At 44.2% G+C, this 124379-nt stretch overlaps 1 protein-coding gene across 1 annotated transcript; it reads left to right on the top strand.

The window, feature by feature from the left end:
- Positions 1–35693: 35693 nt before the first annotated feature.
- Positions 35694–97937, top strand: LOC116970506 (uridine phosphorylase 1-like). The gene is made up of 8 exons (XM_033017154.1): positions 35694–35836; positions 39779–39836; positions 52112–52229; positions 52310–52468; positions 68414–68528; positions 77557–77766; positions 95393–95539; positions 97565–97937. The coding sequence occupies exons 2-8, from the start codon at positions 39787–39789 to the stop codon at positions 97702–97704; spliced, it is 939 nt and encodes a 312-aa protein (XP_032873045.1). The 5' UTR covers positions 35694–35836; positions 39779–39786; the 3' UTR covers positions 97705–97937.
- Positions 97938–124379: the final 26442 nt, after the last annotated feature.

Genomic DNA, 124379 nt, shown 5'->3' with positions numbered 1-124379 from the left:
ATTACTACTTACACTGGGCATTAACTATCTAGAGATGTTGGGCGCCTTTTATGGTTTAAAAGCATATGTATCTAATATGCAGCACTTGCATGTTCGGTTACAAATTGATAAATACTACGGTGATGGCTTATATTAACCATATGGATGGCATAAAATCATTATCATGCGACAAATTGGTCAACATGATTTGGCAATGGTATGTCGAAAGACATATTTGGCTATCAGCTACTTACCTACCAGGTAAGCTAAACACCCATGCCATGAGAAAATTAAACGCCAGGGTTGCAAGTTTGAACAGACCTTACCTGGAACTGGGATTGTCCAAACAGACCATCACCACCATGTCGACATCCCTTCGAACATCCACCAAGAGGCAGTACTTAACCAGCATCAAAAAAGGGAGAAGTACTGCCAGGAAACATGGACAACATACGCAACAGCTACAGCCACCAACATACTGGAGTTCCTGGCCATCTACACCACGATGTAGGGATCAGCTACAGTGCCATCAACACAGCGCAGAGTGCTCTTTCTGCTTATCTCAAACCAGCGGCAGGACAACAGGCGATGGGATCCCATCCACTGGTGGTAAAACTGATGAAGGGCATTTACAATATCAAGCCCTAAGCCCAGGTATACCCATATTTGGGATATCAGTGTGGTCCTGACATATCTCAGGGAATGGCCACCAGCCAGATCCCCCGGCCTCGAGCAAGCTACACTAAAGACGCTTAGGTTGATGGCACTTGTATCCGCTCAGAGGGTCCAGTCACTACACCTATTGCGACTGGACAACATGATCACAGCTCCAGACCAGATCTGTCGTTATCCAGCGACTGGTCAAACAGAGCAGACCAGGAACACCTAATCCAGTCGTGGCTTACCCACCAGAACCGCGGTTATGTGCCATGACCTACCTACTATCCTACATAGACACAACCAGAATATTCGAAGGAGATGAAAAGCCTTGTGGGTCAGTCACAAAAACCTTATGGTGGGGTACGAGCCAAACCATTGCGAGATGGCTCAAGCAGGTGCTAGAAACTGCTGGGATAAACACTAACATGTACAGATTTTATTCCACCAGGGCAGCATCCATGTCGACGGCTAAAGAATGGACATGCCTATACACCACATCCTGGCTACAGCAGGATGGTGGGAAGGGAAAAGACCGTTCAGAAATTTTATAATAAGCCGTTGGCAAAACCTGGTTTATTTGCAGTAAAGATTTACGAACTGCAAATATTTAATTTAAGCCCAGGGGAGCAACTTAATTCTTTGTTGTTATTGTTTAAAAAATACCATTGTGTTTTTCTACAAATAGACTCATTGGTTCATTACGATAACACTTCCTCCCTCAAGAACTTCGGCAGTGAGTGAAATGAAACTGTTACACGGTTTGAAATCACATAGCTTTGAAATCTTCACGTAGTCACTCACGTGACTACGAAGTAAAATAGTAAGATTAAACGAGAACTTACTAGTTTGAAGTTTGATCTGTATTTTATGAGGAGTTACGATGAGGGATTACGTGCCCTCCGCTCCCACCCTCATTATATGGATCAAACTAATAAATTGATGTCTCCTTATCTTTACTATGTTTACTTCAAAATAACTGTGTCTATCTGTGATTCCACACCGCTGCTTGGAAGTATGCCGCGCCTGCGCACTGAGCGGGTTCTTCACGTAATCCCTCATCGTAACTCCTCATAAAATACAGATCAAACTTCAAACTGGTAAGTTCTCGTTTAATCTTACTATTTTATTCCACCACAGCAGCATCCATGTCGACGGCTAAAGAATGGACATGCCTATACACCACATCCTGGCTACAGCAGGATGGTGGGAAGGGAAAAGACCGTTCAGAAATTTTATAATAATCCGTTGGCAAAACCTGGTTTATTTGCAGTAAAGATTTACGAACTGCAAATATTTAATTTAAGCCCAGGGGAGCAACTTAATTCTTTGTTGTTATTGTTTTAAAAAATACCATTGTGTTTTTCTACAAATAGACTCATTGGTTCATTACGATAACACTTCCTCCTTCAAGAACTTCGGCAGTGAGTGAAATGAAACTGTTACACGGTTTGAAATCACAGAGCTTTGAAATCTTCACGTAGTCACTCACGTGACTCCGAAGTAAAATAGTAAGATTAAACGAGAACTTACCAGTTTGAAGTTTGATCTGTATTTTATGAGGAGTTACGATGAGGGATTACGTGCCCTCCGCTCCCACCCTCATTATATAGATCAAACTAATAAATTGATGTCTCCTTATCTTTACTATGTTTACTTCAAAATAACTGTGTCTATCTGTGATTCCACACCGCTGCTTGGAAGTATGCCGCGCCTGCGCACTGAGCGGGTTCTTCACGTAATCCCTCATCGTAACTCCTCATAAAATACAGATCAAACTTCAAACTGGTAAGTTCTCGTTTAATCTTACTATTAGCATTAAGAAGACTGTTGTCACAATTCATAGAAAAATAGGTGCAGAGGTAGTCCATTCGGCCCTTTGAGCCAGCACTGCCATTCAATATGATCATGGCTGATCATCTAAAATCAGTACCCCGTTCCTGATTTTACTTCGGAGTCACGTGGGTGATTCCGTGAAGAAGCCCCGCCAGTTCGCATGTGCATCATATCGTCGTTTGAATTGCGAAGCACTGGACTGGCAGGGCATCGCTCCTGCCGGCGGTAAGTTTAAAACTTCAGATAAGTTTGTATTACTTACCAGGTTTTTTGAATTTCTTGCAGGAACCTCTTTTCACAGATGTATCCTACTAGATATTGGCGAATTCTGGCGAGTGAACCAGCTATGGGCTGTGGGGAGACCCCGGTTCCGACCGTGAACGCGGATAGTCGGCAGATGTCGGGTTCGTGATTTCCAGCCTGCTGTGGTTCTCGGGGAGGCCCCACACAGGTCGCGGAATGTGCAGACAAGCGGCCGTGGTTTGGATCGAACCCGGGTTAAAGATATCCATTGACCGGGCCTCCACAGCCGTATGTGACTGTCATGCATTATTGGATTCTTATATAGTTTACAGTGCACATCTCTGTCGTGCGGCTGCGAGTAAAAGTTTCATTGTTGCTTTTCGAAGGCGGTATCAGCGCCAGAGTCGCTCACAGTGCGGTCAGCGGCTCACAGACATATCGTCGTTCGGTGGTCCCCAGGCATGGGGTGAAATCACCGATAGCACCGATCAGCCCTATAGAACTCGGACGAGTTGGGCTGCAAGGAGTCCCTTCCGGAAATAAGTATGTATTTGCAGGATTCTGTTGTCATCTTTTAACCCTTTACAGGTGAAGCTCCACACTCTAAAATTGAATTTGGAAGCACGGGCCTATGGGACAGGCCGCGCCAGCTGTGCCTGGGACAGGGCTGTTTAATTTCTCCCTGTTGGAGGGGGAGACCATCACAGGTCAGTGTACTGCTGACGCCGAATCTGTCACAGCGCCGGCCTACTGGAGAGCCTGCGCCAGCAGCACCTGGGACAGGGCTGCTTAATGTGTGACAGCGCTGGCCTGTCGAAGAGGCCGTGCCAGCAGCGCCTGGGACAGGGCTGCTTAATGTCTCCCTCTTTGAAGAGGAGAGCATGCCGGGTCAGTGTAATTCTGACGCTGAGTCTGAGGGTGTAGCCGTGGAGCATACCCCAAGGGATGAAGGGCACGTGTCAGAGGTATCATTTCCTGACAACAAAGTTTGCCATCCCAACAGAATGTTCCATCCTGGTGAGGGGCTGTATCAGCGCAGGGATCCCAGGGGCCTGCGGCAGCACCTGTTTCAGGGCTGCTTACGAATCGCCCTCTCTAAGGAGGGGAGTGCGAAAGGTCAGATGTAACTGACTTCAGATTCTAAAGATGTCCGTGGAACATACTGGAGCACATGTGTGCCGGCAGTGAACAGCGCTATCGGGGTATGAGAGCCAGCCGCCGAATCTTCTATTCAGGTAAGGTCTATTCAACAGCAAAAACCTGGGACAAAGCGAAAGCTGTCAGACCAATCAAGACCAAAAGCGGGCAAAGGTTCATCGGTTCAGAACGCACCCCATGCCTTCATCGGCAGTAAGCGATTAACTGAAGCTGGTGGCAGCTTGACAGCTGGGCAGAGGTTCCACGCACCCTACCAGTCCTACTCAACACGGTGGGTCTGGCACTTCCGAAACATGGGTAAGTGCACCACTCACAAGTTGGTAATATTTACACTTGTTTGTACAGCACACAAAGGATAAAGGCATTGTCATCTGCTTAGAGGCACCTAACCATGTCAAACTGCAATACTAGCATTCCTAGCAAGTTTGGAATTAGGGCCAGAATTGTCGTTTTCAAGACAGGCTCGGAAATCGGGCAGAGTTATCGTGCGAAGCATCCATGGAATGATGGCAGGAGTGGCCTGTTCATTATGAAAAATGGAAAATGTCGTTTAACTCGCATATGTACTTTCCAAATAGGAAACTTCTTTACTGACTAACAACGGTTTCATAAGGATCTCAAAGATCCATTCTATGCAATTCCCATTACAGGGATCATCGGAGACATTGCAAATTGGGATAAACTATTTCCCCAGGTTATTTAACTAATTAGTAAAATCGGTGTTTGGACTCAGAGTTCGAAAACACTTGTTATGTCTTGTCTGGGTGATATTCTAATGCTGTATTTTGTTAAAATCACCTGTTTCTGCCTCAAACTATATTTTAAAAATTGGGCTCATCCATCCAGTTAACTTTAAGTTGTTACTAAATAGACTTGTTGGTCATTGGGATTTACCTTTAACTATTAATTGGTCTATGACTCCGCCTTGTGGCACGAGATTGGAGTTAATAGAAACCTGTTATTAAGCTGAATTCTATTCATCAAGAGTAATTGGCAATATAGTAGCTGTGATTCAGCTGTGCAAGTCGGGAACTGACATCTTGCAAAGTAGCAACCTCTCATATGACATGTAGGTCATTGTTAACAGGCTTATGCTATGACCAGCTGAAGCTACCTAAGTCACAGTGATGAACAAACAGTATTCAGCATTGCTCCAGTAGTTTGGTCAGTCGAATTTCAGTTATTTTTCAAACTGATGTTAAGGGCTCTAAGGTGGAAAGTTGTGAATGTCATCTCTAGGTTGGAGGTGGAGCAGATTTGCATGAGTTGCCAATTCTTCAGTTATTGGTATCAACTAGCTATAGATGCATCCCATGGGTAAAGGGCTATTGAGCGAATATACATAAACTACATGCTCAACTTCAAGTTGATACACTACGGTGGTGGCATATGTTAGTCACATGGCAATCAAGTTAAAGTATCCTGTAATAATTTACCTAATCTCCTTTGCCACTGGTGTATCATCAAGTTCAGATCGGAACACAGTAAGAAATGCAACTACAGATGAAACATATCCCTCTCCAAGCAGGAACAGTTGCACTATCATCTCTCACATCTGGACGCATTCCAACAAAATATTTTTCTAATTCATTTTAAGAAAATAAACTTTTATAAAATGAAGATAAAATAAATATTGTCTAATTGTGTTGCATTTAGACAGAGGGAAACATATTTAGTCTTGCACACTCATAATGTTGCTGCCAAGCGTTAAAAAGTAGTTCAGATTAGTTTAGTTTAGAGACACAATATGGAAACAGGCCTTTCGGCCGACCAAGTCCATGGCAACAGTCGATCACCCTTTCACACTATTTTTATGTTATCCCTCTTTCTCATCCACTCCCTACACACCTGGGGACAATTTAGACAACAAAAAAACCTACAAACCAGCACGTCTTTAGGATGTGGGAGGAAACTGGACCACCTGGACCATGTGGTCACAGGGAGAACCTGCAAGCTCCACACAAGCAGCAACTGAGGTCAGGATTGAACCCACGTTTCTGACTCTATGATGCAGCAGCTATACAAGCTGCCTGACAGTAGCTTCACTGTTGTAAAGGTGATAATAAATTAAGGGGCGCACGGTGGCGTAACGGTAGAGTTACTGCCTTACAGCACCAGAGACTCGGGTTCGATTCTGACTACAGGTGCTTGTCTGTGCAGAGTTTGTACGTTCTCCCCGAACCTGCGTTGGTTTTCTCCGAGCACTTCGGTTTCCTCCCACACTCCAAAGACATACAGGTTTGTAGGTTAGACAGATGTGTAGGAAGGAACTATAGATGCTGGTTTAAACTGAAGAAAGACACAAAATGCTGGAGTAATTCAGCGGGACAGGCAGCATCATTGGAGAGAAGGAATGGGTGACGTTTCGGTTCGAGACCCTTCTGTACGTTAATTGGGTTGGTATAAATGTGGCATATAAAATTGTCCCTAGTGTGTGTAGAGTCGTGTTAACGTACGAGGATCGCTGGTCGGTGCGGATTCAGTGGGCTGAAGGGGGTGTTTCAGTGCTGTATCACTGTGTTCACTGTGTGTTTTGTTATTTTATTCTATGTTATGACTGCAATGCATGAAATTTTGTTCAGACTGAAAAGTCTGAATGATAATAAAGGATACTTGAATTTACTTAACTTTAAACTAAACTAAACCAATCTATATGAATGTCATATTCATGTGATCAGCATATTATACTGAGTATTATTAAAATAAATATAGACGTATCTCTGTAATATGGCTCATTATGATAGCAGGCTGATATTATTAGAAATATTTACAAGTCTATGCTGATAAATATAGGGCCAGTTTCCGTGTCGTGGTAAAGTGTAATTGTACGAGCCATTGTAAAAAGTGGTAAAATGTTCTCTAGCCAACAGATTAGTAGCTATTACTATCCCTCAGTAACTTCTTTTAAACAATTTTCTGTCATCTTATTTACTCTTTAAACCGCTTTCTGACATACTGAAGACTTTTAAATCCCTAAAATGCAACATATACTCAAATTGGAACCAAGCCTGATCAGGGATTGCTTAGTTTTATTTTAACAAAGCTACTTCAATATTGAATGAGATTGTAGACCTCAGACTTTGTATTTCCTTTTAAAAATTCCAACTGAATTTCCCGACTCTTGAGAACCGGCAACCTGAAAGCAGATACGAACTGCTGGGTGGAACAGGAGGCCAGGTAGAGTTGGAATGCTGTTGCTCTGCCTACCAAACAAACAGGTCATCTTCTCTAGCAATTGGAACCACATTCCTTTCCATAAACCCATCCTCAAACCACCTCCCCATAGCTCTGCACACAATTCAGTACCCATCATAACTTAAACAAAGGCACTATTTCAAAAATATCAAAACTATTTCAAAGATAATATATATTCAAAGTGAACTAACTACCCTCAGTAAAATATTGAGGGTGTTCCATCAATTGTAATTTAGACATCATTTGGTGCAAAAGAGCACAGGTATCATTCTTCTTTTATTTAGCTACTGGGGAGAATGGTGGCAAGGAATGTAAACATGGCTGACAAACTAATGCTAGTATCTAAAGGTTAAAAACAAACAGGAGTCACTTTCAGTAAAAATGAAAATGCCTCCTTTGCAGAAAAAAAGCAAACAGCATTTAATTTTTAAATCTTAACAAAAGTCCATCCTGAAAAAAAGGCATGAAGAATTTCCACTGGTTTTGGGTTGTCAGGATCCATCTTAGCTTAAGCAGATTAAACAAGAGTTGTGATTAGTCCTAAATATTTATTTGATATTCTGCTCTTGGAAATATGAATTTTACAAGTTTTGGGATTCTGCACATTCCAAGCGTTGTCTTCTCTATTGACATTTCCACAATGCAGCCATCTCCAACGCCAGCAACAGAACCAGCTGCCTGCCTGAGCCTTGTAGCATGGCACACCATGTGCTGCAGGAATTCTCACATTACTGAAACAAAAGCCACCTCCCTTGAGTGTTCCCTTAATCCAATCTCAAGCACATTCTAAACATCCAAACATTGAGGTGATTCCGGGTAGGTGGGGGTGGGATCAAGCACTATTCCAGCTAACTTCCCACATTCTCTTTCTTTGTAATCTGTTGCTTTTAGCAAACTGCAGCAATATGTTTTAAATCTGCATGCAGGCCTGTTTAATGTGGAAGTGAATGCACCTCCAGCAACATTTTGGCAGGTGCAGTCTCTGACGTCTCCAGCAGAGCTGCCAACATTGGGTGAGAGTTGGGAGTGAGAAATTGCGAGAGACCAAGCCCGAGGGAGTATAGCGACCGAGGGGGGGGGGGGGGGGGAGGAAGGATAGTGTCCCCCTCCCATTGGTATGGAACATTTGCATTTTTCAGCTTGAAATTGTGCAATATGGTGCATACTGTAGCGAGTCTTTTAACTTACACTTGCAATATATATGCTTTAAATTGGATTGGAGCGTTTTTGAAAAGGGGGAGGCTGTGCGATCACTGATCACTGGCCTTGGGAGTACCCGGTGAGGAGAATGCTTCAAAATAGTAAGATTAAACGAGAACTTACCAGTTTGAAGTTTGATCTGTATTTTATGAGGAGTTACGATGAGGGATTACGTGAAGAACCAGCTCAGCACGCATGTGCGGCATACTTCAAAGCAGCGGTGTGGAATCAGATAGACACAGTTATTGAAGTAAACGTAGTAAAGACAAGGAGACATCAGTTTATCAGTTTGACCCATATTATTGAGGGTGGGAGCGGAGGGCACGTAATCCCTCATCGTAACTCCTCATAAAATACAGATCAAACTTCAAACTGGTAAGTTCCCTTTAATCTTACTATTTTACTTCGGAGTCATGTGAGTGATTCCATGAAGACTTCAAAGCTCTGTGATTTCAAACCGTGTAACAGTTATTACTTCACGCACTGCCGAAGTCCTTGAGGGAGGAAGTGTGTTGTCGTAATCAACCAATGAATCTGTTTGTAGAAAAACACAATGGTATTTTTTAACAATAACAACAAAGAAACTAAATTGCTCCCCTGGGCTTAAATTAAATATTTGCAGTCTGTAAAATCATTCCTGCAAATAAAACAGGTTTTGCCAACGGCTTATTATAAAATTTCTGAACGGTCTTTCCCCCGACCATCCTGCTGTAGCCAGGATGTGGTCTATAGGCACGTCCATTCTTTTAGCCGTCGACGTGGATGCTGCCCTGGTGGAATAAAATTTGTACATGTTAGTGTTTATCCCAGCAGTTTTTAGCACCTGCTTGAGCCATCTCGCAATGGTTTGGCTCGTCACCCGACCATAAGGTTTTTTATGACTGACCCACAAAGATTTTCATCTCCCTCGAATATTTTGGTTGTGTCTATGTAGGATAGTAGGTGGGTCATGGCACATAACCGTGGTTCTGGCGGGTAAGCCCGGAATTCCACGACTGGATTAGGTGTTCCTGGTCTGTTCTGTTTGATCAGTCCCTGGATAATGACAGAGATCTGGTCTGGAGCTGTGAGCATGCTGTCCAGTCGCAATAGGTGTAGTGACTGGACCTTCTGTGCAGATACAAGTGCCATCAACATGAGTGTTTTGAGCATAGATTGTTCCAGGTTGAGGGATCTGGCTGGTGGCCATCCCCTGAGGTATGTCAGGACCACACTGACATCCCATGTATGGGTGTACCTTGGTCTAGGGGGTTAGAGTTGTAAATACCCTTCATTAGTTTGACCACCAGCGGGTGGGACCCCATGGCCTGTTGTCCTGGAGCTGGTTTTAAATAGACAGGCAGGGCACTTCTAGCTGTGTTGATGGCTCTGTAGCTGAGTCCTTCATCGTGGTGAAGGTTCGCCAGGAATTCCAGTACGTTGGTAACTGTAGCGGTTGAGTAGGTGGTCCCTGTATCCAAGCAGTACTTCTCCCATTTCTTGATGCTGGACAAGTGCTGTTTTTTAGTGGATGTTCGGAGGGATGCTGACATGGTGTCGACGGTTTGTTCTGATAATCCCAGTCCCAGAAGTGGTTTGTGCAGAATCTGCAACCCAGAAGTTTGATTTTTTCATGGCACGGGTGGCTTGTGCCCGACACTAGGTGTTAATAACTCTGGGTCACTGGGGAATACCATCGGAGTTTCAACAACCATGTCATGGAGTATTGGGAACCATGGCTGCGTAGGCCAGTCGGGTACTATCATAATACCTGAAGCAGAGTCCATTTGTATTGTGCGTAGTCCCCAACTGATGAGGCAGAAGGGAGAAAATGCATAGAAGAAGAATTTCCCCAATCCAGCGCGAACGCAGCTACCGCTGCTGCCTCAGGGTCTGGTTCCCAAGCGACATACATAGGTACCTGGTGATTTAGCCTTGATGCAAATAAATCGATATTTGGCGTGCCATATTGCTTGATAACTTTCGTAAATTTTTTGGGGTTTAACACCCATTCGATGTTGTCATTAAATTTACGTGACCTGGTGTCTGCCACTGTATTTAGCTTACCTGGCAGGTAAGTTACTGATAGCCAAATATGTCTTTCGACACACCATTGCCAAATTGTGTTGACCAACTTGTCGCATGATACCGATTTTATGCCGCCCATATGGTTAATGTAGGCCACCACCGTAGTATTATCTATTTGTAACCATACATGCAAGTGATGCATATTTGTGCATATGCTTTTAAACCATAAAAGTCACCCAACATCTGTAGATAATTAATGCCCAGTGTAAGTGGTAACGATGACTCTGGGTTAGTCCATCTACTACTTGTGCTGGATATAGAGTTAGTTGCTCCCCAGCCTTGAGCACTGGCATCTGTTTGGATAACTGACGTAGGGTTAGTGATGATAATAGGTTGAAATTATGCCAAACGTTTTTTGCCCACCACTGTAGTTCTAATATTGCTTCAGTGGGTAACTTCATGACACGATCATAATGACCTGTATGTCGTTTTGGTGCCTGTACCTTTGCTCTTTGTAAGTTTTGACAGTGCAAAGGTCCGAATTGTGTAGCCGAAAATGCTGCTACCATTTTCCCAATTACTCTGTTACTTGTCGAATAGTTGGGAGTACGTGGACCATTAAATTGTTGCATGATTGTGCCAATTCAACTGTTTTGTCTCTTGGCAATGTTACAGTCACGTAGACTGAATTAATTGTGAAGCCCAAGTAGTCCATGATTGTGGATGGCTTCAACTTAGATTTATCTGGATGTAAGACAATCCCAGGGTTTCGAATAACTGTTTGGTAGCTGATACAGCTAACATAGTCAATTCCATGGTCTTGCCTATTTTTTAAGATATCATCAAGATATGCCATGACAATATGTTTTTGTCTTGTGAATATTGCCAGAGCTGGTTTTAGTATCTTGGTGAATAATCTTGGGCTGATGTGAAACCATTGAGTAACGCTTTAAACTGCCATGGCTGCCCCATCCAAGTAAATTTCAGGTATCTGCGATGATCCTTGTGAATGGTACTAAATAGTAAACATCTTTAAGATCAATGCTTGCCATGAAGTATCCTTTGGAAATTAGTTGTTTGGCAGTAACAACCGTTTCCATTTTGAAATGTATATACTTAACAAACATATTTAGTGAAGTTAAGCCAATGATGATGCGACATCCACCATCTTTTTGGGTTTAGTGACGAATATTTGATACGAATTCCAAGGGTTCATGTTTCCCATGATACCTTTTGTAATTAGTCTCACCAGTTCAGCTTGTCCCTTTCGTTTCTTTAACGGAGAGGGAAAATACCCTCTCCTGGGGTAAATGTTGAACTGGTGGCAATTTTTCTAGTATGAATTGTATTTTGTATCCACTAAAGCCATTGAGTATATACTGATCACTCGTGATAGACTCCCATGCTTCTTAAAACAGGTGTGATCTCCCCCGTTAGTATTAAGCCCCTATTTTTTATACGTTGGTAGGAACCAGACCCACCTACCTCCATGGTTATGGGTATTCTTCTGTTTCCTGCCGGTCCAACGAGTCTTGCACGTTGTCTGACGTGGCGGTGATGTTGGGGGGTGGCGCATTTTCCATGGGGTCTGCTCTGGGCCCTGGTCTAAAGAAGACTTCCGGGGATAGAATGCGGACCCCGAGCTTTCACCAATCCCATATGGTAGACGTCGACTGATGGACACGATGGGGTGCTGCTGCTTAGGAATTATTGTTTTTGGTTTGCTCGTCCTGCCCTCCTGAGACCGAAAGCTTGTTAAGGCCTCTCCATATCCTTCATATGCTTTGTGAGGTTTTTGCCAAAGAGCAGTGGGTCTGGCTCAGTGGCTGGGGTTTTGCACAACCCCGTAAATTTAGGATTTTATGGCAGGTCTTATGATTTGTTTGCGAAGGTTGTGGTCATCTCCGTATTTGTCCACGCAACGAGCAAACGATGTGATGGCTGACGTCAGGAGCCTGAGGACCCGCTACAGTTTTAGTTCCTGGTTCCGAATGTTTGCCCCAACGTGCCCCCACTTTTGGCTGTTTACAGCCGGCACTTTAAGGGACTCACCGTTCTCTGGAGCTGTATACGCCTTATTGACCACCTCTCCTGTAGGGCCTTTAATGGCCTCCTGCACGTGGGGGTGCCACGTAGCGGTCCTCCACACCTAGTAGCTCTTCCTGTTCCTGCACCCCTTGCATACTCCCGACATCTTCAGCCAGCGTCCCCTCTTCTTGACCAGCCCATCCTGGTCACCAAAGCTACCCTCGGGTAAGGAGGAAGCAATGCGCAGTGCACAAGGCACTGTGGAGGGAGTGCCTGAACTCCCCCTGCGAGAGCGCCCCTCACAAGCGCGCCTCGCTGGAGCTCCTGCTCCAGGAGCCGCTCCATGCGGCTCATGCGGCTGTCTCCCCTCCCCGTGCGGGTGGAGAGACGTCCCCGTCCGACAAGTCGGAAGCCACCGGCCGGACGCCTCTTCCGTGGCTTTACATCCAGCCTGCTGCTCAGGCGCTAGCGGGCTGGGCTCGGCACGGTGTCGGGGAATAGCGGAGCGCCCGGTAAGAGGTCCTACCGCCTTGTTGCTGCCCCCCCCCCCAGATGGAACGCTCCTCCGTGGAGTCGAGCGGGGGACAGGTCTTTTCTGTTTCTGCCCCCCCCCCAGATGGAACGCTCCTCCGTAGAGTCGAGCGGGGGACAGGTTTGTTCTAGAGCCTTTCTTCGCTACCTAAAAAGCAGAAGGCTCTCCTGTGAAAGAAAAACCCGACCTCAGAGCTTACCTGACGGTCCGTTTCTTTCACCCCGTAGCGGGAGTGCCTGACTCACGATGCGCCGCTGTTGCACTGCTGTCGTTAATGCCGCGCATGCGTGCTGAGCGGGCTCTTCACGGAATCACTCACGTGACTCCGAAGTAAAATCAAGTGATCGAGTTTTATTGCCATATACTCAAGCATAGAAACATAGAAAATAGGTGCAGGAAGACAGGTCTGTTCGTGTGGCCCTGAATGCTCGCACCACTGCCTACAACTCGGGCCTGGCATCAGGAAACATGGACGTCTACAAGGCAGAGTCCTACCGACTGCGAAGGGCGGTGAAGGACGCAAAGAGGAGGTACAGAGACAAGATGGAGTTACAGATGGAGCAGCAGGACACCAGAAGCCTGTGGCAGGGGCTACGGATTGTAACCAACTACCGGAGAACCCCTCCCTCATCCGCAAGTGCCGGCACCTCCCTAGCTGATGACCTGAACTCCTTTTACGCTCGTTTCGAGAGGGGCAACACCACCCCAGGTCTGCCTACTATCGACAATACCGCCAGCGGGCTGGCTACCGAAGCTGAAGGGAGGAATGTGCACACATTCTCGTTGTCCGAGCACGACATGAGGAGGGCTCTGACACGGGTGAACACGAGGAAAGCTGCAGGCCCCGATGGCATCTCGGGGCGAGTACTCAAGTCCTGTGCTACGCAGCTAGCTCCAGTGCTCACTACATTATTCAACCTCTCCCTGGACAAGTCCGTGGTCCCTGCCTGCTTCAAAAAATCTATCATTGTACCGGTACCTAAAAATGCCTCCGCAGCCTGTCTGAATGACTACCGTCCGGTGGCCCTTACCTCAGTAGTCATGAAATGCTTTGAGAGGCTGGTGAAGAAACACATCTGCGCCTTCCTCCCTCGGAACATGGACCCGTTGCAGTTCGTATACCGTCCGAACAGATCCACGGACGATGCGGTCTCCCAGGTCTTGCACACCGCTCTCTCCCATCTGGACAGCCAGAAGGGGGGCTACGTGAGGATGCTGTTCATAGACTACAGTTCAGCCTTCGACACGATAGTCCCCACCAGACTGGCCGGGAAGCTAATGGAATTGGGGCTCAACACCTCCCTGTGTGCCTGGGTCCTGGACTTTCTCACCGATAGGCCACAGGTAGTCAAGATGGGATGAAATACATCGAAGTCCCTCACCCTGAGCACAGGATCGCCCCAGGGTTGCGTCCTCAGCCCCCTAATGTACTCCCTGTACACACATGACTGTGTGGCTAGGTTCAGCTCCAACTCAATAATTAAGTTTGCTGATGACACTGTGGTGGTGGGCTTGATCTCAGACAACGATGAGAAAGCCTACCGGGGAGGAGGTGGCTGATCTAGCACTCTGGTGCCAGGACAACAGCCTCCTCTTGAACATCAAAAAAACGAAGGAGCTGATCATGGACTTTAGGAGGGCACATCATCCGAGGACGTACACACCATTGAGGATAAATGGGGATCCTGTGGATAGGGTGAACTGTTTTAAATATCTGGGAGTCCACATCTCCGAGGATATGACAAGGGCATCACACGCCTCAGCACTCGTGAGTAAGGCAAGGCAGCGCCTTTACCACCTCAGGCAATTGAGGAAATTCAGAGTGTCTCCGAGGATCCTCCAGTGCTTCTACGCAGCGGCGGTGGAAAGCATCTTGTCCGGGAACATTATCATCTGGTTTGGAAATTGCTCTGCCAAGGACAAGAAGGCTCTGCAGAGAGTAATGCATTCGGCCGAACGCACTATGGGAACTTCACTTGCCCCCCTGCAGGAACTATACATCAGGAGGTGCAGCTCCAGAGCCAACAATATCATGAGAGACCCCTTCCACCCCTGCAACGGACTGTTCCAGCTGCTACGGTCAGGCAAACACCTCCGTTGCCATGCGGTGAGAACAGAGAGGTTGAGAAGGAGTTTCTTCCCAGAGGCCATTCGGACTGTAAACGCCTATCTCACCAGGGACTAACTCTACTGAACGTTTTTCCTTCCATTATTTGTTATGTAAAGGTATATGTGTGTTTATGATTGTGTTTATAGTTTGTTTGGTTGTTTGTCTTTTTGCACAAAACTCCGCGAGCATTGCCACTTTCATTTCACTGCACATCTCGTATGTGTATGTGACAAATAAACTTGACTTGACTTGACTTGACTTGGAATAGGCCATCGGCCCTTCGAGCCAGCACTGCCACTCAATATGATCATAGCTATTCATCTAAAATAGTAAGATTAAACGAGAACTTACCAGTTTGAAGTTTGATCTGTATTTTATGAGGAGTTACGATGAGGGATTACGTGAAGAACCCGCTCAGTGCGCAGGCGCGGCATACTTCCAAGCAGCGGTGTGGAATCACAGATAGACACAGTTATTTTGAAGTAAACATAGTAAAGATAAGGAGACATCAATTTATTAGTTTGATCCATATAATGAGGGTGGGAGCGGAGGGCACGTAATCCCTCATCGTAACTCCTCATAAAATACAAATCAAACTTCAAACTGGTAAGTTCTCGTTTAATCTTACTATTTTACTTCGGAGTCACGTGAGTGACTACGTGAAGATTTCAAAGCTCTGTGATTTCAAACCGTGTAACAGTTTCATTTCACTCACTGCCGAAGTTCTTGAGGGAGGAAGTGTTATCGTAATGAACCAATGAGTCTATTTGTAGAAAAACACAATGGTATTTTTTAAACAATAACAACAAAGAATTAAGTTGCTCCCCTGGGCTTAAATTAAATATTTGCAGTTCGTAAATCTTTACTGCAAATAAACCAGGTTTTACCAACGGTTTATTATAAATTTTCTGAACGGTCTTTTCCCTTCCCACCATCCTACTGTAGCCAGGATGTGGTGTATAGGCATGTCCATTCTTTAGCCGTCGACATGGATGCTGCCCTGGTGGAATAAAATTTGTACATGTTAGTGTTTATCCCAGCAGTTTCTAGCACCTGCTTGAGCCATCTTGCAATGGTTTGGCTCGTACCCCACCATAAGGTTTTTGTGACTGACCGACAAGGCTTTTCATCTCCCTCGAATATTCTGGTTGTGTCTATGTAGGATAGTAGGTGGGTCATGGCACATAACCGTGGTTCTGGTGGATAAGCCACGACTGGATTAGGTGTTCCTGGTCTGCTCTGTTTGACCAGTCGCTGCATAACGACAGATCTGGTCTGGAGCTGTGATCATGTTGTCCAGTCGCAATAGGTGTAGTGACTGGACCCTCTGAGCGGATACAAGTGCCATCAACATGAGCGTCTTTAGTGTAGCTTGCTCGAGGCCGGGGGATCTGGCTGGTGGCCATTCCCTGAGATATGTCAGGACCACACTGATATCCCAAATATGGGTATACCTGGGCTTAGGGCTTGATATTGTAAATGCCCTTCATCAGTTTTACCACCAGTGGATGGGATCCCATTGCCTGTTGTCCTGGCGCTGGTTTGAGGTAAGCAGAAAGAGCACTCTGCGCTGTGTTGATGGCACTGTAGCTGATCCCTACATCGTAGTGTAGATGGCCAGGAACTCCAGTATGTTGGTGGCTGTAGCTGTTGCGTATGTTGTCCCTGTTTCCTGGCAGTACTTCTCCCTTTTTTGATGCTGGTTAAGTACTGCCTCTTGGTGGATGTTCGAAGGGATGCCGACATGGTGGTGATGGTTTGTTTGGACAATCCCAGTTCCAGGTAAGGTCTGTTCAAACTTGCAACCCAGGCGTTTAATTTTCTCATGGCATGGGTGTTTAGCTTACCTGGTAGGTAAGTAGCTGATAGCCAAATATGTCTTTCGACACACCATTGCCAAATCATATTGACCAATTTGTCGCATGATAATGATTTTATGACACCCATATGGTTAATATAAGCCATCACCGTAGTATTTATCAATTTGTAACCGAACATGCAAGTGCTGCATATTAGATACATATGCTTTTAAACCATAAAAGGCGCCCAACATCTCTAGATAGTTAATGCCCAGTGTAAGTAGTAATGATGACTCTAGGTTAGTCCATCTACCACTTGTGCTGGATATAGAGTTAGTCGCTCCCCAGCCTTGAGCACTGGCATCTGTTTGAATAACTAAAGTAGGGTTAGTGATAAAGATAGGGCTGAAACTATGCCAAACGTTTTCTGCCACCACTGTAGCTCTGATATTGCTTCAGTGGGTAAGTTCATGACACGATCATAGTGACCTGTATGTCGTTTTATACAATACAACAATACAATACAATTCAATTTATTGTCAATTTATTGCCCGTACCTTTGCTCTCTGTAAATTTTTTGATAGTGCAAAGGTCCGAATTGTGTAGCCGGAAATGCTGCTACCATTTCCCCAATTACTCTTGCTACTTGTCGAATAGTTGGTCGGTCGTTGACCATTAATTTGTTGTGCTAATTCAACCATTTTTGCCTTTGGCAAGGTAACAGTCATATGGACTGAGTTAATTGTGAAGCCCAGGTAGTCCATGATAGTGGATGGCTTCAACTTAGATTTATCTGGATGTAGGACGAACCCCAGAGTTTCGAGGAGCTGTTTTGTAGCTGATACGGCTGCCACAGCCAATTACATCGTTTTCCCTACTATCAGAATATCCTCCAGATATGCTATGACAATATCGAAGGGCCGAATGGCCTACTCCTGCACCTAATTTCTATGTTTCTATGTTTTTGTTTTCTTAGTATTGCCATGGCTGGGTTCAATATTTTGGTGAATAATCTTGGGCTGAAGTTCGCCCATAGGGCAATGCTTTGTACCATCCAGATAAATTTTAGGTATCTGCGATGATCCTTGTATATGGGTACTAGATAGTAAGCATCTTTAAGATAAATGCTTGCCAAGAAGTGTCCTTTGGAATTCAGTTGTTTGGCAGTAACATATGTCTCCATTTTGAAATGTATATATTTAACAAATTTGTTTAGTGATGTTAAGTCAATGATGATGCGACAGACACCATCTTTTTTGGTTTTAATGAATATATTCGATACAAATTCCAAAGGTTCATGTTTGGTCTTTTCGATGACCCCCTTTGTGATAAGTCTCACCAGTTCAGCTTGTCCCTCACGTTTCTCTTTGACGGAGGGAGAAATACCCTTTGGGGCCATTGTTGAACTGGCGGCGTTTTTTCTGACATGAATTGTATTTTATATCCTGTAATGTTGTTGAGTATATACTTGTCACTCGTGACCATACCCCACGCTTCTTTAAACAAGTGTAATCTCCCCCCTGTTAATAAAGCACCCTTATTCTCTATATGCTGGTAGGGACCAGACCCACCTACCTCCATGTTTATTGGCGATTCTGTTTCTTCATTTTCCTTAAGATTTTGTTCTGACGTGCTGGCGATGTTGGGGGGAGGCGCATTTTCCAGAGGGTCCGCTGCGGGCCCTGATCTAAAAGATCTTTGGGGATAATGTGCGGACCCCAAGCGTTCACCAGTCCCATATTGCGGACGTTGACTGGTGGATGCCGTGGGGTGCTGCCGCTTGGGTATCGGAGGTCTTGGTTTGCTCATCCCAGGGCCTGCCCTCATTAGGCCGAAGGTTTTTGATGCTTCCTGCATCTCCTTCAGTTTTTTATTGAAATCTTTCCCAAATAGCAGCGCGTCCGTCTCCGCAGCTGGGGCTTTACACAAGCCAGCAAATTTGGGATTGAGGGCAGGTCTTATGTTTCCCTCCGGAGATTGTTGATCTCAAATTGTGTGGTACACATTAATGCCAGCACATCCTGCTGGCAGGTATCCATCTCCGTGGTCTCCACGGAACGAGCAAAGGCTGTGATGGCCGACGTCAGGAGCCTTAGGATCCGCTGTAGCTTGAGTTCTTGGGACCGGATGTGTGACCCACATGCCCCCAGATTTGGCTGTTGACACTTTTTACTTTGAGGGCCTCACCATTTTCTGGTGCTGTGTTGTTTCAGCACCTCAGTGAGCACCTTTTCCAGTAATGGTTGATGCTGGCCGCCATTCTTGGTTCCAGCGGTGCTCCAGCCCATGGGGTTGCTACAAGCGGTCCATCACACCCAACAGCTCTTCATGTTCCTGCACCCCTGGCATACTCCCGAATTCGTCCGCCTGCCCCTGTTCCAGACCAGCCCAGCCCTGGTCACCAATGCTAGCCTCCAGTAATGAGGGAGCAGAGGGCAGTGCATGAAGCACTGTGGAGGGGGTGCCTGACCTCCCTCCGCGAGAGCGCTTTTTCTGCGCATCTCGCTGGAGCTGCTCCAATTGCTGTTGGATGCAGCTCAGGCGGCTGTCTCTCCTCCATTTAGGTGGAGACATGTCCCCGTCCGACGAATCGGACGCCACGGGCCGGATGCCTGTTCGGATGGTTAGACATCCAGCCCGCAGTTCAGGCACTAGCGGGACTGGGCTCGGCGCGGTGATGGGGATAGCGGAGCGCCCGGTAATTGTTCCTACCTCCTTCTTCTGGAGCTTTTGTGCCTTGTAGTAGCGAGAGCACCCCTCAAGCAGCGCGTCTCGCAGGCACCTGCTCCGTGAGCCGCTCCAGCGGCTCAGGCGGCTCTCTCTCCCCCCGTGGAGAGACGTCCCGTCCGACATCGGGAACACCTGCCGGATGCCTCTCGAGTGGCTATGCGTCCAGCCCGCTGCTTCAGGTACTAGCGGGCTTGCCTCGGCACGGTGTCAGGGAATAGCGGAACACCGGGTAACGCTCCTACCGCCTGTTGCTGGCCCCCTCCCCACCAGAAAACGGGGGACAGTTTTGTTCCAGAGCCTTTTTCTCTGCCTGTAAAAAACACAAGCAGAAAAAGGCTCACCTGTAAAAGAAAACCCGACCTCAGGGTACTCACCTGACGGTCCGGTTCATCCTGTAACGGGAGTGCCTAGCTCCCGTGGCAGCCGCTGTTGCACTGCTGGCGTAATGCCGCGCCTGCGCACTGAGCGGGTTCTTCACGTAGTCACTCACGTGACTCCGAAGTAAAATTAGTACCTCTTTCCTGTTTTTTCCCCATATCCCTTGATGTCGTTAGTCGCAAGAACTAAATGTAACTCTCTCTTGAAAACATCCAGTGAATTGGCCTGCACTGCCTTCAGTGGCAGAGAATTCCACAGATTCACAACTCTCGGTGTGAAGAAAGTTTGTTCTCATCTCAGTCCTAACTGGCCCCTCCTTTATTCTTAAACTGTGACCCATGGTTCTGAGCGCCCCCAACATCGGGAACATTTTTCCTGCAGTTACAGTAAGTGAAAATCTAGCAGGCAAGCAGGATGCTTTCACCAACCACCCCCATTTGAAGTCCACTATCTTCCACCGTATCTACCCAGTGCTTGGTACTTACTTCCAGCAGCCACTGGTTGTCCTCCAGGATGCACCGAGCCGCAGCCTGATCCATGCCGGTCACCTGGGCGAATTCGGCACAGAGACTCTCAAGGCAGCGGCACAACGCTTCGACGCCTCCGACGGCCCGGGACTCTTGCACAGAGGCTGATCCATGGCCGGAGCTGCAGTGAGCGACTCGCCAGCCCGGCAAACACTCGCCAGCCCCGCTCCCCGTCCGCATCTGTCCCCGCCGCTGCTTCCGCTTCCAACACCCGCGGCCCATGCAGTTGATATGAGTTTTTAAATTTTCGTTGATTACAGAATGTCTCACAACAGAGCGAGAGAAATTTGTGATCAGCGTGAGAATTTGGTGAAATGCGTGAATCTCACGCTCAATGCATGGGAGTTGGCAGCCCTGCCTCTCTATCCCCCTCTCCCTCCCCCTCTCCACCTCTCTTTCTCTCCCCTCTCTCTCTCCCTCCCACCTCTCTCATCCCTCTCTCTCTCTCTCCCCCTCTCTTCCGCTCTCTCTCCTCTCAACCCCTCTTCCCTCCCCCTCTCTCCCCTTCCGCTCTCTCTCCTCTCTCCCGTCTCACCCCTCTCTCTCTCTCCACTTCCCTCTCTTCTCTCTCCCCCTCTCTCTCCCCCCTCTCCCTCTCTCTTCCCCTCTCTCCCTACCACCTCACTCTCACCCTCTCTCTCCCCTAACTCTCTATCCCCTCTCTTTCCCCTATCTCTCTCCCCTCTCTTTCCCCTAACTCTCCCCCCTCTCTTTCTTCTCTCTCTCTCCCCCTCTTCTCTCCCCCTCTCACCCCCCCTCTCTCTTTCTCCCTCTCTCTCTACACACTCTCCCCTCTCTCTCTGTCTCCTCTCACCTCTCTCTCTCCCCCCCTCTCTCTCTCCCTCCCACCTCACTCTCCCCCGGCTCTCTCTCCCCTCTCTCTATCTCCTTTCCCTTTGCTCCCCCCATCTCTCTTTCCCCCTCTCTCTTTTACCACCCTCTCTCTCCCATTCTCTCCTACCCTCCTTCTCCACCCCCTCTTCCCTCTTTCTTCCCTCTCACCCCTCTCTCTCTTCCATCTCTCTCTTCCCCTCTCTCCCACCTCACTCTCCCCCCTCTCTCTCCCCTACCTCTCTCTCCCCCCTCTCCCTCTTCTCTCTCTACATTCACGCCTCTCTGTCACTCCCATCTCTCCTCTCACCCCCCCCCCTCTCTCCCCCTGCCTCCCTGTCTCCTTCCCCTCTCTCTCTCTCTCCATCTCCCTTTGAGAGTCTGTCCCTTCGGCACAGAGACTCTCGCGGCAGCGGCGCAACGGTTCCGACGGCTCCGCGGCCCGGGACTCTTGCACTGTCCGCAGTGCTCCATGGCCAGAGCTGCAGCGAGCAACTCGCAGCGTCGCAAACACCCGCCAGCGCTGCAAACACTCGCAAGTCCCGGCTCCCCGCATCTGTTCCCGCCGCTGGTTCTGCTCCCATCCCTCCCGCAGCCCCTGCTCTCCAACACCCGCGGACCATGCAGTTTATCCGAGTTTTGAAATTTTCGTTGATCACAAAATTTCTCACCACTGAGCGTGAGAAATTTCTGATGAGCGTGAGGGCGTGAGAGTTTGCTTGAGGGCGTGAGTCTCACGCTCAAAGCGTGAGAGTTGGCAGCCCTGGTCTCCAGTCATGTGGGAGTGAAAACATGATAGCAAATTCCAATTAATCGTTGGTTGAGAGTGAGGAACAGATAAACTCGAATCATTCCCTTGGGCTTGAATTTCAACGTGTGGTGCCCTATTCTCTAGATGTCTATTAATATAGGTTCTGCCTCAGATTTAAATAAACTTGTGATTTTATCCATTACCGATTCCTTGCGATGTTGTATCTTATGACAGTAGTCACTTGAGTTATGCGTTTAACTCTCCTGAATTTGTAGCAGGCCTGTAAACTGCAGCAGCCTTTAGACAACGTGACACCATCGCAGTCACACCTTCCCATCCCCATCCCTTTCTGCTTTCCATGAAGACTACTTCCTCCATAACTCCTTGGGACACTCATCCCTTCCCACCCGAACTATCCCTCTTCAGGTACTTTCCCCTACAACCTTAGGCAAAGTTACACCTGTCCCCACTCCTCCTCCCTCACATCCATCCAGGGACTCCTGAAGTCCTTCCAAGCAAGACAAAGGTGCACCTACACCTCCTCTAACCTCATCCATTGCACTGGTGCTCCAAATGTGGCCTCCTTTACATCAGTGAGAACAAGCGTAGTCTAGACGACCGTTTTGTCAAACGCATACTCGATCCATCTCGATCCACCCGATGCTGGCTCTCCCATTGCTAATCATTTTAACTCCTCATCACATTGCCATACCAACATTTCTGTCCTGGGTCACTTCCATTGCTAGAGTGAGTTCAAATGCCTATTGTAGGAACAGTACCTCGTGTTCCGCTTGGGTAGCTTACAACTCAATTGTATGAACATTACATTCTTCAATTTTCGGTAACAAAACCCGCCCCCTCCTTCTCTGTACCCCCACACGGGTGCCCAGTCATTTCTCCCACTATTCCGCCCGCTTTTTCCTTTCCCTCCGTCCCCTTCCATTGGCTACACATCCCATTTCTCTCATCTTATACCCTGCTATCTTTCTCATTTTTAGCCTTCTTCCACCTGTCTGACAATCAAAATAAACCCTCACCTGTATCACCCTTGCCAGGCTTTGTCCTGCTTCCAACTCATTTCCATCTTTCTCCCCACCCCCCCACACCCCCACCTATAGTTAGTCTGAAGAAGGATGCGAACCCAAAACGTCTCTATTCATGTTCTCCAGAATATGGTGCTGCCTGAACCACTGGGTGAGCACTTTCTGTTTTGTCCTTCTGGTTTTCAGCTCCACCATAAGTAGAATGATCTCAACTAACACCTGATTAAATCCAAGATAAACTAGTTGCTGCTTGATTGATTGAATACTTTTCATGCTGCCTTTTGTAAAGAAGTGAATACACGTAACAACAGATGCAGCATTCCCTAAACAATTATACCACAGCTAAAAATATATAACAAACACTGGATTGGGTTACAATGAAATTTGATTTTGATTTGATTTGATTTTTGTTGAATCTGTGATTGGATTCCATTGATGATGAAAACCATGAGTAAAACTGATTTTAAATATAAACAGATGGAAAGATTTCATAATTAGATTTCAGCATTACTTCTGCAAACCTTAAAATTTGTCTGTAAAAATGCATCGCTTAACTAATATTTCTCGCCATTTGGGAAATCATCGGACAAGGGGAAACATTTAATTGAACAACTCAGCAGGCAATTAGTAGAATTTGTCAGGAGAACTTGAAAATGAATGATTAACTTATATCACTTGAAGAGTACTTATTGGACTTCTATGCAGCTTTGAAACGATACTTTGTCAGTGATGTTGGAAGGAGTGCAGAGAAGATTTACGAGGATGTTGCCAGGACTTGAGGGCCTGGGCTATAGAGAGTGGGTGGGCGGGCTAGGAATTTATTCCTTGGAGCAGGAGGATGAGGTGATCTTATGGTGGTGTATACGATCATGAGTGGAAAGGATAGGATAGATGCAGTGTGTCTTTTACACAAAGTAGGGTAATCAAGAACCAGAGGACATAGGTTCAAGGTGAGTGGGGAAAGATTTAATGGGAACCCGAAGAGCAATATTTTCACCCAGAGGGTATATGGAACAAGTTGCCAGAAGAAGCAGTTGATGCAGGTACAATTCAAACATTTAAAAAAACATTCAGGCAGGTACATGGATAGGAAAGGTTTAGAGGGATATGGGCCAAACAAGGGCAGGTGGGACTAGTGTGGATAGGAGATCTTGGTTGGCATTGGCAAGTTGTCTTGTTTCCATGCAGTATAACCTCTATGACTCTCTATGCTTCTAATCTGAGAACTGGCAATACGTTGGTATTCGTCTGCATTATAATCAATCTCTGGCAACCGTATAATGGTATATAACACGTGGAATAACTGCAGGCAAACAGCACAGTGCCAGGATTGAGCTTTTGAGATTATTCCGTACTAAGTCAGAGCAGCCCCTTTGCAACAGCAACCAGAGCACAAGATCTATAAAGGTCAGAAGAATAGGCTGCAACTAGTTTATCTTGGATTTAATCAGAGTTAGATAGATATCTTAAAGATAGTGGAGTCAAGGGATATGGGGATAAGGCAGGAATGAGGCAGTGCTTGTGGATGATCAGCGATGATCACAGTGAATGGCGGTGCTGGCTCGAAGGGCCGAATGGTCTACTCCTGTACCTAATGTCTATTGTCTGTTATCTTGGTCAGGGAGCAAATAGCTTTGCCAAGGCAATAATGGGAAGGAGGTAGACAAGAGGAGGACAAAATGACCGGTGCAAAATTGTGAATAAGAGAATCAGTAGCTCCTTTCAGATTCTATTAATGCTAAATCTATATTACATATACAGGATGCAGTTTGGGAGGAATAATGAGGATATTATTCCAGATATGAATGGTAGGACCTTGGAGAGTTTTGAGGTACAGAGGTATCTCAGTGTACAAGGCAAATAATCCCTGAAGATGGCAGCACAGGTTGAATAGATGGTGAAGAAAGTACATAGATTAAATTTCTTATCCAGAGACTGGGGAGCCTGAGTTTGTTTTCCTTGCAGGCGAGGAGGCTGAGGGGGTACATGATAGAGCTTTACAAAATATACGGGAGACACAGATGGGCCATTTGGTAAGTAACCTTTCCTCACAGCAGAATATCTAAACGAACAGATGTTTGAGGTAAGAGACACGAGGTTTAGAGAGAATCTGAGGAATAAACGTTTCTGAGCTCTTGTTTTTGATACCCCTACCATGGCAAAAATGTTTTGACTATCTTCTTTATCTATGCCTCTCATAGTCTTCTCTATTTCTATCAGGTCACCCTTCAACTTCCTTCACTCCAGGGTAAACAAGCCCAACCTTATCAATCCCCATACCTAATGGCCTCCAATCTAGGCACCATTTGGCAAACTTACTTGTATACACTTTGTATAATCATCATTCCTCCTATATTCACATCCAAGTCTTGGAAAAGTGCAGGATACTTGAATGTGCAGGAGATTGGGGGTGAAAGAGGCAGAAGGAATTGAAAGTTGGAGGGATGAGGACAGAGAGGAGATTAGAGGAAGTAGGAGCGTAGAAGCTTGGAGGGTAAAGAGGTAGAAGGTTGGTGAATCAGTGGGCTTGAGGAAGCGAGATTATAAAGGGGAAAATTGGAAAGAGGATTGAGTTTGGAGTGTGCAAGAGATGGAAGGAAGTAGGAGGCTGGAGGAGTAGAAAGGTAGAGAAGAGCAAGAGGCTGAAAGAACAAAAGATTAGACATTACAAGAATTTCAAAGAGCAGGAGGATGGAAGAGACCAGGAGGTGAGAGAAAACAAAGAGGCTAGAGAAGGGCAAGTGGGCATGTTAATGGAGGAATCCAATAACTTAAGAGTAGGGGAACTAAAAGTGTGTGACTGAAAGGAAACAAGGTGAAAGCTTGAATGGGGAGACGGGAGGATGTAAGATACCTAACCAAGTGCAGCCAAATCGCTAGAACTTCATTGCAGTCTGCAGAGCCCCATAACAATGGTCCTGACAATTCCAACAGTAGATCTTCTTTAAAGATGTGTAAATATTTTAGTGTGGCATTACAATAATTGCACACATCTGTGTTTCAGAATTGTATTGTGAAGTGCAACTGTTAGACTAGAATATGTTTCTTTACCACTGCATAACCTATATTCTCAGGGCAATGTTATTGTGTTCTAATTCTGCATGCCTCAATTCAGTTTAGATGACTGTCATGTGGCAGAGTGAAAAGCTTTTGTTGTGTGCTAACCAGTCAGTGGAAAGATAACACATGATTATAACCGAGCCATTCGCAGAGTACAAATACGTGACAAGGGAATAATGTTTAGTGCAAGACAAAGCTAGTAATGTCCGATCAAAAATAGTCCGAGGGTCTCCAATGAGGTAGATAGTTCAGGACTGCTCTCTTGTTGTGGTAGGATGATTCAGTTGCCTGATAACAGCTGGGTAGCTGCTTATGGATTAAAACAAAATATGATCATTAAACTTTGGAAGTGAGAGGAGCAAAGGAGCATTTTCTGCATTTGTTCCACAATAATGAACTATTTCACCACAGATTTCATGATTACTTGATTCTTAAAGGAAATAAACTTCCAGTGAAACGTTGAGGACCTATTTGTGTACTTGTTGCCCAGTCTATTGTCACGTGTACCGATGTACAGTGAAAAGCTTTTGTTGCGTTCTATCCAGTCAGCGGAAAGGCAAACATGATTCTAATCCATGTGTAAGAAAGAACTGCAGTTGCTGGTTTAAATCGAAGGTAGACACAAAATGCTGGAGTAACTCAGCAGATGAAGTAGCATCTCTGGAGAGATGGAATGGGCGACGTTTCGGGTCGAGACCCTTCTTCAGACTTTCCTTTCTGCAGTTGCTTACTGTCTTATTCGATTCCAATCGAGCCATTTACAGTGTATAGATGCATGATAACGGAATAACGTTTCGTGCAAGGTAAAGTCAGCAAAGGCTGATCAAGGATAGTCCGAGGGTCACCACAGATGGTGGTGACCTGTTGAACATTTCCAGTATTCCCTGAGTTCCAGGACTTTTGCTGGCAGAAGAAACAGGGAGCTTTTCCTTCGTCACCCATTAAGAAAAAAGAAATAGACGATTTTAAGGGTTGGGACCCTTATTCAGACTTCTTGTAAGATTTTTTTAACTGTTTTAATATTTTCAAGAGAGTTCGATTTAGCTCTCAGGGCTAACGGAATCAAGGGATATGGGGAAAAAGTAGGAGCGGGTTCCTGATTTTGAATAACACAACCAGATGGAGTAACTCAGCAGACAGATGTTGGATGATCAGCCATGGCCACATTGAATGGCGGTGCTAGCTCGAAGGGCCGAACGGCCTACTCCTGCACCTATTTTCTATGTTTCTATGAAACATAGAAAATAGGTGCAGGAGTAGGCCATTTGGCCCTTCGAGCCTGCACCGCCATTCAATATGATCATGGCTGATCATCCAACTCAGTATCCTGTACCTGCCTTCTCTCCATACCCCCTGATCCCTTTAGCCACAAGGGCTACATCTAACTCCCTCTTAAATATAGCCAATGAACTGGCCTCAACTACCCTCTGTGGCAGAGAGTTCCAGAGATTCACCACTCTCTGTGTGAAAAATGTTTTTCTCATCTCGGTCCTAAAAGATTTCCCCCTTATCCTTAAACTGTGACCCCTTGTTCTAGCAATGTTACAACATTTTGAGATTTTAAAAATCAAGTCTGCAATTTATCCCATCAGATAAAGCATAAAAATAAGTTTAATTTGACACCTAATTCACTTTCATATCTCAAGTATTTAAAAAGTTATGGCCATTTTCATACTCGGAAATTAGCATCTTGTTCCCTATTGATTTTCTATGGAGATAACAAAAAAGCTGTGATCGTGGACAGTCAGCCCATAACTTTCTTAAAAATTAAGGGAACTGAATGAAATTTTCAGTTATCATAGATTGAAGCATTCTGAAACAAATATAAAATAATCTTACTTGGATGACCTGAAATTAAAGCATATAATTAGTTAGTTACCCAATTGTAGCTAATTCCAAACTTCAATTACTAGATCTAAACATCTATCTATTTCTTAATAAATGATTAACATTTTTAAATAGCCTAAGTGTCCAAATAATATTCACAAATAATTCACAATAAAACATGATTTTTAAATCTAATTTACATTAATTTATAGGCCAAATTGAAGGAATTTAGTGTTTAATTGCTGTAAAGTCCATTTAAATCAGCTTTCTAGTGGGATCCTGTGAACGCGCTGGTTTAGAACGTTCACATTGTGGAGGATTTGTGCCTCAAATGCCCAGAAAAATACTGCGGGATATAATGGGGCCAAAATGAGCTGCTCGCAATATTAAACTTTGTATAAAGGGATCTTAAGAAGCCCTTTTTAACTTAAAAATATACAGCCTTCCTTCGGTTGTCCCCTGTATGAGATCTGGCCCGTTGTCGGCGGTCGGGGGTTTAGAGGTTAATTTTTAAACTACTATAACAAGTAAGGAAAGCCCTTAAAACTAATAATAGCTCAAGCGAGGGAATCTTCCAGCGATTTTTCGTTAATAATTAACTAGGCTGCAAAACCGCGATTTGAACAGCCTAGGGAAAATCGCGTTTTAAACCCGCCCCCTCTAAACTGCGCCAACATCGCGCACACGGGCTGGGACAGATTTTCAACGACGCTTCAGGTAGGTTTTGCAACATCACCTACTTGTCCTGGACTTCCCCAACATCGGGAACAATCTTCCTGCATCTAGCCTGTCCAACCCATTCCTTCTCTCCACAGATGCTGCCTGTATGTACCTGCTGAGTTACTCTGGGATTCTGTGTCTGGATCTTCAGTTTGCACCAGCATCTGCAGTTCCTTGTCTACACAGAGGGGGCAGGGGGAAGCGACCGTTCGGCCCGACGAGGTGATCCTCGCCTTTTGATCGTCGCGCGGGGCGGGGCGGCTTCACGAGGCGGGCGGCGGCCGTTAGCGCGGGCGGGGAAGGGGGGAGCGCGAGGAGGGAGCGCGAGGAGGGGGGAGCGCGAGGAGGGGGCGCGAGGAGGGGGGAGCGCGAGGGAGGGGGGAGCGCGAGGGAGGGGGGAGCGCGAGGGAGGAGGGAGCGCGAGGGAGGGGGGAGCGCGAGGAGGGGGGGGAGCGCGAGGAGGGGGGAGCGCGAGGAGGGGGGAGCGCGAGGGAGGGGGGAGCGCGAGGGAGGGGGGAGCGCGAGGGAGGAGGGAGCGCGAGGGAGGGGGGGAGCGCGAGGGGGGGGGGGGAGCGCGAGGAGGGGGGAGCGCGAGGAGGGAGCGCGAGGACTAATGTGATGGTGGCGACGCCACGGGTAAGGAAGGGGCACATTGGGGAGGGAGGGCGGGAGGGCCCCGCGACATCACACCGCGATCCGGCACACACACTCCTTTACAAATTTACTATGATCTTTGCTCCTTTATTGCCGGCGCCGCCATATTAAGGGGGTTATGAGGAGAAGGGCTGAGGGGAGGTGGATCCGCCATGACTCGACGGGCCGAACGGCATAATGCTGTTCCTGAAACATACACATGTACCTCATGCCGGCCGGCCGGTAGTTGCATCCTCTGGGGATGGATGTTGCTGACCTGGGCAAAGATAGCTCCTCTATAATCTTTGGACCAGCATTTTACCAGGACGTTCACGGGCCATGACACTATGTGGAACATTCCCGATTACAACGGCTGCCTGCCTGCCTGTCTGTCTGCCTGCCTGTCTGTCTGTCTGCCTGCCTGTCTGCCTGTCTGTCTGTCTGTCTGTCTGCCTGCCTGTCTGTCTGTCTGTCTGCCTGCCTGTCTGTCTGTCTGCCTGTCTGTCTGCCTGTCTGTCTGCCTGCCTGTCTGTCTGTCTGCCTGCCTGTCTGTCTGTCTGCCTGCCTGCCTGCCTGCCTGTCTGTCTGTCTGTCTGCCTGCCTGTCTGTCTGTCTGCCTGTCTGTCTGTCTGTCTGTCTGCCTGCCTGTCTGTCTGTCTGCCTGCCTGTCTGTCTGTCTGTCTGTCTGTCTGTCTGCCTGCCTGTCTGACTGTCTGCCGCAACGCTGGCCACCGCTGATTCAGTCCCAAGTTGACTTGTGCGAGAGAAAAGCCTCCTCTGAGCCTCATAATCTCATGTGCTAAACGGCAAGTAGCAGACCCGCTTCAGACGTTTATGTTGGACAACCCCTGGGAAATTGTGCGGGTGGGGGGGGGGGGGGGGGGATGAGATGGATGTGATAAAGGGGGTGGTTGGGGGTAAATGAGAGTGAGAGGATGGGTGGCTACTGTGGTGGTGAGAAAATGTGTGGGAATGGGCAGCTGGACGAAGGAAGGGCGTATGATGGGGTAAAGGGTGAGGGAAAAGATGGGCGGAGAGGAGTAGAAGGGAGAGGTCATGTGGTGAGATGGTGGGAGTGCAAGGCTGGATGGCAAAGTGTGGGGAGATAGAATGAGGCAGACAGTGGGTGAATGGAGGGGATGGGAGAGAGATGGGATGGAGAAGGGAGAAAGGGGTTGGTTGAAGGGCAAAGGGTAGGAGGCAGTAGGGGAAGTGTGCATTGGAGAGAGGAAGAGGTGGGTGGAAGGGGGAGAGGGGGAGGAGACAATAGAGTGAGGGAGAGAGATAGTGAAGAGCAACTATGATCGGAGAGCAGTGAGGGTAGTCCGGTGGCAGTGGGATGATGGCAGTGTGATGGAGGGATGTGATTGAAGAGTTTGGGTGGTTATCGAGATTGTTGGGCAGGTGTAGGTGGAGATAGCAAAGTGATAGTTGAGGGCTGTGAATGGGAGTGAACTTGTAGGTAGAATTTAGGGGGGGGAGATAGTTGTGAGAAGAACTGGGAAGAGGAAACAAAATAATTTTAATGCAACCCTACCTCCCAAATATAGAGTCTGGGCTCATCTCCTTTGATTAAAAGTTAGTGTAGTGCTCCTAAACGTCTCTTTCTTATTCCCCTCCCTTACTCCCAGTCTGTTTCTATACAATACAATACAATTACAATTCAATTTATTGTCATTTGGACCCCTTGAGGTCCAAACGAAATGTCGAAATGTCTATCTCCCTCTCTCCATTTACCCTCTACATAGACAACTTTTTTCTTCACACCTTTGAAAATATTGGTTCTGCATTATTGTTTTACAATGTATATATAACTTGCAATTTTCATTATGGCACCATTTCTAATAAACTTTCTCTGTCAATAGCCAAAATTTAAAAAATAATAATGTTTAAGATGTTGTTAATGCCATGTTGCAAAGCTGCATTGTCAATAATGAATGTATGAACCCAATCATTGCAATTTTTAGTTAATAAACTACAAGTGCATGTTTTTAAAAATGCCATGCCATGTTTTGCATTTTATTGTATTGACATACAATAGACAATAGGTGCAGGAGTAGGCCATTCGGCCCTTCGAGCCAGTACCGCCATTCAATGTGATCATGGCTGATCATCCCCAATCAGTAACCCGTTCCTGCCTTCTCCCCATATCCCCTGACTCTGCAATTTTTAAGAGCGCTATCTAGCTCTCTCTTGAAAGCATCCAGAGAACCCGCCTCCACCGCCCTCTGAGGCAGAGAATTCCACAGACTCACCACTCTGTGAGAAAAAGTGTTTCCTCGTCTCTGTTCTAAATGGCTTGTTCCTTATTCTTAAACTGTGGCCCTTAGTTCTGAATTCACCCAACATCGGGAACATGTTTCCTGCCTCGAGCGTGTTCAAACCCTTAACAATCTTATATGTTTCAATGAGATATCCTCTCGTCCTTCTAAACTCCAGAGTATACAAGCCCAGCTGCTCCATTCTCTCAGCATATGACAGTCCCGCCATCCCAGGAATTATCCTTGTAAACCTACGCTGCACACCCTCAATTGCAAGAATGTCCTTCCTCAAATTAGGGGAACCAAAACTACACAATACTCCAGGTGTGGTCTCACTACGGCTCTGTACAACCGCAGAAGGATCTCTTTGCTCCTTTATTCAATTCCTCTTGTTATAAAGGCCAACATGCCATTTGCTTTCTTCACTGCCTGCTGTACCTGCATGCTTACTTTCATAGACTGATGTACAAGGACCCTCCAGATCCCGTTGTACTTCCCCTTTTCCCCAACTTGATGCCATTTAGATAGTAATCTGCCTTCCTGTTTTTGCTACCAAAGTGGATAACCTCACATTTATCCGCATTAAACTTCATCTGCCATGCATCTGCCCACTCCCCCAACCTGTCCAAGTCACCCAGCATTCTCATAGCATCCTCCTCAAAGTTCACACTGCCACCTAGCTTTGTGTCATCTGCGAATTTGCTAATGTTACTTTGAATCCCTTCATCCAAATCATTGATGTATATTGTAAATAGCTGCGGTCCCATCATCGAGCCTGGCGAGCCTGGCGGTACCCCACTAGTCACTGCCTGCCATTCTGAAAGGGACCTGTTAATCCCTAGTCTTTGTTTCCTGTCTGCCAACCACTTCTCTATCCATGTCAGCACTCTACCCCCAATACCATGTGCCCTAATTTTGCCCACTAATCTCCCATGTGCGACCTTATCAAATGCTTTCTGAAAGTCCAGGTGCACTACATCCACTGGCTCTCCCTTGTCCATATTCCTAGTTACATCTTCAAAATAATTCAAAAGATTAGTCAAGCATGATTTCTGCTTCGTAAATCCATGCTGACTCGGACCAATCCTGTTACTGCTATCCAAATGTTCGGCTATCTCATCTTTTATAATTGTCTCCTGCATCTTCCCCACCACCGATGTCAGGCTAACTGGTCTATAATTCCCTGTTTTCTCTCTCCTGCCTTTCTTAAAAAGTGGGATAACATTAGTTACCCTCCAATCCACAGAAACTGATCCTGAGTCTATAGAACATTGGAAAATTATCACCAATGCATTCATGATTTCTAGAGCCACTTCCTTAAGTACCCTGGGTTGCAGACCATCAGGCCCTGGGGATTTATCAGCCTTCAGTCCCATCAGTCTGGTCAACACCATTTCCTGCCTAATGTGGATTTCCTTTAATTCCTCTGTCACCCCAGATCCTCTGGCCACTACTATATCAGGAAGATTGTTTGTGTCCTCCTTAGTGAAGACAGATCCAAAGTACCTGTTCAACTCATCTGCCATTTCCTTGTTCCCCATAATAAATTCACCTTTTTCGGTCTTCAAGGGTCCAACTTTGGTCTTAACTAATTTTTTCCTCTTCACATACCTAAAGAAGCTTTTACTATCCTGCTTTATATTCTTGGCTAGCTTATCTTCGTACCACATCTTTTCTCCCCGTATTGTCTTTTTGGTTATCTTCTGTTGTTCTTTAAACATTACCCAATCCTCTTGCTTCCCGTTCATCTTTGCTACGTTGTACTTCTTCGCTTTAATTTTTATACTGTTCCTGACGTCCCTTGTCAGCCATGGTCGTCCCTTTCTCCCCTTGGAATCTTTCTTCCTCCTAGGAATGAACTGATCCTGCACCTTCTGTAGTATTCCTAGAAACACCTGCCATTTTTGTTCCACTGTCATCCCTGCTAGTGTATCTCTCCAGTCAACTTTGGCCAGCTCCTCCCTCATGGCCTCATAGTCCCCTTTATTCAACTGCAACACTGACACCTCCGATCTACCTTTCTCCCTCTCCAATTTGCTAAACAGATCATAGCAATATTCTTAAAGGCATGAAGCTCTTTTACATTTTGGCTAAAAATGTGTTTAAAGGTTGCATGTACTTATTTTCCCCAAGAAAACAACTTACATTAATCTATGCTTTTAGAAATTTACAGGTTTGCTCAGTTTACTTTTGGGCTTTTTCTAACTCGGCTTCAGCTAAAATGAAAATGTTAGGAGCTACAGGTTGAAATTCTCTAGTCCAGCACCTTTGGAATTTGACTAGTGCTGGACCACAGAAATTGTCTCGCAAGCCTCATACCAGGGCCTGACCCCAAAGCTAGCCAGTTCATTCTGCATACTTATTGTTATATCATGACAAGTAAAATATAGTTTTATTTTCTGTTTTAATCTATCAGTAATGCTGCCCAAAATGTTTTCTTTACAGTATTTTTCATTAAAAGTTAATGCTGTTGAAACATATGCATACAAAACAAAGCCTAATATAAAAAACATAAAGAACATAAGTTTATTTTTAATGCTGCTCTGCAGTCACTTCCAATGTGTCCTGATGGTTATGCGTAGGTCAGATTACATCAAGACGGCAGATACCTGTACATCACAGGCAGAGGGGGAGAAGGGAAGTGGATTATCTACACTAGATTTAAGAATCATGGGAAACTGAAATATCCTGAGCAAAAAACCAAGTACTAGAAGAACTCAACAGATCAGGCAGCATCTGTGGAGGGAAATGAAAGGCAACGTTTTGGGCCGGGACCCTTCTTCAAATGATTGGAGTAAGGGGAGGGGGGAAGCTGGAAAAGGGAGGGGTGTAGGGGAATGGTTGTCAAGTTAGATGGATACAGGTGGGGGAAGGGGGGGGGGGGGGGGGGGTGGAAATTCTCATCCAAGGTTCCTTAACTGTCCTTGTCCTTAACTGTAGGAACATGTATACCTTGAACTCTCACTATCACGCTTTGAAAAGCATCCTTCCAATCGTCCCAATGCCCACAAACAAAGTACTCCAATCAACTTTTGCAAGTTCCTGTTTTGAAAGTTGGCCTTTCTCCAATTTAGAAGATTAGTTTGTGGACCAGCCCTGTCCTTATTCATATGTACTTTAAAGTCAATAGAACTGTTGGCGCTGGTCCCTAAGTGCTCACCCACTGACACTGCAGTCACTTGCCAAAAACTAGGCCAAGCTTTGCTCTCCCTCGTAAGGCCCTCCATATATTGTCTGAGCAAATTTCCTCAACACATTTGACAAATTCCACCCCATCCAAGCCCTTGGTACCATGGCAGCTTCATTCTATCCGGGGAATGTTAAAAACCCCTACTGTGACAACCCTATTAGTCTTGCAGATGTTTGCAATCTCCTGGCATATTTGTTCCTCTAATTCATGTTACAACAGGAGACACCAGATAGAAAAAGATTCACCCCATTAAAGGCTTTGGACTCACATTTCTACCAATTAATATGAGCTTGCAATTGGGTGTGCCAACCGCTTTGCTGCATCCAAGAATTATGATCCATTTCTTGGAATCCTTACTTCTAAATGGAGCCTCCCCAATACCCTGGGCAAGATTATTATGTGGCATGAATGCCAATATGGGACAACACACACTCATCAGAGAAATAAAATACACTTAGGTAGACACGACATGCTGGAGTGAGGCAGCATCTCTGGAGAGAAGGAATGGGCAACGTTTTGGGTCGAGATCCTTCAGACTGTTGTCAGGGGAGGGGGCGGGACAAAGATAGAATGTAGTCAGAGACAGTAAGACTAGTGGGAGAACTGGGAAGGGGAAGCATCTGCAGTTCTTTCTTACAAATAAAATACACTGTTCTGGAGGTAATTTTTTTGATGCCAATAACTGCAAATCTGTCAACAAATTTTGCTGTAGTTTCAGTTCCACCATTGTTTTTCACCACACCCATGAAATACCGTGCCTATTTTTAAAACTTGTGTAGCCTTCTTGGTGAATATTCAGTCATAATTAATGTTCATCTCTTGATTCATTATTTTTGCATGCTCCTTGCTGAACCACAGAATGCCGGCCAGATAGTTTCAATATGCACTTTACTTAATTTTAAACACAGAAATGAATTCAGTCTTTTATAATGAGTATTTCTCCACAGTTTCAGACCATAACTGCAATCCCTTTTCTCTATTCATTTGTTTTAGTGATTCTTATTTTGTTATCATTTTACACCTGATTTTGCTACTGCTTGGATTAATTATTAAAACACTGGACGAGAATTTTATATGTTGCAACAAACATATTTATCCCGACACAACAACTCCAACCTTTATCGAAAGTTTATTTCCTGAAGTAAGTGTTTATTTGCAAAAGGTGATATGTAAAAAAAGGATTTTTAATCTATAAATTTACCTTAAAACATTGGGTATTTCAAAAAAGAACAAAATAATTAGAAGTAATAATAGACTTTGCCTCCTTGTTTCTGCGCTGCCATTCAGCATGTTTGTAAGTGATCATTTTAGTTTATTTTGTTATTGTCATGTGTACTGAGGTACAATGAAATGTTTTTTTGTTGCACGTTATCCAGTCAGTGAAAAGATTATACATGATTACAATCAAGCCGTCCACAGTGTACAGATGCAGGATAAAGGGTATAATGTTTAGTGCAAGCACCATGACACGAAAATGGGTATTATAGATACTGAAACTGGTTGTCAAAAATTGCAGCGGGATCTCGATTGGTTTTGCAGGTGGGCTGATGGAATTTAACACAGAAAAATGTGACATGGGGCATTTTGAGTGTTTAACATGGGCAGGACCTACATAGTGAATTGACTTGAATTCCACAGATTCACCACTCTCTGTGTGAAAAATGTTTTTCTCATCTCGGTCCTTGACTTCCCCCTTATCCTTAAACTGTGACCCCTTGTTCTGGACTTCCCCAACATTGGGAACAATCTTCCTACATCTAGCCTGTCCAACTCCTTAAGAATTTTGTAAGTTTCTATAAAATATCCCCTCAATCTTCTAAATTCTAGCGAGTACAAGCCGAGTCATAGAAACATAGAAACATAGAAATTAGGTGCAGGAGTAGGCCATTCGGCCCTTCGAGCCTTCACCGCCATTCAATATGATCATGGCTGATCATCCAACTCAGTATCCCGTACCTGCCTTCTCTCCATACCCTCTGATCCCCTTAGCCACAAGGGCCACATCTAACTCCCTCTTAAATATAGCCAATGAACTGGCCTCGACTACCCTCTGTGGCAGAGAGTTCCAGAGATTCACCACTCTCTGCGTGAAAAAAGTTTTGGTCTATCCACTTTCTTCATATGAAAGTCCTGCCATCCCAGGAATCAGTCTGGTGAACCATCTCTGTACTCCCTCTATGGCAAGAATGTATTTCCTCAGATTAGGAGACCAAAACTCCAGGTTTGGTCTCACCAAGGCCCTGTACAACTGCAGTAGAACCTCCCTGCTCCTATACTCAAATCCTTTTGCTATGAATGCTAACATACCATTCACTTTCTTCACTGCCTGATGCACCTGCATGCCTACTTTCAATGACTGGTGTACCATGACACCCAGGTCTCGTTGCGTCTCCCCTTTTCCTAATCGGCCACCATTCAGATAATAGTCTACTTTCCTGTTCTTGACACCAAAGTGGATAACCTCACATTTATCCACATTATACTGCATCTGCCATGCATTTGCCCACTCACCCAACCTACCCAAGTCACCTTGCAGCCTCCTAGCATCCTCCTCACAGCTAACAGTGCCCCCCAGCTTCGTGTCATCCGCAAACTTGGAGATGTTGCATTCAATTCCTTCGTGCAAATCATTAATATATATTGTAAATAGCTGGGGTCCCAACACTGAGCCTTGCGGTACCCCACTAGTCACTGCCTGCCATTCTGAAAAGGACCCGTTTACTCCTACTCTTTGCTTCCTGTCTGCCAGCCAGTTTTCTATCCACATCAATACTGAACCCCCAATACCGTGTGGTTTAAGTTTGCATACTAATCTCTTATGTGGGACCTTGTTGAAAGCCTTCTGAAAGTCCAGATATAACACATCCACTGGTTCTCCCTTATCCACTCTACTAGTTACATCCTCGAAAAATTCTATAAGATTCGTCAGACATGATTTACCTTTCGTAAATCCATGCTGACTTTGTCCAATCATTTCACCACTTTCCAAATGTGCTGCTATGCCATCTTTAATAACTGACTCTAGTATTTTCCCCACTACCGATGTTAGACTAACTGCTCCGTAATTCCCCGTTTTCTCTCACCCTCCCTTTTTAAAAAGTGGGGTTACATTAGCTACCCTCCAACCCTCAGGAACTACCCCAGAATCTAAAGAGTTTTGAAAAATTATCACTAATGCATCCACTATTTCTGGGGCTACTTCGTATTGGTGGAAATGTGTCAGCCTCAATAACAATCAGCACGGGAGCACCTCAAGGCTGCGTGCTCAGCCCCCTGCTGTACTCACTCTATACCCATGACTGCGTAGCGAACCACAGTGCGAACTCCATCATCAAGTTCGCTGACGACACCACTATTGTGGGGCATATCACTGATGGGGATGAGTCAGAGTACAGAAGAGAGATCGAGCAACTGTCCATATGGTGCCAGCGCAATAACCTGGCCCTCAACACCAGCAAAACCAAGGAACTGATTGTGGACTTTGGAAGGAGTAGGAGGGGGACCCACAGCCCCATTTATATCAACGGGACGATGGTTGAAAGGGTCAAGAGCTTCAAATTCCTGGGCGTGCACATCTCTGAAGATCTTTCCTGGTCCGAGAACACTAATGCAATCATCAAAAAAGCACATCAGCGCCTCTACTTCCTGAGAAGATTACGGAGAGTCGGATTGTCAAGGAAGACTCTCTCTAACTTCTACAGGTGCACAGTCGAGAGCATGCTGACCGGTTGCATCGTGGCTTGGTTCGGCAATTTGAGCGCCCTGGAAAGGAAAAGACTACAAAAAGTAGTAAACACTGCCCAGTCCATCATCGGCTCTGACCTTCCTTCCATCGAGGGGATCTATCGCAGTCGCTGCCTCAAAAAGGCTGGCAGTATCATGAAAGACCCACACCATCCTGGCCACACACTCATCTCCCTGCTACCTTCAGGTAGAAGGTACAGGAGCCTGAAGACTGCAACAACCAGGTTCAGGAATAGTTACTTCCCCTCAGCCATCAGGCTATTAAACCTGGCTCGGACAAAACTCTGATTATTACCAACCACTTTCTGTTATTTGCACTATCAGTTTATTTATTCATGTGTGTATATATTTATATCATGGTATATGGACACATTTATCTGTTTTGTAGTAAATGCCTACTATTTTCTGTGTGCTTAAGCAAAGCAAGAATTTCATTGTCCTATACAGGGACACATGACAATAAACTAACTTGAACTTGAACTTAAGTACTCTGGGATGCAGCGTATCTGGCCCTGGGGATTTATCGGCCTTTAATCCATTCAATTTCCCTAACACCACTTCCCGACTAACCTGGATTTCACTCAGTTCCTCCATCTCTTTTGACCCCCGGTCCCCTGCTATTTCGGGCAGATTATTTATGTCTTCCTTAGTGAAAACAGAACCAAAGTAGTTATTCAATTGGCCTGCCATGTCCTTGTTCCCCATGATCAATTCACCTGTTTCTGACTGCATGGGACCTACATTTGTTTTAACTAATCTTTTTCTCTTCACATATATATAACAACTATCACGGGGCCGAAGTTCCAGGCAGCGGACAAACGGGGCCATAAGCCTGGCAATGTCCCCGTCAGCTGCAGCAGAGTTGGGGACAGTTTGGTCCCTCCGCCCACCCAGAGTCACTGACCGCACTGCACTGGCACCAGACCCCAGACCCCGACCCCACACCGTGGTGATCCGGACCCCGACCCACACACGACACAGGGGGTGATTCACCCCCCCGACCCCCACCACCACATGGGGTGATTCAACCCCCCTGACCCCGAATTAGTCTAATCACTCTTCTCTGAATGGTTCATGATAGTGTTTGTGGTTCTAAAATTGACTATTGATGATGGAGGCAGTGATGATTAAAAGTAATTACAGTTCTTAATGGTTCCACAATTTAGACTAAAATTGAAGGACAGCTAAAATTGTTTTACATTTGAAAGTGTAAGTGAGAATGTTATGCCATCGAATAATTACAGAATATGAATTCAGCTTGAAAGATTAATCATAACTCAAAAATAATGCGTCATCAGGCCCTGTTATTGTTTCATTAAATGATTAACTTTTTTTTCAGACCAAGAAATGGCATGTTGCAACCAGGATCCATGTAAAAAGCAGGAGAAAACTAGCCAGTAAGAAATGCCACAATTATTTTGTTGCTTTATTATTTTTCATAAACTGAAATTTGGTTTCACTAATACACACCAATGGTTTGTGGTTTGAATTAAGTACATCTCACATCCTTAACAAAATAACAAACTATTTTTTACAGAAAAAAAAATATCTGTTGTTATCAGCAAAATTGCTGACATTTTCCACATAACCTACCAGGATTTCTAAGCAAATGTGGATGTATAGAGGTTGCAACAAGTATTTACAATAGTTTGGCTGACTTGTTTCCTGACTTGGAATACAAAATTTCAGAGGTTCCCCAGATCATATGCTGGAAATAACTGAGAGAACTAACAGATAAAAAAAAATAGCTAACTAATATATATATATATTTTGAAGTCTTTTAGTTTTAATAACAAATTATGGTTAGCACTTGTTCCATATTTAATTTTAAAATACTTTCGATAGGGCAGCGCAGTGGCCCAGCCTGTTGCCTCACAGCTCCAGTGATGCAGGTTCCATCTGACGTCCAATACAGCCTGTGTGGAGTTTGCACATTCTTTCTGTGACCATGTTGGTTTCCTCCCACATCTCAAAATGTGTGGGGTTGTAGATTAACTAGCCACTGTAAGTTACCCCGAGCAGTAGTGTGTAATAGAATCTGTTATGTGTGGGAGTTGATGCTACCCCATCAACCCCCACTTATAACAGATTAGATAGGATTAGTGTCTTCTTCTTACGTATGGCGTGCACAGCCTAAAGTTGTAGGACAACTTGGTCTATTTGATCTTATTTGATTGTGCACGCCAGGTGGATTGCATTCATCGAAACAGGGCGGACCACGTGAAGGTTGCAATCTCCCACCACGAGGATTAGTGTAAAATGAGTACGTACAGTGCATTCAGAAAGTATTCGGACCAGTTCACTTTTCCCACATTTTGTTACGTTGCAGCCTTATTCTAAAATTGATTAAATTCATAGAAACATAGAAAATAGGTGCAGGAGGAGACCATTCGGTCCTTCGAACCAGCACCGCCATTCATTGTGATCATGGCTGGTCGTCCCCAATCAATAACCCGTGCCTGCCTTCTCCCCATATCCCTTGATTCCACTAGCCCCTAGAGCTATATCTAACTCTCTCTTAAATGCATCCAGTGATTTGGCCTCCACTGCCCTCTGTGGCAGGGAATTCCACAAATCCACAACTCTCTGGGTGAAAAAGTTTTTTCTCACCTCAGTCTTAAATGGCCTCCACTTTATTTTAAGACTGTGGCCCCTGGTTCTGAACTCGCCCAACATTGGGAACATTTTTCCTGCATCTAGCTTGTCCAGTCCTTTTATAATTTTATATGTTTCTATAAGATCCCCCTCATCCTTATAAATTCATTTTTTTTAAATCATCAATCTACGCACAATACCTCATAATAAAAAAGTGAAAACCGGTGTTTAGAAATTTTTGCAAAGTAATTAAAATAAATAACTGAAATATCACATTTACATAAGTATTCAGATGCTTTGCTATGACATTCAAAATTGAGCTTCGGTGCCTCCTATTTCCATTGATTATCCTTGAGATGTTTCTACAACTTGATTGGAGTCCACAAGTGGTAAATTAAATTTATTGTACATGATCTGGAAAGGCACACACCTGTCTATATTAGGTCCCACAGTTGACAGTGCATGTCAGAGCAGAAACCAAAATGAAGATGAAGGAATTGTCCGTAGACCTCCGAGACAGGATTGTGTCGAGACACAGATCTGGGGAAGCGTATAAAACAATTTCTGCAGCAGTGCAGGTCCCAAAGAGCATAGTGCCCTCCGTCATTCTTAAATGGAAGAATGTTGAAACCACCAGGACTGGCCGCCCGGCCAAACTGAGCAATCGGGGGAGAAGGTCAGGGAGGTGACCAAGAACCCGATGGTCATTCTGACAGAGCTCCAGAGTTCCTCTGTGGGGATGGGAGAAACTTCCAGAAGGACAACTATATCTGCAACACTCCACCAATCTGGCCTTTATGGTAGAGTGGCCAGATGGAAGCCACTCCTCAGTAAAAGGCACATGACAGCCCGCTTGGAGTTTGCCAAAAGGCACCTAAACAGGATTCTCTGATCTGATGAAACCAAGATTGAATTCTTTGGCCTGAATGCCAAGTATCATGTCTGGAGGATACCAGGCACCACTCATCACCTGGCCAATACCATACCTATGGTGAAGCATGGTGGTGGCAGCATCATGCTGTGGGGATGCTTTTCAACGGCAGGAACTGGGAGACTAGTCAGGATCGAGGGAAAGATGAACAGAGCAAAGTACAGAGAGATCCTTCATGAAAACCTGCTCCAGAGCGTTCTTCTTCTTCTTTCGTGTGGCGTGCACAATCTAAAGTTGTTGGACAACTTGTTCTATTTGATCTTCCGTTTGTGCACGTCGAGTTGATTGGATTAGTCGAAACAGGGTGGATCACGTGAAGGTTGCAATCTTGCACCCCCTCCAGAGCATTCAGGACCTCAGACTGGGGCAGAGGTTCACCTTCAAACAGGACAACGACCTTAAGCACACAGCCAAGACAACGCAGGAGTGGCTTTGTGACAAGTCTGTGAATGTCCTTGAGTGGCCCATTCAGAGCCTGGACTTGAACCCGATCGAATATCTCTGGAGAGACCTGAAAATAGCTGTGGATCGACGCTCCCCATCCAACCTGACAGAGCTTGAGAGGATCTGCAAAGAAGAATGGGAGAAATTACCCAAATACAGGTGTGCCAAGCTTGTAGCGTCATACCCAAGAAGACTTGAGGCTGTAACCGTTGCCAAAGGTGCTTCAACGAAGTGCTGAGTAAAGGCTCTGAATACTTATGTAAATGTGATATTTCAGTTATTTATTTTTAATCGCGTTGCAAAAAATTTTACACACCTGTTTTCGCTTTTTTATTATGAGGTATTGTGTATAGATTGATGATTAAAAAAATGAATTTAATCCATTTTAGAATAAGGCTGTAAAGTAACAAAATGTGGAAAAAATGAAGGGGTCTGAATACTTTCTGAATGCACTGTAATGGTCAGCATGGTTTTGTTATAGGCTGAAGGGCCTGTTTTTATGCTGTATTTCTTTATGATCTATGTTTATGAAATATGTTTTCAGTAGTTGTATCAGTGGCCTGGCTATTTTGTAAATGGGGCTTGTTCTTGTCACCCTATGTAATGGCTATATGTTGTAGAAACTCCTGCCATCATGCATTGATTTATAATTAAAGATGGGGTAGCATTGAAAACGAGTGGATGTTGAACACAACTAAATAAATGTTAACCAAGTTTGCTTAGTTTAGTTTAGTTTTGAGATACAGCGTGGAAACAGGCACTTCTGCCCACCGGGTCCACACCGACCAGCGATCCCCGCATATTAACACTATCCTACACACACTAGGGACAATTTTTACATTTACCAAGCCAATTAACCTCCATACCTGTACGTCTTTGGAGTGTGGGAGGAAACCGAAGATCTCTGAGAAAACCCACGTAGGTCAAGGGGAGAATGTACAAACTCAGTACAGCAGCACCCGTAGTCGGGATCGAACCTGGGTCTCTGGCACTGTAAGGCAGCAACTCTACCGCTGTCCCATGCCACCCAAGAGCAGAATGTTCTGAGTAGAAAATTCCTCCCATTATTTGTGTGGCAGATTTATTGCTTCCCCCCCACCATAGCTACTAATAGATTCCTCATTGTGAATGCCCATTTTAATCTTTACAGCCAAGCTTCTGTCAGATTAAAACAGCTAAGTTAGGCAGTAATTTTGGATTGCTTTGTTGTAAATTGACGGTTAATTTTGTTGTGTATAGGATTAAACAATGTCAATACAGTGGTAGCAAATCTCAGAAAAATAACATTCCATTGCTAAGAACAACTAATACTATTTGTACATGACTGGGATGTAGGAAGCATATATAAGTCAAACCCAGTATTCCTGTATTGGCTAATGCAATTGTTATGTTACTGGGCTAGTAATTCAGAACTCCAGTAATTCAATACTCCAGACAAAATTAGTTAAAATTCTACATGTGGCAGTTTGAGAATTTGAATTAATTCCATTAGTTTTAAAAGTCGGTTATGAAACTAAGTGAGGATGAAGTTCTTGGTTTCTTGGTCCTCCAAAATATTCCAAATGGAATTTATAATGGAGGTGGTGAAGGGAGGGCTTAAGTTCCTGACTTGGTATTGAAAATTCAATAAATTATTTGTACCTTTTAGAAAAGGAAACACCATATTAATTTAATAACTCATACCTTTGATAGCATTATATTCGTATCATAACAAATTATGGTTTGCACTTGCTCTATCATTTAAAGAAAGAATCAAAATGTATTTGCAATTATTAAATCCAACTTAATATAGTATTGAAATAAAACTTTTTTTAACATGGAAACATTACTAGTGCTAATCAAAATATAGTGATTTAGGAACAATATCTGATGAATAGTTTGCCTGGTCGATTGTTCCGGATAACGATAAATAATCATTTACAGATTAATAATTTACAGGAGACTAAAATGCATACAGGGTTTAAGTTGTCTCTTGAATTGCCATTTGATAACCCAAACAGTTTGAATGGTAAAATTTCCCATGATTTTGGCCATTTTTAATATAAGAATCATTTTGTTACAAATAACAATGAAAATAAAAAGGAGATAATTTTAATTAACAAAAGTAGGTGGAGGATTGAAAATAAAAATCAGAGATTTTCCTCCAACCTTTCCACTGGCAATTAAAATGGAGGTTAGTCAGTGTGGATTTCATGGGGGGCATGGTAACTAATCAGCTCTCAGGAGGAGGAATAAACTACAATATTTTAAAGATTCTGTTTGGCCCCAACATTTGTTCTTATCTTATGTTGTCTTGATTATTCACAGCGTCAATAAATTATCTGCACAGCCCTGTGATACATTTTCCTGCCATCAGTGCTGAAACAGTTTACCACACCAACAGACAGCTGACCTGTGAATTGGGCTTGCTGTCAGAATTAGTAAGATTATAGCACAGAAGGAGGCCATTTTCCATTCAAGTCTGCTAAGCAGGCTCCAAGCAAGAGTATTCCAAATAATTCCAATTACCCCCATCTCAATCAATTCTCTTCTTATAGCCCTTAAATATTTTTCCCTTTCAAGTCCATATCCAACTTGTGTAAAGAAAAAAAATATTTTCCTTGTGCATTTACCAATCACCTTCACTGTATGTCCTTTGGTTCTCAGTGATTCCAGCAATGGAACAGCTTCTTACTGCTTAGGCCCTTTATAATTTTAAATACCTTCATCAGATGCTCTCCTAATTTCCAATAACTCCAGCTTCTCCAAGTTATCTAAGTAATTGAAGTCTATAATGCTAAGAATTGTTCTCAAGAACCTTTATTTGACTCCCACTCTAATCCATCTCATCATTTCTAAAGTGTCATGCCCAAAATTGAACATAATGTTTTGACTTAACTAATATTTTAGAAGGGTGTTTCATATTCTTTATCTCTCACATGAGAATACAGGGGAAAGAAACAAGACCATTTAAGATACCATTTAGATCAGTGACCATACATGTTTTCTCTATGAATCAAACTTCTTGTTGCTCACCGATCAGCCCTGTGTTTCATTTAGTTTCCTGGTGCCTCTATTACTTTTTACTTCTCCACTGAACCTTCCATAATCAACATGTTTTTCACATGTTATTGATCTGATTCATGTGGGTTTTATTTTAGCTTTAATGTATATTATCTCTTTGGTCATCCAGGATACCTTGGCTTTAATTATCCTATCTTCCTCTCTGTGGGACTGAGGTAGCTGAGAGAATTTGAATCAAGTCTTCTGGTTTTTAATTTATATCCTGCCAATGTGCCTTTGTCTTGCTTGGATATCAGAAGCATTAACAAGATCTTTGTAAATCTATATTACTAAAACTCTGATCTTGACCGCTTTTGGTCCACTGTGCTGAGATTTCCGACAGAACGCCGCCACCTACAGCCGTCATTTTTGGCCACCTCGCTCAGAGCCCCCCTCCACCTTCCGGGACCAGTGAATTTTTCCCATCGATGAAAAATCAGAGAGATATTAATGTTTCTAAAAAATTCCCCATTCTCTCTGCTGCCCCAGTTGGCGGCAGGGGGAGGGACTATAAAACCCGGAAGTGTAATACCTCACTCAGTCTCTGCCAGGAAGTGAAAGGGTCACGGCTTTCTGAGCTGCGAATAACACTGAACGCACGTCTACTCCTGGATGAGTCCCCTCGATGCGGCTCTAAAGTGACTGCAGCCCAATTGATTGCCTCGCCTTTTTTTAAATCTTTGTGTTCACAAAATGAATTTTGGTTGTCGGGTGGCTGCAGCCCAATTGCTTGCCTCGACTTTTTAACAAGTGTGTTCAAAAAATGAATTTTGGTTGTCGGGTGGCTGCAGCCCAATTGCTTCCCTCACCTTTTTAACAAGTTTGTGTTCACAAAATGAATTTTGGTTGTCGGGTGGCTGCAGCTCAATTGTTTGCCTCGCCTTTTTTTTTTTAAAAGATTGTGTTCACAAAATGAATTTTGGTTGTCGGGTGGCTGCAGCCCAATTGTTTGCCTCTCCTTTTTAACAGGTTTGTGTTCACAGAATAATTTTGGTTGTCAGTTGGCTGCAGCCCAATTGTTTGCCTCCTTTTAACAAGTTTGTGTTCACAAAATGAATTTTGGATGTCGGGTGGCTGCAGCCAAATTGTCTGCCTTGGCTTGGCTTTTAAAATCGTTGCAACAGTTGGATGCCAGCCCAAGAATCCATTCGTCCCACTGTGTAGACTAGCCCTCTGGAAACCAGTACCTTCGGCCCGCAACACCCATACTAGCGCCACATAAACCCCCCCCCCCCCCCCCCACAGGCGAGCAATATTGGAATTGGTGGAGGGGTGGAATATTGCGTTGGTGACCAGCCCTCCCGTGTGATGCTGGGACCCAACGGGTCCCACTTTGTCTAGTCTCTTATTAAAAAAACAACTGCCATAGCTTTTAAAATACAGTGCTGTCTCAATGTCTCTCTTTTCATGCATATTGTTTCCTTGATGACACTACCTTGACTGTTGTAATTAGATTTTCTTTTTGTACAAAGAATAGTTTGGTCTTTCTAATTATATTTTACCAAATGGTTCTTAATCTATCTTCAGCAGATTACTAATATGCTGAAACTCTGTGGGTTCATCCAATGTTAATTCTAGACAAATGCTAGAATTTTCATAGTGTTACTTTTAACCACTACTGCAATAAAATATTTGTTATCAGAAATAATTCTCATTAAAAGGTTGCTGAATATCCCATTTAATACAGCTGTAAGCTCCAAATCACTGGCAGCTTGCATGCTGAGAGCTAACTAGGAATATATAATGAGTGCTGACCATGCATGGTTGTCAGGGCTGGCGATGTGCCATGTGAAGAAGTGCAATGGCTGCAACTGCAGTATTTCAGCTTTCCTTATGTTCAATTCAAAATCCCTTACATGTTCAGGTAAACCCTTCCCCCACTGTAGTGAATGTATATTAAACCTGCTTTCCATAGATAAGCTCAATATTTATAGACATTATCTGTCATTTATATTAAGTTATTTTCTAGGACCCTACAGCAATTCAGCTTAGCTATTTGTAACTATCACTGCATAAAATATTTGTCTGAGTGCACATTTCTAATGATGCTTCAATATTAAATATTAGTGCCTCCAGTAGTCAAATTGAATTGTGATGGAAAATATACTTGAGGCATCCTTGTTTTTAATTATTGGTTTTAATGATACGTAAGAATCCATGTGATAAGCATTACCTCTGGCATAAACTAACTGCACGAGAAACTTGTTTTATATAACAACCTTCAACCTATAAGATCAGCCCAGAGCATATGAGAAAAATAAAGGATGTCAAACCAAAGATGCAGAGCTTCAGAAGGATCAAAAGCTAGATCAAAGAGATCAATTTTAAACACCTTTTTAACAAAAAGACTATTAACAGCATTAGAGAGCATACTCCAGACTGTAGAGAAGTTAAGGATGCAGTTATCAACAGAGAAACCGATGAAAGATGTGCATGAGGCCAGTTAGAGTGACCATATAGTATGTTTTAAAGAGGTTATAAGGGAGGGAAAGGTCAAGAAGCATTTTAAAAGGGTTAAAAATATTAGATCTGATGCACTCGGGGACTGGGAACCAGTGTCAATCTGAGAACAAGCCTAGATATGGGATTTGATGGTGATATTTTGGATGAATTGTGATTTATTAAAAGTGAAAGACCAGAAAGTGGGTCGCTGAGTATTGGTCAAGCACAATGCACTCTACACACGCTTTGATAGGAAGACCACCAATGGGTCTTCGTGAGCCCCTGTAACCCCCCCGATGGTATTGCAATCTCAGTCACCAAGGCCGACGTCAGAAGATCCTTCAGGAGGGCGAACCCTCGGAAAGCATCTTGACCTGATCGCATTCTCAAAAACTGCATGGACCAACAGGCTGGAGTTTTTTGTGGACATCTTCAACCTCTCATTACTGAGGTCTGCGGTTTCCACCTGCTTTAAAGGGGCATCAATAATACCAGTGCCCAAGAAGCATAAGGTAACATGCCTCAATGTCCACCAAACCGATGGAAGATGCTGGCACTGACATCCATGGTGATGAAGTGCTTTGCATATCAACTACCTCAGCAAGAACCTGGACCCACTACAATTTGCCTATTGCCACAATAGAGCAACGTGGGTTGCAATCTCGCTGGCTCTCCACTCTTCACTGGACTAGACTCCAGCTCGGTGTTCAACACCATCATCCCCTCCAAATCTGTTACCAAGCTTAGGCAACTGGTTCTCTGAGCAGCCATTTGAAACTGGATCCTCGACTTCCTCATCAACAGAACACAATTGGTACGAATTGACACACTTCTTCCTCGATAACAATCAGCACAGGGGTACCTCAAGGCTGTGTGCTCAGTCCCTCATATTCCGACGTCCTCATTTAGCACCTCATATTCCGTCTGGGGTCCTTGCGTCCTTATGGCATTAACATTGAATTCTCCCAATTTGGCTAGCCCGTGCTGTCTCCTCCCCTTCCTTAACCCTCTAGCTGTCTCCTCCCACCCTCCCATCCGCCCGCCCTCGGGCTCCTCCTCCTCCTCCCCTTTTCCTTCTTTCTTTCCCCACCCCCCCATCAGTCTGAAGAAGGGTTTCGGCCCGAAACGTCGCCTATTTCCTTCGCTCCATAGATGCTGCTGCACCCGCTGAGTTTCCCCAGCAATTGTGTGTACCTTCGATATTGCAGCATCTGCAGTTCCCTTTTGAACACACTGCTCAGTCCCCTGCTCTACTCACTCTATATCAATGACTGTAATTGGACGCAGTTCCAACTTCATTTTTAAATTCGCTGATGGTGCCACTGTTGGACAGATTACGGATGATGAGTATAGGAGGGAGCTCGATCATCTGATTAAATGATGCCAAAATAACAAACTTGCTCTCAACGTCGGTAAAACCAAGGAACTGATCTGTCTTCATCAACAGGTCAATGGTTGAGTCAACAATTTCAGGTTCCTGGGCATATCTCTGAAGATCTGTCCTGCACCCAGCACATTGTTGCAATCATTAATAAAACCTGTTGTTGCCTCTAGTTCCTTAGAAGATATGTTGACGAATACTCTCCTGAATTACTTTGGTGTACAGTAGAGAGCATATTGACTGGTTACATCACGGCCTGGTTTGGCAACTCGAAGGACCAGGAACAAATGAGTTTATGAAAAGTGATGAATACATCCCGGTCCATCATGGGTACTAACCTCCCCACCAAGAAGAAACCACCTACTCGAGATTACGTCTTCTGTGGACAAATACTTCATCGTACAAGTTCATAACCATACCTTGGAGTTCATCTTGATAACAAGCTTTCGTGGGGGGAACACGTGGACAACACGGTCACTAAAACCAACCAGACACTAGGATTCCTTAGACGAAACCTCTGGTTCTGCCCAAAGGAAGTGAAAACCACAGCATATACAACATTGGTTAGACCCTTACTGGAATACGCTTCATGCGCCTGGGACCCATACAAAACTGGTCATATCAACAAACTAAAAGGGGTTCAGAGGAAAGCAGCACGCTTTTGCATCGGGAACCACAATAGAGGTAGGAGTGTCACCCAGATGCTGTCCGACCTAGAGTGGGAAACGCTGGCAACAAGGAGGGCAAGGAACAGACTACTCATGTTGTACAAGATTCAAAAGGGGATGGTGGGAATAACTGCAGATAGATACATAATGTACTCAACAGAAAGGAGAACAAGAAAGAGAAATGATATGCAAATAGAAACCCCATTCGCCAGGACAGATATAAGAACTCATTCTTTGTAAGAACCTTAAGGGAATGGAATAAACTAGACAACAATATAGTCAAATCACCTTCACTAGACAGTTTTAAGCAAAGATACTAGAGGAGCAAGATAGGCCACTCCTCCGAAATCCAATGGACTGACGTATAGTACGTAACGGAACGTCACGGCTGCCATTTTCTAATGCATAACGCGACTTCCGGTATGCCTCCCGCTGTGTAATCCGCTCTATCGTCTGGTGTAATCAGTGTTGTAGGAAACAGTGTTTGATATAGCGCATCTATCACCTCACATATTTTAGTTAATTTTATTGTAAATGTTTTCCCCCTGTTCCCCAATTCCCTCCCATCTTTCCTCCCCAGCCGCCACCTTTGCGTAGTTTCCCTTGCATTGTATTGTGCAGCTTCCCTTGTATTGCTTTAACACACACTGTGCACAAAATTAAATTTAACTTATATATATATTTATATGAATGTGTGTTTGTGTGTGCCTGTGTGTGAGAGGCAAGTTAAGGGCCTGTCCCCACCAGCATGCGATTGCATGCGTCTAGCGCGACCAAAGTGGTCGCTTGAAAAATCTTGCACTGTCCGAAAATCGCGCGAGCCAACGTCCTGTCGGCCCGCAGGCGCATTGACGGGCGTACGCAGCGTCTCGACGGGCGTATGCTGAGCGCGTGGCGTTGTGCGAGAGTGGTTTTTTAAATGTGCTATATAAATAAAAGTGACTTGACTTGACATATTTCTCTAGTTTCTTTCTTCAGATTTCCTCTAATTTGTTTAGCAACCTTTTTCTTTCAATCTCTGTGTATATATATATATATTTGTGTGTGTGGATCACAATATATATATACACACACACACACACACACACACACACACACACATATATCACAATATATATATATCACAACATCGGCGATTAGAGCAATTTACACCGAGCTATAGATGTGGACGCCATGACAGTGTGGAGGCAGTCCGGTAAAATGGCGTCAACCATCACACATGTCATACTACGCGTTTTTCGCTGAGTGGCGCATCTTGCTCCTCTAGTATCTTTGGTTTTAAGGGGGCACTAACAGCATGTTAGTAAGCACAACACATCCACGTTGGCGATATGCAGAGTACTGCCCTGCCGACCATAAATTCAGAAGGTTCATTGAAGGGATCCATAAGAGGTGCCATCTCAAATAGGCAGTCGGCATCATCACGGACCCACAGCACTCTGGTAATGTATTTCACTCCTGCCATCAGGAAGAAGGTATCGGAGTATGAATACTGTAACATCCAGGATCAGGAATAGCTTCTTTCTAACAACCATCAGGCTATTGAACACTACGAACTCTAACTAAACTCCAAACTATGAGCTGCTTGAACTTTGTTTTTTTAACGATATTGGATTCTTTATTTCATTTATTTTGTGTGTTTGTTGCATTATGTTTTGAGTATTGTGTTTACAAACCTGTTATGCTGCTGCTGCAAGTAAGAATTTAATTGTTCTATGACAATAATTGTTGACTGTTGAAGCCACTCAAACTTTCTGTTAACCAAACAAGCATGTACTTAGCACCAATGTGATTTCTTGATCTTGATTTCCTTTCTGTCAGGAATTTACAAGATGAGTCGATAATATAACACTATGACATAAAAGAGTTGTAATTGGGGTGGGATGGGCGGGTGGAGGAGGGTAGAATGCAGCTGGACAAGCCCAACTACAAAATGTGGGTAAACTTGACAGTTGATAAAGTTTCAACAGTAGTTTGCTGATTAGATTTACTTTTAAATGATTTTGTTTTTTTATTTTAAGTATAATTAAATGCAGTTACAAAACATGCAAATAAGATGACAAGGGCATTTAATGACTGCTTATTTATTACATTGGAGCAGTAATTTATGTAATTGCAACATTTTGTCTGAAAATATATTGCAGTCAATAACATATCTTTTGCTTGCAGGAAAACATGTTGTTATGTATCAAATCCTTATCTAGCAACAATGAAAGAAGATGTTTTATATCATTTTGATCTTGGCAGTAAAACTCATGATCTTCCTGCCATGTTTGGAGATATTAAGGTAGGCTATTGGTTTGATTATCAATATATGTGTAGTGTTTGTCGAATGATAAAGTTAAAATGGCTCTTCCTTTCTGCCAGTTTGTATGTACAGGTGGAAGCTCATGGCGAATGAAATCTTTCGCTCAATACATGAATGCGCTATTGGAATTGGGAAGTGCCACAGCTGATATTCCCGATATCTGTGCCCACACTGACCGTTTTAGCATGTATAAAGTGGGGCCTGTCCTAGCAGTCAGTGTAAGTAAATAGAAACCAGAAGGAACAGAACTAATGGTTACATATTAATAGTTGGGTGTGGTGGTTATGTTACCAAAATGGTTACACAGAGGGTTGGACTAATAATCTACAGACCTGAGTCATGAACCCAATGCAGAAATTTGAAAATAAAACAGCAACAAGGTACTGCAGATTCAACAAAGAGTAATGCAGGAAATCTGCTATCGTCAACCAGACTGGCATATATGTGACTCCAGATCTAGAGCAATGTGGTTGATTCTTAACTTGGTAAGTTATAAAACTGCTTTGTTAAAAAAGACCAGAAACTTGACAATGCTTGAGGCAACAAATTTGGACATAACAAAATTGCTACACGTTTATTTATTTATTTATTTAGTTGATTCTTTATTTCAAACAGAATAAAAGAATAAAAAGCAAGTGTGAAACAGCATACAAAAAACAAAACAAGAATATTTAGAAAGTGTCATAAACAATATCTATAAATAAATGAAATCGTACGTGTCCGAAAAGGAGCAGGAAGAAGCCAAAGCTTATTAATTCCCACCCCTTATTCAACTGCTTATAATGATCTTATACAAATATAGCAGCTATATGTACACCATATGTACACCAGCAGCTATATGTACACCAAATTATTTACATTTATACACTAATCAAATATTTACAAAGCCATACAAAAAAGAGAAAAAAAGAAAAAAGAAAAGCAAAAGAAAAGAAAAAACCCTCATATACTATACAGTATCTTAGTCATATATACAACCCATCACCCTATAATCACCCTTCCCAATACAATCAGTATAACAAATATCCCACTCACAATCACCTATCCTCATCCCAATATCCTTTAAAAAAAGTGTTTTTGTACATCTTTTTAAACTGAATTATGTTTGTGCTCCTGATCCAGTTTTATCTCCTGATCCAGACCATTCCACAAATCCACACCACAGATTGCTATGCACATACTTTTAAGAGTTGTTCTGACATTGAGTTTTTTTTAATTATGTTCCCCTCTCAAATTATACCCACCCTGTCTTTCCATAAACAGTTTTTGTATATTAGTTCACTCAGCTTTGCAAAGTTCTCCTCCTAAACTTCCAACTTGGAAGTGGCTGTCTCCCAGACTAATCAAGAAACAACTGACCTTGTGTTTGCAGAACGAAATATTATAGACACTGTGCAAGGACTCTTCCATCATTACACCAGTTATGTGCTCTCCCACTGGCTATACAGACTGACCAAAAAGGGTAGGTCAGTAATATACAGATGTGAGGGGAAAGCACTGGAAGCCCACATGGCTGACGCCAGACCCACAAAATCTCATGGCATCAAATATGAGCAATTAAATTTTCTCCTGATTACCTTTATCATATCAGATGATAAATCATTACTCTTACACGACGACTGAAAATTAGAATGATCATTGAAAGCAGCAAGGATATATTTTTGGTGGTGTACTTCAGTGTGTATTACCAAGGTAGCACCACCACTGTCCAAGTCAAGAAGGACATGGCTGGCAGATTGGGTCTGCTACAGCTGAGTAAACCAACAAGAGTGGTAAACCTTCTTGATCTTTTCATCTGTGGCTGATGCATCTGTTGTGTTGGAATCGATAGAAGTGACCACTGCATAATCCTTTGGAGGCAAAATTCTGACTTCACATGAGGGCACACTCTAGTTATAAATAGGATAGACTAGGATTAGATTTTGTAGCACGTTGGACATCACATAAACATAGAACAATGCAGCATAGGAACACATGATGCCATGTTAAACAAATCTCCTCTGCCTGCATGTGATCTATATCCCTCCATTTCCTGCATATCCATGTGCCTAACTAAAAGCCTCTTAAATGGTGTTATGGTAAATCAGGGGATTAACCACCGTTCAATAAAGAAAGGAAAATGTCAGTTGAGATAAACTGCAACGCAGGACTGCATACATGCTAAACAGTAAAAACACCTTGCAATGGGAGAGCTAAGGGGTTTCAAACTAAAGGTTCAGATCAAAGCTTTTTAGTCCTGCCACATCTTACATAGATACATAGAAAATAGGTGCAGGAGTAGGCCATTCGGCCCTTCGAGCCTGCACCGCCATTCAATATGATCATGGCTGATCATCCAACTCAGTATCCCGTACCTGCCTTCTCTCCATACCCCCTGATCCCTTTAGCCACAAGGGCCACATCTAACTCCCTCTTAAATATAGCCAATGAACTGGCCTCAACTACCCTCTGTGGCAGAGAGATCCAGAGATTCACCACTCTGTGTGAAAAAGTTTCTTCTCATCTCGGTCCTAAAGGATTTCCCCCTTATCCTTAAGCTGTGACCCCTTGTCCTGGACTTCCCCAACATCGGGAACAATCTTCCTGCATCTAGCCTGTCCAACCCCATAAGAATTTTGTACGTTTCTATAAGATCCCCTCTCAATCTCCTAAATTCTAGCGAGTATAAGCCAAGTCTATCCAGTCTTTCTTCATATGAAAGTCCTGACATCCCAGGAATCAGTCTGGTGAACCTTCTCTGCACTCCCTCTATGGCTATAATGTCCTTCCTCAGATTTGGAGACCAAAACTGTACGCAATACTCCAGGTGTGGTCTCACCAAGACCCTGTACAACTGCAGTAGAACCTCCCTGCTCCTATACTCAAATCCTTTTGCTATGAAAGCTAACATACCATTCGCTTTCTTCACTGCCTGCTGCACCTGCATGCCTACTTTCAATGACTGGTGTACCATGACACCCAGGTCTTGCTGCATCTCCCCTTTTCCTAATCGGCCACCATTTAGATAATAGTCTGCTTTCCTGTTTTTGCCACCAAAGTGGATAACCTCGCATTTATCCACATTATACTGCATCTGCCAAACATTTGCCCACTCACCCAGCCTATCCAAGTCACCTTGCAGTCTCCTAGCATCCTCCTCACAGCTAACACTGCCCCCCAGCTTAGTGTCATCCGATCTTGAATAATGGTGTGACAATAAAGTATCATCATAATTCAGCAACAAATTAGAAAGGTGGCACTGAGAATGTCCGCACCTCACTGCTGACAGGACCAAACCAATGATTGCTGAAGACAAGGCAGAAGCATTCATCACCATGTTCAGCCAGAAATGCTGAGGGCATGATACATCACATCTTCTGGAGATCCTCCCATCTTAGAAAATAGTCTTCAGCCAGTTGGATTTACTTTACATAAAACACAATGTCTGTGCTGAACATGATGCCAAGACTATCTTATCTGCCTGCACATAATCCATATCCCTCCATTCCGTTCATATCCATGAGCCTATCCAAAAGTCTCTTAAGTGGCACCATTGTATCTACCTCAACCGCCATCCCCAGCAGCACCTACCAGGTACTCACTACCTTCTGTGTAAAAACAAATTGCCCTACACATCTCCTTTAAACTTAATTTACTCTTACTTTAAAGATATGCCCACTGGTATTAGATTTTTTCCATATTTGGAAAGAGGCTTTGTCCGTCTACTCTATGCCTCTCATAATTTTATATGCTTTTATCAGATCCTCCCTCAACCTCCGGCATTCCAGAGAAAACAATCCAAGTCTGTCCAATCACTCCCTGTAGCTGAAACCTCCCCAATCCAGGTATCATTCTGGAAACCCCCCTCTGCACCCTTTTGAAAGCCATCACCAGAATTGCACATAATACTGCACAAACCTGAGAAGCTGTTGAGAACATTGGATGCAGCAAAGAACATGGAACCAAACAATACCTCAAATGACATAAAGAAACAGAGTTGTACAGCATAGAAACAGGTCATTTGGCCCAATTTGTCTATGCCAACTAAGATGTTCCATCTAAGCTAGTCCCATTGCCTATGTTAGGGCCATATTCCGCCAATCCTTTCTTTCGGAAGGACATTCTTGCTATTGAGGGAGTGCAGCGTAGGTTTACAAGGTTAATTCCCGGGATGGCGGGACTGTCATATGCTGAGAGAATGGAGCAGCTGGGCTTGTCCACTGGAGTTTAGAAGGATGAGAGGGGATCTAATTGAAACGTATAAGATTGTTAAGGGCTTGGACACGCTAGAGGCAGGAAACATGTTCCCGATGTCGGGAGAGTCCAGAACCAGGGGCCACAGTTTAAGAATAAGGAGTAAGCCATTAGAACGGAGATGAGGAAACACTTTTTTTTCACAGAGTGGTGAGTCTGTGGAATTCTCTGCCTCAGAGTGCGGTGGAGGCAGGTCTCTGGATGCTTTCAAGAGAGAGCTAGATAGGGCTCTTAAAAATAGCAGAGTCAGGGGATATGGGGAGAAGGCAGGAACGGGGTACTGATTGGGGATGATCAGCCATGATCACATTGAATGGCGGTGCTGGCTCGAAGGGCCGAATGGCCTGCTCCTGCACCTATTGTCTATTTCCATGTACCCTGCCCAAATTATTTTAATCTTGTATCTGCCTCGACTACATGTATAAATACAATTGTTTTAGTCTTCCTTTAGTCTTAGCTGTGAGGAGGATGCTAGGAGGCTGTAAGGTGACTTGGATAGGCTGTGTGAGTGGGCAAATGTATGGCAGATGCAGTATAATGTGGATAAATGTGAGGTTATCTACTTTGGTGGCAAAAACAGGAAAGTAGACTATTATCTGAATGGTGGCCGATTAGGAAAAGGGGAGATGCAACGAGACCTGGGTGTCATGGTACACCTGTCATTGAAAGTAGGCATGCGGGTGCAGCAGGCAGTGAAGAAAGCGAATGGTATGTTAGCATTCATAGCAAAAGGATTTGAGTATAGGAGCAGGGAGGTTCTACTGCAGTTGTACAGGGTCCTGGTGAGACCACACCTGGAGTATTGCGTACAGTATTGGTCTCCTAATTTGAGAAAAGACATTCTTGCCATAGAGGGAGTACAGAGAAGGTTCACCAGACTGATTCCTGGGATGCCTGGAAGACTGGAAAGACTCGGCTTGTACTTGCTAGAATTTAGAAGATTGAGGGGGTATCTTATAGAAACTTACAAAATTCTTAAGGGGTTGGACAGGCTAGATGCAGGAAGATTGTTCCCGATGTTGGGGAAGTCCAGAACAAGTGGTCACAGTTTAAGGATAAGGGGGAAATCTTTTAGGACCGAGATGAGAAAAACATTTTTCACACAGAGAGTGGTGAATCTCTGGAATTCTCTGCCACAGAAGGTAGTTGAAGCCAGTTCATTGGCTACATTTAAGAGGGAGTTAGATGTGGCCCTTGTGGCTAAAGGGATCAGGGGGTATGGAGAGAAGGCAGGTACAGGATACTGAGTTGGATGATCAGCCATGATCATATTGAATGGTGGTGCAGGCTCGAAGGGCCGAATGGCCTACTCCTGCACCTATTTTCTATGTTGATGCCTGTTGTATCACAGGGTTAGGTCTCTTCCCCTCATCTTAAACCTAGGTCCTCTTGTTTTTGATACCAAGATTTTGACTTTGTATTCTATCTGTGCCTACCAGGTCACACTCAGCTTCCTTTGCTCCAGTGAAAACAAGCCCCACCTATTCAATCTATCCCCATAACTGAAGTTCTCCTATACAGGCAACATCCCGGTGATTCTCCTCAGCATTATCTCCAGCATAACCACATCCTTCCTGTATTGTGGTAACCTGACTGCGCATAGAAGTGCAGCTTGACAATACAATACAATACTGTATATGTCCTACCCTTTTTGACTTACCAAAAAGCATCACCTCACACTTGTCAGGATTAAATTCCATCTGCCAATGCTCCGCTCAACTTTCCATGCGATCCATATCCTCTTGTAGCTTTAGATAGCCTTCCTCATATTATGGAAAATTCTGCCATCAATTTTTGTATCATCTGCAAGCTTACATATTGTACTTTTATATTCAACTAGACTAAGTAGGACCCGTTGGGTCCCATGTTCACACTGGAGGGCTGGTCCCCCGACGCAATATTCCACCTCTCCACCAATTCCAACATTGGTGGCCTGTGGTGGGGCTTTCTGGAGTGCTGGTATGGGTTCTTGGGGTGGCAGCTCAGTCCCTCAAGCCTGATCTGCTGGCAGCTCACTCACGGCTGGTGGGCTGGCATTTGACTCATGACTATTCCTTGAAATTCCATTTCAATCAGGGTGCAAGGCCACCAAATTCAAATCCATGTTCCTACCATTTCAAGCAGGGTGCAAGGCCACCAAATTTAAGTGCAGTTTCTTACCACTACGAGCAGGGTGCAAGGCCACCGAATTCAAGTGCAGTTTCCTACCACTTCAAGCAGGGTGCAAGGCCACCGAATTCAAGTGCAGTTTCCAACCACTTCTACCAGGGTGCAAGGCCACCGAATTCAGTGCAGTTTCATACTACTTCAAGCAGGATGCAAGGTTGCCAAATTCAAGTGCAGTTTCATTCCACGGCAAGCAGGGTACAAGGCCTCCAAATTCAAATGCAGCTTCATACCATTTCATGCAGGGTGAAACCACCATAAAACCACACAAAACACCAAACTCACAGTTCAGTAGACATTTAGTGTGTTCAGTTGATTCACAGCTCAGACAGTCATGACCTCTCCCTCCCCCATCATGCAGAGACTGAGCCACACCCACACTTCCGGATTTTATAACCCCTCCCCCTTCCACCGGAAAAGGTGTGGCTTTCATGGTGTGATTGACAGGAAAGAGATTCTCAACATTTTATAAACACTAATAACACTTTTATTTTTCATTGATGGGAAGAATTCTCTGCACCTGCTCAGCGGAGGGGGGACTGAGTAAGGTGGCCAAAAATCACAGCCGTAAGTGGTAGCGTTTTATCTAAAATCAATATACAGTGCATACAGGAAGTAAGTGCATTTGCAGTAGTGCCTTTTAACTTCAAGCTAAAGCACCCAAGCCGCCATTTGCAGTAAGTAGTGCCTTTCAACTTCAAGCCAAAGTACCCAAGCCACCATTTGCAGTAAGTAGTGCCTTTCAACTTCAAGCCAAAACACCTAAGCCACCATTTGCAGTAAGTTGTGCCTTTAAACTTCATGCCACCATTTGCAGTAAGTAGTGCCTTTCAACTTCATGCCGCCATTTGCAGTAAGTAGTGCCTTTCAATTTCAAGCCAAACCACCAAGCTACCATTTGCAGTAAGAATTGTCTTTCAACTTCAAGCCAAATCACCCAAGCCACCATTAGCAGTAAGTAGTGCCTTTCAACTTCAAGCCAAAGCACTCAAACCAAAGCACTCAAGCCACCATTTCCAGTAAGCAGTGCCTTTCAACTTCAAGCCAAAGCACCCAAGCCACAATTTGCAGTAAGTAGTGCCTTTCAACTTCAAGCCAAAGCACCCAAGCCACAATTTGCAGTAAGTAGTGCCTTTCAACTTCAAGCCAAATCACCCAAGCAACCATTTGCAGTAAGTAGTGCCTTTCAATTTCAAGCCAAAGCACCCAAGCCACCATTTGCAGTAAGTAGTGCCTTTCAACTTCAAGCAAAGCACCCAAGGCACCATTTGCAGTAAGTAGTGCCTTTCAACTTCAAGCCAAAGCACCCAAGCCACCATTTGCAGTAAGTAGTGCCTTTAAACTACATGCCACCATTTGCAGTAAATAGTGCCTTTCAATTTCAAGTCAAAGCACCCAAGCCACCATTTGCAGTAAGTAGTGCCTTTCAACTTCAAGCAAAGCACCCAAGCCACCATTTGCAGTAAGTAGCGCCTTTCAACTTCAAGCAAAGCACCCAAGCCACCATTTGCAGTAAGTAGTGACTTTCAACTTCAAGCCAAAGCACCCATGCCATCATTTGCAGTAAGTAATGCCTTTCAACTTCAAGCCAAAGCACCCAAGTCGTCATTTGCCATAATTAGTGCCTTTCAACTTTAAGCCAAAGCACCCGCCACCATTTGCAGTAATAAGTGCCTTTCAACTTCAAGCAAATCACCCAAGCTACCATTTGCAGTAAGTAGTGCCTTTCAATTTCAAGCCAAAGCACCCAAGCCACCATTTGCAGTAAGTAGTGCCTTTTAACATCAAGCCAATGCACCCACACCAACATTTGCAGTTAGTAGTGCCTTTCAACTTCAAGCCAAAGCACCCAAGCCACCATTTGCAGTAAGTTGTGACTTTCAACTTCACACCACCATTTGCAGTAAGTAGTGCCTTTCAACTTCAAGCCAAAGCACCCAAGCCACCATTTGCAGTAAGTTGTGACTTTCAACTTCACACCACCATTTGCAGTAAGTAGTGCCTTTCAACTTCAAGCCCAAGCCACCATTTGCAGTAAGTAGTACTTAAACCTCATGCCACCATTTGCAGTAAGTAGTGCCTTTCAATTTCAAGTCAAAGCACCCAAGCCACCATTTGCAGTAAGTAGTGCCTTTCAACTTCAAGCCAAAGCACCCAAGCCACCATTTGCAGTAAGTAGTGCCTTTCAACTTCAAGCAGAGCACCCACGCCACCATTTGAAGTAAGTAATGTCTTTCAACTACAAGCCAAAGCACCCGTCATCATTTGCCGTAATTAGTGCCTTTCAACCTCAAGCCAAAGCACACAAGCCACCATTTGCAGTAAGTAGTGCCTTTCAACTTCAAGCCAAAGCACCCAAGCCACCATTTGCAGTAAGTAGTGCCTTTCAACCGCATGCCACCATTTGCAGTAAGTAGTGCCTTTCAACTTAAAGCCAAAGCACCCAAGCCACCATTTGCAGTAAGTAGTGCCTTTCACTCTCAAGCCAAAGCTCCCAAGCCACCATTTGCAGTAAATAGTGGCTCTCACTCTCAAGCCAAAGCTCCCAAGCCACCAATTGCAGTAAGTAGTGCCTTTCACTCTCAAGCCAAAGCTCCCAAGCCACCATTTGCAGTAAGTAGTGCTTTCAATTTCAAGCCAAAGCTCCCAAGCCGCCATTTGCAGTTAGTGCCTTTCAACTTCAAACAAAAGTTCCCAAGCCACCATTTGTAGAAAGCAATGCCTTTCAACTTCATGCCACCATTTGCAGTAAGTAGTGCCATTCAACTTCATGCCTCCATTTGGAGTAAGTAGTGCCTTTCAACTTCAAGCCAATGCACCCAAGTCACAATTTGCAGTAAGAAGTACCTTTCAACCTGAAGCCAAATCACCCAAGCTACCATTTGCAGTAAGTAGTGCCTTTCAACTTTAAGCCAAAGCACCCAAGCCACCATTTGCAGTAAGTAGTGCCTTTCAACTTCAAGCCAAAGCACACACACCATTTGTAGTAAGTAGTGCCTTTCAACTTCATGCCACCATTTGCAGTAAGTAGTGCCTTTCAACCTCATGCCACCATTTGCAGTAAGTAGTGCCTTTCAACTTCAAGCCCAAGCACCCAACCCACCAAGCCACCATTTGCAGTAAGTAGTGCCTTTCAACCACATGCCACCATTTGCAGTAAGTAGTGCCTTTCAACTTCAAGCCAAATCACCCAAGCAACCATTTGCAGTTAGTGCCTTTCAACTTCAAGCCAAAGCACCCAAGCCAGCATTTGCAGTAAGTAGTGCCTTTCAACTTCAAGCCAAAGCACCCAAGCCAGCATTTGCAGTAAGTAGTGCCTTTCAACTTCAAGCCAAATCACCCAAGCTACCATTTGCAGTAAGTAGTGCCTTTCAACTTCAAGCCAAAGCACCCAAGCCACCATTTGCAGTAAATAGTGCCTTTCAACTTCAAGCCAAAGCACTCAAGCCACCATTTGCAGTAAGCAGTGCCTTTCAACTTCATACCACCATTTGCAGTAAGTAGTGCCTTTCAACTTCAAGCCCAAGCCACCAAGCCACCATTTGCAGTAAGTAGTGCCTTTCAACCTCATGCTACCATTTGCAGTAAGTAGTGCCTTTCGACTTCATGCCACCATTTGCAGTAAGTAGTGCCTTTCAACTTCATGCTACCATTTGCAGTAAGTAGTGCCTTTCAACTTCAAGCCAAATCACCCAAGCCACCATTTGCAGTAAGTAGTGCCTTTCAACTTCAAGCCAAAGCACCAAAGCTACCATTTGCAGTAAGTAGTGCCTTTCAACTTCATAGCACCATTCGCAGTAAGTAGTGTCTTTCAACTTCAAGCCAAAGCACCCAAGTCACCATTTGCATGGAGTAGTGCCTTTCAACTTCAAGCCAAAGCACCCAAGCCACCATTTGCAGTAAGCAGTGCCTTTCAACTTCAAGCAAAGCACCCAAGCCACCGTTTGCAGTAATTAGTGCCTTTCAACTTCAAGGCAAAGCTCCCAAGCCACCATTTGCAGTAAGTAGTGCCTTTCAACACACGCCAAAGCATCCAAGCCACCATTTGCAGTAAGTAGTGCCTTTCAACTTCAAGCCAATTCTCCCAAGCCACCATTTGCAGTATGTAGTGCCTTTCAACTCTAAACCAAAGCACCCAAACAACCATTTGCAGGCAGTGCCTTTTTACTTCAAACAAACCGTATTTTCATTTTCAAACCACATTAAGGGGTCTCACAGTTGTGTAGACATTTGTTCAGTGTTATTCAGAACTCAGAGAGACATTACCCTTTGCTTCATCCATCTTGCAGAGACTGAGTGAGGCACACCACTTCCTGGCTTTATAGTCCCCCCCCTCCCTCCAGCAGGGGCAGCAGAGAGAATGGTGAATTGTTTAAAAACATTAATATATCTCTGATTTTTCATTGATGGGGAAAATCCTCCGCACCCGTAAGGCAAACCGGGGCTCTGAGCGAGGTGGCCAAAAATGACGGCCGTAGGTGGCGGCGTTCTGTCGGAAATCGCAGCACAGTGGGCCACAAGCGGTCAAGATCAGAGTTTTAGTAATATAGATGTAGGGAAATATAATTGCGCAGGTGTAAGTTCTGTCAAACAAAATCAGGACAAATCCACTCAATCAGATTACTACCCAGTTATTCCACTCTCAATCAACAGAAAAGTGATGACATTTGCTGAAGAAGGGTCCTGACCCGAAACATCACCTATCCATGTTTTCCAGCGATGCTGCCTGACCCATTGAGTACTTTATGCTTTTTGCTGATGGAAGGTACTGTTGACAATAATGTCAGGCGCCATTCACTTAATAATAACCTACTCATGGATAGCCAGTTTGGGCCTCACTAGAATCACTCTGTTCCAGACCTGATCACAGCCTTGTTCCAAAAATTGACTAAAGAGCTGAACTCCACAGGCAAAGTAGGAGTGAGTCTCCTTGGTAGTAAATGATTGTGTGTGGTATTAAGGAGTGCAGATAAAACTACAACCAACAGTCATCAAAGGAAAAACATTCCAATTGCTGGACACAATCTAGCACAAAGAAAGATAGTTGCAGTAAGTAGTGCCTTTCAAATTCAAGCCAAAGCACCCAAGCTGTCATTTGCAGTAAGTAGTGCCTTTCAACTTCAAGCCGAAGCACCCAAACACCATTCGCAGTAAGTAGTGCCTTTCAACTTCAAGCCAAAGCACCCAAGCCACCATTTGCAGTTAGTGCCTTTCAACTTCAAGCCAAAGCACCCAAGCCACCATTTGCAGTAAGTAGTGCCTTTCAACTTCAAACCAAAGCACCCAAGCCACCATTTGCAGTAAGTAGTGCCTTTCAACTTCATTCCACCATTTGCAGAAAGTAGGGCCTTTCAACTTCAAGCCCAAGCACCCAAGCCACCAAGACACCATTTGCAGTAAGTAGTGCCTTTCAACTTCAAGCCAAAGCACCCAAGCCACCATTTGCAGTAAGCAGTGCCTTTCAATTTCAACCAAAGCACCCAAACCACCATTTGCAGTAATTAGTGCCTTTCAACCTCAAGCCAAATCACCCTAGGCACCATTTGCAGTAAGTAGTGCCTTTCAACTTCAAGCCAAAGCACCTAAGCCACCATTTGCAGTAAGTAGTGTCTTTCAACTTCAAGCCCAAGCACCCAAGCCACCATTTGCAGTAAGTAGTGCCTTTCAACTTCAAGCCAAAGCTCCCAAGCCACCATTTGCAGGAAGTAGTGCCTTTTAACTTTAAGCCAAAGCACCCAAGCCTCCATTTGCAGTAAGTAGTGCCTTTCAACTTCAAGCCAAAGCTCCCAAGCCGCCATTTGCAGTTAGTGCCTTTCAACTTCAACCATAGCTCCCAAGCCACCATTTGTAGTAAGCAGTGCCTTTCAACTTCATGCCACCATTTGCATTAAGTAGTGCCTTTCAAATTCAAGCCAAATCTCCCAAGCCACCATTTGCAGTATGTAGTGGCTTTCAACTATAAACCAAAGCACCCAAACAACCATTTGCAGGCAGTGCCTTTTTACTTCAAACAAACCATATTTTCATTTTCAAACCACATTAAGGGGACTCATAGTTGTGTAGATATTTGTTCCGTGTTATTCAGAGCTCAGAGAGACATTACCCTTGGCTTCATCCATCTTGCAGAGACTGAGTGAGGCACACCACTTCCTGGCTTTGTAGTCCCCCCCCCCTCCCTCCAGCAGGGGCAGCAGAGAGAATGGTGATTTTTTTTTAAACATTAATATATCTCAGATTTTTCATTGATGGGGAAAATCCACCGCACCCGTAAGGCAGAGGCGGGCTCTGAGCGAGGTGGCCAAAAATGACAGCCGTAAGTGGCGGCGTTCTGTCGGAAATCGCAGCACAGTGGGCCACAAGCGGTCAAGATCAGAGTTTTAGTAATATAGATGTAGGGAAATATAATTGCGCAGGTGTAAGTTCTGTCAAAAAAAATCAGGACAAATCCACTCAATCAGATTACTACCCATTATTCCACTCTCAATTAACAGAAAAGTGATGACATTTGCTGAAGAAGGGTCCTGACCCGAAACATCACCTATCCATGTTTTCCAGAGATGCTGCCTGACCCATTGAGTACTTTATGCTTTTTGCTGATGGAAGGTACTGTTGACAATAATGTCAAGCGCTATTCACTTAACAATAACCTACTCATGGATAGCCAGTTTGGGCCTCACTAGAATCACTCTGTTACAGACCTGATCACAGCCTTGTTCCAAAAATTGACTAAACAGGGTCTGATTAGGAACAGTCAACATGGATTTGTGCCTGGAAGGTCATGTTTGACTAATCTTCTTGAATTTTTTGAAGAGGTTACTCGGGAAATTGATGAGGTTAAAGCAGTGGATGTTGTATATATGGACTTCAGTAAGGCCTTTGACAAGGTTCCTCACGGAAAGTTGGTTAAGAAGGTTCATTTGTTGGGTATTAATGGTGGAGTAGCAAGATGGATTCAACAGTGGCTGAATGGGAGATGCCAGAGAGTAATGGTGGATGGTTGTTTGTCAGGTTGGAGGCCAGTGACTAGTGGGATGCCACAGGGATCTGTGTTGGGTCCACTGTTGTTTGTCATGTACATCAATGATCTGGATGATGGTGTGGTAAATTGGATTAGTAAGTATGCAGATGATACTAAGATAGGTGGGGTTGTGGATAATGAAGTAGATTTTCAAAGTCTACAGAGAGATTTATGCCAGTTGGAAGAGTGGGCTGAAAGATGGCAGATGGAGTTTAATGCTGATAAGTGTGAGGTGCTACATCTTGGCAGGACAAATCAAAATAGGACGTACATGGTAAATGGTAGGGAATTGAAGAATGCAGGTGAACAGAGGGATCTGGGAATAACTGTGCACAGTTCCCTGAAAGTGGAATCTCATGTAGATAGGGTGGTAAAGAAAGCTTTTGGTGTGCTGGCCTTTATAAATCAGAGCATTGAGTATAGAAGTTGGGATGTAATGTTAAAATTGTACAAGGCATTGGTGAGGCCAATTCTGGAGTATGGTGTACAATTTTGGTCGCCTAATTATAGGAAGGATGTCAACAAAATAGAGAGAGTACAGAGGAGATTTATTAGAATGTTGCCTGGGTTTCAGCAACTAACAGAGAAAGGTTGAACAAGTTAGGGCTTTATTCTTTGGAGCGCAGAAGGTTACGGGGGGACTTGATAGAGGTATTTAAAATGATGAGAGGGATAGACAGAGTTGATGTGGATAAGCTTTTCCCACTGAGAGTAGGGAAGATTCAAACAAGGGGACATGACTTGAGAATTAAGGGACAGAAGTTTAGGGGTAACATGAGGGGGAACTTCTTTACTCAGAGAGTGGTGGCTGTGTGGAATGAGCTTCCAGTGAAGGTGGTGGAGGCAGGTTCGTTTTTATCATTTAAAAATTAATTGGATAGTTATATGGACGGGAAAGGAATGGAGGGTTATGGTCTGAGCACAGGTATATGGGACTAGGGGAGAATACGTGTTCGGCACGGACTAGAAGGGTCAAGATGGCCTGTTTCCGTGCTGTAATTGTTATATGGTTATATGGTTAAAGAGCTGAACTCCACAGGCAAAGTAGGAGTGAGTCTCCTTGGTAGTAAATGATTGTGTGTGGTATTAAGGAGTGCAGATAAAACTACAACCAACAGTCATCAAGGAAAAAACATTCCAATTGCTGGAGACAATCTAGCACAAAGAAAGATCGTCTGAAGAAGGGTTTCGGCCCGAAACATCGCCTATTTCCTTCGCTCCATAGATGCTGCTGCACCCGCTGAGTTTCTCCAGCATTTTTGTGTACCTTCGATCTTCCAGCATCTGCAGTTCCTTCTTGAACAAGATAGTTTTATTTGTTGGAAGTCAATAGGGTAGGACATATACAGCACCAGGACATCAAGGCAGAGTTCCTAAGACAGTTGCCCAGGGCTAACCATCTGTACTTACTTCATCAATGATCCCCCGTCCATCATGAGGTCTGAAGTGGAGATGTTCACCGATGACTGCACAATATTCCATTCCTTTGACAGCCATGTAGCAAATGAAACAACGTACGTAGCTTGTAAGAAACATAGAAAATAGGTGCAGGAGTAGGCCATTCGGCCCTTCGAGCTTGCACCGCCATTCAATATGATCATGGCTGATCATCCAACTCAGTATTCTGTACCTGCCTTCTCTCCATACCCCCTGATCCCTTTAGCCACAAGGGCCACATCTAACTCCCTCTTAAATAGAGCCAATGAACTGGCCTCAAATACCTTCTGTGGCAGAGAATTCCAGAGATTCACCACTCTCTGTGTGAAAAATGTTTTTCTCATCTTGGTCCTAAAAGATTTCCCCCTTATCCTTAAAAAGTGACCCCTTGTTCTGGACTTCCCCAACATCGGGAACAATCTTCCTGCATCTAGCCTGTCCAACCCCTTAAGAATTTTGTAAGTTTCTATAAGATCCCTCGTCAATCTTCTAAATTCTGGTGAGTACAAGCCGAGTCAATATTCACGCATTGACTGAAAGTTGGTAAATAACATATGTGCCATATTAGCCACAAATTTGCTGGGTATTTTCTAGCGTGTGTTCTTTAGTAACTTGTCAGTTTCTTTGTTGAACTAAATTAAGGCGCATGTTGCAATCAAAAGCGCTTGAACAATTGGTTGGGAAGAAAGCCAAACTGTAAGAAAGACGATCTACCCTCATTATTCAATGACATTACCAGCACCAAAACCCACATAATCAACAACCTTGGGGTCAGCATGAACCAGAAACTTAATTGAATTAGTCACCAAGTCACATAAATACTGCAGCTAGAAGAACAGGTTAGACACTGGGTGTCCTGTGTAAAGTGACTCATGCAAGACTTCAAAATGTTTAACCTTGTATAGCACCAGTAATATCCCATTGCATGGTCTATTAAACGTACCTATTGGCAAACTATGCCAAAGCTTTCAGTGTAAGAAAATACAAATTATACCTGCAGGTAGAGAATTTGTTGATATAAACTATTGATTTCTCAGTAACTTAGTTTCCAATCTCTTTCTGATGTGCTTTTACATATATGCCAGGCAACCACGTGACCAACAAAATGTCAACCTGTTCAATCATATTTTCCGCCATATCCCCATTTCTTCTACCGCTGCCCAATGCCCATTTTGTTTTGGGACATTTGGTATATTAAAACTGCTATATAAATATATACCTGTTAGTTCTGGTACTGGACAAGGCTCTATATTCATTGCGCCTTTCACAAGCCTGAAATATAAATAACTGAATATCTGTTTTCTTTCAGCATGGCATGGGGATTCCCTCAATCTCAATCATGTTAAATGAACTCCTCAAATTGCTTTGTCACGCCAAGTGCACTGATGTCACTGCTTTTCGTATGGGGACCTCAGGTGGATTAGGTGCGGTATTCTGACCAATGGGTGTTCGTAAAATCAGATAAGTTAAATATCCAAATCAATGAGTTTTTGTGGATTTAAACAAGAATGTAAAAAGCTCAGAGAAGTCGATAGCTCAGGAAATTGTTGCTAAAAGGTCTGAGTAATTGTTCAAATATCAAGCTTGTGTTCAGAAGTTTAGCAATCTCAGATCTCTAGCATTTACCACGTGGCAAAGACAACAATGTTTTTTAACATGATCAACTCGCATTATTAGCCAAGGAAAGCAGAATAACAGTTTGTAGTACAGCAAGGTCTGGTAATGGTCACTTAAACAAACTGTCTGCCTCGACAATTCAAGTTTGCAATATTTGGACTTCGGAATTGCAGATGCTGCTTTATAAAAACAGACACTAAGTACTGGATTAACTTAGTAGGTCAGGCCGCATCTCTTGAGAACATGGACGGAAATGACCAGGGTCTACTCAGTGAGCAAATCAGTTGGCTCAGAAATCTCATAATGAATGGAAGGCACAGGCTGGACATTTGCAAACCTGGAATTTATACTGGTAGGGGCCAGGCGAGTGTAGATCAGTGTCACTCATGGTATGAGTCATACGTTGTAGCCACGCCCACTATTTTAACAGAAAGCTTCCTTGCTTTGCTCTCTCACTTTTAAAGTAACGTGCTAATATGGTTACCTATGCTGTAACGTTAATAAAGTCTGGATCTTAATCACGGTGTGAGACTTTGGTTATTCCAACAGCAGAAGCTCAACATGGTGTCATAGACTGACTCCTTGTTTAATTATATTGCTTTTATTTTAGTTTGTTGTTTTATCCAGTGATATTGCAATGGCTTCTGCTCTCAGAAAACCAGAGATCCTGGTATTTGATGAGGATCTTGCAGAACGGTGGCGTGTATTTGAAGAGGATTTCTCAATTTACATTGAAGCGGATCACCCTACTGCTGCTCCCGGTGTTCGAGCGTCAATTCTTCTTAATCTGGCAGGCACAGAAGCTGCTCGACGTGCCCGAAGATTTCACTATGAACCGGCCAGATTTGACCCGGCTGGTGTCCAGATTGCTCCTGCTGAATCTCTCCGAGACCCTGACTACCTACTAAGCAAATTCCGACAGTTATGTGAATTACGTACTAACTTGGTCATGGAGTGGCATTTGTTCTTTTCCTGAAGCCAGAGACGGGGAGAACCTGTGGAGATGTATGTCAGTGCACTGAAGCACATTGCCAATCGATGCAATTTCAGGGATATATGTGATGGCCTTGTCCGTGACCGTCTGGTTTATGGCGTCCGCAATGATAAATTACGCAACAAGTTACTGCGGGATGCTGACCTTACTCTAGAGACTGCTGAAAACCGCTGTTGCATTGCTGAAATGGCTGACGCGCATACAAAAGTCTTAGGACACTGCTGGTCGTGAAATTAACGTTGCCGGTATGTCTTATCAAATCTCTCGCCGTATTCCTTAAGTGCCCGATACCTCTATCGTGAGATCGATAGACAATTGCTTTAACTGAGGAGGTTCACGTGCTGCTGTTCGTGACCGTTGCCCTGGGTATGGAAAATTATGTCGATTTTGCAACAAAAGAAATCATTTATTCAAATGCTGTCGTTCACATAGCAACAGAGTTCAAACAAGACAATCTGTTAATTTGCTTGACTGAAAACTTGCTCTCAGAATGCTCTCAACCAGCTCCCACGGATTTGCAGGCTGCTGGCGAAAAGTTTGACTTCGATGTACATTCCTTGTCTGATTTAATGCATAAACAACTGGACCACAAGGTCGCTTTGCTCGTTAATGGCAAGTCCTTTTATCTGAAAGTTGACTGGCGCCAGGTGCAATGTCATGTGCCTAACTGTGTTTAAAAAGTTACGAAAAACAGAGACTGTCACTCCAACGTCTGCCTCCCTTATCCCATTTGCAGGAGGTCCAGTGCACCCTATCGATGAAGTTGAGTTACGTTGCTGTCTTAACTCACGTGTCCACAACCTGAGTTTCTATGTGGTTCATGAAAATGTGCCGTCTACTGGGTGTCAACGCAGGTCAAGACATGGGTCTTAGCTCTTTCAGCCCATCGGTTTGTCATCTGACTATTGCCTGTGACTTTAGCCAACAAATCCTGACACAACACAAGATTTTGTTTGACGATAAGCTGGGCAGGTTGCCTGTCAAGTATACGATCACCATTGACCCTGAGATAATTCCAGTTGTTCGTCCAGCTCATAAAATTTCCCCATGCTATGCGGGACCGTGTTCAAAGTGAACTCAACAGGATGGTGTCTCTAGGTGTGATTGCTCCCGTCGCTGACCCCTCGGATTGGGTCTCCACCATGGTTGTGGCAACAAAGAAGATTAAGGACAAGATACGGATTTGTATCAATCCCAAGGACTTTAAACACAGCGATTAAACTACCTCACTATCCCATGCGCACTGTGGAGGAGATCACAGCACAGATGGCTGAGGAAACGTACTAGATGCCAAGAGTTCATTCTGGTAGATTTCGCTGGAACACCACTCCTCCAAGTTAACCACTTTCAGCACTCCGTTCGGGCGTTACAGATTTATTTGCATGCCTTTTGGAATAAGCTCTGCTAGTGAAGTATTTCAACAAGCTATGGAGCAGTTGTTTGTAGGTTACCCATGCTCCATTGTAGTGGATGACATCCTCGTAGCGGGATGAACTGTCGAAGAACATGATGCTAATCTGACAAAGGTCCTGGATCGCGCCAAGGCCATCAACCTCAAGTTGAACCCTCAAAAATGCAAATTCAGGGTCAGTGAGGTGAAATACATAGGCCATGTGGTTACTAAAGACGGCCCAAAAACTGATCTGGCGAAAACCAGTGCTATTAACGAGCTCCCAGCACCTACAGACGTGCTAAGTTTGCAGAGATTCCTTGGCAGGGTTAACTACTTGAGCAAATTCATTCCGGATTTTAGTGAAATATCAGCCCCATTGCGCCAGCTTACACACAAAGACACTGCTTGGACCTGGCACGAGCACAGCAGAGGGTGTTCGACTCTCTTACATAGAAACATAGAAAATAGGTGCAGGAGCTGATCATCCAACTCAGTATCCTGTACCTGCCTTCTCTCCATACCCCCTGATCCCTTTAGCCACAAGGGCCACATCTAACTCCATCTTAAATATAGCTAATGAACTGGCCTCAACTACCTTCTGTGGCAGATCTTAAGCAGCAATGTCTTGTGCCACTACTCTCGCTTACTTTGATCCTAAACGACCGGTTACACTGACTTTTGACACTTCACAACACGGACTAGGAGCAGCATGTCTTCAAAATGACGGTAGTGGCAATAAGCCGGTTGCCTATGCCTCGCGCACTATTACTGACACAGAACAACGATATGCTCAAATTGAGAAAGAGCTGTTGGCGGTTGTTTTCGCCTGCAAGAAATTTAACGACTTTATCTTTGGACATATGGTCACTATTGAAACTGACCACCAACCATTGATCAGCATCTTTAACAAACCGATTCATGCCTCTCCAGCCCGCTTACATCGAATGTTGCTGCAACTTCAAAAATATGACATTGTTCTGATCTACAAATGTGGTAAGGTTATGCACCTGGCTGACACTCTCTCGCGTGCACCCCGGAAGCCCTGTGAAGGGTCCGCCCTCGCCGGATGACGACTTTATCATAATGACTGTCTTTTATTCCCTCGTCCTGTATGGAGGACTTGGTTGCCCACACTGCTGCTGACAGTACTCTACAGTCGCTTGCCTCCATCATCCAGACAAACATTACAACGTTCCGCTGCCAGTCCGGCCTTTCTTTGCCGTCCGAGATGAGCTAGTGCTGCAAGATGGCATCATTTTAAAAGGACACAAGGCTGTGGTCCCTGCTTCGCTGCACAGCAAGTATTTTAACGCTGTCCACGCAGGGTATCCAGGCGCTGAAGCTACTGTCCTACGGGCAAGAAACATGTTCTACAGGCCTGGCATGGCCGAATACATCACCGAGAATGTGGCGTCCTGTGCAGTGTGCAACAGCTTGGCACCCCACCAACAAAAGTAACCACTTCTTTCACATCCGGTTCCTGCACTCCCGTGGTCTACAGTGGCAACTGACATAACAAGAGGAATCGAATTTAGGAGCAAAGAGGTCCTTCTGCAGTTGTACAAAGCCCTAGCGAGACCACACCTGGAGTATTGTGTGCAGTTTTGGTCCCCTAATTTGAGGAAGGACATTATTGCTATTGAGGGAGTGCAGCGAAGGTTTACAAGGTTAATTCCCGGGATCGCGGGACTCATCTGCTGAGAGAATGGAGCAGCTGGGCCAAATGGCCTGCTCCTGCATCTATTGTCTATTGTCTATTGACATATTTGAGTGACATGGCAAGCAGTACCTGGTACTAGTTGATTCGTATTCAGGATAGTTTGACATTGATTTTCTTAGCAGCCCCACTTCTCGTGGGGTGGTTTCAAAGCTTGCTCGCCATTTTGCAGTCCACGGAGCTCCGGGCATACTGTTATATAATAATCAATTTTATTTATGGGCGCCTTTCAAAAGTCTCAAGGACACCTTACAGAATTTAACAAGAGTAAAAAACATAATCGGAGTAAAATAAATAATAAAGACATCACCAATACACAAATTAAAGACAGAATTCGATCCAGACAAAAAAAAATCAAAAACACAATGTGAAGAGAGAGCAGCGGCAGCTAAACCGCGCTAGCGTACACTCTCCCTTCCGACAGCCATCTTGGACACAAACTAAAATAATCACTTACACACAAAAATCATCCCTCCACAATGGTTACCACTGTGGGGGAAGGCACAATGTCCAGTCCCCATCCCCAGTTCTCCTAAAGTCAGGCCTATTGAGGTCTCCGCTATTGCCTCTACGGAGGCCCGATGTACCTGGCCGTTATCGCCAGGTGCTGTTGCCCCGGCGTCGGGAGAGTCCTCTCAGTGGCTGGGCCACCTGGAACGGCCGCTTCCTTACCGGAGACCGCGGCTTCCGAAGCCGACAAGGCCGCGCCGGTTTGGAGCTCCCAGGCTCCCGATGTTGAAGTCGGCGCCGCCCGCTCCGCTCCACAGACCCGCAGCCCAGTAGTGTTGAACTCGGCGGTCACAGCTCACCGGAGCTCCAGCGCGTCGATCCAGCGCGGCGACCCAGGCAAGGTATCGCCCGCTCCGCGATAGCGCTCCAGCGCTGTGCCGCCACCGAAGCCGAGGTGCTGGGCGGTCCCCGCCAGGAAACGGCGCTCCACACGCCCGCTGGTAGGCGCCAGGACGGGTCGACAGGGCAGCCCGGAGAAAAAGCTGCCTCACCGACCAGGTAGGGACCTAGAGATATAGTTACCCCCTTCCCCCCACATTAAAAAGTCTATTTCTCCCACAAACAAAACACAGGATTCACTAGAACTACAGAAAAAAAGAAGTGAATTAAACGGACGGCTGCTGGTTAGCAGCCGTTCCCCAAGATGGCTCCTCCTCCTTGATAACGGCAGTCAATTTACCAGCCAACACCTCAAGGAATTTGCTGCACGCTGGAATTTTTGCCACATTACCAGCAGCCCTGAATATCCACAGTCGAATGCACTAGCTGAACAGGCTGTCAAGAGTGCCAAACAGCTCATGGAACGTTCGTACAGAGCTAATTCCGACGTGTTCCTGGATTACTCAATTTACGCAACAACTCCGGTGACCCCATTTTGGGTTCACCTGCTCAACGTTTATTGTCGAGGCAGATCCGAGCCACGGTGCCTGTGGCAGATCAGGCATTGATCCTACAGGTGGTTGCACCATCGGAAGTCCAGTCCAGGTTACAACAAAAGCGTGACATTTAAAAACAATGGTATGACAAGGCAAGTAGGCCACTGCCACCATTAACCAGGGGGCAGGTGGTTCGTTTGGCCATGACCGCATCGGTGTAATATCAGAAACTGCTTCTGAGCCACACTCATATCTGGTCAGTGCCGATGGCGGCACCTACAGGCGTTACAGACAACATCTCGTGCCTGTGAACGAGCCAGTTCCACCTCTGTACTATCCAGACCGTCCATGTCCAGCGGCATTACTCCGCCTACACCAGCACAACAACCCACTTCTGCGATGGCTCCTTGGCCACAGTCCCCTGTTTCATCACCGGGAATGTCGGTTCAGTCTCCCTCACCTGTGAAGCCAACGGCTCTGTCCCCGGTGGGGAAAACGGAGATGGTCTTTATCGCACACGTGCTGGTCGTGTTTGCAAGCCGGTCGTGAAGTACCCGGGCTATGTTTGACTTTTCTCCAGTTTATTATCAATAGCTATGCATGCCTTATTTAGTCAATGGTTTTGTACTGATGTTTAATTCTTTAAGAGGGAGGATGTAGATCAGTGTCACTCATGGTACGAGTCATACTTTATAGCCACGCCCACTAGTTTAACAGAAAGCTTCCTTGCCTTGCTCTCTCACTTTTAGAGTAATCTGCTAATATGAAGTTACCTATGCTGTTACGTTAATAAAGTCTTTGGCTCTTAATCACAGTGTGAGACTTTGATTATTACAACAGCAGAAGCTCAACTGTGGGTAGGTTGAAAATTTTCAAAAAGAGGCTTTCAAGAAAGTTTAACAGATATGGTTTTCTATGCAATTGCAAATTAGGGATTGAAAATCTGTGTGAGATGGCAAGGTTACAATAGTAGAAGTTGTTTACAACGAAATACTAAATAATGATAAGGGAAATGATTTAATCCTATGATTTATAAATAGCTTCTCGATGGTAAAGATCTCCTTTATAAATGAACGGACTGAGGCAAGGGGGATGGTCAAAATTTTGGGTTGAAGCCCTTTATCAGGATTGAGAATGTAGAGGAAAAATAACCAGAATATACTATTCTCAGAACTGGAAGAGGTAGAGATGGAGCTCGGAATGGCAGGGAATAGGAAAACTGAACTAAGGGAGATGAAACACAGGTAGATAGATAAGTATATGGGTAATGGACATATGGAACCAGGTGGCAAGGGTAATGAATCTAGGTAATGGGTGGATGAGCAGGGATGGAAAAGACGAACAAATGGAAAGAAGGTGTTTCTGATGGGAGTGGAAAGGAACACGGGAAGTGACTTACTCCACTGCAAATTCTCTTCAAATTACGCCCACTTTGAAGGAGTTCTCGGCTTTTTGATGGGAGATCTGCGTGAAGCTCTTTCCCTATTCTCCCACTATTGGGAAATCATGCCAATGGTTGGAATCATACCTCACCCAAAAGCAGATGATTATGATTGTTGCAGATATATGATCATAGCATCAGAACATGGCAGGTGTCCTTCAGCACAATGTCCTAGCCAACCATCTTCAGTAGTTTCATCAGTTCCATTATCCAAAGATCAGGTGGAGATATTCCTGTAGTAACGATTTAGACAAGGGAATTAAATGTAACATCTCCAAGTTTGAGGATGACACGAAGCTGGATGGCTGTGTGAGCTGCAATGAGGATGCTATGAGGCTGCAGGGTGACTTGGATAGTTTGGGTGAGTGGGCAGATGCACAGCAGATGCAGTATAATGTGGATAAATGCAAGGTTATCCACTTTGGTGGAAAGAACAGGAAGATAGATTATTATCAGAATGGTTTCACATTAGAAAAAGGGGAGGTGCAACAAGACCTGGGTGTGCTTGTACATCAGTCACTGAAAGTAAGCATGCAGGTACAGCGGGCAGTGAGAGAGGATTTGAGGTTAGGAGCATGGAGATCCTACTGCAGTTGTACAGGGCCCTGGTGAGACCGCACCTGTAGTATTGTGTGCAATTTTGGTCTCCAAATTTGAGGAAGGACATTATTATTATTGAGGGACTGCAGCATAGATTCACCAGGTTAATCCCCAGGATGGCAGGAATGACATATAATGAAAGAATGTGTCGACTGGGCTTGTATTCACTGGAATTTCGGATGAGAGGGGTTCTTATAGAAACATATAAAATTCTTAAAGGATTGGACAGGATAGATGCAGGGAAAATGGTCCTAATGGTGGGGGAGTCCAGAACCAGGGGTCACAGTTTTAAGAATAAGGGGTAGGCTATTTAGGACTGAGATGAGGAAAAACGTCTTTGCCCAGAGAGTTGTGAATCTGTGGAAATCTCTGCCAGTGGAGGCCAATTCACTGGATGTATGCGAGAGAGTTACATTTAGCTCTTAGGGCTAAAGGAATTAAGGGATATGGGAAAAAAGCAGGAACGGGGTACTGATTTTAGATGATCAGCCACGATCATATTGAATGGCGGTGCTGGCTCGAATGGCCGAATGACTTTGCACCTATTTTTCTCTGTTCTAGTTGTGATCTTAGAATGATCACTGTTCTTAATAATCTGTTCTTAAATCTTGATCATGAATTAGCTATCAATATAACATCAATTAATCATACACTAATATGAAACGGTGTTCAGATGTTATGAATTCATCAAATAAGGAAAATAATCATGTTCATAAGTTCTAGTAGCACAATTAGGTAATTTGGCCCATCAAGTCTATTCTGCCATTCAATCATGGCTGATCTATTTTTCCTTCTCAACCCCATTCTCGTGCCTTCTCCCCATAACCCCTGACACCCTTACTAATCAAGAATCTTTGTCAATCTGCGCCTTAAAAATATCCATTGGCCTGGCCTTCACAGCTGTCTGTGGCAATGAATTCCACAGATTCATCACCCTCTGGCTTAAGAAATTCCTCATCGCCTTCCGAAAGTAAGTCCTTTAATTCTGAGTCTATGGCCTATGGAATTTAACAATGATTTAATAACAGACATTGGTAAAACTGTTAGATGTTAAGTATTGACCTGAAAGAATAGGCAGAGCCCCTCTGCCCCTTTCATTACACATCATGTGGCATGTAAATAATTAAGTGTGGGTCTAATGTACTGGACAGCCACATGCAGGAAGTGATGTTACGTGACAGGTCCAATCTCTGACAGGACCACAAGCAGCAGTTGATCTCACTATATCTACAAGCATGAATATTACATAGAATTATGTAGAACTATATTGGCCGTTGATTTTGAGCAGTTCTTTTCATTTTTCAGGAGTGCAACCAGGTACAGTTGTAGTTACCAGAGTCGCAATGGATGCTTGCTTTTGTCCTCATTTCGAACAAAATGTAATGGGGACGATTATGTCTTATTCAACAATGCTAAATGAATGTCTGGCTCAAGAAATGGTTAAATGCAGCAAGGAAATTAATAAATTCAACACTATCCTCGGCAATACCCTATGCACGTCAGATTTCTATGAAGGTAGGAAATATGTTTAAAAAACATACTTGACTGTACTTTACAGTATTTTGGATTGGGTCACATGAACTCAACAAAAAGTTCAATTTAAATGGGAGAAATATAGATATATCATAATAACTAGAACATAGAGCATAGAACAGCACAAGAACTGGGCCATCGGCACGGAATGTCTGGACATGATGCCAAGACCAACTCTTATTTGCCTGCACATAATCCATATCCCTCCATCCCCTGCAGTTCCGTATGCCTATCCAAAAGTCTCTTAACTGCCCCAATCGTTTGCCTCAACCACCAACCCAAGCAGCCCCGTCTTCCAGGCACTCACCACCCATTGTAAATAAAGTAGCTCTGAACATTTCCTTTAAACTTTGCCCCTCTCACCTTAAAGCTATGCCATCAGGTATTTGATTTTTCCACCCTAGGAAAAAAGTTCTGTGTTTACATTATGCCTCTCCTAATTTTTGCCTGCTTCCTTACTATTGCAAATTACATGGGTCACAGAGTCATCAATTTGTGATGGGATCTGTGCTGGGACCTCTGCTGTTTGTGATATATATAAATGACTTGGATATAAACGTAGACAGGTTGGTTAGTAAGTTTGCAGATGACACCAAGATTGCTGGAATCACGAACTGTGAGGCAGGCTATAAAGGTACACAACGGGATATAGATCTGCTACAGAATTGGGTGGAGAAATGGCTGGTAGAATTTAATACATGCAAATATGAAATGTTGTACTTTGGGAGTTTAAATGTAAGGGGAAAATATATAATTAATTGCATGACCCTTAACAGCATTGATGTACAGAGAATTCTTGGGATCCAAGTCCATAACTCCCTGAAAGTGGCAACACAAGTAGATAGAGTAGTAAAGAAAGCATATGCTACCTTTGTGATGGGATCTGTGCTGGGACCTCCGTTGTTTGTGATATCTATATATAAATGACTTGGATGTAAACCGATTTGATCATTTCTCTTTCTATCTGTAACTTGTATTCATGGAAACTGAAAACTTCCTGTCTCTTCATAGATTTTACCTTTTATTGTTTAGTAAATAATTTGTTATTTCTTTCCTGATTGTAAAGTAAATCCCCACGGTACCACACTGAGCTTAATTTTCCAATTTTGCCTACTCACTTAATTTGTCAAGATTAGTGTGAATGAAACAAAACAAAATATGGTGATAGGCCAAGTGTTTACCATTGTGAGAAGCAACAACAAACCATGGAACTTATGCACAGGTTTGTTTGTTAAGACTGGGTGAACAATTTGAGGAATCTTTTATGACATAAACATATCCAGTTGATTTTGAAAAAGAGTGCATGAAATTCTTGGTGTGGATACAAGACATTGAGGAAGAAGACACAAAGTGCTGGAATAACTCAGCGGGTCAGGCAGCATCTCTGGAGAACATGGATAGGTGGTGTTTTGGGTCGGGACCCTTCTTCACACTGATTGTAGGGGTCAGGAGGGAAAAGCTGGAAGAGAAGAGTGGCAGGACAAAGTCGGACAGGTTTTAGGCTAATACACATGATGGGGGAGAGAGGGGGTGTTGATAGGCAGATGGTTAGACAAAGCCCAGAGATTAAAATACAGAAATGTGAGGCAAAAGGATTGAAGATTTGTGAATTGTGAAGCTAGAGGTTTTGATCAGTGATTCTAATTCATTCCATCTAGCATTCATAAGTTATAGGTTTGGCCATTTTAAAACTAGTTTTAGATTCTGCAGTAATAATAACATTCTAACAGGGAGGCGGTAGAAACGGTTATATTGATGATCATGGATTATGAACTGGAAACTGAGCAAAATTCTGTTGGAAATTTGAGAGCTGTTAAATTAATCATTTATTGTTTTAATCTGAAGGCAGGAAGATTGTTTCTACTTCCACATTTCTATAGAGAAATAATATTTATTAAAATGATTTAATAAAATGATAACCAGCAGTTTTATAGCTTAAACAAAGTAAGCTTTCACATTCGGACTGTTTTAGTACAAGTTCAACAGTATAAAAATACTAATTCCCAGTCTACCTTTCCTCATCAGCCTGCCTTTTTATCTTTTTTATTTCTCTACTTTGTCTTTGCATTGTTCCTTTGTTGTTTCAATTTTCAGCATCTCATTAAGTTTTGAAGTGTAAGTGTTTGGTTTGTTTTCAAATTTTGATTCTGATTACAGCATTAATTGTGACAGTTTATATTTTGGTAAGTTCCTACCTTTAATATTTTTACCTCAATTTTAAACTTAGATTAACATGATTAAATTCACTTCTTGGGATCATGTGATTTCCAAGCTCTCTTGAGCAGCCTTAATGTCTTAATGTTCACATAAGATTGTATGTATAATTATTTTGCCTTATCATTGTAAAAGAGATGTATACCATGAAAGGACCTATACCAATAACGATAATTAAAAAATCATGGCCTTGGTATTTAATCAAATAATCCTGTTTCTTTCAGTGTTAACATAATCAAAAACTGACTTTGTTTGAAGTGAAGCACAATCTATATTACTAAATCTCTGATCTTGACTGCTTTTGGCCGACTGTGGTTCGATTTCCGAGAGAACGCCGCAACCTACGGCCGTCATTTTTGGCCACCTCGCTCAGAGCCCCCCTCCGCCGTATAAGTGCGGAGGATTTTTTCCATCGATGAAAAATGAGAGAGATATTAATGTTTTTACAAAATTCCCCATTCTCTAATAATAATAATAATAAATTTTATTTTCGGGCGCCTTTCAAATCTCAAGGTCACCTTACAAAGATTAAACAGAAGAGAAAAAAAACATATAGTCGGAGAAAAATAAATAATAAGGACATCATCAATACACAAATTAAAGATAGAAATCGCTCCAAAGACACAAAATAATTTTTTTTTTAAAAACACAATGTGAAGAGAGAGCAGCGGCAGCTAAAGCGCGCCAGCATCCACTCTCTCTTCCGACAGCCATCTTGGACACAGACTAACAAAGTACCTTACACACAGAAAAATCATCCCCCGCAGTGGTTACCACTGTGGGGGAAGGCACAAAAGTCCAGTCCCCAACCCCAGTTCTCCCAAAAGTCAGGCCTATTAAGGCCACAGCTGTTGCCTCAACGGAGGCCTGATGTTCCTGGCCGTTCTAGCCGGGTGGTCTTGCCCCGGCGTCGGGAGAGTCCTCACAGCGGCTGGGCCACCTGGAACGGCCGCTTCCTAGCAGGGGATTGTCGGCTTCCGAAGCCGACAAGGACGCACCGAGTTGGAGCTCCAAGGCTCCCGATGTTAATGTTGGCGCCGCCCGCTCCGCTCCGCAGACCAGCAGCCCGGAGGTGTTGTTCTCGGCGGTCCAGCTCACCGGAGCTCCAGCGCGTCGATCCAGCGCGGCGACCCAGGCAAGGCATCGCCCGCTCCGCGATGGCACTCCAGCGCTGTGCCGCCACCGAAGCCGAGGTGCTGGGCGGTCTCCACCAGAAAACGGCGCTCCAAGCCCGCTGGTAGGCCACGAGGACGGGTCGACGGGCAGCCCAGAGAAAAAGCTGCCTCACCGACCAGGTAGTGACCTAGAAGTAAGGTTACCTCCTTCCCCCCACAATAAGAAGTCCATTTCTCCGAAAAAACGACGAACAAAACTAACTAAAAACTGGAAAAAAAATGAATTAAACGGACGGCTGCTGGTTAGCAGCCGTTCCCCAAGACGGCTCCTCCTCCTCTCTGCTGCCCCGCTGGCGGCAGGGGGAGGGACTATAAAACCAGGAAGTGTCGTGCCTCACTCAGTCTCTGCCAGACCAGGAAGCGAGAGGCTCACGGCTCACTGAGCTGCGAATAACACTGAACGCACGTCTACTCCACGGTGAGTCCCCTCGATGCGGCTGTAAAGTGGCTGCAGCCCCTTTTAAAAAGTTTGTGTTCACAAAATGAATTTTGGTTGTCGGGTGTCTGCAGCCCAATTGTTTGCCTCGCCTTTTTTAACAAGTCTGTGTTCACAAAATTAATTTTGGTTGTCGGGTGTCCGCAGCCCAATTGTTTGCCTCGCCTTTTTGACAAGTTTGTGTCCACAAAATGAATATTGGTTGTCGGGTGGACACAGCTCAATTGTTTCCCTCGCCTTTTTGACAAGTTTGTGTTCACAAAATGAATATTGGTTGTCGGGTGTCTGCAGCCCAATTGTTTGCCTCGCCTTTTTTTAACAAGTTTGTGTTCACAAAATGAATTTTGGTTGTCGGGTGTCTGCAGCCCAATTGTTTGCCTCGCCTTTTTGACAAGTTTGTGTTCACAAAATGAATATTGGTTGTCGGGTGTCTGCAGCCCAATTAATAATAATAATAATAATAATAATAATAATAATAATAATAAACTTTATTACGGACTCAAGGTCCAGACAAGGGGCAACATTACATTAAAAATGCATTGCATATCAAATATCATAAATACATATAAAATCTTGGTATATCACTTATAAAAACATCATAATTTATATATTTTTTAAAACACAATACTTAAGTTAAAAATCCAGATTAAAAGATGATCAATGTCCTACAACGAGACAACGATACCAGTGTCTCCACAGCTGGGATTCGTAGCGTGTAGTGCTAATCCTTATGTTTGTCAAGGCCACAATAAGCACATTTTTTGAGTCATTTATCCTGCAAATGAATTTATACATGTGGTGTCTTAGGATATTGCGATGCGAATAGGGCTGTTGAGCCAGAACCAAAAAGGCCTAAGGCAGGCAACGCCATTGTAGTGGGAGACTCCATTGTGAGAGGTACGGACAGGGGTTTCTGCGGCAACAGACGGGATGCGAGGATGGTGTGCTGCCTTCCTGGTGCCAGGATCCAGGATGTCACGGACAGAGTGCAGAAAATCCTCAAGGGCGAAGGTGAACATCCGGAAGTGGCAGTGCATGTCGGCACAAACGATGTGGGAAAGAAGGGGATGAATATTCTGCAGCGTGACTTTAGAGCTCGGAAAAATGCTGAAAAGCAGGACCTCCAGGGTTGTTATCTCCGGTTTGCTTCCAGTTCCTCATGCTGGCGAGAGCAGGAACAGGGAGATACGGGACCTGAACGTGTGGCTGAGGAACTGGTGCACGGGGCAGGGATTTAGATTCTTAGATCACTGTGATCTGTTTTGGGGTAAGGGGGAACTGTACAAAAGGGACGGATTGCATCTTAACAGGTGTGGGACCAGCATTCTGGCAGCCAGGTTTGCCACTGCTACACGGGTGGTTTTAAACTGAATAAGGGTGGTGGGGTGTCGAATGGGATAGTGGAGGATGGAGTTAAAGGGAAAGGGTTTCTTAAATGTGTGAGCGTAGAGACAGAGGGGTGTAAAATGAGGGTAGAAGCAATAGGTAGCAAGGTGAAAAGTAAAAGTGGCAGGCCGGCAAATCCAGGGCAAAAATCAAAAAGGGCCATTTTTGAGGATAATAGTATAAGGGGTAAGAGTGTTGTAAAAACAAGCCTGAAGGCTTTGTGTCTCAATGCAAGGAGCATTCGTAATAAGGTGGATGAGTTGAATATGCAGATAGCTATTTATGACTATGATATAGTTGGGATCACGGAGACATGGCTCCAGGGTGACCAAGGCTGATATTCAATATTCAGGAGGGATAGACAGAAAGGGAAAGGAGGTGGGGTAGCGTTGCTGGTTAGAGAGCAGATTAACGCAATAGAAAGGAAGGACATTAGCTTGGAGGATGTGGAATCGATATGGGTAGAGCTGCGAAACACTAAGGGGCAGAAAACGCTAGTGGGAGTTGTGGACAGGCCACCTAACAGTAGTAGTGGAGTTGGGGATGGCATCAAACAGGAAATTAGAAATGCGTGCAACAAAGGTAAAACAGTTATAATGGGTGACTTCAATCTACATATAGATTGGGTGAATCAAATTGGCAAGGGTGCTGAGGAAGAGGATTTCTTGGAATGTATGCGGGATAGTTTTCTAAACCAACATGTAGAGGAACCAACGAGAGAGCAGGCTATTCTAGACTGGGTATTGAGTAATGAGGAAGGGTTAGTTTGCAGTCTTGTTGTGCGTGGCCCCTTGGGCAAGAGTGACCATAATATGGTTGAGTTCTTCATTAGGATGGAGAGTGACATCGTTAATTCAGAAACAAGGGTCCTGAACTTAAAGAAAGGTAACTTTGAGGGTATGAGACGTGAATTGGCCAAGATAGACTGGCGATTGATTCTTAATGGGTTGACGGTGGATATGCAATGGAAGGCATTTAAAGACTGCATGGATGAACTACAACAATTGTTCATCCCAGTTTGGCAAAAAAATAAATCAGGGAAGGTAGTGCATCCGTGGATAAGAAGGAAAATCAGGGATAGTATCAAAACAAAAGATGAAGCGTACAAATTAGCCAGAAAAAGCAGCCTGCCAGAGGACTGGGAGAAATTCAGAGACCAGCAGAGGAGGACAAAGGGCTTAATTAGGAAAGGGAAAATAGATTATGAAAGAAAACTGGCAGGGAACATAAAAACTGACTGCAAAAGCTTTTATAGATATGTGAAGAGAAAAAGATTAGTTAAAACAAATGTAGGTCCCTTGCAGTCAGAAACGGGTGAATTGATCATGGGGAACAAGGACATGGCAGACCAATTGAATAACTACTTTGGTTCTGTCTTCACTAAGGAAGACATAAATAATCTGCCGGAAATAGCAGGGGACCGGGTGTCAAATGAGATGGAGGAACTGAGTGAAATCCAGGTTAGCCGGGAAGTGGTGTTAGGTAAATTGAATGGATTAAAGGCCGATAAATCCCCAGGGCCAGATAGGCTGCACCCTAGAGTACTTAAGGAAGTAGCCCCAGAAATAGTGGATGCATTAGTGATAATTTTTCAAAACTCTTTAGATTCTGGAGTAGTTCCTGAGGATTGGAGGGTAGCTAATGTAACACCACTTTTTAAAAAGGGAGGGAGAGAGAAAACGGGGAATTACAGACCAGTTAGTCTAACGTCGGTAGTGGGGAAACTGCTAGAATCAGTTATTAAAGATGGGATAGCAGCACATTTGGAAAGTGGTGAAATCATTGGACAAAGTCAGCATGGATTTATGAAGGGTAAATCATGTCTGACGAATCTTATAGAATTTTTCGAGGATGTAACTAGTAGAGTGAATAAGGGAGAACCAGTGGATGTGTTATATCTGGACTTTCAGAAGGCTTTCGACAAGGTCCCACATAAGAGATTAGTATACAAATTTAAAGCATACGGTATTGGGGGTTCAGTATTGATGTGGATAGAGAACTGGCTGGCAGACAGGAAGCAAAGAGTAGGAGCCCAATTGTTTGCCTCGCCTTTTTTGACAAGTTTGTGTTCACAAAATGAATATTGGTTGTCGGGTGTCTGCAGCCCAATTGTTTGCCTCGCCTTTTTGACAAGTTTGTGTTCACAAAATGAATATTGGTTGTCGGGTGGCTGCAGCCCAATTAATAATAATAATAATAATAATAATAATAAACTTTATTACGGACTCGAGGTCCAGACAAGGGGAAACATTACATTAAAAATGCATTGCATATCAAATATCATAAATACATATAAAATCTTGGTATATCACTTATAAAAATATCATAATTTATATATTTTTTAAAACACAATACTTAAGTTAAAAATCCAGATTAAAAGATGATCAATGTCCTACAACGAGACAACGATACCAGTGTCTCCACAGCTGGGATTCGTAGCGTGTAGTGCTAATCCTTATGTTTGTCAAGGCCACAATAAGCACATTTTTTGAGTCATTTATCCTGCAAATGAATTTATACATGTGGTGTCTTAGGATAGCTTCTAAAGTACTGACTCCTGTAGCCACAAACATATTACTGGCACTACACCATCTAGGTTGCCTTAGCAGTGTTCTCATGGCATCGTTATATGCCACCTTTAGTCTCTGCATACTTGTCTTTAAATAGTTCGACCACAGGTGCGCAGTGTAGAGTGGTGTGCAGTATGCTCTAAATAGCGACAACTTCACCACATCTGCACACGCACCAAATTTACGCAAGAGGATATTCGCCTGTTTGCCTCGCCTTTTTTTTAACAAGTCTGTGTTCACAAAATGAATTTTGGTTGTCGGGTGTCTGCAGCCCAATTGTTTGCCTCGCCTTTTTGACAAGTTTGTATTCACAAAATGAATATTGGTTGTCGGGTGGCCGCAGCCCAATTGTTTGCCTTGGCTTGGCTTTTAAAATCGTTGCAACAGTTGGATGCCTGCCCAAGTATCCATAAGGCCCACAATGTCTATACTAGCCCTCTGGAAACCAGTACCTTCAGCCCGCAACACCCATACTAGCGCAACAGACAGCCCCCCCCCCCAACTGGCGAGCAGTATTGGAATTGGTGGAGAGGTGGAATATTGCGTTGGTGACCAGCCCTCCCGTGTGATGCTGGGACCCAACGGGTCCCACTTAATAATAACTTTATTTAATAATAATAACTTTATTTATAAAGCACTTTAAACAACCGCAGTTGCCACACTTAGTCTAGTAATGACTATTTCCATGTCATTTTATGTCATTCTGGAACTTCAGTCAGGCATTTACATTGCAAATCACATCAAATATTCACATCAGTTACATATAGAATGCCTCTTTTTCAATTCATCCTTCCTTTTGAAACTTTATGAGAAATGTAGCTGAGTGGCCCTGGGAACTCCTGTTATTAGATACTCCCAGGCCAACTGGAACTTCACCTTGCAGTACTGGACTGGGATCTATGTGTGGTACTCTACACCATCCTTTGAATCTCCAACTTCCTCTGTCACACAACACTGACCCCAATCTTAGTGATGAGTCTCTGAAGCCCAGCCCCTAACTCCCTCCAAACTCTTGCTTGACCACATAATATCACACCTAACCCAACGAGGTACACAGGTCCTGGTCCCCTATCACATTCTCAAGCTCCTGAAGCCATTGCCCATAATAAGGACTCTTACCACAAAACTACAGAAAGAAAGTGACAGGTGGCTAACCCTATAGCCCCAAACCTAGTCAACTGTCAAACCCTAGCAAAGATCTTGGAGTTTCTGAATTTTCCTGACACATAGAAATATTCAAAAACAATGGCACAATGTATGTTTTTGTTCAATAATGTAACTTAATAATATGTCCTGGAAATTATCTATCTATCTGGCATTAGTAACAATAAGCTAAATGAAAATGAAAACAATTACAAGAAATTGTTTATGAATTTTGGAAGGAAGATTTTATTTTTAATGTTCAGCAATAGACATTAGGGTAAGAATTACAAATTTCCCCTTCCTGGTTTGCACACATTAAGATTTTGAACACAAAAGTAAATGCCCTCCAGTGTTTATACTTTTGTTCAAAGGGGACCACAGTCCTTCGGGCTTACTGATTTCTGAATATTAATTCCAACTGGAAACAAGAATTTAAAACATTCTGTTGATTTTTGAAACATGACATCAACCACAATTTTCTTTCTAAGATTATTTTTTTTAGTGGAAGCAGAGAAACAAACACTCTTGCAAAGCAACAGATTTGAGGTTATGTTGGTGCTATTCAAGGAAAGTTTTTTTCTGTTTTGGTTTATGATATGATCTAAGTGCATGCATAATAACAGTACTTTATTTCAAAAGTTATTTATTGATGCAGAATGGCCCATATCTCAAAAATATATAACATGCAATAGGAATAAAATTTGGTTCTTTCCATCCAACAAAAATGCTTCTTAAATATGATCCATTCATATTGTCAAACCTTGTGATTCATTAATCTGGTTTTATCCCGGGACCGCTGACACCATGTGGCAAAGTAATTTATTTTTACACTTGGCATAAGTGCTTCTCATTTAGTTATGTTGATTTATACACTTAGCTCCACAGAGGTAAATATTGACTCACAATATTGGTTCTACAAGTGATATTTCAGTACTTCAAGCATCCTGTCTTGAAATCTTTCTTCATCCTTTTTGCTCATTCCATAGACCTTTCTCAAGAATTCTTCAACATTATTTAGCCAATGTGAAGAATCATGAAATCCTAAACATCGAAGGCACAGAAAGAGACAAGTTGGGGCCATGCCAGGTGAAAGAGATTTTAGACTAATTCTACTTAGGACTCAGTATATTTCCCGCAGGCTTTAGCATCACACCTGTCTGTCAAGATACTTCTTAAAAATGATACGGATTTCTGACTATTTATTATCTTATATCTTTGTAAGATACTTATTAACCTATCTATGCATGTCTAACAAGAGAGTGTCAAACCATATACCCTTGATATTCTGAGTTATTACTGTCACCCTGAACCTCAAAATGAACATTTTACTTCGGAGTCACGTGAGTGACTACGTGAAGAACCTGCTTCCAACGCATGCGTGTCATATCGCTACACGCATTGCAACGAGTCACAGCGGGAGCAGCAGGTAAGAGACTCTGCGTTCCTTCCACTTACCTTTTAGGTGGAAACATGGACCGGATCCATGAAGGCTGCGGAAAACTGGCGGGGGAGAACCGCGGAGTGCGGGCAGCCGGCAGCAGCAGCAGCGGCACGCGAAACTTCCGGAGAGGAAACAGCTGTGCCCGACTTCGCCCCCGCACCGGCAAAATTCACTTCTCGGCCGGGCGGGAAGCCAAGCAAAAGACGTCCCATATGCCAGTCTCAAGCGAGTCTGGCTTGGAGCAGTCGCTAGCGGCCAGTGCCGAGATTAGCGGGGCCGGTTGAAGCAGCTCGAGGACAGGGAACAACCACGAGGGACCAGTGCTGTAAGTACCGGGGTTGGTCCGAGGGGTCCCTACGGCAGCCGGGAGCAGCCAGTGCTGAGGGCATTGGAGCCGGTCTGACCGGCTGCAAAACGACCGCAGAGGGACCAGTGCCGTGAGCACCGGGGTCGGTCCCAGCGGGTTAAGATTAACGAGCAGCCGGGAGCGGCCAGTGCTGAGAGCATTGGAGCCGGTTTGACCGGCTGCGGAACTACCGCGAGGGACCAGTGCCGTGAGCACCGGGGTCGGCCCGAGCGGTTGGAGGTAACGGGCATTGGAGCAGGGTTGACCGGCTGGAGAACAACCGCAAGCGACCAGTGCCGTGAGCACCGGGGTTGACGGTTGCTCAAGGAGATCCTCCGTGGCAGACTCCGGGAGATGGAGGCTGCCACAGTGGGCAACCAATAAGCCCCACAGCGGTACCCCTCGGGGGCTGCACAGTGTCTCTTCCTCATCAGAGGAGAACACGGAGGATCAGTTCTGGGCAGACCCTGAATGGGCCGCAGAACTACTCACCCCCAGCAGACCCTCCGTGGCAGACTCCGGGAGATGGAGGCTGCCACAGTGGGCAACTAGTAAGCCCCACAGCGGTACCCCTCGGGGGCTGCACAGTGTCTTTTCCTCATCAGAGGAGAACACGGAGGATCAGTTCTGGGCAGACCCTGAACGGGCCGCAGAACTACTCACCTCCAGTGAGTCTGGGGTGAAAGGAAACATGTTGGAACTCCCTGAGGGACGCTCAGGCCAACGGTGTGCGGGCGGCACAGTGCCCGTGAGCACTGCACCGCGCTGGAATTGCAGTTGCAGCGCCGCAGGGAAGTACTGACGGCACAGGGGCCGTGAACACTGCACCGCGTTGGCACTGCAGGACCTACACCTGGGAGAACATACCTCGTTGGAGGGATGCAGGTCCAAGAAGAAAGCCTCTAGTGGGTAAGTCCCGTGGCAGCACCTTTTTACAGGGCTGTAGCTCACTTCTATTACTACAGGGAAGTGCTTGAGGGAATGACAGATCCAGGAGATGAAAGCAGCACCTTCTATAGGGCTATATCATGCTTTCTCCCTCCCCAGCAGACTCTTCTATCAGAAGAATGCTGGGGTCAAGTCCTGGACAGGTAATAGATATATTGTTGTAACTATGAGGTGATGCCATTCTTAGTCACCAAGTCATAGAGTGCATTATTGGTCATTTCCTGATAGAAATACAGGAATTATATGTTGAGATGAAGGATTTAGCAGGCCAAAATTGATGGCATATTCCATCCTCATCTGGCAGTCACAAGGGAGTGTCTGTTTTATGTTTCAGGGGAAATCAACAGCGCCATTGGTTGGGGAGCCACTAATTCTGTTTCTAGTTGTGGAGGGAGGTGGAAGACAGTGGAGGTGGCATATATATTAATTATATGGGTGGAAATATATCGACATCTTGTGATCAATTGGCAAAATTAATTTGGCAATGGTGTATCCAAAGAAACATTTGGATATCGGCAACATACCTACCAGGGAAAGTATTTATTGAAATTACAGCAAAATATGGTACGCCAGATATTGATTTTTTTTGCACCCAGGTTGAATCACCAACTACCAAGGTATGTGTCCTGGGAACCAGACCCTGGGGCAGAAGCTACAGATGCTTTCTCACTGCATTGGGGGAAATGGTGTTTTTATGCATTTCCTCCGTTCTGCCTCATCAATCGGATACTAAGGAAAATTCAACAAGATTCGGCATCTGGGATTCTCATAGTACCCGATTGGCCTACTCAACCGTGGTTTCGGTTATACAGGGGATGGTGTTAGAACCATGTTCCCTTATTGGACATAGCCAAAATTTACTAATTCATCCAGTGACTGAGGGCAGTCACCCGTGCCATAAGAATATGGATTTGTTGATTTGTAGAGTCTGAAAGACCCACTACACGGCATGGGGCTGTCAGACAGGACTATGAATCCCATAACATCAGCACAAAGACTGTCAACACAAAAGCAGTACCTCGGACATATCAAGAAATGGGGCAAATACTGCTTTGACAACAACCTAGACCAAAGAGCCAAGAACATTCCGGCCGTATTGGAATTTCTAACAAGCCTCCATTGTGATAAAAGATTAGGCTACAGTGCCATCAATAGTGCCAGAAGTGCACTCTCCAATTACCTATCTCAAGGAACGGAGCGGCACACGGTGGGAACGCACCCCCTGGTAACAAAAATTATGAGGGGCATATTCAATGCAAAACCCCCTAAAACCAGGTACTCCAGAATCTGGGATGTGGGTGTCGTTTTGAACATGCTGAGGAGTTGGTCGCCCATAACAGCATTATCACTTCGGAAACTGACCATGAAGATGGTTATGCTCATGGCGTTAGTTACCGCACAACGAGTCCAGTCGTTAAACAAACTGAGCCTGGACTGCTTGATCATCTCACCCGAGAAACTGGTGTTTGTTATACATGATTTAATAAAACAAAACAGACCAGGTTCATCGGGTCAAGTGATTGAATTTATGGCATATCCAAATGACGAATGCCTGTGTATAGCCAGACATATCCAATTATACATGGAATATACTAAGAGCATTCGAGGTCAGGAAATGGCTCTGTTAATTTCTTACAAGAAACCGCACAAAAGGGTCACGACCCAAACTATCTCAAGGTGGCTCAAATGTGTCCTAAAGATGGCAGGAATAGACACTAATGTTTTTAAAGCTCATTCCACCAGGGCTGCAGCAACATCCGCAGCAGAAATTCTGGAGGTGCCAACAGACCAAATCCTCAGAATGGCAGGCTGGTCATCGGAAAGGATTTTCCAAAGGTTTTATAACAAACCAGTTTTGGAGCCATCATCGTTTCCTGAAAACATTTTACGTTCTATAATATAATTTGCCCGAAAGGTTACAGGGCTATGATTTCAATTTAATAAATTTATTTTTCGTTATATCACACAAGTCTTGTATGAGTGTGTTTAAAATTACTAATGATACCTTCTCCCAATACCCAAGGCAGTTGTGAAGCATGGACTCGTTCCACGGCATGAGGTCACAGAGCTTTGAAATCTTTTCACGTAGTCACTCACGTGACTCCGAAGTAAAATAGTAAGATTAAACGAGAACTTACCAGTTTGAAGTTTGATCTGTATTTTATGAGGAGGAACGTTGAGGGAATACGTGCCCTCCGCTCCCACCCTCCTATGATCATATCAAAAACTGGTATCTCTTTGATAATCTTACTATGTTAGGTCATTATAGTTTCTGTGACCTCACACCGCTGCTTTGAAGAATGACACGCATGCGTTGGAAGCGGGTTCTTCATGTATTCCCTCAATGTTCCTCCTCATAAAATACAGATCAAACTTCAAACTGGTAAGTTCTCGTTTAATCTTACTATTCTTGTAGTTTAGTTTACCATTGACCTGAAACTCAATTGGGACAGCATGGCAAATATTAGAAAGAGGGTGGATATCCATGATGAGTGAAAGTTGGAAGTAGTGCAGGTGCAGATCAGGGAGGTACAAACATAATTAGTATGACCTTCCATTGGAAATGAAAAAGTAAGAAAACAGATGTGGCTGTATAGTTCCCACTTGTCTGGCTAGGTGCAGTTGCAGCAACATTCATAAATTTTGAGAGCACCCAGGACAAAGTACAATCACCACCCCATCCAAAACTGTAAATGAGCATCCCTGCCATCACCATCACACTGTAGCATGTACTGCGTACAAAACATACTGTAATTATTCAATTGTCAGCCCCAGCACTTCCCAAAACCGTGACTTAGTTTAGTTTAGTTTAGAGAAACACCACAGAAACAGGCCCTTTGCCCCACCGAATCTGTACCGTCCAACTTACACTGCACATTAACACATCCTATGCCCACACTAGGGACAATTTTACATTTATAACAAGCCAATTAACCTACAAACCTATACGTCTCTGGAGTTTGGGTGGAAACCGAAGCACCTGGGGAAAACCCACGCGGTCATGGGGAGAACGTACAAACCCCGTACAGACAGCACCTGTAGTTGGGATCGAACCTGGATCTCAGGCGCTGTAAGGCAACAACTCTACCGCTGCACCACTGTGCCGCCCTATCAAGCACATTTACAACAAGAAAATCCATTTTTGAAGTCAGCAGGCAGGTGGAACAGTCGCCTTCTGCAGGTTCTCCTTTAGGTTTACTCTCTCTTGACCTGTATATTGATGTTCCTTCAGTTTTGCTAAATCTGCAACATTTCCTTCAACTCTATCCCCAATAATGTTGCAGGAGTACCTTTATAAAAGGTCGGCCAATGTTCAAGAAGGGGGTTCATCACCACCTCTCCTGAAGGGCAATTATGGATGGATAATAAATGTTAGTCTTGCAGGTAATGCCTAGATCTAGCAAAGTGAATAATGTATCTTTACTTCAACTATCTTATGAACATGAAATACGGATTGAAATAGATATGAGCCCAAGTCTGAAATTTGACCAAAGTCTTTTGAAAGGTAGGACATTTAAAAAAAATGTTTTAAATGTGTATGATCTTATCACAATTCACATATACTTTTTTTTTGGAGTGAGGGATGGTTTAAGCAATAATAATAATAATTCAGTACAGCAAAGCATACAGCCCATGCAAAAAAAGGGTATAATTTCCGTGTTACTTCATTACAAGAATATTCCAGAAATCGTCAATTTGTGTCACTTCAATCATTTCTGCAGATTATGGAGAATATTGTAGAATGTTAACATATGTGGTCACAAGAAACCACAGGCAGCAACAACTGGAGTTCTGCATTTCTGCACTTGTGCCAGATCTAAAGGTTGCTGTGAGATGTTCTCTGTCACGGCAATGAGTGCTTATTTGTTCATCATTATTTCTCATCACAGCTTGGGAAGATGTGATGTTGTTTTCCATTAACTACTGCAGATCTTTCATTAATGGCACTAATTTACTGTTTTGCCTTATTACTTCACCATGATTTTATACTTGTTTTATCCATAGAATGAAATCTCTTTTGGACTATATAATACATATTCTATCACTTAATTGAAATGGCATTATCAGCAATATTGTGCTATCTGTTAAGAAGATTGAATAATTGGAAAAAGAGTAAAATCTGTGTGGTCAGAGATGGTAAACCATGTCTCTCACTCCACCTGGAAACGACTTTATATGAAAGACAACACAGAACCAAAGATGAGGCTGTCATTGAAGCTATGAATCTCCATGAAGACTTCAAATAAAGCTATAAATCTCCCGTGAATAGAATGTAAGGAATGGAATTTTCAGGAACTATTTGGAAGGGTAACAAATAGGCAGAACAAAGTGAATATTTACTGGAGACAATTGAACATTTAATGACCTTCATCCATTAGTTGTGGTTGCACCTAAAGGTATAAGGAAGACAATCAAATGGATTTTTTGCTATTGTTAATAGCGCTGTTGACAGCAGATTCTGCTTTCCTAAGACTAAGTCTATTGGCACACTCATTCCATTTCTTAACCATATTGATGAATTGAGCCCTTTAATGCCTCACTTCTGTTGTCAGACTAGCTGCCATTATGCTGTGGATCTATATATTTTTGGAGTGAGTATTTCACCATAAATTATAGCTGTACGAGATAGAGATAAAGTATTATTGCAGAATAATATTCTGCAGGAGCTACAGCTCTACACAGTATGAGAAATAACTGCAAGCAACTGTATGAAGCCACATATTGAATGGCCAAGGCAGTCAAAGATTTATTAAAGATAAATACTGCATGTTTTTTCAGATTAAAACACCAAAAAGTGTTGCCTGTTAACTGGACATGTGTCTATAGCCACTGGTCATCTTTTATTATTCATCATTCACAGCCATAATTTTAGTGTGACCTTTTCAATCCTACAACCGATTCAATTCTTTGCTGCATACCCAATGTATACAAATAGCAGCCACCTACGGCACTGACAAAGTTACAAAGCATGCGAGCTCCTCTTTTTGTTCTCCCCCCACACGCCGGGTCCCCATTGTCCTGTGTTCTTCCCCCTCCCCAATTGTCCATTGTTCTCCACCCACCTCCCTTACGGCGGTCCCCCACGCTGGGTCCTCCATTGTTCTTCCCCTCCCCCATCACGGTGATCCTCCACGCTCTCATCGACCGTCGACCCGCGAAGCATCGCCGCCGCTGCGAGGCTTCACCACCACCCAGGCCCCATCGTCGCGAGGCTTCACCGATGCATTGTGATGGCATCTGATAAGAATGCACCCAGCTCCTTGGTGACAAATGTGCCTGCACATCCAGCACACTGATTCAGAAAATATGGAATTTCATGTAAATTGCATGAGGTGTAGCAATTATATTGCACAACCAGTAATCAGGAGATTAAACTAACTATCCAGAGTTTTAAATTCAAAGTGCACCACGGAGAAATTTAAATTAAGTACTTTAAATGGGAGGTTAATATCTGTAAAAGTTCATTAAATTCACTAATGTCTTTCATTGATGATATAATGATTCTTTATCCACTTTGATCTATATGAAACTCTGTACCCATATCAAAGCTATTGACTGTTAAATATATTCTAAAATAGCATAACAAACCAATTATTGCAAGGGCAATAAATACCGACCATGACAGCAAAAGTGTTCAGAGCCTGTGACTGAATCAAAAAGCATCATGCCATACATCTCTCATAACTACTAAAATCTAATTTAAGTGCGTGCAACCATGTTGTATATTAGACTGCCATGGGTTGTTGAATTATTATTTTTGTATAGAGAAAAATATTGACAAATGTTGTTTCATTCTACATTTACAGTACATCATAAATTGTTGTACTGCTGTTCTACTTACATGTAAATAGTTTTAATCTCGCCCTTACTACAATCCATGAGGATCTTCCATAACTTGAGTCTACTGAGGAAATTGATCATGTTAATAATTATTTTTACTTCCTGCAGGCCAGGCCCGTTTAGATGGTGCTTTCTGCCACTATACTGCCGAGGACAAAATGAATTACCTGCATTGTGCCATTGAGTCAGGAATCCGGAACATTGAGATGGAGTCTGCTGTATTTGCAGCAATGTGCAACCGAAGTGGTTTACCAGGTAACCATATACATGTGCAAGACTTCTCGCAAAGGATTTTGAAAGATCTTTGCAAATTAAATGTTTTAAAATCTATATTATTGTAAATTATGAATGACCTTATAAATAATGAATGCTCTTTATGCAACAGGTATGCTGCTGATTTAACTAAAAAATAATAGAGTTTGTAATTAATAGTTGTAACTTGCCTTTCTCCTTTCTAATTTATGAGCAGACCTTTCTCATTATAACAAATTAATTACCTGTAATTCAACTTTATTGAAATTGATTTTTTTTAGCTTGTTAAAGTGAAGAATTATTTTCTTTTTGTCTTGTTAGATGTATGTTTTAGTCTATTTTTAGTTGTGTATATGAGGGGGGATGGGGAAACTTTTTTTAAATCTCTTCCTTCAACGGGGATGCGACCTTTTCCTTGTCCTTCTCTGTCTCCGTCTGCGCTGAGGCCTAATATTGTGGAGCTGGCGGCCTCCAAATGGAATCGACTTTGGGGGCTCCGGTAGCAGAGCCTGTGGACGATAACATCGGGAGCTCGCAGGTCCCTGGTTGGTGACCGATTTACGGGAACTCCCGCGGCGACAGCTTTGTCCGCCCCGAGTCGTGGGAGTTTGAATCGGCCCGTTCGCGGAGCTTAAAATCGCCCGCGGGATTTACCATCGCCCAGCATCGACATCGATAGCCTCGATCGCCTTGACGCAGCGGGAGAACAAGCAAGGAAGAGATAAGACTTTTTGCCTTCCATCACAGTGAGGAGGTGCCTGGAGATTCACTGTGATGGATGTTTGTGTTAAATTGTGTTCATTGTGTGTTTTATTGCTTTTTTATGTCATGACTGCATGGTACAAAATTTCATTCAAACTTGTTTGAATGACAATAAAGGAAATTCAATTCAATTCATAGAAACATAGAAAATAGGTGCAGGAGTAGGCCATTTGGCCCTTCAAGCCTGCACCGCCATTCAATATGATCATGGCTGATCATCCAACTCAGTATCCTGTACCTGCCTTCTCTCCATACCCCCTGATCCCTTTAGCCACAAGGGCCACATCTAACTCCCTCTTAAATATAGCCAATGAACTGGCCTCAACTACCTGCTGTGGCAGAGAATTCCACAGATTCACCACTCTCTGTGTAAAAAATGATTTTCTCATCTCGGTCCTAAAATACTTCCCTCTTATCCTTAAACTGTGATCCCTAGTTCTGGACTTCCCCAACATTGGGAATAATCTTCCTGCATCTAGCCTGTCCAACCCCTTAAGAATTTTGTAAGTTTCTATAAGATCCCCCCTCAATCTTCTGAATTCCAGCGTGTACAAGCCGTGTCTATCCAGTCTTTCTTAATATGAAAGTCCTGCCATCCCAGAAATCAGTCTGGTGAACCTTCTCTGTACTCCCTCTATGGCAAGAATGTCTTTCCTCAGATTAGGAGACCAAAACTGTACGCAATACTCCAGGTGTGGTCTCACCAAGACCCTGTACAACTGCAGTAGAACCTCCCTGCTCTTATACTCAAATCCTTTTGCCTCAATTCAATTCAATTCAATTCTGAAATCAGCCTGCCCCCTTTTTCCAGCATTGAAACTGTTTCATATAATTTTGACTGTCTCACAATTTTTCTGAAGCCTTCCACTCGAAGAAGCACATGGTTATATTCAAACACTCACTGTTACCTTAACTCCTTTAAATTCTTGATTTCAGTTTAATGTCAAATTTCACTTTATTAAATTGCTTTGGTGCTTTTAATGCTAATAATTTCCTAATGGTTCATTAAATGCAGCATTTAATTTGCAAGCCATTTGGGAATCTTTGGTGTGCATTGTAGTACTCACCATGACCTAATTCATGGCTTTAAAATGCTGTGAATGAATGGCGCAGACTGTGGATCTGAGCTTTGCTTCCCACCGCTCACAGCAAAGTCCGCAGTTGTGTATCATGAATAGTAATACCAAACTAAAATAAGACGAGGATTTCAAAGGTGTGAATAAGAAAAGTTTACTAAGCATCTGACTAGACTTTCTCTTTGTGCAGGTGCAGTAATCTGCGTGACGTTGCTGGATCGACTGCAAGGTGATCAAATCAGCAGCTCCCATGAAGTGCTTAAAGAATATCAGGAGAGACCACAGACATTAATTGGTTATTATATAAAGAAAAAGTTCTGCAAGAAATAGTGTTTATCTGTCCATATTGGCTACTTTAATTGTTATCACCCTATTGGAAATTTTATTGGTTTTAACATATGAAAAGTGACTTTCTCATGTTTACAATGTTTCTGTATATTTTGAACATTCCAGAGAAAGTCTAATGGTGCATTAGCTGCAAAGCTAACTTCAGTAATATTTGGTAACCACTTATATTGCATTGTGGCTACCAGTTAAAAAAATAAAGACATTTTTAAAAAATCCATGAGTGTGATGATTTGAACTGTATAAAAGGACAGTTGTGCAAACATTTCATGTGGTAAAAGCTTCCGAAATTCAGCTCCATTGCTGTTTTATCCCTAAAATATTAATTACGGTTAGAAACCCTACTTGACTAGTTTTATTTTTAAGGTTGATAACTTGGAGTCTTAAATCAGTCACATTGCTATATCTAGAATTTTCATAAATGGCAAGTGTTTGTGAAAATTAGATTCAGTCTGACATTTTGGATTATAACTAGTCTTCACACCAGAAGACCTCCTCACTAACAAATATACCCTTCTTAAGTTTTTTTTGTTAGTAGGGTAGTATAAATGTGTAAATTAGTGGTAGAATTTGAACTACATTGTGTCTTTGTTAGTGCCAGATTTTATGAGGAGCAGTGTGATCTTTTCCAGGTAAGATTGCATCAGTGATAAAGTTGCATTGGACATGACTGCCGGCTGGCTAACCAGTTAGACATTCTTCATTTTAATCTGGCACTCAAAGCCACAGAAGTTATGGGGAAGTTTGATTCAAACTAAAAGTGTATCGAATTAGCTGCTTTTCTTGCGATTTTTATGGGCGATGTGCTGACATCCAGAAAACCCGACTGGGCAGTTTCAGACTTCACTGCATGCTGTTCATTCACTTTCCAAAGTCCACAGAGTGTGCTTACACAAATAAGAAGTGCTTTCTCCAGCATTTGACTGCTGAGATAACATTCAATAGGTGTGTTAGTAGTAGCTTTGTTGGCAGAAGTCGATTGCCAGGAATGCTGATAAGGCTGGCTGGCTACTTAGGCTAGATAGAGGACCTAAAATATGTCCATCAGTGAAAAACATTCAGAAACACTACATTTTACCTGGAGATCACAGATGGACAATGTACTTTAAGGCACAGCTTTAAGGCTGTCATTACTGAGATATATGACATTCTGCAAGAAAATCTTTAGACGGGTTCTTGTGCCTGGACCACTCTTTATGGAAATCAAAGTCAGATTGATTTGCATTTAGCTCATGTCAGAATCACTCTTGGGGACTATGGCAGATCTCTGCCATGAATTTTAACCTGCTGGTATAATTCACTGCATAAGAGAGTGCCTGGGCAATACGTGTGAAGAAATTATTGTGTCTATTTGGATATCTGTGAGCTTAAGCAAGAAGCTGGTATATTGGGAGTTGCCAGGTTTGCTGGCTTTCCACAAAAAAACATCAGAGCATGAGATTTCATTGGTCTGGGGATTTCTGACAGTACCTTCCAAGCTGAGCCTTGCACAACCGTGCAAGCCATACATTGCAGTGTCAGAGGCAGAGAAGCCAGTCTGAAGAAGGGTCTCAACCCAAAACGTCGCCTATTCCTGTCCTCCAGAGATGCTGCTTGCCCTGCTGATGTTACTCCAGCACTTGTCCTATTGTGTACAGTAGTAACCCGCATCTGCATTTATTTGTTTCTACAGGAGACCTGAAGAGCAAAAGGAGCAGGAGGAAGAATATTACCAGGGTTGCCAGCTCAGCATCCTCAGCCACATCACTTGCTGGGCAGAGAGGGTAATACGGTATTGGTGCAAGGATCTCTAATAGATTGATTTGGGAGACTTTCATAAAGAACCTGAAGAATCATAGTTCTGAATGTAAGCATGGCGATAATCTCCACCAGTATAGTACACTGGCAATCAGACCACAGCCCAAATGATGTTTAACAATTTCTTGCATTCAACTATGAAGGCCGACCTGCATTGTTCATATGGAGAGAAGGCAGGTAAAGGATACTGAGTTGGATTATCAGCCATGATCATATTGAATGGCGGTGCAGGCTCGAAGGGCCGAATGGCCTACTCCTGCACCTATTTTGTATGTTTCTATATCTGTACTGATCGGAGTTCAAAAGAGTGAAGGATGACTTATTTCAAACATATAAGATCTTAAGGAGGGTGATAAAGTAAACATTAATTTAGAGTCATGGAGTTGTACAGCATGATAGTAGGAATAAAGGCGTAGACTATTTTTTAAATGGGAGGATTCAGACATCGGAGGGTGCAAAGGGACTTGGGAGTGTTGGCGCAGGATTCCCCAAAGGTTAACTTGCAAGTTCAATCAGTACTAAAGGAAGGAAAATGCAATGTTAGTATTTATTTGGAGAGCACTAGAGTATAAACACTAGATGTAATGCTGAGGCTTTATAAGGCACTGGTCAGACTTCATTTAGAGAATTGTGAACAGTTTTGGGCCCCATATCTGAGGAGGGGTGTGCTGGCGTTGGAGAAGGACTAGAGGAGGTTTACAAGAATGAAGTAGCCAATGTGCTCTGCTTTCAAAGTCTAATCACAGCTTCAATGCATGAAACACATCATGATCCCGCAACTAGGAATTGGGATAGATGATCAGAAAATGTGTTTCAGTGATTTGTGTGTTGAGACAGATATTAAAGAATTCCCATTACTCTTTTCAGTGGCATCGGGGATCTCCTTATCTCATTAAAGAGGGTAGATGGAATCTCAGTATAATTTTTCATCTGGAAGACAGCACACCTGCCAGTGTGGAACTCTGCAGAACCAGCCTGGAATTTGCACTCTTATCTCTAGAACAAGCACATTTCCAAGGCAGAGGCAGGGGTGCCCTTCTTTGTATGCAGTTTAATATTTATTGGAATGGCAATCTGTAATACAAAGGTTTGTCAGGTTCTGTTTTGTGTAAACTGTATAGGATGGAGGCAGGATTTGACAGAATTCTATTTATGTATAGTATTATCTGATGTGATTGGATAGCATGCAAAACAAAGCTTTTCACTGTACCTATATTCATGAATAAATACAATCACATCAAATCATGCCTCAAATCCTATACACTGTTTATACAAAACTGACAATAATTAACCTAAATCAGAACCTAAAAGACAGTGCACACAGCTCCGAGCGACCTCATCTCCTTCAGCTGTCCTCTGTTCCATATGTTTTTTCTGACTGGATGAACAACCGGCAGGACTCATTGGCACTGTGTTCAAATTGCATATCTGTATGCTTCCATCGAGAAGATTTACACCCATGGAGCACAAATTCAAAGCATGTGTGTCAGCTTGGCTCAGTATTGGTGTACATCAGAGGGCTATGAGTGCAAGGCTTGCTTCAGAATGGGAGTGAATGGTTGTCCTTCCTTGTATGATTTGTACAAAGCAGCTGGGGTTTTATGACAATTCAGTAGTCATACAACATTGAAGCAGGACCATCGGTCCAACGTACCCACGATTCTCCATCTACACTAGTCCCACCTGCCTGTGTTTCAATAGTCAATAGTGCTTTTTTTAATTGTCACATATGTTAATTGTTAACACAGTGAAATAATTTTCCTTACAAACAGTCCAGTAGAGAACCACCATACCCCTGATCCCCAATTAACAGGTGTACAGGAATAATCTACTGAGTCGCTTGCAGGAGGCGGCAAGTTTTGGTACCATGTTCAAAGTCTACGCTTACAAGCGATGCTTGTACCAGGCAAGTCCCAGGCTGTTGCTGGTATCCAGCTTTCTCCTTCCTTGGACGCCACGCCCTCCCCTCTCTTCGCCTGTCCTTTGTTCCCCGCAGCCGACCACGAGAACGCGGTAGGCTAGACCCCTGGTTCCCCCTCCTCTCCTATCGGCCTCGCTCCTTGTCCGGAGCCCACTGGTTTCATCCTCCTTGTCTGTGAAATCTGTGGAATTTTCTGCCGCAGAAGGCAGTGGAGGCCAATTCACTGGATATTTTCAAGAGTTAGATTTAGCTCTTAGGACTAACGGAATCAAGGGATATGGAGAGAAAGCAGGAACGGGGTACTGATTTTGTATGATCAGCCAAGATCATATTGAATGGCGGTGCTGGCTCAATGGGTTCCCCATTCCAGGCAGCTGTATCCGCTGGGTCTAATGGACAGGAGGGCCGGCACAGCTACTTCCCCTGCAGGCTGCCAACTATCACTCACCCACGTGGTACCGACTCCCCTGGAACTACGATCCGCTGGACCTTCAGTGCAACCACGGGGACCAGCTCAGCGGGATCACCCATATCCTGTTTGACCCATATCCTAAACATTTCCTATCCATGTACCCGTCCAAAATCCTTTTAAATGTTGTTATAGTGTTTGCTTCAACCATCTCCTCTGGCAACTCGTTCCATATATCCAACACCATTTGTGTGAAAACATTGCCCCATCGACTTAAACCTATGTCCTCTAGTTTTTTGATTCGCTTACTCTGGGTAACAAACTTTATGTATTTTACCCTATCTATTCTCATTATCATAATTCCCCTTATGATTTTCCTAATTCTGGAGGTATTCTGATGGTAATTGTGATGGTATTTCTATAGTGGTGCCAGCTCAGGTTAAGTTGAGTCAAGTTGAATCAAGTAAGGTGAGGTATAGGTACAATGAAACACTTGCTTGTGGCAGCTATGCTGGCACATAGACTCAGAAAACACATCAAAACATTAATTATACAAGACAATGAAAAGAAAAAATGTGTAAAAACAAGATCTTAGTACAAGCACACAATAGAAAAAGGTAATACAAGGGGTGATCTGGAGTATTCTGATGCCGTGCTGGGATTATAGTTGCCCTCAGACCAGCATGGAAACGGGCTCTTCTGCCCAACCAAGGTCCTCCATCATAGATGTTTCTATTTGCCTGCATTTGACCCATATCCCTCTAACCCTTTCCAATCCGTGCACCTGTCCAAATGTATTTTACATGCTGCTTTAGAACCTGCCTCAACTACCTCCTTGGGCAGCTCGTTCCATATACCCACCAACTTCTGAGTGAAAAAGTAGCCCCTCTGGTTCTGATTAAATGTTGCTCCTCTCCCCTTAAAAGCATGCCCGTTACTTCTTTATTCCCCCACCCTGGGTAAAAGACTCAATTCCCCCCACGATTTCATAAACTTCTATAAGATCACCCCTTGGCCTCCTGCACTCCAAGGAATAAATTCACAACCTGCCGAAATTCTCCCTGTGGCTCAAGCCCATTTCCACCTGCATATTTTTCCCTCTTTGCTCATGAGTATCCTTAGAAAAAAGTTAACATAACAATAGCAACAGCAACATCAAATAATCCAAAACTATGTAACACACTAATCCCTGTGATGCCACTATAATTCGAGTTAATTTATCAGTGTCAAATTTTATTCAGTTTGAATGGCATTTGAGTATTTACTTTGTAATAAATTAAGTACTATAATCAGACAACATAAGTAACAGTCATGCTGCATTTAGGATAATTCTGTTCAATTAGCTCAGCCCTTTCAGCCCTCTGTGCTGCTAAAGGTTTAACCTGAAGCCTTCAATATATCCACTGCTAGTACCTCATTGCATAAACATATCTTCTCTTGAGCAAGTAATTCGTAATTCCCCCGGCATTGAACAATGTTGTATATCTTGACACAACCGGGAGACAGAAGAGTATATTTTAACATTTTTACTGCATCTTTAAACCATCACCTATGATTGCCAACATAGTCTCAATGTTTTCCCAGTGGGAGGAACAGAGCATTGACAGATGGCAGTAGATAGTTAGGCACAGCCCCATTGTCCAAATCTCCTATCCTCACTGCTAATGAGCAGGACCATTTGCTATTGCTACAGTTCAGGCCCCAGTAAACCACAATGAGGCAGTAAGTTTTCATTGATGAGAGCATTGTGATAGTACCTGGTACCTCCTCTGGCAGCTTCTTCCATATATCTACCACCTCCATGCGAAAAGGTTCCTATTAAATCTTTCCCCTCATCACCTTCAACCTATGTCCTTTGGTTCTTGATTTCTTTACTCTGGGGAAAAGACTGCATTTACCCTATCTAATCCTCTCATGATCTTATACACTCTCTCTATTCCTTTCATCATCTTACAATACGATATAACTTTATTTATCCCAGGAAGGAGACTGATCTGCCAACAGTCATAAAACACAAGATGCATGTAATTAAAGTGACGAGTGGGGGAAGATTGCGGGGGGGGGGGGGGGGGGGGGGGGGTGGAAGGGGAAGGGGAGTCAATCTACCCCACCACATAAGGGGGAAGAGTTGTACAGTTTGATAGCCATGGGAAAAAAGGATCTCCTGTGCTGTTCTGTGCTGTATCTTGGTGGAACCAGTCTGTTGCTGAAGGTACTCCTCAGGTTGACCAGTGTGTCATGGAGAGGTGAGCTGTATTGTCCAGGATGCTCCGCAGTTTGAGGAGCATCCTCCCCTCCAAGACCACATCCAGTGAATCCAACTCCACCCCCTTCCCTCCAAGACTATCCCCCATTCCCTCCAAGACCATACCACCGATTGATAGAACATCTGCAGCATCTTATTGCAGACGTTGAAGGAGTGGAGCCTTCTCAGAAAGTACAGCTGGCTCTGCTCCTTGTACAGGGCCTCAGCGTTCCTGGACCAGTCCAGTTTACTGTCCAGGTAAACTCCAAGGTATTTGTACTCACTGGTAAACTGCACATCCACACCATTGATGGAGAAAGGGGACAGGGGTGTTCCTCTCCGCCTGAGGTCCACTACTAATACACAAAGTATAATTTTGTTATCGAACAAAGGCAGATAAATGGGTTAAGGCACAGATCGAGAGTTGTCCAACAACTGAGAAATGGGCTCACGAAAAAGCATAGCCTTCCTATGTACGCTGAGCATTCATGGTGTGAAAGACCACTGACAGGAGGCTCCAACATTTAGAGGTTTCTGTAGTTACCAGGCATAACACAACTAATCAGTCGTCTTAGTCCGTCCCTCGGGATCACCTGCTCCAACTCCACTTCTGAGAGACCTGAGAGAGGTGAGTAGGCCAACATTCACCTGTCGATTCTGTCGCTGGAGGGGGAGGAGGTGCTGATTGGGGTGAGAGGTAGATCGAGGGCCAGCTCGCCTGCCGAGACTGGGGACTCGACCACCCGGTAGGCCCGACTCAACCATCGTGGACAGATAACCCTCTCGTCACGGAGGGAGAACCCGCGCCATGGACCAGAACCCGCCCGGAAAGCCCAGCTCGCCTGCTGCGGATCGAAGATCCAGGGGAATGCACCTGGAGGGCCGGTGAGCAGACCGGCTGCGGGAGGGAGTTCAGGGCCTCGACGTGGGAGCGGGCCGTGGGTGGCCCTTGCAGCAACCTGCGACTCAGCTGGACAGGACACCGCTCACAGAGGCCGATCACATGGACCAGACGCTGCCTACAGCGGTGGAGGACACCAACGGCTTCACTTGGCCAGGCCGACCCTGCAACATCGCCAGGACAACACACCTTCATGGTCAGATCAAGATCCCTGCACTTACAACAACTGAGACTTACGCCAAACTGGTGACTATGTACAGTATACTCACACTAGGGACTGCTATACACTTGTACTGTATCTGAGATGCTTATCTAAGATATATCTGAATGCTTATATATACTGATGCTTGTACTGAACTGTATACAAAAATGAATTTCACTGTACCTCGGTACATGTGACAAATAAATTACCATTCCATACCATTCCCCGATGGTCCTCCATTTAGCCCACATCATTGCACATCATGGGTATCCACCATTGCGACAACAGAGATAAAACCATGAGAAGCATAGATAGGATAGACAATAAGAATGGGAAAATCAAATACTAGAAGGTATAAAGTAAGAGGGGCAAAGTTTAAAGAAGTTGCACCACAGTGCTTTCTTCACCCACCCAACCTCAGTCTGATTGAAGGGTCCCGACCCGAAATGTTGCCTATCCCAAGTTCACCGGGAATGCTATCTGGTCCGCTGTTACTCCTGAACTTTGTGTCATTCTTCAGAATTTTAAGAAGTATAGAAGTTTGAAAATACATCCCTCTAGATTCAGGAACTGTTTCGTCCCAGCTGTTAACAGGCAACTGAATGATCCTCTCGCCATCTAGAGTGTGGTCCTGACCTGCCATCTGCCTCATCACAGACCTTTGTACTATTTTTAATGGGTCTTTATTGGACTTAATTGTTATATCTTTGCACTAAATGTTGTACCCTTTATCCTTTACCTGTGCATTGAACAGATTCATCTACATGGGAAAAAAAGAAAGCGAATGGTATTTTAGCATTCATAGCAAAAGGATTTGAGTATAGGAGCAGGGAGGTTCTACTGCAGTTGTACAGAGACCACACCTGGAGTATTGCGTACAGTTTTGGTCTCCTAATCTGAGGAAAGACATTCTTGCCATAGAGGGAGTACAGAGAAGGTTCACCAGACTGATTCCTGGGATGGCATGACTTTCATATGAAGAAAGACTGGATAGACTCGGCTTGTACTCGCTAGAATTTAGAAGATTGAGGGGGGATCTTATAGAAACGTACAAAATTCTTAAGGGGTTGGACAGGCTAGGTGCAGGAAGATTGTTCCCGATGTTGGGGAAGTCCAGAACAAGGGTTAACAGTTTAAGGATAAGGGGGAAATCTTTTAGGACCGAGATGAGAAAAACATTTTTCACACAGAGAATGGTGAATCTCTGGAATTCTCTGCCACAGAAGGTAGTTGAGGCCAGTTCATTGGCTATATTTAAGAGGGAGTTAGATGTGGCCCTTGTGGCTAAAGGGATCAGGGGGTATGGAGAGAAGGCAGGTACAGGATACTGAGTTGGATGATCAGCCATGATCATATTGAATGGCGGTGCAGGCTCGAAGGGCCGAATGGCCTACTCCTGCACCTATTTTCTATTTTTTAAATATTTCTATATGTTTGCCTTTGACTGAATAGCGTGCAAACAAAAGCTTTTCACTGTACCTCGCTACACGTGACAATAATAAACTAAACTAAATTTCCTTTTCCCAGTTACTGACTTCCGAACATTTCATCTATTTGTGGATAGTTAAAAGCTTCCTTGATTATTCCAAATAATTTACACATTCCATTAACTTACTTACATACTTCGTGTTCCACTTCTCTGCCATTATTGGATTGTCTGACAATACTCCTGTTAGCATGACCGATCATTTCAGTACATTCAATAAATATGAAGCTCTTCTGTTAATTAGTCCCTTTCCCCTAGTGTCATTTTATTTCCATGTCGTAGAGCTACACAATCCTTCCTTTCCATTACTTTCTAAATGTGCTATTAGTTTAGTTTAGATTAGAGATACAACATGGAAACAAACAGGTTCTTCAGCCCATCGAGTCCGCACCGACCAGCGATCCCTGCACATTAACACTATCTTGGGACAATTTACATTTATACCAAGTCAATTAACCTACAAACCTGTATGTTTTTTTAGTGTGGGTGGAAACCGAAGATCTCGGAGAAAACCCACGCGGTCACGTGGAGAGCGTACAAACTCCGTACAGACAGCACCCATAGTCGGGATCGAACCCTGGTCTCTGGCACTGTAAGTGCTGTAAGGCAACAACTCTACCGCTGTGCCACCGTGCCGCCCCTAACTATTTTATGCAATTGTCAGTCCTATTCTCTATGTGCTCATACAGTAGTTGAGTTATTTCTGAGATAAATGATTTCTTGATACAAATTATCACCTCCAGCTTCTCTTTTATATGATGGAAATTATTTATCTTTGAATTATGAGCTTTGAATTGGAGCATCCAGAGAGCAGCAATATCAGATGGTACTTGACCATAATCACCTTTCGGACATTAAATACCTCTGATAGACACAAAAATCTGGAGCAACTCAGCGGGACAGGCAACATCTCTGGAGAGAAGAAATGGGTGACATTTCGGATTGAGACCCTTCTTCAGGTCTCTGTATTTTGAACTATGTTTGCTAAAGGATATATTTATCCTACTCAACAAAAACTATATTGAAAAGGTGATAAAATCTGAAATAAAATAGTAAGATTAAACGAGAACTTACCAGTTTGAAGTTTGATCTGTATTTTATGAGGAGTTACGATGAGGGATTACGTGAAGAACCCGCTCAGTGCGCAGGCGCGGCATACTTCCAAGCAGCGGTGTGGAATCACAGATAGACACAGTTATTTTGAAGTAAACATAGTAAAGATAAGGAGACATCAATTTATTAGTTTGATCCATATAATGAGGGTGGGAGCGGAGGGCACGTAATCCCTCATCGTAACTCCTCATAAAATACAGATCAAACTTCAAACTGGTAAGTTCTCGTTTAATCTTACTATTTTACTTCGGAGTCACGTGAGTGACTACGTGAAGATTTCAAAGCTCTGTGATTTCAAACCGTGTAACAGTTTCATTTCACTCACTGCCGAAGTTCTTGAGGGAGGAAGTGTTATCGTAATGAACCAATGAGTCTATTTGTAGAAAAACACAATGGTATTTTTTAAACAATAACAACAAAGAATTAAGTTGCTCCCCTGGGCTTAAATTAAATATTTGCAGTTCGTAAATGTTTACTGCAAATAAACCAGGTTTTGCCAACGGCTTATTATAAAATTTCTGAACGGTCTTTTCCCTTCCCACCATCCTGCTGTAGCCAGGATGTGGTGTATAGGCATGTCCATTCTTTAGCCGTCGACATGGATGCTGCCCTGGTGGAATAAAATTTGTACATGTTAGTGTTTATCCCAGCAGTTTCTAGCACCTGCTTGAGCCATCTCGCAATGGTTTGGCTCGTACCCCACCATAAGGTTTTTGTGACTGACCCACAAGGCTTTTCATCTCCCTCGAATATTCTGGTTGTGTCTATGTAGGATAGTAGGTAGGTCATGGCACATAACCGTGGTTCTGGTGGGTAAGCCACGACTGGATTAGGTGTTCCTGGTCTGCTCTGTTTGACCAGTCGCTGGATAACGACAGATCTGGTCTGGAGCTGTGATCATGTTGTCCAGTCGCAATAGGTGTAGTGACTGGACCCTCTGAGCGGATACAAGTGCCATCAACCTAAGCGTCTTTAGTGTAGCTTGCTCGAGGCCGGGGGATCTGGCTGGTGGCCATTCCCTGAGATATGTCAGGACCACACTGATATCCCAAATATGGGTATACCTGGGCTTAGGGCTTGATATTGTAAATGCCCTTTATCAGTTTTACCACCAGTGGATGGGATCCCATCGCCTGTTGTCCTGCCGCTGGTTTGAGATAAGCAGAAAGAGCACTGCGCTGTGTTGATGGCACTGTAGCTGATCCCTACATCGTGGTGTAGATGGCCAGGAACTCCAGTATGTTGGTGGCTGTAGCTGTTGCGTATGTTGTCCATGTTTCCTGGCAGTACTTCTCCCTTTTTTGATGCTGGTTAAGTACTGCCTCTTGGTGGATGTTCGAAGGGATGCCGACATGTGGTGATGGTTTGTTTGGACAATCCCAGTTCCAGGTAAGGTCTGTTCAAACTTGCAACCCAGACGTTTAATTTTCTCATGGCATGGGTGTTTAGCTTACCTGGTGGGTAAGTAGCTGATAGCCAAATATGTCTTTCGACATACCATTGCCAAATCATGTTGACCAATTTGTCGCATGATAATGATTTTATGCCACCCATATGGTTAATATAAGCCATCACCGTAGTATTTATCAATTTGTAACCGAACATGCAAGTGCTGCATATTAGATACATATGCTTTTAAACCATAAAAGGCGCCCAACATCTCTAGATAGTTAATGCCCAGTGTAAGTAGTAATGATGACTCTAGTTTAGTCCATCTACCACTTGTGCTGGATATGGAGTTAGTCGCTCCCCAGCCTTGAGCACTGGCATCTGTTTGAATAACTAAAGTAGGGTTAGTGATAAAGATAGGGCTGAAACTATGCCAAACGTTTTCTGCCCACCACTGTAGCTCTGATATTGCTTCAGTGGGTAAGTTCATGACACGATCATAGTGACCTGTATGTCGTTTTATTGCCCGTACCTTTGCTCTCTGTAAATTTTTTGATAGTGCAAAGGTCCGAATTGTGTAGCCGGAAATGCTGCTACCATTTCCCCAATTACTCTTGCTACTTGTCGAATAGTTGGTCGCTCGTTGACCATTAATTTGTTGCATGATTGTGCTAATTCAACCATTTTTGCCTTTGGCAAGGTAACAGTCATATGGACTGAGTTAATTGTGAAGCCCAGGTAGTCCATGATAGTGGATGGCTTCAACTTAGATTTATCTGGATGTAGGACGAACCCCAGAGTTTCGAGGAGCTGTTTTGTAGCTGATACTGCTGCCACAGCCAATTCCATCGTTTTCCCTACTATGAGAATATCCTCCAGATATGCCATGGCAATATGTTTGTTTTCTTAGTATTGCCATGGCTGGGTTCAATATTTTGGTGAATAATCTTGGGCTGAAGTTCGCCCATAGGGCAATGCTTTGTACCATCCAGATAAATTTTAGGTATCTGCGATGATCCTTGTATATGGGTACTAGATAGTGAGCATCTTTAAGATAAATGCTTGCCATGAAGTGTCCTTTGGAATTCAGTTGTTTGGCAGTAACATATGTCTCCATTTTGAAATGTATATACTTAACAAATTTGTTTAGTGATGTTAAGTCAATGATGATGCGACAGACACCATCTTTTTTGGTTTTAGTGAATATATTCGATACAATTTCCAAAGGTTCATGTTTGGTCTTTTCGATGACCCCTTTGTGATAAATCTCACCAGTTCAGCTTGTCCCTCACGTTTCTCTTTGACGGAGGGAGAAATACCCTTTGGGGCCATTGTTGAACTGGCGGCGTTTTTTCTGACATGAATTGTATTTTATATCCTGTAATGTTGTTGAGTATATACTTGTCACTCGTGACCATACCCCATGCTTCTTTAAACAAGTGTAATCTCCCCCTTGTTAATAAAGCACCCTTATTCTCTATATGCTGGTAGCGACCAGACCCACCTACCTCCATGGTTATTGGCGATTCTGTTTCTTAATTTTCCTGAAGATTTTGTTCTGACGTGCTGGCGATGTTGGGGGGAGGCGCATTTTCCAGAGGGTCCGCTGCGGGCCCTGATCTGAAAGATCTTTGGGGATAATGTGCGGACCCCAAGCGTTCACCAGTCCCATATTGCGGACGTCGACTGGTGGATGCCGTGGGGTGCTGCCACTTGGGTTTCGGAGGTCTTGGTTTGCTCATCCCGGGGCCTGCCCTCATTAGGCCGAAGGTTTTTGATGCTTCCTGCATCTCCTTCAGTTTTTATTGAAATCTTTCCCAATTAGCAGCGCGTCCGTCTCCGCAGCTGGGGCTTTACACAAGCCAGCAAATTTGGGATTGAGGGCAGGTCTTATGTTTCCCTCCGTAGATTGTTGATCTCAAATTGTGTAGTACACATTAATGCCAGCACATCCTGCTGGCAGGTATCCATCTCCGTGGTCTCCACGGAACGAGCAAAGGCTGTGATGGCTGACGTCAGGAGCCTTAGGATCCGCTGTAGCTTGAGTTCTTGGGTCTGGATGTGTGACCCACATGCCCCCAGATTTGGCTGTTGACACTTTTTACTTTGAGGGCCTCACCGTTTTCTGGTGCTGTGTTGTTTCAGCACCTCAGCGAGCACCTTTTCCAGTAATGGTTGATGCTGGCCGCCATTCTTGGTTCCAGCGGTGCTCCAGCCCGTGGGGTTGCTACAAGCGGTCCATCACACCCAACAGCTCTTCATGTTCCTGCACCCCTGGCATACTCCCGAATTCGTCCGCCTGCCCCTGTTCCAGACCAGCCCAGCCCTGGTCACCAATGCTAGCCTCCAGTAATGAGGGAGCAAAGGGCAGTGCATGAGGCACTGTGGAGGGGGTGCCTGACCTCCCTCCGCGAGAGCGCTCTTTCTGCGCATCTCGCTGGAGCTGCTCCAATTGCTGCTGGATGCAGCTCAGGCGGCTGTCTCTCCTCCATTTAGGTTGAGACATGTCCCCGTCCGACGAATCGGACGCCACCGGCCGGATGCCTGTTCGGATGGCTAGACATCCAGCCCGCAGTTCAGGCACTAGCGGGACTGGGCTCGGCGCGGTGATGGGGATAGCGGAGCGACCGGTATTTGTTCCTACCACCTGTTGCTGCCCCCCTTGCAATGGAACGCTCCTCCGCTGGAGTCGAGCGGGGGACAGGTTCTTCTGGAGCTTTTGTGCCTTGTGTAGCGAGAGCGCCCCTCAAGCAGCGCGTCTCGCAGGCATCTGCTCCGTGAGCCGCTCCAGCAGCTCAGGCGGCTCTCTCTCCCCCCGTGCGGGTGGAGAGACGTCCCGTCCGACATCGGGAAACACCTGCCGGATGCCTCTCGAGTGGCTATGCGTCCAGCCCGCTGCTTCAGGTACTAGCGGGCTGGCCTCGGCACGGTGTCGGGGAATTACGGAACACCGGGTCGCTCCTACCGCCGTTGCTGCCCCCCTCCCCAACGGGAAAACGGGGGACAGTTTTGTTCCAGAGCCTTTTTCTCTGCCTGTAAAACACAAGCAGAAAAAGGCTCATCTGTAAAGAAAACCCGACCTCAGGGTACTCACCTGACGGTCCGGTTCATCCTGTAACGAGAGTGCCTAGCTCCCGTGGCAGCCGCTGTTGCACTGCTGGCGTAAATGCCGCGCCTGCGCACTGAGCGGGTTCTTCACGTAGTCACTCACGTGACTCCGAAGTAAAATTAGGTTGTTAGGTTTATTATTGTCACGTGTACCGAGCTACAGTGCAAAGCTTTGTTTTGCATGACAGCCAAACAGATTAGATACACAATGCATAAATAAATCAAATCAAATTCAAGTACAATAAATAGAGCAAAGGGGGAGATGCAAGAGTGCAAAATATAGTGTAGGAAAGAACTGCAAATACTGGTTTAAGCCGAAGATAGACACAAAAAGCTGGAGTAACTCAGCGGGTCAGGCAACATCTCTTGAGATGAGGAATAGGTGACATTTCGGGTTGAGAACCTTCTTCAGACAGAATAAAATTCTCAGCATTGTAGTACATCAGTTCCATAGACAAAGTCCAATGTCCACAATAGGGTATTGGTGAATCGGACAGTACCCTAGCTATTAGAAGGCCTGTTCAGAAGCCTGATAACAAAGGGGAAGAAGCTGTACCCGAGTCTGGTGGTGCACGCTTTCAAGCTTTTGTACCTTCTTCCGGATGGGAGTAGGAAGAAGAAGGAATGACCTAAGTGGGATAAGTCTTTGATTATGTTGGCTGATTTTCCAAGGAAACAAGAAGTGTAGATGGAGTCAATGGTGGGAAGTCTGGTCTGTGTGATGGAGTGGGCTACATCTACAGCCAACTCATCCTTGCCGATCAAGTTGCCTAGCCAAGCTAGTCCCACTGGCCTGCATCTCGCCCATATCCCTCCAAACCTGCACTATCTATGTATCTATCTCTATGGCTTTAATTTTTGAAATTGTACCCACCTCAATCACTGCCTCTGGCAACTCATTCCATAATGCACCAGTTTTGCTTTAAGGGCCTGTTTCTGTGCTGTACTCCTTGTTCTAAACTGAATATTCCAGGAGTTATGAATGACCTGACTGTAGGAAATCCAACTTTGTGCGTATTGGGCCATACATCTCTGAAGTATTTTCCAACCTAGCAATAATAATAAAATGTGTCATTAATGACAGGATAAATATATATCTATTCCATTAGTTTAATTATGTGTAGTGCTGGGGTGATTATCCAATGCAATGAAAGAATTATAGCAAGTGCCTGGAGAGTGATACCTTATGGGTTACCACAGAAAACGGACATTTCTCACTGAGGGAAATTGGATTATCGAGCGTTCTCAGTTCAGGAAATGAGCCCTTATGTAAACGGAGACTTCCTGGATTATGAAGGAACACTGCTACAGAGAGATCCAAATCTCTAATTAGAGATACAGCATGGAAGCAGGTCCTTCAGCCCACCGGGTCCGTGCCGACCAGCGATCCCAGCACATTAACAATATTCTACACCCACTAGGGCCAATTAAAAAAAAAAAATTTACTTTTACCAATTAACCTACAAACCTGTACGTCTTTGGAGTGTGGGAGAAAACCGAAGATCTTGGAGAAAACCCACACAGGTCACGGGGAGAACGTAAAACTCTGTACAGACAGCACCCGTAGTCAGCATCGAACCCGGGTCTCGGGCGCTGCATTCGCTGTGAGGCAGCAACACTACCTTTCTGAAAATTTCCTTTCTGAAATTTCTTAAAATCTGCATGTAATTAATGAATGAAACACAATCTGCATTAATTTCCCCTTCATGCTCGCCAATGATAAGATTCAATATTCTCCCCACCCTTGTTTTCCCAGAGAGGATGCTGGTGGGCATTGAGTTGCTGCTGAAGGCATGGTGAAGGTATTCACACACACATCGCCGCTTGGCTAGGAATTAATTCAGTGACGTTTTGGAGAATAACAGCAGACAGCCACGCACATACTGTGGTGCCTTCCATGGACAGTTGTAAATTCACGTTAATTTGCACCCTTTTCCCTAAATGCACATACTGTACATCAAGTTGAAGCAGGAACCATCTACACTTCACGCTGCCTCAGAAAAACAGCCGACATCATCAAACACTGGAGAGGACACAAAGTGCAGAATCTCTGGAGAACATGGATAGGTGACTGGAGCTCAGGAAGTCACCTATCCATGTTCTCTACAGATGCTGCCTGACCTGCTGAGTTACTCCAGCACTTTGTATCCTTTTGTGTATTAACCAGCATTTGTTCCTTGTTTCTACATAATCTACTTGTTTCTACTTGTCCCGTCCAGGTTATTCCTCCTTGTCCCTGCTCCCATCCAGCAGGAGACGGTACAGAAGCTCAAAAGCTTGCACCACCAGACTCTGGAACAGCTACTTCCCCTCTGCTATCAGGCTTCTGAACAGTACCTCATAAGCCAGGGCACTGTTTGATTCACCTCTGCCCCATTGGGGACATTGGACTTTGTCTATGGAACTGACGTGGTACAATGCTGAGAACTATATTCTGCTCTGTAGCTTCCCCTTTGCTCTAACCTGCTTGAGCTTGAACTAATTATATTTGTGTATGGTATAACTGATGTGTTTGGATAAAACCTAAACCCAGAATTGAGACTGAATGATAAATGGAGGGTAATTAGGATGTGAAATTGAACACAAGCATCTGTTCTTCTTATCCTTCCACGTGCAGGAAGCTGCAGTTGATGATACTGCTGAAGTAAGCTTGGCAAGTTGCTGCAGTGTGCACTATAACGCCACTGTCTTGCAGCCCCATGCTATCGGGTGGCTTCTTCCAGCAGTGTGACAGGACCCTTTCTGAACTCAGAGTGGTCGTGACAGCTGGTTGCCGGACCTCATCTGTATCATTTGGCGATTCACGGAAACCAACTGGGAAAAAATTAAAAGCAGCTACAGAGCTGAATATAGTTCTCAGCATTGTAGTACGTCAGTTCCATAGACCAAGTCCAATGAGGTGGCTACTATCTACCTCATTGGAGACCCTCGGACTATCTTTGATTGGACTTTACTGGACTTTATCTTGCACTAAATGTTATTCACGTTATTCCCTTTATCGTGTGTCTGTACACTGTGAATAGCTCGATTGTAATCATGTATTGTCTTCCCGCTGATTGGTTAGCACGCAACAAAAGCTTTTCACTGTACCTTTGTCCATGTGACAACAAACTAAACTAAACCTGCACTCAGTCCGCATGTTGTCTCTGTGTCTGCGTGGGTTTCATGAGGTCATATGGTCATAAGGAATAGGAGTAGAATTAGGCCATTTGGCCCATCAAGTCTACTCCACCATTCAATCATGGATGATCTATCTCTCCAACTCCATTCTCCTGCCTTCTCCCCATAACCTCTGACACCCATTATAGTCAATAATCTATCTATCTCTGCCTTAAAAATATCTATTGACTTGGCCGCCACAGCCTTCTGTGGCAAAGAATTCCATAGATTCACCAAAAGAAATTCCCCCTCATCTCCTTCCAAAAGGAACGTCCATTAATTCTGAGGTTATGGCCTCTGGTCCTAGAGTCTCCCACAAGTGGAAACATGCTCTCTGTATCCACTCTATCCAAGCCTGAGGCCCAACGCTCAATAAGGGACAGCATCTTATCTTCTGCCTGGGCACTTTGCAACCTTCTTGAATGAACGTTGAAGTTTCCAACTTCCAATGAACTGCTCTTGCTTTGTTTCCCATTATCATGCTGATATCTCTTTCTCACCATGTTTAGAGTCATACAGCACGAAAACAGATTATTTAGCCCACCTTGCCCATACTGACCAGGATGCCCCATCTACATTAGTCCTACCTGCCCACATTTGCCACATATCCATCTAAATCTTTCCTATCTCTGTATCTGTTCTTTATAATACCTCGCTAACAATCGGCACTGATGTTCCTTATCAGTTGATATATCTTCACCAATCTCCATTTTTTGTATCACATTTCATTCTGCCCCTGGGTCTGCTTTGAAAAATGGCGTCCCTCCACTCTCCCCCTCAATTCTAATAGACACGATAGACATAAAAGAAGTATATAATATGATGACAGCCATAGATAGGGTAGACAGTCAGAGTCTTTTCCCCAGGGTGGAAATGTCAAAGACTAAAGGGCACAACTTGAAGATCAGAGTGGTAAAGTTTAAAGGAGATGTGCAGGGGTGGTGGTGGAAGCAGACACGACAGAGGCTTTTAGATACGCCGTAGTATATGCAAGGAATGGAGGGATATGGATCACGTGCAAGCAGAGGAGATTAGTTTGACTTGACTTTGTGCCATCATTCCGAGCTGTAAACCAGGGCTTCAAGATACAATTAGAGCTGTGTCTCCTTTGACAACTCAAGACCAATTATCCCCAGACAGCGGGAAGCCATCACTAGGAGGATTTCCCATCGGCCTTGTCTCAGAGCTCGGTGGCCAGATTGTGAGAGTAACGCTGAATATATCATTTCTAGAGGAAGGGAAATGAAAAGCAGCAAAGTTATGAAAATGTCACTAGAAACTAAATTATATCAGACTGTACATTTCCTGAGTTTTGGTCTCTGAAAGGTTGGAGAGCCATGGGAGAAAATGCATTAAAAGTTGTCAAGCATGTTTTTAGTAACTGAGAGGTTATAACTCTTCGGAATGACTGCAGGCTGGAATTATGAGCTGTGCTGACAGAAATCTTTAGCATTATTAAAGGTTTCAGTGGAGTGGATGCGGAGGAGGTACAGTATATTTTGCTGTGTGTGACCAAAGGTCACACATAGACGATTATCATTAATATGCGCACCAATGCACATAAAAGGAATTTCTGAAGAAGGGTCTCAACCCCAAACGTCACCCATTCCTCTAGAGATGCTACCTGTCCTGCTGAGTTACTCCAGCATTTTGTGTCTATCTTCAGTTTAAACCAGCATCTGCAGTTCCTTCTTACACATAAGGTTTGGTTTAGTTTAGTTTAGAGATACAGTGTGGAAACAGGCCCTTCAGCCCGCCGAGTCCGCACCGACCAGCGATCCCCACACATTAACACTCTCCTTCACATGCTAGGGACAATTTATACTTATACAAAGCCAAGTTACCTACAAACCTGTACGTCTTTGGAGTGTGGGAGGAAACCGAAGATCTCGGAGAAAACCCACAAGGTCACAGGGAGGATGTACAAACTCCGTACAGACATCACCCGTAGTGGGGATCGAACCCGGATCTCCGGCGCTGCAAGGGCTGTAAGGCAACAACTCTACCGCTACTCTGCTGCCCCTAATGGTGGGGAACAAGTTTATGAGAAGCACTAGCAGCAGCAAAATGTTCACAGCAAAGTGCATAACTTATGCTTTCCAGTTCTGTTTCTCCAGAAATTATATTTTTGCCTTTACTTCACAACCGCAACTCAGTCACCAGGATCTCCAGCAGTAACTTAGCCTGCTTTTATTGGGGAACATGGCTGCATTGAGTTAGTTGGGGAGAGAGGCTCTCCGTGCCTTGAGACCCTACCATGCTCGCCAATGGTGTTTAGATTGAAATGCAGCTAAAACCACTTTGGCAAGAACCACAGGTAAACAGTTTCATTGATGAAACTGTTTGTAAAATTAAAATGCGGAGTAATTAGTATATCACGCAGCGAGCCCATCTGTTTCCACTGAAACACAACAGATTTTGACTGCATAACAAATGATGCTATAACTGTGCTAACACTTCGGCTTACAACAGTTGTCGATCGAAAGGTGAGAAAATGCGAAAATGTAACTTTTCCATCAGATTTCAGCAAACTGATTTGATTCATTCGAGCTCCATATCTCAGGGAATTGCAGAAGTGCAAGTCAGACATGCCGGCATAAAGAGCCTATACATCATGTCAATGAAGTAATATCCGAGCACCACTTGTTGGAGATTGCTGGCCAAAGGATAGCTGAATCATTGCTGTCACTCACAGTGTGAAGACTATGTATCTGCCCGGTGAGAGATAGCCAGAGATGGATAAATACTGTGAAAGAGAGATAGCCAGAGACACAGAGTGATAAGAGAGGTCAGACAAAATGGCATATGATAGAACTGTATAAAGAGAGAGAAAAATGGTACTTTAACAAAAGTCAAACAGATAGAGAGAGAACTGGAGAGGGAGACAGTGAACTAGATAGAAATATTACCGTGTGGATTAAGATGTGCATCGAGAAACATGGATACGATAGATGATCAAGAGAAATTAAGAATAAATAGATAAGTAAAGAAAGATAATAGGAGATTCAGGGTGAGAAATAGTAAAATAAAAACATAGAGGGGTACGGAGGTGAATAAAAGGAGAAGTAGAGTCACAGAAGATAGACACAAAATGCTGGAGTAACTCAGCGGGCCAGGCAGCATCTCTGGAGAGAAGGAATAGGTGACGTTCTGGGTCAAGACCCACCTTCAGTCACTCATTCCTTCTCTCCAGAGATGCCTCCTGTCCCGCTGAGTTACTCCAGCATTTTGTGTCTATCTTCGGTTTAAACCAGCATCTGCCGTTCCTTTCTGCACAATAGAGTCACAGAATCCGACAGCATTGTAACAGCCCTTCCACCCAACTTGTCCATGCCAACCAAATTGCCCCATCTAAGCTAGACCACATATCCCTTTATCTCTCAAAACCTTTTCTATCCATTTATCAGTCCAAATATCTTTAAAATATTCTCGTTGTAATGACGGAAGAAATCTATTAGCTTAGGGAGGGATAAAAAAATAAACATGTAAATATGTCCAGGGAGGACATCTCCCTTGTACCCTATTTACATCTGGACCACCTTGACAATAAGGACACTAATGTCAGGATGCTCTTCATTGACCCACACCTCGGCCTTCAACATAATAATGAATAAGCTCAACCCTAAACTTCTGGACCTTGGAGTCTCCATCAACAAGTGGCTTCTGGACTTCCTGATGAGCAGACCTCAGTTGGTCCGTTTTGGTCAAGTCAAGTTTATTTGTCACATACACATACGAGATGTGCAGTGAAATGAAAAGTGGCAATGCTCGTGGACTTTGTGCAAAAAGACAAACAAACAAACAAACAAACTATAAACACAATCATAAACACACATATTCTTTTACATATTAAATATTGGAAGGAAAAACGTTCAGTAAAGTTAGTTCCTGGTGAGATTTACAGTCCTAATGGCCTCTGGGAAGAAACTCCTTCTCAACCTCTCCGTTCTCACCACATGGCAACGGAGGCGTTTGCCTGACCGTAGCAGCTGGAACAGTCTGTTACATGGGTGGAAGGGGTCTCCCATGATTTTATTGGCTCTGAGTTGCACCTCCTGATGTATAGTTCCTGCAGGGGGGCGAGTGAAGTTCCCATAGTGCGTCCGGCCGAACCCACTACTCTCTGCAGAGCCTTCTTGTCCTGGGCAGAGCAATTCCCAAACCAGATGGTAATATTTCCGGACAAGATGCTTTCCACAGCCGCTGCGTAGAAGCACTGGAGGATCCTCGGAGACACTCTGAATTTCCTCAATTGCCTGAGGTGGTAAAGGTGCTGCCTTGCCTTACTCATGAGTGCTGCGGCGTGTGATGTCCATGTCATATCCTCAGAGATGTGGACTCCCAGATATTTAAAGCAGCTCACCCTATCCACAGGATCCCCATTTATCCTCAATGGTGCGTACGTCCTCGGATGATGTGCCCTCCTAAAGTCCACGATCAGCTCCTTCGTTTTTTTGATGTTCAAGAGGAGGCTGTTGTCCTGGCACCAGAGTGCTAGATCAGCCACCTCCTCCCGGTAGGCCTTCTCATCGTTGTCTGAGATCAGGCCCACCACCACAGTGTCATCAGCAAACTTAATTATTGAGTTGGAGCTGAACCTAACCACACAGTGGTTACAGTGTGTGTACAGGGAGTACAATAGGGGGCTGAGGACGCAACCCTGGGGCGATCCTGTGCTCAGGGTGAGGGACTTCGATGTATTCCCTCCCATCTTGACTACCTGGGGCCTGGCGGTGAGAAAGTCCAGGACCCAGGCACACAGGGAGGTGTTGAGTCCCAATTCCATTAGCTTCCCGGCCAGTCTGGTGGGAACTATCGTGTTGAAGGCTGAACTGTAGTCTATGAACAGCATCCTCACGTAGCCCCCCTTCTGGCTGTCAAGATGAGAGAGAGTGGTGTGCAAAACCTGGGAGACCGCATCATCCGTGGATCTGTTCGGACGGTATGCGAACTGCAACGGGTCCATGTTGCGAGGGAGGAAGGCGCAGATGTGATTCTTCACCAGCCTCTCAAAGCATTTCATGACTACCGAGGCAAGGGCCACCGGACGGTAGTCATTCAGACAGGCTGCGGAGGCATTTTTTGGTACCGGTACAATGATGGATTTTTTTAAGCAGGCAGGGACCACGGACTTGTCCAGGGAGAGGTTGAATAATGTAGTGAGCACTGGAGCTAGCTGCGTAGCACAGGACTTGAGTACTCGCCCCGAGATGCCATCGGGGCCTGCAGCTTTCCTCGTGTTCACCCGTGTCAGAGCCCTCCTCACGTCGTGCTCGGACAGCGAGAATGTGTGCACATTCCTCCCTTCAGCTTCGATAGCCAGCCCGCTGGCGGTATTGTCGATAGTAGGCAGACCTGGGGTGGTGTTGCCCCTCTCGAAACGAGCGTAAAAGGAGTTCAGGTCATCAGCTAGGGAGGTGCCGGCACTTGCGGATGAGGGAGGGGTGCTCCGGTAGTTGGTTACAATCCGTAGCCCCTGCCACAGGCTTCTGGTATCCTGCTGCTCCATCTGTAACTCCATCTTGTCTCTGTACCTCCTCTTTGCGTCCTTCACCGCCCTTCGCAGTCGGTAGGACTCTGCCTTGTAGACGTCCATGTTTCCTGATGCCAGGCCCGAGTTGTAGGCAGCGGTGCGAGCATTCAGGGCCACACGAACAGACCTGTCTACCCAGGGTTTTTGGTTCGGAAAGGTGCTTACCCTTACCGTGGGGACGATGTTGTTGGTTATAACATTTCAATAGACAATAGGTGCAGGAGTAGGCCCTTCGGGCCAGCACCGCCATTCAATGTGATCATGGCTGATCATCCACAGTCAGTACCCCGTTCCTGCCTTCTCCCCATATCCCCTGACTCCGCTATCTTTAAGAGCCCTATCTAGCTCTCTCTTGAAAGCATCCAGAGAACCTGCCTCCACCGCCCTCTGAGGCAGAGAATTCCACACACATGAGAATTTCCTCCACCCTCACCCTCAATACAGGGGCCCCTTGAGGTTGTGTGCTCCTACTCCCATGAACACTCATGAGTGTCTATCATAACAAAGTCGAATGCCAACTCGATCTGTAGTTTTGCCAATGGTGTGACTTGTCAGCTGCATCAATGACAATGAGACAAAGTACTGGAAATAGATCAAGAAGCTTGCATCATGCAGTCAGAACCCAACAAACTGGCCTTTAGCAAGAGCAAGACAAAAGAGTTGGCTGTTGACCAAAGGAAACAAGAGTTAACCACAACCCTGTCCTTATCAATGAAGATGCTGCAGAGATGGTTGACAGCTTCAAGTTCCTAGGCATCCATATCACTCGCAACCTAACCTGGTATTGGTCAGTTTAGTTCACTTTCAGTTCTTTGATCGGGCTTTACTGGCTTTCTCTTGCACTAAATGATATTCCCTTATCATATATTCCGCACAGTGTGAATGGCTCGATTGTAATCAGATATTGTCTTTTGGCTGGCTGGTTAGAATGCCACAAAAGATTTTCACTGTACCTCGGTACACGTGACAATAAACTTTGATATCCCGCAGCTCCGCCCTTACTCCTCCTCCCCCCATTCGTAACAAGGACAGAGTCCTCCTTGTCCTCACCTTCCACCCGATCAGCTGTCACATACAGCATATAATCCTCCGACATTTTCGCCACCTCCAACGGGATCCCACTACTGGCCACATCTTCCCATCTCCACCCTTTTCTGCTTTCTGCAGAGACCGTTCCCTCTGCAACTCCGTGGTCAACTCGTCTCTTCCCACCCAAACTACCCTCTCACCAGGTACTTTCCCCTGCAACCGCAGGAGATGCAACACCTGTCCCTTTACCTCCACCCTCAACTCTATCCAAGGACCCAAACTGTCTTTCCAGGTGAGGCAGAGGTTCACTTGCACCTCCTCCAACCTCATCTACTGTATCCGCTGCTCCAGGTGTCAACTACTGTACATCGGCGAGACCAAGCGCAGGCTCGGCGATCGTTTTGCTGAACACCTCTGCTCAGTCCACCTTAACCTACCCGGTCTCCCTGTTGCTCAGCGCTTCAACTCCCCCTCCCATTCCCGATCTGACCTTTCTGTCCTAAGTCTCCTCCAATGTCAGAGTGAGGCCCAGAGCAAATTGGAGGAAAAGCACCTCATATTTCGCATACCCCAGTGGTATGAACATTGACTTCTCTAACTTCAAGCAGCCCTTGCTTTCCCTCTCTCGCCATCCCCTCCCCCTTCCCAGTTCTCCCACCAGTCTTACTGTCTCCGACTACATTTCTATCTTTGACCCGCCCACTCCCCTGACATCAGTCAGAAGAAGGATCACGACCCAAAACGTTACCCATTCCTTCTCTGCAGAGATGCTGCCTGTCCCACTGAGTTACTCCAACCTGTCTCGCTGAGTTACTCCAGCATTTTGTGTCTGCCCAGGATATTAACTGTGAGACAAATGGGTCATGGAGCAGACAGGCGCGTGCGTCAGTGTGGATGAGCAGGGAGATCTGTGTCGCAGTGGGCACCCATCTGCTGCATCAGCTTTGTTGGCTGCTCCTTCCTCTCAGGAGGCTGCCTCTCATGCACCACCAGGCTTTGCAAATAAATGCTTCCGTGTGCGAAGCGTTTTGCAAATGGCCCCTGGACGATTTTGGTTTATCAGTCAGAAGTGATTTCACGCAAACACCATCAGCGGGTGTGTACACGAAGATCCTCTCTGCAATTCCCGTTCTGCAAGCAGTGACCCCAGAAGCTGTAGCCAATGTAACTAATTAAAAACACAAAGCACATGATTTCTTAGCAACAAGCATGTTTGGATTGTTGTCAGTGATGAGACTAAGGAGAGGGACAATTTTTGATAGAGCATTGTTATGCACATTTAAAAGTCATGACTTTTGACTCTTAGAACACGACATAATTTCTCTCAAAATTTGACACTTACTTATTGTCAGTCATAGTCAATTTTATTCATCACTTGGTTAATTAATTGGTTAATTAAATTTCAAAAAAACATTAGGATTGTTTCATTATTGATTAATAGAAGCATCAGGGGTTACGTGGAGAGGGCAGGAGAATGGGCTAAAGTGAGAGAGATAGATCAGTCATGATTGAATGGCGGAGTAGACTTGACGAGCCGTATGGCCTAATTCTGCTCCTATTGTTAATGTACATTCTGCCATTGTTAATGTACCTTGAATGCAGCCATTATTGACCATCTTAATTAAAAACCCTCCTGGCTGATTGTTATCAATGCAATTAGACATAGAAAATGATCAATGTGGAAGAAAAGTGAAATATGGAGCATACAGCATCGTAACAGGCCCTTTGGCCCAACTTGTCGTAATCATATATATGATTTTTGTTTTGCAATAGTAAATAACATGTTGCATGTACTATAACCCCCATGGCCCTCGCACTTGGGGCCCTTAGATTTTCCCACAAAATGTAAGCTGTTAAAACCCCCCAAAAATGAAGTGACCAAAATGTTCAACATTCCTTCATAGAACCTCGTCCTTATAAATCAGCAGAGACGTTTTAGGTTGAAACTAAAAACAGAAAACTGCTGGAAACACTCCGCAGGTCAGACGGCCTGTCAGTCATAGAGTCATCCTGTATGGAATGAACAGCAGAGTCAGAGCTGAAGAAGGGTTTACGACCTGAATGTTAACCTTGTTTTTCTCTCCACGGATTCTACCAGACCTGGTGACTTTTTCCAGCATTTTCTCTTCTTTATTTCAGATTTTCAATACCCTTCCTTACTTTTGTTGTTCAAGCCTTTTAGGTCCTTTGATAGTGACGAAAGCACTCACTAAACTACCTGAATCAGAAGGCAGCACCTTGTCTGTTTAACCCTTTAACTACAAGCGGCACAGTGGCGCACCGGTAGAGTTGCTGCCTAACAGTGCCCGCAGCTCAAGGGACAAGGGGTACGATCCCGACTACTGGTGCGGTCTGTACCGAGTTTGTT

Source organism: Amblyraja radiata, chromosome 2, assembly GCF_010909765.2.
Source record: "Amblyraja radiata isolate CabotCenter1 chromosome 2, sAmbRad1.1.pri, whole genome shotgun sequence".
NCBI lineage: Eukaryota > Metazoa > Chordata > Chondrichthyes > Rajiformes > Rajidae > Amblyraja > Amblyraja radiata.
The sequence above is the reverse complement of the archived record's forward strand: the minus strand, read 5'-3'. Positions and strand labels throughout refer to the sequence as shown.

Excerpts from the sequence above, each read along its gene's own strand:
- LOC116970506 (XM_033017154.1), top strand. The coding sequence starts at position 39,787 with ATGGCATGTTGCAACCAGGATCCATGTAAAAAGCAGGAGAAAACTAGC. Across the intron at positions 52,230-52,309 it reads CCATGTTTGGAGATATTAAG|TTTGTATGTACAGGTGGAAG; the intron begins GTAGGCTATTGG and ends CCTTTCTGCCAG. Across the intron at positions 52,469-68,413 it reads GGCCTGTCCTAGCAGTCAGT|CATGGCATGGGGATTCCCTC; the intron begins GTAAGTAAATAG and ends GTTTTCTTTCAG.